The 144179-nt window shown below is 43.2% G+C and overlaps 1 long non-coding RNA gene and 3 pseudogenes across 1 annotated transcript; 1 reads left to right on the forward strand and 3 right to left on the reverse strand.

Annotated features, from left to right (window-relative positions):
* Positions 1-19813: 19813 nt before the first annotated feature.
* Positions 19814-26825, reverse strand: LOC141571520 (uncharacterized). Its single transcript, XR_012496286.2, has 3 exons — positions 26680-26825; positions 22011-22120; positions 19814-20008 (listed from the first exon to the last, which is right to left on the reverse strand). It is a non-coding gene; the product is annotated as an uncharacterized LOC141571520 (long non-coding RNA).
* A 17679-nt stretch (positions 26826-44504) lies between these two features.
* Positions 44505-56195, forward strand: LOC148758989 (large ribosomal subunit protein bL33m-like; annotated as a pseudogene).
* LOC148758990 (high mobility group protein B1 pseudogene) lies at positions 48214-49729 on the reverse strand (annotated as a pseudogene).
* Positions 56196-57936: 1741 nt separating the features above from the next.
* LOC148758991 (ribokinase-like) lies at positions 57937-110832 on the reverse strand (annotated as a pseudogene).
* Positions 110833-144179: the final 33347 nt, after the last annotated feature.

A 144179-nucleotide genomic window follows, 5' to 3' on the forward strand; every position in this document is an offset into this window, starting at 1 on the left:
GTCGAGTAGCCGCTTCCAGGGATGGGAGGGGGAGGCGGAGCGGATGTCACAGCTTACCTCAGAGCCCAAATTAGAAGGCTGAAAAAAATCACAGCAGGAAATAATGTGGTGCCTAAAATAGAAGCATCAACTGGGAGAGAGGCCGGGGAGTAGGTGGCATTTGAGGCTCCTGCCGAATCCTCCCCAGCGGCTGCCTGACAAGCGCCTCGGGAGCGTGGAAGCCGCCTGGCCAGAATAGGCCAGAAAGGCCAAGGCTGCATTTCTGCTGGGAAGGAGGGGTGCTCAGGAAATAGTCATACTCTCCGGGGAAGGAGGGACTGCCCGTTCTGGCCAGGGCCAGACTTTCCTTCCCCATCCTTGCTCCCCTGCCCCCCAGTTTCCCCTCCCCAAACATCCCTCCCTTCTTCCTTACCCAAATTTGGTCTGCCAACTTCCCCACTGCTTCTGGTTTCCCTCTCTGCCCCCTACCTTCCCTATAACTCTCCCTTCTTTTTCGTGCATTCCCTTCTGTTTCTCCCACCTCAGCCCCTCCATTGCTACCCCCTCCCCCCAGGGCCTGCCCCCTGTGCTCTCAAGCCTCCCATTGCCAGCTCCTTAAGCTGCCTGGGAGGCCCTCAATGCCTCCCTAGGCAATCCCATCAAAGGTCATTCTAGGAGCAGTGACCCTCAGGTCAGCCTCCCACTGCCTGGCTGCAGTAACCCCTCCACCACCCCTGACCCCCCAACAGCATTCCCACCTCTGGGAGACCACAGAGCCAGGTGCCCGAGGAAAGGCCACTGGGGCAGGTATTCTTTTACCTGGGCCTCTGCCGCCAGAGGGGTGAGAGGAAGCAAAAGCTCTGTCTGCAGACCTGGGCTGGCCCTTCTTCCATGGCCATGACCTCAGAGAGGATCCTCTGAAAGGTTCCCTGACTGGCTGTGAGGTTTGCCAAGCAAGGTGCCTGCCCACTGCTTATAAGCGCCGGCTGAGAGCAAATGGTCACATACAAGACTTGACCAGCCAGCACTTACAGGGCATTTATATGCACATATGAACTCAGTCCTCACAACCACCCCTAGGGTAGGTACTTTGAGTTCCCCATTTTACAGATGACAAAACTGAGACACAAAAACATGAATTAACTTGGCCATGTTCACAAGAGCTGGTCAGGTGGAAGAGCTCGGAGGTGCGCCCCAGTGGTCTGTCTGCAGGGCCCTACACCTGAATTTCACACACCATTGTCTCTCAGCTCCGTGCCCTTCTACTCAGCTTTTCTTTCTAAAACATGATTTTTGTTTTTGTTATGTTCCCCCCCCCCCCCCCGCCCCCAGAAAATAAGCAGAAGATATTTGAGTTTCTGTGCGTTATGGGTGCTTGGAGATTTCAGTTTTTAAAAAATCAGATATTCTTGTTTTTACGTCTATGGGTGTTTTTCACCCCAGCTGTTGCTGTACTAAAAACAAACGCTCTCATTTTTGCGTTTTAATGCTGTGCGTCCTCATCACCATCTGGAATGAAATGGGCATTCATTCACGTTCAAGTGCACTGCACACATGCACCACTAGTTCCCTCCTGCATCTCGCCTTTGTGTCGCTCTGGGGTTCATGGCTTACGGTTTGCCACACAGAATTCATAGGAAAAGTATGTGGCTAATGTGGCTTCACACAGGCTTTGTTCCCTGGAGGCTGGGAGTTACTAGAATAAGTGGTAAGAAATAGTAGCTAAGGTTGTGGGTTGGTCTAAATGAAATGTCAGAATAAAATAATAATATAGTTAACATTTTTAAATACTTACTAATTGCAAGGCTTTGTGCTGAGCATTTTACAGGAATGATCTCATTTAAGTGACACAATAACCCTATGACATTAGCAGTATCATCTTTATTTGACAGAAAACTCAAGGTCATGTAAGCTTAGGACTGGGGTGCTGATGCACTGAGCCCAGCACTCTACCTGCAAACGAAGGGGTGCTGGTTACTGCAAGTTTTTTCCCCCTCCAATATGGAAATATTTGTCATTTTGCTAATTATAAAAGTAATACATGCTCATTGTGAAGAATGAAACCAACACAGACATGTGTAAAGGAAAATGTTGAATTCCTTTCCCGTAATGCCTCTCTGCATGGACTTTAGCCCACTTCTGCATCTTAAAGTACCTCGTATCACATGATCATATTCTTGGGGGAAAACACCTTTGCATGCGTCACTACACGCATGACGATTATTTCCATAATTCTCACAGGGGAATTGGTGGGTCAGAAAGTATAAACATTTATCTTTTGGTCCCTTATTGAAATGGACAAGTTATTATTTTAAGTCATGGTATACAATGAAAGGTCAGAATGCTGTGTAAACAGGCCCTGGTATTGCTGGCAACAGTTTATTCAGTACAATCTCAAAGAAAGCAACTTGTTACCAGACATCAAGAGACTTCAGTATGTTCACACTTTTTACCTTGGAGCCATTCCACTCATAGGAGTCTATCTCATAAGTCATGAAGAGAATTACGACTCTCTCCATGCTGGAATGCTATGTTGGCGTTAAAAATGATGGTTGTGAAGACTAGTAACATGGTGGAAATGCTTGGAAGGTTGAATCGAGTGAAAAAAGTCACAAAACTTAGAGTGTTGGGATCAGTGTGGTTTTTCATTCTTCTGTAACTTTTTTAGTAAAAGTTATATTTGTTTAAAGCCTGTAAAATAGATTGAAATTATCCAAGGACTCTGCTTCCTTTCACCTCTCTGGATGGAGTTTTTACCTCTATAAATTAAGTAGTTAGACTAGAGGTAACGACTTCTAAGTCATTCCCCGTTGTGATACTGTACATTCTCTGATACAAGCAGGTGGTTCTTTCTGTTGCAGATTCAAACCCAAAATTCGGTCTTCATGCTGGAAATGGACAGGTCAGACTAGAACCTGTTTTGAGACCATTCACTGCGTACATGTGTCAAGGCCTCCGTGTTAATTCGAGAAGAAAACACAATGTTGTTGAATTTGCATAGATGCACCTTTAGGCTCAGTGTTCGCACTGGAAAGTAGGGGGCCCTGGACTTGGGGGTCTTGGCACTGGTTGTTTGAGCAGTGACTTCCCGTCTCACCCCAAGGTTGTGGGGCTGTGTGTGCTGGGCTGCCTCCTTCACTCGCCCCGCGGTGAGCCCAGGTGCCAGTGGTGCGTGCGGCTCTCCCATGTTCGTACTGGCCCACTACTCTGTAGTGCATGGATGGAAACTGTGTTTCCTCTGGTGGGTGGAGGGCTCCTTTTAAGACGAGGACTGGGTTTTTACCCTGGTACCTGCACAATGAATGAAAGAGTGAGTGAGTGAAGCGAGCGAGTGAGTGAGTGAAACAAAGCGCATTACATGGGAAACGCAGTAGGATTTCACTGAATCTCTGAAATAAGTGAGGCTAGCAGGTGAGGAAAGCATGTTGTGTGATTCATTGATCTGGAGGGTGTGTGTGTGTGTGGAGTGTGTGTGTGTGTGTGTGTGTGTGTGTGTGTGTGTGTGTGTAGGGGCAAGGCTGGAAGAATGCCGCTCCGCTGGCACAGCCTTCGTCAGACCCCAAAAAGGGCTGAGTGGGCTCTGACTCAGCTCTGTGACTCACTCTGCATTGCCGTCCACATGCTCTGGGCACGTCCCCTGGACCATTTCAGCTCAGCCTCCGGTGGGAGTGAAGGAGAGATTTGGGCCAGCACCTCTGGATGACTCACCCTGCTGAGCTGGAAGGAAGGGACCAAAGCTGTCCCCCCATCACCACTCCTGCCTCCCCAGGGGTTCCACGTAGTCCCAGACGCCACGCATAGGTGTAGGTGTTCTACTAAAGGCCCCACCCGGGCACTACCCCCCCCCACACCTCCCTGCTCCAACTGCCGTAGTTTCCTTGTTCTTTCCCTGCGCTTCTTGTGAGCATCTCAGGTTAGCGTCTAAGAGGCTCATGAAGCTCTCCCAGATCACCTGTGATCTGTTCTTCACCTCTCACAAAACAGTCCACTTATGAGACTCTGGTCAACCCAGGGAAATAGAGAAATGAACAAGTAATATTTAGCATTATGATAGGGAAACTTTGGGCAGAACTGGAGTGTCCTTCAAAAGGAAGTGGTGACTGAGACCTTAGGAAGCCTGGCATATCACCATTCTACAGGGAAGGTCAAGGAAGGTCAGGTTAAGGCAGGTCAAAGAAGGGAAGGAACTAGTAAAGGGAGTAAAGAAAGGCATTGGAGGGCTGGGGTGACAGGCTTGCTGGGAAGAACTGCAAGCGCCTGCTTGAACAGTGGGCTAGGGAAGAGGGACAATGCTGGCTGGCTTGTGACATGACAAGAAATATGGCTGCCTGGGGGCAGAAGACAGGGTGTTTTGATGTTATCCCTAAGACCGATGGGAAATGAGTGAGGGGTTTTAAGCAGGGTACCTGGATGTGGTGTGGCAGGGGACTGGAGCAGGGCAGGCCAGAGGCGCCTTCCTGGTCCAGATGAGAGCGGGTGGTCTGCCCGTGTGCCGCAGCTCCCGGGATGGTGTCATCCCTGAGTAAATTGTGTATGTTTATTCTACTGTAAAGGGGACAGGAGCTCTCTGTAGTTGGTGACTAGAGCCAAGCAATAGGTGAGATGGCTCAGGGAAAGAGAGGGACACTAGGGACCCCAACACTTAAGAGCCAAACAAGGCAAATGTGGCCCCTGTGACCGTGGCATCACGGGAAGAGGGCATGTCTTCTGTTGGGTGGAGGGTCCCTTTAAGACGAGGATTGGGTTTTTACCCTGGTACCTGCACAATGAATGAATGAGCGAGTGAGTAAAGAAAGCGCATTACATGGGAAACGCAGTAGGATTTCACTGAATCTGTGAAAAAAGCACCCGCCCACAGTGACCTCCATCCGTGAGGACAAAGCCCTATGAAGGAGACGGGTTACTCTTGCCTCACAGAGGCTCAAGGCTGAAATGCCCTGAGGGGACCTCTGGTTCTTCCTTGTGTCACGGTCCCACTCCTTCCACCCAATGCTGGGCTGCATGGGTCGCCACCCAGGAACTGAAGACACAACCTTGGCAGGCAGCCCGCAAGTGGCCTCTCAGGAGAGTTCCCAGACTTCCATTGGGCTGTGGCAGCGGGCGATGGAAAGGGGCTGGGCTCCCTGGGAGTTAGTGGAGGGGCTGGGGTTTCAGATAAAATATGGGATGTCCAGTTAAATTTGATTTCCAGGTGAACAGCCAATAATTTTTAGTATAAGTGTATCCCAAACATTCCATGGGGCATACATTTAAAAAGCATTTGATGCTTAAAGCTCAAAAATTCAGTCGAACTGGGTATCCATATTTTTATTTGCTAAGTTTGGCACCCCATAGGGGATGCCTCCCTGCTCCTTGGGGCCTTTTTGTCTGAGGCCATGGTAAGACCCAGCCTCTGCACCCCTAAGCCTGCCCTAGGACTCCACGTGGGGCTCAGGGTCGCACGGGGAGACAAGCCCTGTCTCCGATGGCCTTCCAGCTCTGGCTCAGCCCCGTGGACATTTAACCCAAGCTTCTGTGGCTTTCCACATGCCAATAATGTGCCACCTGGATGGACAGCCGGCTGCCTCTGATCGTGAGGCCTAACAAATGAGGAGCAGTAGCATCTGCCAGGATGTCCCATCCAGGCCCAGTGGGTGGCCCATGAGCCTGTAGTCCTCAGCCAGCTGGCAGCTGGCACTGAGGGGCCCCAGCTAAGGACTGGAGAGAAAAGGAGATACAAGCTCTGCTATGGGACTAGGGAATGAAGGTGTGTGTGTGTGTGTGTGTGTGTGTGTGTGTGTGTGTGTTCAGAGTTGAGGCTTCACCCCTGGGGATACCCTCTGGAGAAAGTTCCCCATTTCCACAATAGGGGGCAGACCTGAGGCCTTGCTTTGAGAACCCCGTGGACAAGTCCATAGCTTTGCTCAGGCCATGGGCAAAAAAGACAGGCCAGCAGCTCTCACTGGCAGAGCTTGGAGGTTCCTCAGGACGCGTGTCACCTGCACCTGTTCTCAGACATGGAGTGGGCAGTGGGGATCTCGGTGAGGACCTTCCTGGGGCAGCGAGGCAGGGTGCTGAGTGCTGTGAGCGAGGTCCGGGTCCACTGCAGAGTCTGCGGAATGTTTAACCAGACTCCGAGGGGGATGACACAGTGGCTGCGTGGCTGAAATCGCATATGGGAAGATCTGTATGTACTTATTCCACAAATGTTTTCTGAACATCCACTACTTGCCAGACACCATTTAGATACGGGGATACTGCAGGATAGGATAAATAGGCACACGCAGAGCCTCACAGATCAACTTCTCTTGCTTGCCAGTTGTCTATTTTGACCCCAGCAAATGTAATATAAAATTCAGCTCCTTGACCAGCTTCCAGGAAAAAAAAGCCTTTTCCACTAAACCTGAGGTTGGGGGGGCTGTGGGTGGAGGACATTCATTTTATTGAAGATGTACTGGGTCATAATGAGAGGCCATATTGCTCCTCTCCTGAGAGGCCTCTCGCTCTGTGACTCCTTGGTGTCCACGACCCTCGCCTAGTTTCCCTCTCTGGCTCTTGGCCCTCCTGGGGCACACCTCCCTCCTCTGTCTCACCCTCAAGCTCCCAGCGGGCCAAACCAACCCCGCCGTTTGTCTTCTTACAGACATCCAGTCTTGGGAAGGAAGGTTTTGTCTCTCTGCTCTCTCACTTTGGCCTTGGAGGCAGACTCTGCGAGGCCCCCACTTTACAACATGGGTCATTGTCCCTGTCTCATTTCTACTTCTCAAAATTATTCCCAGCTAAAATGAGCTCGTATCTGAAAAGAGTTGTCCTCAAAACTCTATAGCACTGGTCATGTCGACTCCTAAAACTCTGGTCATGTCAACCAGAGACACACTTGACAGTCTTTCAGTGTTAGATCAGTCAGGGGAAAGACTGGCCTCCAGTGTTTTATAACTAAGGAGGTGATTTCCCTGTGGGAGTAAAGGTTGAGCTGCTCCCCTTTTATTTTGGATTGGATGTAATTTAGTACCTTGTTCTTACTCTTTTGTTAAAAAAATAATAAATATACACTACCATCAGAAGAACTTTGACAGCCTGTGTTTATGTGTTTATGCTACGGCTGTCTTTAAGAGGCTGCAACTGCTATGTAGATGTTTTTTTAACAAAATGAGTTTTCACTCAGTGTTGGGGGTATGATAATTGAAAACGAAAAGGGAGAGCAGTTTCTTCTGTGTTCTTTCTTCCTTGCCCTTTCTTTTTTTTTTTTTTTCAGACAGAGATGTTGATCCTTGTCAAGGTTGACCTTGGACATCTCTGGCATGGCCAAGGCAGAGAAACTGGGCCCTAAGAGTGTCTTGTGTTCACTTTGCAAAGACTCCCTGGGGAGGCAGACAACTGCTGCTTCCATCCTCTGTTCACAGGGGCTTTGTGCGCTGCTGTACCCTGCCCTCCCTGAAAAAGACCTTATGTGTGATCTGGAACCCTGAATATGGTGTTTAAGGTGAGAGATTATGTAAATGAGAGCAAGGAAAGAAAAAAAGAAAGGAACAATAAAAGAGACTAGAACATCAGTGTAAGCTTTGTGAACTCCGGGGACAAGGATGATAGAAACAATGGTCATTTATACATTTTAATCAGGAGTTTAATCTTTTGGCTGAAAGTAATAGAAACAAAACTCTAATTAGCGTGAGCCTCAAGAGGGAAGGTGTTGGCACCTGTGGAGATAGCAGAGAGGGAGCAATGGGGTTCAGGGGAGTGGATACCCTTGGGACTCACTCCCTCCCCTCTTGGGTGTTGGTCCGTCCCCAGCTCCCAGGGCTGCGCCATCCAGGAGAGAGCTCTTCCCAGCAGCCCCTGTTAAGAAGGCTCCGGCAAACAGCAATATACAAATTTTCAGTTGTAGAGTTAAAAAAAAAAGTCAAACTTTGATCCTCTCAACTGTTGGTGAAGGAATGGAGAAATGGGGACCCTATGCTCTGATACACTGCTGGAGGGCGTAAATTGTCCAAGCCACTTTGGAGAGCAATTTGGCATGACCTAGTATGATTTTAAATGTGGATACTATTGATTTGATGGTGCTACTTTTCAAAATTGAGACCAGGATCTTTCACACATGTGCATAAGGAAATATAGGCAAGGATGTTATTTGTAACACAAAATTAGGAATAACTTAAATGTCCATCTTTAAATCATCTTTATATGTCATACTCTGAAAATATGGAAACTGTTCAAAAGCATGAAATATGGACTGACATAAACCCTAAGACATGTTGGTAATGACAAAAGTAATTTTCAGAATGATACATACAATATGGTATTACTTAAGCATAAACAAAAACAAAACCTTGAAATAATAATAGATATGTCTGTGTATGTTTATAACATATACTTCTAAATGTATCCAAATGCATAGAAATCGTTGGCGAGCGAGTAAGATTAGGGGTGGGGATTGAAAGCTGTCAGGTTTGAAATTTTTCAATGACAACATATTCATGTATAATTTATGTATTTAGAATTTAAAATTTTAAAGGAAAAAGCCATGGAAGCATTCGGATTGGTTCAACTTGGTCATGTGACTCTTCCTAGCCCAATCCTAGTGGCCCAGGGGCCCCTGGGTTCTATGACTGACCCCACCTGGGTTACACACTCACCCCTGTGAACACTGGAGCAATGCACAGTGATTCAGCTCCTTCCATCATTACATGTTGGAGTGGGAACAGAGCAGTTCCTCAAAAGAAGGGGCTGCTGTTCTGGGCAAACAAAACAATACATCTCCTCCATAATGAAAGCACTTGGGCCAGCGAATGTGGTTTTCTATATGTCATCCAAGGCTGAAATACTTGGTTTAATATATTTCTGTTACTCACAGTAGGGTAAAGATTTGTTCTGCTCACTTTTATATCCCCAGAATCCCTGAGGTAGGTGCTCAGCTGAAAGATAGTGATTAAATGGAGACATCACTACTACAGTTTATGATTGTTTCATAGTAATCTACGAAGGGACAGCTGACAAATGCAACTCCTCCCAACGCTCTCGGAAAGGGGCAGAAGGGAGAAAAGGAAGAGGAGGGCAAATCACCAGCTCTGGACTCCTGCCAAGGCCAGGGACCTTCAGGACACACACCTGGGACAGTGTGACAATGACCTGGGTGAGGCGTGGGGTTGGACGGGGGGCGTCTTCAGCCCAGTCGCTCCCATGCTCATGATTAAGTGGTGCTTTCCAGGCTCCTGAGAGTTGGCACATCTTCCCTTAGCCGATGGGATAGCCTTGCAGGTCGAATGTGGGAGATGTGGCCACAATGGAAGGAAGATGGCAACAAGGGCCAGGTCACCTGAGGATGGGTGACCTTTGGGGGAGTCACCTAACTCATCTGAACCCTTTCCTGTTCTGCAAAGTGAGGCACATATCAAAGTCTCTCTCCTTACCCAGTGGTGAACATGTCCCTCTACCGTCCATTATGTTGTAAAGAGAGGCATCAGCCAAAACCCTGAGACGGCTCGTGAGGGACCCCACCCTGGAGAAAGAAGAAGCAGAGCCCTGAGTATTGAGCCTTGGGAAGTAACCCTAGCAGGGGAGGAAAGGGTCATAAAGGGCACAGTGAAAGAATAAAGGTTGATCCAAGTGGAAGAACAATTGGGATCTTGAGGTCAGGAAAGCCAAGATGCAAAGGGTTCCAGGAAGGGGGCACCTGCAGTGTTAACACTCCTGCTGTTGGAAGGAAGCCTGTGGGGCTTTGGAAAGAGAATGGTTCTAGAAAACAGGTGAGGCTGGAAGCCAGCCCGCAGACAGCAAAGAGAAACCTACAGGCCTCTCTTCTCCACCACCCGTCAGGTCAGTGGTCAGGCGCTCCCTAAGAGCTCCTCTGCCACCCTGACCTCCCCAACTGGTTCCCCCCAGACGTCAAGGGAAATGTTCTAGAGGGAACAGGATGTGTTTTCCTGCAAAATCATTTGTCTCATAAGATGATTTACATACTGGTGGGGACACAAATGCCACTCCCTGCCCATTTCCTCCCTAGAGAAAGTGTTCCCATCACAGCTTTCCCCTCAAGGGAGGAGGCAGCTGTGTGGGCCCAGTCCCAACCCCAGGAGAACACTTCCTGACCGGGGGAGTCAGATGTTAGTGAGGGCTCCCGGAAGTAAGAAGGCTCCTTTCTGACCTCTCCCCACTCTCCAGGGCTTTTCTGGAAGGGAGCTCCCAGCTCCAGGTTTGGCAAACAGCCAACTCCTATGATTTCCCAGGACCCTGGGCACCTACCTTGGTCTTTATTACACTTTCTTGGAGTTCAATTACTGAAGATTCAGCTGCTAGAAGAGAGGCTTGAGGTGGTGTTAGGTGAAAAATAGTAACAAATACTTATTTTGTTATGACTTAGTATGTGCCATACATTGCTCTAAGCAATTTATTGTAAATTCACGTAGTCTTCACATCAGTGTAGTGAACTTGGTTCTATTTTTTCCATTGTCAACATGAGAAATCAAGGTTCAGAGAGGTTAAGTAACTTGCTCAAGGTCACACAGCTGGATTGACACAGAACCAGGATTTGAACTCGGCCTCCTAAATCAGGATTCTAAATACTGTGTTACAAGAGGAAGAGTTAGAAGGTTGGAAGCCTGTTCTAACCTGGAAGGCGGTGCTGTAGTCCAGAAATATTGGCATGACATTTAAGGCCCCTTGGGATGTGGTTCCAGCCACACTGCCATCCCTCCTTGCCTCTTCCCATGATCCACTACCGAGAGTCCAGGAACCTGTCCCAGCTGGTCTGCATGGACTGTTTCCTCTGCCCAGACAGCTCTTCCCCATTTCTCTGTCTGAATCGTCTCTTTATCCACTAAAAGCCTCTGAAAAGCCCTTCCAGCATCTGTAAGGGCTCTTAGTCAGTCGGACTATCTTCATTTTTCCCCAATGTGGCTCTTACCAAATTGTCCTCTAATTATTGGCTAATGTAAGTCTCTAGATTTTAGATTTCACTGCTCAGACAGGCTGGGTGTGTGTTATTCATTTCAGAATCCTCAGCACTAAGCCCAGCACCTGATATGCGAATACTCAGCAGGTATCTGTTATGTACAGTGAACAAAGCATGTTACAAAAAATATGTATGAAATGCTAAATGTTGTATTGTCCATACTGTAAATATATCACAACCCAGATATATCCCAAAATGTTAACAGTGATTTTCACAGAATTTGGGGGTTACAGGTGATTTTTATTTCTTTGTTTGTATATCTGCATTTTCCAAAATTTCTGTAATGAACACGTATTGCTTTTGTAATACAAATGAAAAGAAATTGTTTAAAAATTGTGTATGAATGAATAATAGCTACTATTTATTGAGCACTTACCACATAAAAAATGAAGAGCTTTGTGTGTTGGACTCTGTCTCACCACACTTCTCTTTGGTAAATACTATTGGTATCATTACCATTTTCCAGATGAGATAACCAAGGTCCAGAGAGGTCAAGAAACTCACTCAAGGAGACAGAATTAGTGAATAGTGGAGTTGAACTTGGAGCTGAGCTTGTTGGACTCCAGAGCCTGTACTGCAATCTCTCTGCAACCAGCTTCTGGATGGAAGATGGATAGATGGGTAAGTGTCTCTCTGTTTGAAAAATCAACTTTTTATTGTGAAATGATTTCAAACTCAGAACAGATGTAAGAATTGTATAATGAACTTCAGAAGATCCTTCTTCCAGATTCAGCATCATTAATGTTTTGCTGCGTGTGCTTTACCGCTTACTTTCTCTCTTGTCTTGATCTACCTTATACATATTATTTTTATAACAGCTTTATTGAGATATGATTCATATTCCAGACTCCACCTGTTTAAGATGCATAATTCAATGGCTTTTAGTGTATTCGTAGATAATGTGCAACTACCACCACAGTCAATTTTAGAACATTCCATCACCTCAAACGAAACCCTGTACCCTTTAGCTATCTCCGCTCTATACCCCACTCACCCCAACCCCAAACCATAAATCTATTCTCTGTCTCTATAGATTTACGTATTCTGGACATCACATAGAAATGGAATCATATAATACACCATTTTGGTGATTCACTTCTATTACTTAGCGTGTTTTCAAAGTTGATCCATATGTAGCGTGTATCAGAACTTCATACCTTTTTATAGCCAATGACTGACATTGAAATACATAGATATATGCTAGATTTCACTATCTGTTCATCAGTTGATGAACATTTGAGTGTTTCTAAGATGGCTGTTATGAATTACGCTGCTGTGAATATTTGTGTACAAGTTTTTGTGTGGACTTATTTTCATTTCTTTTGGATATATACCTTGGAATGGAATTGCTGAGTCATATAACTATATGCTTAACTGTTTGAGAATAATAATGTAATTATTATTATTATTATTATTTCTGAATCATTTGAAAGTAAATTAAGACATGCCCCTTTATCCCTAGAAGATCTTGAGAGAAAATAAACCAAAGACATTCTTTTTCATAACCACGTTTCAGTGATCAAATTTAGGAAATTGAATATCGATACAATACAACGATCTATTATGTAGCCATATTTAACGTTTGCCAATTATGTTCTTTAAGGCAGTTTTTTTGTTGTTTTCCTGATCCAAGATGCAATCCAGGATTACACATTGCATTTACTTGTCATGTCTATTTAGTCTCCTCCAGCCTGGACCAGTTTCTCCAGCCTTCTTTCTCTTTCTGTTGTTTTCTGCTGTTCCTCAGTGTAGGCTGAATCTGATGTGGGGAAGGTTAAGTCCACTGTCCATGTGGCGGGCAGGGAGGTGAAGTTGTGCAGCTGCCGACTAGAGGAGACGTGGCTGGGCGCACACCCAGACCCCTTCTAATCCAGGGAGGGGCTGAGGGGATGCTCTGAAGTTGAAGGGACCGAGTTGGTCCTGGACCCAGGGAGGGGGAACGGCTGTGGAAAATTCCCCACCTGGAGGACTTACTGGGAAGTGCCATGAGAAAGAAAAGAGGCTCGGTGGGGCTTCTTCCACACCCTTTCCCAAGAACAGCGGGGAGAGAGCGAGAGGGTTGTCTCAGGGCCAAATGCTTCTGGTTTGGGCTTCACTGAGGGCCCCTGAGGCCTCCACTAGCCTGAGATCCTCCTGGGAATGGCTGTAGTGAGAGACATCGGGATGTCCGGGAAGGGCGGGTGGGGGGAGCCCAGCAGATCCAGTGCTAGGAAGGAGCTGCCTCTTTCTGGGAAGGATTTTGATGCAACATCCCACCCCTTTTCTCCCCCTCCTGTGCACACTGCACTCCTACTTCCGGCAGCCCCAGCTTGATTCTCTGGAAGGCACTGGGGAGGAGATTGTGGCCTGATTCTAATCAGAGGCAAGGGATGCAGGTTGGAAGCTGGAAGGCATCTTGCTTCACTTGGCCCTGAGCCGGTTTGCTTAGCAAGGACTCGCAGCCAGAGGCACCCCCCCCCCCCGCCCCAACCTTTGCTAGAGGCCTTCTGGGCTCTCAGTCAACAATATTGAGAAGAGCAGAATTTTTGATCCCACCCTACAACTGCCAAGGGAAGTTCTGCCCGAGGCAGCTGTGGCTCGTTCATTCGTTCATTCATTCATTCAGTGGCTGAAGATCCCTCTGTTCCTCACCCTTCCGTCTTCCTCTTGAGGAAGAGGCTTGGTGGTGCTCCCAGGTGGCAGTCCTGTACCCAGCCTGCTTCTGACTTCAGAGCACCCTCCCTCGGCCTCAGGCCCTTGGGTTCAGGCCACCCAGGGCTGAGCTGACCTCAGCCCAGTTTACAATGTGGTGACAGAAACCACCAGCGGAAGGAGGCTCCAGCCAGAGAGGCGTAAAACGGGGAGAGGAAGAAGGAAAATCTGTACTTCAGGCATGACAGACCTGCAGGAAGGTCATCATCAATGAGCTCATGCTCTGATGATGACATGCTCTGTTCTGTCCCCACAGGCTTTTGGAAATTGGAGAAGTTACTAAAAATCCATGTTTCTACTTTTCTTGACAAAATAAGAGATCTAGCAACCCTGAGCCTGAGTTCCACATGGCAGCCATGGCTGTCAGGAAACCTTATTGTGGAAGCTCTCTTCACGAGTTCCATTACTTGCCTGCTCCCCACGGGTACCTATGATCTTATTCAGGGCTCACCATCACCCTGTGAGGCCAGGAACATTAACCCCATTTTACACATGAAGAAAGCAAAGGGAGAGGTCCATAGCCTCGCCCAAGGTCACAGCCAGGGAGAGGTAGAGCTGACACCCTCACCCCGATTATCTGCCTCCAGGTCCATGCTCTTTGCTCCCCCTCAGCTTTTTCCTGCTCAGAGAGCTGGTTCTCCCAGAAACAGGATGGCCTGGATGAACCGCAGGTGTGGGCAGCACGTCAAAACTTGGCTACCCCAGGCTGAGGCCTCTTAGGCCACCCCAGTCCTGAGCTGGGCTAACCAGCTCTCGGCTGAGGCGCCACACGGAGCAGGGAGTGCTCGGTCAGGCTCCGGGTACCTTGGCCTGGGGACACTGACCTCTGGTCAGTCTAGCTGGTGTCGCCTTCCTGGCTTCTCTCCCTTTTGCCAAGCAGTCTCCCTCTCAAATTTTGCTCCATTTGGCCTTCCTGCCACACACTGGCGCAAACTGATGGCACAACAGTCTGTCAATCACAGCACAGTCCAGTCCAGTCAGGCTCCTCGAGTCTGGCCAGTCATCCATTCTCCTCCTGGCAAAGGCTTGCTGACCCTTTTCCTGCATGGGCTTGTCCAGTACTCTCTCGTAGTTTCTAGGAATGAATGCAAGGCACACCTTAGGGTCAAAGTGCCGGAGGAAGCAGGGTAAGTGCTTTCTAAGAATAGCTCAGCTATGTATGGTACTCTATAGTTTATAAAACCCTTCCAGATCCATGTGTATTATTTGGTTTTGACAACTTTATGAGCCAGACAGAGCAGCAATTGACATATATATATCATCTAGGAAAGGGCACAGAATTCTGAGTTCCAGTCTCAATCCTGCTACTTACCTTGAGCGCGTTCACTTCATCCTTTTTGGCTTGTATTTCCTCATTGATTAAAAAAGAGAATAATCTCTTCCAGACAAGGCTACTCTGCTTTAACCCTATGTAGTGCTCTTCACATCGACCGCCACGTGATGGGTCCCCTGGAACTGTGCAACGGGTGAAACTCCTCATGTACATGTCATAAGGATTAAGTGACAGACTTTATGTGCTCACACAAGGTGACTAACAAATACTTGTCAAGCAAACGAGTTGCTCACTCAGTCATGATGGGTTCTGAGGGGAGCTCACAGGAAGAAGGAAGTAGTAGTGGCTCCCTGTGGCTGCTCTTCTCTGCATTTCCTGCCCATTTTTCTGTCTCTTGTCAAGTTGCCCTTTGACCTAGGCCTCTGGGCCCCCAGCCGGCTGGATGCACAGACTTATCTGTGGGGCCTGGAAAGCTGGGTAATGACCAGCCTTCCGCTGACTCGCACTTTCCTGCTGGGGCTGGAAGCTACAACATCCAGATGGCTAATTGCTTTGTGCCTGTTTCTGCAAATCACAGTGATTCACTGTCCCTGCTGAAAACATGCTCTCTTTTCAAAGATTTAATGGTTTCCAAAATTAATTTAGCCTCATCTGTTATCCCCCTGCCCTTCTGCACTATTCCCTCCCCCCAACACCCTCCTGCGCCCAGGATGGAGCTTTCTGCTCCAAAACCCCACTGTCCCTCTGCAGGGCATAGTGGAGAGAGGTGGGCAGCACAGATCCCTTTCTGGGGTCACCTGAACAGCTGCCGAGTGTGGAGTTTGGGGGTAGAAAAGTCCAGGAGGGAAGGGCTGATGTTGGTGGCACGCTTATCTCCCTCCCTCCTACCCGCTTTTCGCCCCCCAGAGCACGTCTGACACTGCTCAGATGAAAAACTCCAAGAAATTCTCATTTGCACGGCTTTGTTTATAAAACTTCCAAGATTCATCTGTGTTTTACATTTGAGGGATATGGTTCATTTTGTTTGCTTTCGACAGCCCATTATGGGTCCATGAGACCTGGAGGGAGAACCCTGCCTGACAGGCCAGAAGTTTACGACTTTACCTCCATCTGATTCTAACTTGTTTCTTGACCACCTGTGGACCTCTGCTCATCCCCAGTAACAGAAAGGTGATAGAATTCCTCCCTCTACTGTCTATTCACTTATTTATTAAACATTTATTGAGACTCTCTCAGTAGTGGGCTTGCGCTGGGGCCTGGAGCGGCAGTGGTAAAAAAGCACCACAATCCTGGCCCTTCAGAAGAAAAGGCCTTAGGCCCGAAGCCGGGTCCACTGCATGTTGTCATTGGTGGCTTCTTGCTCTAGTTCTATTTAGCAGTTTTAGCAAAATCTTTGCCCCAAAGCTGTATCTTAACTGGCCTTATTTTCTACTGATCTTCCAACCCTGCAAGTCCTCAAATTCTGGATTCCTTTTACCCTTCATCCCCTCTTACAAAGCAGCCAGTTCTTTTCTAACCCCTTTTCTGTCTTGTAGAATGTTGTCAAAGGTAGACAGCAATGAGCAAGGCACTCTACTAAACATTCTGTTTCACAGCCTCTTCAGCAAATCTACAAGTTCGCTGGGGACTAAGCCTTCCAAATGTTCACAAATGACAGTTTTTCAAATGTTGCACCACCACAACACAGAGGTCACCATTTTTCCAGCCTCCAGTAAAACTGTCCTCACCATTCTCTGGCCAACACCAAAGCCAATATCCCATATTATGGCCATTTCCTTCTTTATTTTGGCATGGCAGTACCTCAATTCTGTGTCGCAATTTCTGTTCACAACGATTTTCCGTTAGAGCATTGATGCTGTTACTTCATTCTAGCTTCTGTTGTGGTAGATGAGAAACCTATCATCAGGCTGATTGTTGTTCTTTTTAGGTAATCAGTTATTACTCTTGCTTCAACTTCTTCTTTACTGAGGTTCTCTAGTTTCATTATAATGCATCTGTATTTCCTCATTCCTGAAAAATTCTCAACTGTCATCTTTTAGAAAACTGCCTTTTTACTACCTTCTCCACTTTCCCCAGAATTCTTTTTTGTTTCTGTTTTTGTTTTTCCTTTTTTTAAAAATGTGTGCCATTTATTTTAAGGAATGGAACACAGACACATCCCCAAACTGGGGGTGGGGTGGAGACATCCCCAGAATTCTTGTTATAAGAATGTTGGCATGTCTTTTTGATCCCACCTCTTATATCTTTAGATATGATCTAGGAAACTTTCTTACTTCTATTTTCCAAATTATTAATTCTCTTTATCTGTGTGTATTCTTATTTTATAGTCACCTGTTCCTGTTTCATATGTAATATTCCCTAGTTTACTTCTTTAACGGTTTTTAACATATTTATTTTAAGTTCCTTTTACAATGCTCTTTATCTAATTCCTGGGTATGTGTCCTTCAACTTTGGAAGTTGTAGATGGTCTTTCATGGTGATACACTTCTGTATATATTCTGTATTTCTTGTGTTTTAGTTCATATTGACTAGAAATTATTTTCTGTGGGCATTTTCTTCTGAATGTGCTCTGGATTGAGGAGGCCTCCTTATGGAGAAATTAGTGAATATCTTTGCCCAGATACTTTCAAATACACTGATTCTGGAAAAATGATGTCTTACAATATTGTTTAGGTTATTGGTTTTGCACTATTTGGAAATTACAAATTTAGACCCCACACCTGTGCACACAGACTGGAACTGAAGGTTTCATTCTTCTACACGCAACTCTGATTCTACCCCAAGCCATAGGAGGAGATACTGTGGTCTTAATTCATGGATGGGTCATGTGTTCCTGACTCCTGCCTTTATGCAAAGGATCAACTTCCTAAGAGAAAGTGTTTGTCAGGTAAATGTTTTGAATATTTGCAGGTATTGAAATTGTCTTTATTCTTCTCTTGCATTTATTTGATAGTTTGAATGGAAGTAGAATTTTGGGGTAAAATTATCTTCCCTCAGAATTTTAGAACTATTGTTTCTAGGACCCACTATTGCTTTGCGATATCAACTGTATTTCTGATTCCCAGGAATTTTTTATTAACTCATTTATTTTTCTTCCCGAATCTCCTCTTTTAGAATTTCGTTATTTCCCTGTTATTATGGAATTTCATGATACCTCAGTGAATGTTTTCCATTCTTTATTTTGCTAGGCACTTAATGGTCCTTTCAGTCTGCAGTCTTAGGAATTCCACTTCTAGGAAAGTGGGCTTTAGGCTTTGGAAAGTGACAAAGATGAGATGGGTATAAAGCTTCAAGAGCTGTAGCTTGAGGCTTCCAATATCACTTGCCAGGTGATGGGCCAAAGTGGCCAGAGGCCAATCCCTAAACCCCACCACCCCTTTTAGAAAAACTGCTTTCTATCTTTAGCAAAGTATATAGAAAAAAATCAAATATAACCTTTTTTAAAAAAAAATTTTTTTTTGTTTTTAATTGGGGAAGGGGAACAGGACTTGATTGGGGAAGAGTGTGTACTTCCGGGACTTTTTTCCAAGTCAAGTTGTTGTCCTTTCAATCTTAGCTGTGGAGGGTGCCGTTCAGCTTCAAATTGTTGTCCTTTCTGTCTTAGTTGTGGAGGGCGCAGCTCAGCTCCAGGTCCAGTTGCCGTTGTTAGTTGCAGGGGGCGCAGCCCACCATCCCTTGCGGGAAGTAACCGGCAACCTTGTGGTTGAGAGGACGGTCTCCAACCAACTGACCCATCTGGGAGCTCAGCGGCAGCTCAGCTCAAGGTGCTGTGTTCAATCTTAGTTGTAGGGGTTGCTGCCCACCATCCCTTGCAGGAGTCGAGGAATCGAACTGGCAACCTTGTAGTTGAGAGCCCGTGCTCCAACCAACTGAGCCATCCGGGAGGCAGCTCAGCTCAAGGTACTGCGTTCAATCTTAGTTGCAGGGGTTGGGGTTGGGTAGGGGGAGCCCACCATTCCTTGCGGGACTTGAGGAGTTGAACCAGCAACCTTGTGGTTGAGAGCCCACTGGCCCATGTAGGAATCGAACCGGCAGCCTTCGGAGTTAGGAGCACGGAGCTCCAATCACCTGAGCCACCGGGCCGGCCAAATAGAACCTTTTATATTAAAAAATACCTCGTATATAAAAGCCCTCCCTATTTGTTTGTAGTCTCCTTTCATAGATACTTTCAATTCTTTTAGCTGTTTTCTTCTGTAAGTTCTGTTTTAAAAAAACATTCTTATGGTTATACTGATATTTCATGACACTACATGGGAACAGCTCTGCTATGGTAGCCTTGCACATATCCAAACAGGCCACAGAGACTAAGGTTGAACCACAGCTAACCTGAGTCTTGGCATAATGCCTAAGGATCGTCCCAGAACAGGGGAGGATGGGAGACTTGTAAGCCGCTGCTAAGACGCTATCTGCGGCTGACTTGTGTCTTCCCTGGCAGGCCCTTAAGAGATTGGTTTCTCCTTGCCTTTAGGTTCTGATGAGATAAGGGGCTTTCTGCCTTGCCCCCATCCTCAGGGCTTTAGGTAATTCTTTTTTTCTCTCTTGACTTTCAAACATTGAAATTTATTCTTGACGTTCTCTAGTTTCACTGTCAAGTTTTTATAGTATCTCGTTTCTGGAAAACTCTCAAATATTCTTTGAAAAAAATTACTTTGTATCATTCTTTCCATTTTTTCCCAGCATTCTTATTATAGGACGAGTACTTCATTCACTTGGCTCAATTTACTGCTGAACAATGGCATTGCATAACTACGTTCCCTCCGACTATGTTTTTTCCTGCAGTTAACAGTTGCCATAGTTTTTCTTTTGCTTAGTTTCTTTTCAATAACTATTGCAAATAGGTATTTTCAAAATGTTCTATATGTATCTGTTAAACATCTAGTGATATTTTTTCTAAATACCAAGAATGTATCAAATAATCTTTCGACTCATCCTGCCCCCCACCACCTACCTTCTATAGTCTCTGTTATCTTGCTTCAATTTGGAAGCCTTGCTCTGTACACCTGGGGCACAGGTGTCATCTTAGGACGTCCTTTTATCCGTCTTCTCTTTTGGGTTGCTCCTTTGTTTTCTGAAGTCCCTTTGTTCCTTGTTCTTGGCTGAGTCTTTCATTTCACTGAATCACATCCTTCAGTATGTTCCTAAGAAAAGGTGTGTGGGAGGTAACATTTTTGAGTTCTTACATATCTGAAAATATCTTTATTCCACACTTATCCTTTTTGGATAAGTATAGAATTCTAGGCATAATAATTTTCACTCAGAACTCTGGTTTCCCAACACTGCTGTCCTCCAGCATTCTCTCCTGCTGTTGAGATGTCCGATGCCATAGCGTCACACTCCTTCACACATGATGTGATATTTCTCGCTGGAGGCTGTGAGGTGATTTCTTTTATCCTGGCATTCTTAAAATCAAAATTATTGCTTTGGTATTTTCCCCTTCATTCTACTGGACATTTAGTGGGTACTTTCAATTCGAAAGATTTATTTATGTCCTTCATTTCTGGGAAATTTACTTAAGTGATTATTATTTAAAAGAAAATAATTTCCTGTCCTTTGTTCTCTCTGTTTTCTGAAACTGCATATAGGTGCTGGAACTCCTTGAATAATCCTCAAGCAATCTCATCTCTCCTATTTTTCATCTATCTTTCTAGTCTACTTTCGTTTTTTTTGGGGGAGGGAACAGGACGTTATTGGGGAACAGTGTATACTTCCAGGACTTTTTTCCAAGTCAAGTTGTTGTCCTTTTCAGTCTTAGTTGTGGAGGGCGCAGCTCAGCTCCAGGTCCAGTTGCCAGTTGCTGGTTGCAGGGGGCGCAGCCCACCATCCTTTGCAGGAGTCTAACCAGCAGCCTTGGGCCTGAGAGGACATGCTCCAGCCAACTGAGCCATCTGAGAGTTCAGGGGGACTCAGCTCAAGGTGCCATGTTCAACCTTAGTTGCAGGGGGTGCTGCCCACCATCCCTTGCGGGAGTCGAAGAATTGAACTGGCAACCTTGTGGTTGAGAGCCCAGTGGCCCATGTGGACTCTTACCGGCACCCTTTGGAGTTAGGAGCATGGAGCTCTAACCACCTGAGCCACCGGGCCGGCCCCTCTATTCTGCTTTCTGGAAGATTTCTTCCAATTTTATTTTCCTACTCTTTTGTTGATTCCTTTTTTGTTTGCTATCATGTTTTAAAATTTCTATTGCTGTTGTTCATTCTCTGACTATTTCTTTTTCATGCCATCCTATACTTTTTCATGCGTGTGCATCTTCTTTTAGATTTCTGAGGCTATTAGTTAAATGTATACATAAAAATACAAAGAATTTTCTTCTTCTTACATTATCTCTGTTTTCTGTAAGTTCATTTCCTTCCTTCCTTCCTTCCTTCCTTCCTTCCTTCCTTCCTTCCTTCCTTCCTTCTCTTTCTCTTCTCTGTCTCTCTGTCTCTCTGTCTCTCTGTCTCTGTTTCATTACGTTGGTTTCTTCCCTGGGGGATACGTTTTGTGGTGATCCTGGGCCAGCCAGTCCTGTGTGGCAGGCAGTGATCATTAACATGATTGGCAGCTGTGTGTGTGGACAGGGATTTGATTGGTGGGCTTCACACTCAGGCCATTTCATTGGGAGACCATGAAAAGTCAACACTTAAGAGGACTTTTCTTTGGGGCTAGTAAATTTTTCCAGAGAAGCTCTTCCAATCTTCTTTCCAGGGGACATATATACCTGACAACCCCTTTCTGGGAGTGGGTAAGGAAAGGAGTCTGGCAGAGGGCCCTACTATTCACATGTGGACTTCCACTTAATTCCCCTGTTTTCACCCAGGCAGCTGCCCACTACTGTTGCCGGAATCTTTGAATTTGGGATGCTCTGGTTCGATTTCTCTAAAGAAAAAAATCTCCAATGTATGGCAGGGACACAATTGCCTGACTCTGTGGGATTGGGAGGGAATCTAGAGTTGTAATTTCTTCATATATTTCTTTCAACCTCTTCCCGAGAGTGTAAGCCATCCTTTAAACTCACTTCTTGCAGAACTTGCTACTTACTCCCCAGCCCCCTGCCTCTCTGTAGCTTATTGGGGGAGAATCTGCTGACTCCTCACCATCGGTTCCCTTTCCAGGCTCTTCCACGTCTTAGTTTTCTCTACTCAATTAATTCATTTACTGTACCTCCAGCCACTTTCAATCATCCAAAGACTGAACTCTCTTGTCCACTGATGTCCTCAATTCCATTCTCTGTATTCTCATGGGTCTATACTTTAAAAAAAATTTTGTGGGACCTGTGGAGGGAGAGGAGATAAAGGCATATGATCAATTTGTTATCTCTAACTGGAAGTCCTTACTTTAAAAAAAAGTTTTCAGATTTTATAAATAGCACACACTTTATATAAAATTTGAGCAGTACATTAAAGCAAACACTTAAGGACTGACCATCCAGAAATAATCAATATTGACATTTTGGTGTATGGTACAATCACCCACTTTAAAAAAAAAATAAGCTTTTTAATTTAGAATAGTTTTTTGAAAAATTATAATGGTACAGAGTTCTCATATACCCCACACCCAGTTACCCAGCGTTTTCTATTAGTAACATCTTACATTATGTTGATTGACAAATATATTTATAGTAGGTGTTTTGTCACCATAAAGGATTTATTTGGGAAAAAGAAAAGGTTGCAAGCCAATGCATGTAGACATGGCAAGCCACGTGCACACTCTGTCCTGCATACCATGGCGGGGCATTTATAGGAGGGTAAAGGAAGTTAAGGGAAGGGGAAGTTAGAGCCATAGAGCTTTATTAAATAGAGTTCTTCCTGTAGGGTTCTCGTGATTGCGTAGGTGAGAACTTCCATAAGCCCTGGCTCCTCCTGTAGAATTTTCCCGACTGATTATGTTTGCTTAAAGTTCCAGTTAGTCTTTATCAGTTAGTATGGTTACGTTTGTGATAATGAACCAATGTTGATACACTGTTACTGTTTTCAGATTTCCTTAGTCTTCCCCCAATGTCTTTTTCCTGTCGCAGGATCACATCCAAGATACACACATTATTTAGTTGTCGTGTCTCCTTCAACTCCTCTTGGCTGTGACAATTTCTCAGATTTTCCTTGTTTTTAATGACGTTAACATCTTGGGGGAGTACTGGTCAGATCTTTTGTAGAATGTTCCTCAGTTGGGATTTGTCTGATGTTTTTCTCATGATGAGACTTGGATTTTGGGGGGAGGAAGACTACAGAGATAAAAGCACCATTCTCATATCACACTATCAAATTCACTGATTACTTCTGATGTTGAACTTGACCACCTGGCTAAGGTGGTATTTGACAGATTTCTGCCCTGTAAAGCTCCCCCTGGTCCTTTCCATATTGTAATTTTTGGAAGGCAGTTGCTATAGGCAGCCCACATTTAAGGATGAGGGAGTTATTCCCCACCGCCCTGAAGGCAGAGTATCTACACAAATTATTTGGAATTCTTCTGCATGGGAGATTGATCTATTCTCCCTCATTTATTTCTTCGATTATTTATTCATATCAGTATAGATATATGGATATTTATTTTATACTTGAAGTTTTAATACAACAATACTTTACTTCTTTTCTTGCTCAAATTGTTCCAGCTTTGGCTATTGGGCAGCTCTTTCATTTGGCTCCTTTGTTCTTTTGTGTTCTTTCCCCCCATCGTTGTGGCGTTTTTGAGCACTTCCTTACTTTCTGGCACTATAAGGTACTCCTAGATGATCCGGTATATTTTCAGCCCCAGTTCTTGAGATTTATCATTTCTCCAAGGCTACCTAGTCTTTTTATTGGAGAATGGCATTAGAAACCAAGATCTGGGCTCTAAGCGTGCTTATTGCTACTGGGATGTCTAGATCCTCTCGGTTGACGCATGCATAGCAACGAAATAGATGTCTGTATAAGTAACTGACACATGTACACATATTTATAAATATTTGCATATGTTACCATCTGTAGCTATATTAAGTTCAATATAAATACATGGATCTAATACACGGATCATTCTAGCCTTCTCTTGTTTACCTGTAAACATCTACTCCAACAATAAGAAACCTGCCCCCCACCACCTACCATCTATTCACTTTATTATTCAATTCCAGTATGTATATGTGTACTGTCAACCACACATTTTTTAAAGTAGGAATTCATTTTAATTGTTCCCAAACTACTTATTTCACATGCCCAAGATTCCATATATGGAATGTGTGACTATATCTGTGACTATATGTCACACATGTGTAACTATATATGTGACTATATATGTGACATATATCACTCTGTTCTTACAGTCTCTGCTGTGTCCCAGCCTTCTATTTGCCAAACTAAAATGCCAATTCTTTTTTTTAAAAATAAATTTTATTGGGAAATATTGGGGGACAGTGTATTTCTCCAGGCCCATCAGCTCCAAGTCATTGTCCTTCAATCTAGTTGTGGAGGGCGCAGCTGAGCTCCAACGAAAGCCTGAGTTTCCTATTTTCAATCTTTAGTTGCAGGGGGCGCAGCCCACCACTCCATGCAGGAATTGAACCGGGGAATCTTGTTGTCGAGATCTCGCGTTAACCAACTGACACATTCCTGCCGCCCCTAAAATGCCAAATCTTGCGTCATGTCCTCTCCAGGTTTTGGGTTGGTTGTTTTTCTCTGGCCTCCCTGCTGTTGAAATGTCCTTCTGAAGTCCACTGACAAGAAATGCATCAACCCCAGGCACTCCTGGAGTGACAAACTCTTATCTACCAAAAGTCATCAGACCTGGATGGTTGCCCAGGCAGTGCGAAAGGCCGGGCTTGCCTGTGCTGGGAGAGAGGAGTGTGTTCTCTACCTTCCTCCTCACTAGACAACGTTCTCAAAAGCCACTTTGGCTGCAATGAGAGAGAACAGCAGCCCTTAAATGTTGTGTCCCCATATCACCACACACCACACGCCCAGGGAAACACTGCTATAAATAGCATTATGTCGCCTCACAAGTCCACCACAGCTAGCTAACCCAGATGTGACGGACACCTGGTCAAGAGGAGAGACCAGAAAAATGGATCAAGACGAGGAGAGGAAGAAAGACAGTAGGGAAGGGTGGTGATCATATTAATAATATTTATAATTAATGATTTTAATACTTACATTTGCAAAAAACTTCTCCATGCATGGTCTATTTATTTCATTAAATATAACAACTCAAAAAAGTATACATTTAGTTCATTTCAATGATCTTATGGGTTAAATTGGCTTTTGTGGGTCCTAGTTTCAGGGATAGGCACATGACCCAAGGCCAGCTCTCATGGGCCCAGCGACTGTTGCTAGAACTATTGGAAGCATGTTCTTTTTCTTCTGGGATTGTAAAAGAAGTGTGGGTGCGTGTTCAATATATCTAGTTATTTGTTTGCTTATTTATTTGTTTATATGAACAGAGGAACTGGAGGAAGTACCCCAAAATGAATGTTAACATCAATTTTTGGTGGTAGGATAATTGTTGATATTTATGTTTTTTATACACTTACATATTATATATTTTTCTATAAAGTAGTATATTATATTTATATTAACATACATTTTTCTGTTATAAATTATTGTTTTTAATTAGAATATATTTGTGTTATAAAATATAAATATATGGTAACATATTTATATGTTCATATTATTATATAAATAATAGATTAGCATAATTATTACACTAACATAAGGCAGAAGTGCTTTAACGCCAAATGCCCATTTATTCCTTCCCTTGATTACTGTCTATGCCTTCCTGGCAGGACATATGTCCTTAAGCCCAGGATGATCCAGTTTCCGAGAACAGCTTCTTCAAAGTACATTATTTTACCTTTCAAAGTAAAGTATTTAGGAAAACGAAAATTTTCAAAGTAAAACACTTAAGAACTAAGAGGTTCTGCTGCTTTCGTGCACGTCCCATCAGACCTTAGGCCTGCTCAAAGCACAGAGTGGAAAAGACCGGTGAGGTTCTGCTCTCTTGGAGGCCTGGCTGTGGCAAGGACCAGGCGTGGATATGACAGTCGTACCTGACTTTGTAGTCCTTTTAGAAAGATCTCAGGGGGCTTAAGAGTGGCTTTGGCGCTCCAGGTATCCCTGCCAGAGGAAGAGATCACAATCCCCAACAAAAGAGAAACAGCTCAGTCCCAGCCCAGCCCTTTCCTGGGCTGCCTCCTTCAGTGTCAGTGAGGACTCCTGGGAATTCCACACAGATCAAGCCTGCTCCCCCCCACTGTGGACACGGCCCCTCCCCTCAAAGCATAGCTTAGGCCAGGCTGCAGCATGTAAGCAAGCCCCGTAAACCCTGAAGAGATGCCATTCGTTCTGAAGAAAACCACTTTTTACAATTGCAACCAGCCTGTAGCTTCATATTGCTCTGAATCATGTTGTCTCTTTTCCAGAATAGGTTTAAAGTTTCTCGAAAACTCCTTTGCATAACCCAAAGACCTATTAAAATATTTTCCAAAAAAACAAAAGGGATTATTCCCACAAGAACAATTTGCTTCCACCTCCACAGGAAATAGAGGAACTGGGATTAAAAACCCAAATCCATGCAGTTTAGAAGAGCACTTTGTCCCCCTTTCTCACCACTGCAGTTTTCAAAAATAGTGGAGACCACTTTCTGTACATTCTAGCATGTACCTATTTGGAGATGAGACTGAGTCTGTGAGAGGCCGGGAACCATGGGAGAGACGCAGGGGGAAGGAGGTCAGTGGACACCGACACCCCCCAGTTTTCCCAAGACTGGCACGTTACATCCTGGAATCAGATGGGTGGAGAGAGGCACCTGCTCAGCTAACTGTGCGGTCGTGGGCAGTTCTCCCAACCTCTGAGGCTCGTTGTTTTACCTTTAAAGGAGGTACCCGGAATAGATGACTGTTTAGGCCGCTTCCAGCTCCAGAACTCTCCACAGGTCAGGAGGTCAGAGAGGCAAGGGGCTCGCTCCCCAGGTATAGGTTTCTCAGCAGGTCTCTTCTCTTCCCGAATTGCATCACCACGGTGCTGCCAAGAGTGCTTTCCACCCCCACAGGCGACTACATCTCCCTCCTCCCTCTCCCAGAATCTTAGTTCTGAGATAACACCCTTTTGTTCTCCCTGCCACTCCACACCCAGGGGCGAGGGAATGAGGAAACGCTGGAGAAAGTGCTGCCTATCTGACGAAAGTACTAGGTGAGAGGCTGCCCCTGTGCTCCTCTTGCCTCCCAGGGCCCCCACCCAGTTCAGGCGGCCTTTCTGGGCTTGGCTTCCTGGCAGGGGAGGCTCGCTCGCTAGGAGGGTGGGGAAGGCCCTTGGTGCCTAAGTCTTCATCTTGTGAATTTATTAGGGATTTCTCCAAAGGAATCGTCCAGGGAGGAGGTGGGCATCCTTTAGTGGCTTCCTACCAGACTCACAATCAGGTCCAAACTTCTTAGCGCATCCGGATTCTGCAGAATCTTGTCTCCGCCTTCCCTGCCAACCCCCTTCTTGCTCTCCTCTCCCACACGCACTGAGCTCTAGTTCCGCAGAACCACTACAATCCCCATAACGTGTTACGCATCTTCATACCTTCTTTGCATATGCCTACTTTCCTCTGCCTGGAGTGCCCCCGCCACTTCTCTTCTTAAAGCACCCCTCCTCGTCCTTCAAGACCCTACTCAAAAGTCCGACACCACTTCAAAGCCTTTCTTGCCTCCCCAGACAGGTCGGCGGCCCCGTGCTCCAAAGCACAGGGTTCCTTCCATGGCTCATCACCCAGTAGGATAATTATTAGGATTTGCGTGTTTAGCATCTGCCAGTTGCTGTGTCATTCACCTTTGGAAACCAGGCCAGGCCCTGATAATTCCTCAGGAAATGATTGTGTAAGAATGCACACCATATCTGCTGGATTTGTGGGATTTTGAATAGCAATAAGGGAATGCTTCTGTCACCATGGACATTCCCTGGCCCACAGTGCCACCTCTCCACTCAAGGGTCATATATTTGTGAGTTTGTGTATTTCACATCATTAGTAGGGCACTCCTCAGGTAACTTTACATCTGATTTATTTATTTTACACATTAACCCGTGGGGACAGAGCCAGGAGTGGCAGTTTCCAGGCTCTCGGCCTCACATAGAAAGGTGCTGGCTCAGGTAGTAAATGGCCATCAACTGTGATTGGATGGCCATCCGCTGTGGCTAGTTGGCTGCTCAAGTGTCAAGTGGCTGTTGGCCACTAATATAATTGCTGTGGCTACGCTAGCAGAAAATGGGGGCTAGCAAGAAGATGGTGGCTGAGCTGGCAAGGGCGGATTGCCGTTAGGATGGCGGGTTGCGGACAGTGTGGATCCAGCCTGCAGTGAGAGTATAGTGCTGCCAGCGAGAGATAGTAGTATGACTCCCCCATCTATGGCTCCGTGGGCGTTCCCTTTTTGGCCTCGCCATATCCTGTGTTCTTGTGTGGGGAGCAGGAGCTGAGACCCCGCAGGCTGCTCAGCACGACAAACCCTATGGGTGGTTCTTATAGTTACCACCATAAGATAAAGAAATTAAGATAACAAGAGATTAAAGTTTACAGTTTACATGCATGGTTAGAGTACATGCATGACAAAGCTGGGACTTGAACCCAGGTATTCTGGCTGCAAGATCCACAAGATCTCTGCGGACACCAGAGATTCTCAGTAAGTGGTCTTCAAATCAGCCGATCAGCATCACCGGCAGTCTGCTTAAGAAACGCACACGTTGGGCCCCACCCCACCTCAGGTCTACTGAATCCGAAACTCCTAGGGGGGCCCAGCAACCTGTGTGTTCACCAGCCCTGCAGGTGATTCTGTTGGAGAGGAGAGCCCTGGCCTGCGCCATAGCTGCTCCAGTGGCTGCCCAGAGCCAGAGGAGGGCGCTCCAAGGCAAACTTTCACCCATAGGCAGTCATGGCAGCTGGGATGGGAATCCAGCAGGGAGGGTAGAAGGGAAGAAAACACAGTTAGGAGCCAGAGTTCTAGTTCTAGTTCTGTTCTGCAATCATTGGCTGAGTGATTCTGAGTCCCTCTGGACCGAGTTCTCTCATCTGTAAAATGAAGATGTTGACTAAATGATCTCATCTCTAATTTCCCTTTACGTTCTGTTATTCAGCCTGCCTTCTTTGGAATAGTATGTTGTCTATGCTAGGAATGGAATGGCAACAGAGTATGAGGGCTCATTTTTAATGGATTTTTGCCATTCTTGGAAATTGATAGCCCCCAAATTCTAAATCCTTGGACCAGCTATCTTCTATCTTCTTCCTCAGGGGCAGAAAGTCAAGCAAACATTTGAGTTGATGCATGAAACTTTATTAGGCAAAAAAAAAAAAAAAAAAAAAAAAAAAAAAAAGAAAGAAAGAAAGAAAAAGAAAAGAAAGAAATCATCTGATGATATTTATTTGGACCTCCCTCCACTGCCTGAGGCTCTTCACCCGGGCCTTTTCCTGATCCTCTCCTGTCACCTGCTTCCCCTGTGACTATGCCAGACCCTCTTGCTCACAGGACCTTCTCCCTTGTGAGCTCAAGGGCTTTTCCTGCCCCCTCCCCGTGGGATTGCCCAATTCACAGGCTCTTGCTTACCAATCTTTCATCTGAGAGAGTGGCAGGGCTTGGTGCCCTCATGGGGAAAAAAAACCACGGACACACTGAAGTCCTGTCCTACTGGTTTCATGTGGACCTGTGGGCTCTCCCAGGAACCCACCCAATATTGGGTGGGGCTGTGCCCATAGGGTACCTGGTCGGGCCCAGCATTTAACTGGCAGCTAGAAAACCTCCTGTGTGTACCAGACTGAAAAGAAGGAAGCAACATTTCTTGTCCCTTTGAGATGATTATGAACGTTTGAGGCAAGTTGCACTGTAAAAGTGGAGCCCCGAATCAGAAAGGTGGAACAGAAGACCTGGGTTTCAGCAAGAGAACATGGCTGACCTCTCAAGTCTGGAGGGGCTGTGAGAACGTGGACAGTTTTAGAAGTTGGTCAAAGAAGATGTTGCCTTCAGCAAAACCACGTGCAGCTAAAAGCTCCAAGCGTCTGTCAAATCAGTATCGAGCGCAGAGGCAGACGTTCCGCACAAAGGTTTCTGGAGTCCAGGAAAAGCCTGAAAGTGCAGGACATCGGGTGTCACCGGCAGCCCTTGGGTTAAACGCCAAAGTAGGTGGTTATTAAACGAGGTCCTCGGGAGAGCAGGAGCCAATGTCAACTCTTCATCAGCTGAAGTTCCCTGAGGCTCACACTTACTAAAGCTGCCAGTGACCAGGGAAGCTGGTTACCTCCTAGAATGAGCTTCAGTGGAACTACACATTCATAAAGAAAATGTATGTGGCAAACTCACAAATTGTATATATTAAATATCTCTAGCTTTTTGTATGTCAATCATACCTCAATAAAGTGGTTTAAAAATATATGTATGTGAGTTTGTATGCAGTTATAGTTTTTAATATACCCTTTAAATCAACAATATAGTATCAGTAGTTACTGATTTCAGTAGGTACTCTGGACCCCCATGTTAACGCTCTCTTTTGATTGTCACTCTCTTCTCAGCCCCCCACAATGGGCCTTGTAGTTGAGGTCAACCTGGAGCCTGCTGACCTGCCTCAGTGAACCTGGGACTTCCCGGGATCCAGGGGGCTTGAAGGCCTGGGGAAGACCCAGGAGGAGATGAGTTCTCTGGGGACTGCTCCAGAATGCGTCCCTCTCCCCCACAGTCTGCTCCTGTCCCAGCTCAGCCTGAGACTGGCCCACTTTCCTACAAGACTTGGATTAAAGAATTCTTCTGTATACGTTCAGAATGGATTTCAACCTCACTCCTCAGAATTTCCTAAGCATCCTACTCTCCAGCTTATATGACTTCACAGACCACTGAGCGCTAATATCTGGTGCCGTCTTCCATCCAAAGATTGGCCAAGTCTGAACACTTTGGTCCTTTAGCTGCTCCGGAAGGTTGTGCAGTAGAGAGGACATGTGGGCTGTAGTCTGAACGAGCTGATGCAATCTAGCTGCGGGCCCTTTGGCAAGTCATTTTGCTTCTCTGGGCCTCAATTTTATTATCTGTAAAACGGGAATGTTGCTTCAGATACTCTCTGAGGTCTTCCAGCCCTACCATTCTGAGATTCTGGAGCCCACCTTGGGCAAAACGGAAGTCTCAGAGGTCCTGACCATCACCCCACACATGCCCAGGTAGAGGGAGAAGGGAGTCCATGCAGTGTCATGACAGTGGGTAGCACTTTGGGCCAGACGAGTACTTGCTCTTCATGGACTTGGATTTGAGGTGTGCCTGTTGGGTGGGTCTTGATTGGAAGGAGTGAGACAACCTCCCCCACACATCCCCCTGGCTGAGTGGTTGCCTCACAGGCTGTTACTTAACTCTCTTTACCACTTTCCAGGGTGGGGCAGGGAAGGGCAGATGCATAGCTGCTGATGCAATAAGGCAGATGCTCTTTACCACTTTCCAGGGTGGGGCAGGGAAGGGCAGATGCATAGCTGCTGATGCAATAGGCAGATGCGAGCCTGTGTTGTTCTTCGAAGACTGAGCAAAGGTCAGCTGGGCTGGGCCAACCTGGGCTGCAGCTGCAAGTCCCTGCTCTTTGCAGAGTTTCAGCTTTGTCTTCCTCACTCTTCCCCATTGTTGTCTAAATGGTTCATTCTTGTCATCAGAGGCAGTAATTGATACTTTGTGTTAGGATTTACCCACATCCAATGCTTAGATGCTCTTGAATGGTAGGGGCAGAGAACATCCTGGCCTGCTAGGAATGCACTGTGCATGTGCACACATACACACAAACATACACACATACCACACACACGCACACACTACACACACACCACACACACACACACACCACACACCACACCCCCCCACCACACATACCACACACACCACACACACACCACACACTACACACACACCACACACACCACACACACACACACACCCCCCCACCACACACCACACCCCCCCACCACACATACCACACACACCACACACACACACCACACACACACCACACACACACACACCACACCCCCCCACCACACACACACACACACACCACACACCACACCACACCCCCCCACACACCACACACACACAAACATACACACCACACACACACACACACCACACCATATACACCACACACACACACACCACACATACACACACCAGACACACCAGACACACCACACACACACACCACACACACACACCACACACACCACACACACACCACACACACACCACACACCACACACATACCACACACACACACACACACCACACACACCACACACACACCACACACACACACAGTAGGGGCACCCAGAAGTGGGATGATTGTTCTGAGAACCTGCTCTTACCAGACCATGCCTCCCATGAGCTCTTCCAGGAGGAAGTGGATCCAGTCCGAAGGATCAGAGAGCTCACAAGATCTGGAAATTTCCTCTGTATAGCCAAAGCCTCAAAATATACTCTAGGGAGTGCCATTTCTACTCAAGGTCCCACGTATTAAATACAAATGAGACTTTGGACTACCTTTCCCATCTCCCAGGGATCTGGATGCCTAGAACACAATAACTCTTTTAATCTTTTAAGTTAAAAAAAAAAGGGGGGAAGAGAAGGTGCCTCAGCTCTTTGACAAAAGGAAAGCTGCTGAATATTGTACTCAAACTAGCTTGATAATGAGCAACTATAGTTCTATCATAAATTGCAAAGAACTTTGTGTTACAAAATCCATGCTTCAAGGCTACACACTCGCTGCAAACGGCTCAAGAAGAAAGTCTCAATATAGTTAGGCCCTATGTCATTGGTCATCATCATTACTTACTTTGCACTTACTATGTGCCAGGCCCTGTCCTAAGTGATTTACATGAATTATCACATTTCATCCTCATGAGAACCCTATGAGGTTGTCTCTTATTATCCTTATTTGACAGAGGTAGAAACTGAGGCACAGCAGTTTTAGTAACTTGCCCAAGGACATAGAGCTAGTAAGTGGTAGAGTCAACGAGTTAACCTGACTCCCGACTCCAGAACCTATGCTTGTAACCATCTGGAAAACCCACATAAACAAACAGAGACGTTACACGGGATAGAATCCTTCAAATTATAAAAGGATTCACTAGAATGTTCTCTAAATCCCAATTTTCCCTATAACTTCGGTCAATAAAATCCATAATTTTATTTTCTGGAGTTTGTCCAAATTTTAGGAACATATTTTTTGGAGTATAACACATAGACTTTTGCTCTTTGAGAAGGGTTGCTCCTGAACCTTTCATCAAATCAGTTATTTCTGATAATATGATTAATGCTGTTATTAGTTCAAAATGAACTTATTTTCTTACTGGTATTGAATAACTAAATTTAGAAAGGAGCTTTGGGCAAGGTAGTTTATCATTTAGGTATGAATTTTATAATTATACATTTGTTTGTATATGTTTATACATAATCAAATTTAATCAAATGGACAGCCTGAAAAGGGACATTATAGTGTTATCATGGTAGCGCAGGAGTTGGGGGCTTTCTTCTTGCATCAGCCATCAACTTGATTTATAGATGTTTTATCTCATTGACCTGTGTGTCATGGAACTAATTGGTGACTCTGGGAACTGCAAAACACACTTGAAGTAATCTCTTTACTTCATTGTGCGCCAAATTAAACTGGACCCAATTATTCCAAATCATAGAAGACATCTTTTGAAAGGCTTTGCCTCCTTCATTTGAAATGGCTCACTGGAATGGAAATCAAACTTCATGTGGACCCTGATTTTCTCTTTTGGCTGCTCAACATATTACATCAAAACCATCTGAATTTTTTAAAAGCTCTTGCTTCACAGAGAGACAAACATACAGATGGTTGTGATTATCCTTGTTTGGGTAAAGTTGTCCCAGGACCCTGTGGAGTGTCCTGAGGATCTCTCTGCCTGCCTTCCACCTGCTGGTGAGCGCCAGGGCAGCCATGTTGGAACTCAGCCCTGTTCTGGAGGCTGCCACCTTGAGGATGGAGAGGGTCCCTCAGGGACTAACAGCACTATGGGCATCCTTTTGTTTGCCTTCCCCTGTTCTCACTTCTGGAACCATAACCCTGAGGCACAAGTAGTTACAGCCTTTCTCCTTTTGCAGCCTTGTATGGGAGAATTCTGGGATGCTACCCCCCACCCCCCAATTCTTGTGGCTTGATTAAGGTGAAGGCTAGGATGGATGATAGAAATCAAACAGGCTAAATTAATTTACATGAGAAAAAGCACAAAGCTACAGTCTAGAGAGAGAATGGACCTAGGTACAGTTGTTAAGTGGGGCTTTGGGTGAGAAAAACGTCCACTTTAAGAAACTTAGTAAAGATTTACATTATTTTTAAGGCATTTGAAGCTCCACTTACATTTCTTTTGACTTGAACACCACATGAAGATGGACCTTCACATAAGGGAGAAGAAAAAGGCTCAGTCTTATTCAAGTTACATTTCAAATAATTTTCTGAGAGAAGAAAGTCATTTGAGTAAAAAAAAAAATCTAATAAGATGATGACGTACAGTGGGCTTTCCTGAATTTGTATGGCCTTAGAACAGGACTGTGCGATGTAAGGAGTCGTAAAGAGGGGCCTGTGGGATGAAGTATTAGCCCTTTCCCTCCCTTGGATTTGTGGTTAAATGAAGTTTCTTTTGGGGTGATTTCACATGAAGAGGAAACCCCCGTGCTAGAGTAAGGTGACACCAAGCTTCAGTTTCTCTCTTTGGTTTAGTTAGAAAATGGACTAGATTGTTAACATACAGAAGAATTGTTGTGTGGGTTCTCTTGCTCTCAAAGTGCCAAGCTGATGTTCTAATGCTGTTTGATATGCCTCCTGGATGAATGACTCAGCCCTCGCCCCACGGACCCTCCACAGGCTATCCCTCCCTCAGGGTGCAGGTGTGTCCCCACCTTTGTCAGAGGCCAGGAAACTAACCAGAATCTCCTGGCTGTGATACTTAGGCTCTTGCCTTGGAGGCAAAACAGGGTGAAACGCAGGCAGGCAGGCAGGATCCCTAAACCACAGAAGCTCAAGTTAGGTCATCCTTGTGAACTGACAACTTGCTGTCTTTCTGGGTCAACAAACAGAACATAGACCCATTGAAAAATGGCTTTCAAAGACAGAATCTGCATGACTATGGTGACTTGCCATCGAAAGCTCTTCCAAAGCAACCGAGAAAGTTAGTCAGTCCTTTTCACAAGCCAAAAAAGGTACATTCACACCAGTTTATAGCAGGGCAGTTGAGTAGAGGAGTTTAAATCACTTGTCTGGTCGCCAATGAGTACAATGTCTGATTTCTTCTCTCCTCATGAGGCACATGGCAACTGGTAGGTCGGCTTGCTGGGCAGGAACCATCTTTCTGAGCCTCTGGAGAAACTGCAGAGACATGGGATGGCCCCTCGGTGGGACCAGGCTCCCTGGCAGTTAGAAATCAGGTTGAGGGTCAAGTTAGGGGAGGAGGAAGTTGGAATGGAAAATTATCATTCCTTTGAAAATAGTTCTTCATGGGTACGCTGCCGTGACTGTATGACCCTTAACACGGTCATTTCATGTGACCTTAAACGTGGGACCCAGCCCAAGGTGGAGGTAGATGGGCCCTTGGGAATGTGAGTTACTATTTGTTCAGTTTACTTGTAAATGAAATTGCCTGATAAGAAAAATGACATTGCTTTAGAAGGCATTCTGTCATGTTTGCAGTGTATTTAAAATAGTCATTGGGGAAAAGGGCCTAGCATGAAGAATCGGTCAGAAATCTCCAGCCTGAATTTTTCCTAGTGCAGGATGAGAATGGATTTATTTTGGCTGAAATCCTAACTTCTACTGTCAGGGTTCTCCAGAAACTGGATAATGCTACACACAGGAAAAATAAACTGGCACCCCTGAAGACTAGGAACAGTCATCACTTCAGTTATGAGTTAGTGATCCATTCCTCTAGGCTGGTTCATAACAAACGCTGCTTGTTCCCCAACTGGCTTATTTCACATGGGATTTGGACTTAATCCACAAGTGTCTATACTGGTTGCCTCAGGAGGAAAGAGGGGAGTACTAGAATGGGTGCTGAGTGGATTCAGTTCTACCCATTAAAAACATGTCTGAGGCGGCTTCATGGGATCACTCCTACAGACAAGACATTTCTGGACCTGGGTCTTCTCTGGCCACCTACCTCCCTACTGACTGGTTTGTTTCCTGGTTCTTACAGCAGACCTACCTGAGAAGGCCACTGTATTTTCTTGGCTGCATTTCCATGTAGCCTTTTAATCGTCACAGATGAGACAACTTAACATGCTCCTGCCTCCCGGGGTCATGCGTCCTGCTCTGTACCAGCCTCAGGACAAACCCCGTCCTGGGCAGAGGGCTAGAAAGACCTTGGTCCTAGTACTTAGCATCAAGCAATGGTGGTTACTGGCCCTACTCTGGCCTCATGGCCTGGCTCCAGGAACTGGACTCTTACCTTGTCCATTCACTTGACAAATATTTACTATGTGCCAGGCCCCCAAATATGACAGTAACTAGAACAGATGGCAATCCCTACCCTCTAACTTCTTCATTTTAAGGAACTGAGTCTTATCCTCCCATTCGCAAGTATCAACTTTGGTTCCCTGATCAGTAACGTCCAAGGGTTTCCCTGTTTCTTCTAGGACAGTGTTTCTCAACCCTTAATGTGCATACAAATCACCTGGGAATCTCGCTAAGCTGCAATTCTGATTCAGTGGATCTGGGGTGGGGCCTACGATTCTGGGTTCTCAACAAGCTACCAGATGATAACTGCTCCTGCTGCTGAGGCTAAGTTTGCTGCCACTGGGGTGGCAAGGATGGGCCGCCAGCGACATCCTCACCATCTTCGAGTTGGTTAGGAAAGCAGAATCCTAGGCCTCACCCCAGAGTGTCTGCTCAGATCCTTCCCTTTGACAAGATCCCCAGGAGTTGGGAAACAGTGATTCCCAAAGCACAGGAAACATCAGGAGCAGCAGGTGAGAATTATAAAGCACCCGAGGACCCCCCTCCCTCACCCACCGCGTCACATTAGCTGGTGGAGAGCACCCCAGGTGATTCTGATGGATACCAGATCTGAAAACCTCAAAGAGCATTCTCGAAGGGCACTTTCCTAGGTTCACGGGACTGCTCGATGGAAAAAGCCTTAGAGATGATTTGATGATAATTATCTGAGATTGTGTGCTCCTCCCAAGTTATTATCACACAGGTCCCAGGTAAGCTGAGGCCAGGTTCTCGTCCAGGGTCACCTGGTTAATTGGGGTCGGGCCTCCAGTGCACTCATAGTTTTTCCACTACAGCTGCCTCTCCTGCTGCTGCCATCAGCCCAGCTTCCCACCCACCTCAGGAATGCCTCTCCTTGCCCATGACCCAAACCTTCCCCTCCCCTATCTGAGCGTTTCAACCCATTACCTGCAAACTTCCACACCCTCACAGCTGCTTTTCTTCAGCACCCTCAGATGCCATCCTCTCCCCACCCACATCACACACCAGCCAAACCACACGTTTGATTGGTCGATCTCCCCCAAAGCCTGATTCTGTCAGCCTTTTGATAGTGTTTGCTGCTCTTCTTGGGGCAGGTGAGCTATGTGGGCGGGAAGGGTGTTGTCTGCTGGACTCCCATCCATCTTTCAAGGAAGGCAATTAAACGTCCTGCTCTTTGTCTTCTGTTGCAGCTTCATTCCCTAAGTGTTGTCCCTGGAGCTCTTCTGGAATGTATGCGAGCACCTCCTCTTCTTTCCCTGACGGCTTCAAGACTTCCTCATTCTTTCAGATTGGCCACTTTCTCCTCTCCTGTCTCTACCCAGGTAGATGCTGCTTACTGTGCCAAGTTAAATGGACATCCCTGTAATTCATGGTTTAAGTTAGGGGCCTTAACTTGGAGTCCACAAGCGTCTAGCCCAATACTTTTCAATCTTGAGAGTACACTAGCATCTCCTAGGGAGTTAAAGACAAACAAGCAAGCAAACAAACAAAACAACATCATCCAGACTGCACTCAGATCAATTAAAAACTCGGGGTGGGAGGCAGGCATGAGGTTTGCACAAAAGTCCCCAGGTGATTCCAATGTGCAGTCAAGGTTGAGAACACTGGAAAGTCCAGGTGAAATTGTTTCTGGATGGGCATATGTGTATTTCCTGGCGAAGCTAAGACATAGTTTTTAGCAGATTCTCAAAGGCTTCCATGACACCTTTCTTGTTCTTTCTCCCCCTCAAAAAGGCTCAGTGACTGGGCTAAGATAATGAATATGCGGGAGGAACTTACCAATTATTAAGGAAACACCAAATACGTGTGTTAACTAAATAAATAGGCATTAGCACGCAGAGCAGAGGAAGTGCCTATTATTGCTTCCCACATGAAGGGAACCTTGGGAGTGCTGTGTTTGGTGGGATGGAGAGTCACTGCCTCTCTTCCAATTAGCCAGGAAAATGGTGTGATTTCAGATGCTGCCACTAGAGATCTGATCACATCACTTAACTCCCCCACTGCCCACAGAACCAAAGGCCTAACCCCCAGCTATAACATCCTGGTTCCTTTCCTACCTCGCCCCAGTCATCCCTTCTAGCTCATCTCCCTCACTTTTCACACACTCTAGCCCTAGGAGGATGCTCACTGTTCATTTTTAAGACTCTTCTGTGCCTTTATTTCTATTCTTTCCCCAGTTCCTCCCACTCTTCCTGTCTATGGTGACTTGGGGGTGGGGGGAGGTAGGATGAAAGAGACACAGAAAGGCTGGAGGGGCAGGGTTCCCAGAGTACAGAAGGTGCTCAGTTCGTATTTGTCAAAGTGCGTGGGACCGCGTCCTGGTGTTAGGAGCTCCTGTCTGCGGGGATGATATACAGAGATTCAGAAACTCTGGCCCTCAAGGGACTTAGATGCCAGGGGGCGGGGAGGTGATCCCAGGAGTGCAAGAAGTATAGTAGGTGCTCGGAGAGGAGTGTGTGGAGGGGAGATGTGGGTGGGGTGGGTGGGGAGTGGAGATGGGGCTGAATTAAGAGTCTGAGGTCAGGTTATGGAAGGCAATTGAATGCCTTCCTGAAGATACCTCCTGCAGATTGAACCTGGTTGTTGCCCTTTGGTCTTGCTAGCTTTCAGTCTTGCTCTCTCAGGAAGTTTTTGCTGTAATGTTAAGCTGTTGAGGCAGAGGACTCAATTATGAAACTGGCCTATCTCCCTGGAGGTGCCTGAGCTTATGAAGGTGTCAGCTTTTTGCAGGGAGCCCAGCCTTCTGCACAGTCTGGAAACTCTGTGTTTCCCCACTGTCCGTATTCCTGGGACAGGTCACGAGCGCAGGATCACGACTGTGGACAAGAACAGTCGGGTGGGACATAGGTATGACAGTGGGCTGGACAGCAGAGGAGGATGGGGGCAGCCTCCAGATCCTTGGGCTGGAATTCCAGGGCTAAGGCCCGGGGCTACAGTGTGGACCAACACAGGACTGTGTCTGAAGCCCGCAAGAGTCGGCATTCAATAAATGTTGTCTCTTCCTCCATCTTCTTTCCTGGGCCGAGAATCCAGGTGTCATGCGGGAGACCCTGCTCGCTGCGCCATTTGTCGTGCGGGGAGGCCTGCAGGGTCTCTGGTCCCGCTCCCCATACAAGAACGCAGGATATGGTGAGGCCAAAAGGAACACCCACGGAGCCATAGGTAGGGGAGTCATACCACTACGGTCTCACTGGAGGCTGGGTTCACTGGACGTGCGACCTGCTGTCCGTTTTGTCTGCAACCCACCGACAACTTCTCTTTCACTCTCACTCTCCGTAGCCGAAGCAGTTATATTATCGGCTAATTGGCTAACTGGCTACAGCTGACGGCCAATCAGCCACAGCTGACGGCCATCTACTACCCGAGCCAGCACTCCTGCACGTGAGGCCGAGAGCCTGTAAACTACTTTCTGGGGCTCTTAGCTCCCACACCAGGTTAACCAGCTGTAACTGTTCCTTCCTTCAGTAGCCCCCCTCCCACAAAGAGGATGGGTGCCCCTCCCCCAAGGAGCACACCCTTTCCACTTGGGCTGCCAGGACACTCTAATTATTCTATACTTCAATAAGGCGTAGAGGGCTCATTATGGAAATTAGGTAAATAAAACCCAAATCACGAATTACATCTGTATTAATAAACGTTTTAATTAACACTTACCAACTGCCAACAATGTGCTCGGTGTAAATATCAGGTGGATGCAGGTTGAAGTAATGAGAGTAGGAAGCCACTGCTTCCTTTTTACTCCAAGAATTTCAAGAACAGTTCCGTATACTAACTCTTTTCAAAATAAGTTTATGAATTCTTCTGAACCCTGAAACTATGGACAATACACGCATGCTTATCATTGTTTGCCATTGAAATGTAAATATTTATTAATAACTTGCCATTTGAATGAGACCTCTCATCTCAGAGTCATTCATTCATCCATTGAACCAATAATTAATAGCTGTGGCAGGCATTGTTCTAGGCGTCAGGATACAGCAGTGAGTAAGACAAAGTTCCTGACCTTAAGAAGTTTACATTCTGGTGGACAATCAGGCAATCAGCAAGTACAAATAATATGAAATGGTGGTAAGTCCTATAGAAAATATAACGCAGGGTAAAGAGAATAGGGTATGTGTGTGTGTGTGTGTGTGTGTGTGTGTGTGTGTGTTGCTTTTTTACATAGAGTGACCACCGATGGCCTCATTGATTAGGTGACATTTGAGTGAAGGATTTACTGATGGCTTAGATTTAGGATGTGAGAGAAAGAGGTGTCAAATTGGCTCCCAGGCTTTTTATTTGAGCAACTGGAAAAATGGAATTGACATATACTGACATAGGGGAAGCCGGGAGGGTGGGGGATACAGAGGAAGTTTGGGAATTTTGAACATGTGATGTCACGTAGGCCGTTAAATACACCAGTGGCGTTCAGAGGAAAGGTTGGGGACTGGAGATATAAATTCGGAAGTCTTCAGTCTGTAGATTTTTTTAAAACCAGGAGCATAGGTTGTGACCATCAAGAGAATGAGTGTGGACAGAAAAGAGATCCAAGGCCTGAGCCCTGGACACACCTCCACTGAGAGGTCTGTGAGGTGAAAATGGAGAACGAATTGCTCGCTAGGTACGAGGAAAACAAAGATAGTGGACACCTGGACATCACATGAAGAAAGAGTTTCAAGGAGGAGAGAGTGAGCAACTGTGTAAAATGACAGTAGATGATGCTGGGTAAAATGAGGCCCAAGAGTTGACCATGGGATTTGGTACCATGGAGATCGCTGGGGCTGTACCGGAGTGGTTCTGTGGGGAGGAGGAGCAGTGGGGGCACAGGTTTGATGACAGACTCAGGGAGAGATGCTGTCTTAGTCTGTTTGGGCTGCTATAACAGAACACCATAAACGGGGCGGCTCAGAAACAACAGAAATTTATTTCTCAAAGCTCCAGAGGCTGGAAGTCAGAGTGCCAGCATGTTCCAAGGTTCTGGTGAAGACCTTCCTCCAGATGGCAGACTGCCAACTTCTTGTAGTATCTGCATATGGGGAGAAGGGGTGAGGGAGCTCTTTGGGGTTTTTAGATTTTTATAGGTACGATCCCATGCATGAGGGCTCTGCCCTCCTGACCTAATCACCCCCCTACAGACCCACTTCCGAAACCATCACTTTGGGAATTACATTTCAACATATGAATTTTGGGGGGACACAGCATTCAGTCCATGGCAGATACGCTATGATCTTGGTCCTAAATTATTTCTGAAAGGCTGTTTGCTGTCTCTGAGGCAGTCCAGGTCCCAAGTGGTCTTCCAGGCTATTCCTGCTGTTGCTGATAAGGTGCTTGCAGGGTGGTCTCCTGCCTGGACCAGGCCTCTGCATGGAAACAGTGTGGGAAGGAAGTACATAGTGGGAAGTATGGCAGGAAGCTCCAGGGCCCTGTGGGTGGGGTTCGTAAACCGCAAACTAGAATCCAGAGCAGTGGGGATGGAAGACCATTGTATAGTGCAGAGCTTCTGTGACCTGTGGAGTCCAAGGTTCTGAGAACGTCCCTCAACACATGAAGCTTTATTGAAATCTGTGATAAAGATTTCATTTGAATGACAGTTCCATGGTATAAAATAAGCTTGAAATCCACTAAAATCTAGTCCAGTGCATCAGATTGTTGTTTCTACCTATCACCATTTACAGAAAGGAACCAGAGTACTTTGGAGAAAGCACTGATTTGGGAAAATTTGACCATCAGAAAAAAAAAATGACCATGGTTGATTATAAAACGATGAATAAAAATCCATTACAGTGATACTAAAAATCAAATTACAAAAAGGGGAAAAACCCCTTTGTCACCATTGGAAATGGCTCGTGCCAATTTCTTACTTATATATGGGTAATTAAAGAGGAAAAAAAAGTAACATTTATCCTGCCTTTTTAGGAGGAATAATAATTCAGCCTCAGTTAATGATAGAAAGCTCTTTTTTACAGAAGAAAACTAGCTAATAAGTGAAGAAGGATTATGTTAGAAAATAGCCATTGTGCAAACCAAATATAATTACTGAGTCAAAAAACCCCCCACAAAACATCAATGAATGCTAAAGCTATGAGGAAAGGTTGTTGGGGAACAGGATATTTCCATATGCCAAAGTATCACCCCACAGAAAACTGCAAAGGGAAAACAAAATCTACTTTTACAGTGGAGAGGTCTAGAGATCATCCAACTTAGCACTAGCAGTGGGACCAACCTCACATTCTGGACCTCCTGATATGTTGCAGTATGAAGTTGAGAGTATCACCTATGACGTCCTCTTGTCAAAATGTTTTAAGTGGAATCTACTCAAGCCTTTAGATTTGTCTTCCAATTTACAGAAAATACAGGGAAGAGAAGAACAAATAAAATGACACCATAATAAAACAATCAGACAAATCCAAAACATGGGACACGCCACAAGAAACTAACTCAGTTTCTTTAAAAATTCAGTGTCATTAAAAAAAAAAGAGAGTTTTTGTTTTAGATTTGAAAGAAATTAAAGATTTATCACAACTAAATGTAATATATGAACCTTCACTGGATATTGCTTTTGAAGAATCCAGCTATAAAAGATAATTTGAATATGGTTTAGATATTAGGAAAATATTATTAGTTTTTTAAAGGAATGAAAATAGCACATATTGTAGTTATAATGATCTTATTTTTGAGAGATACATACTAAATAGGGGTGAAATGTTGTGATCTACAATTTATTTTCACACAGTTTAGCAAAAAACACTGACTATATATACTTATATGTATTTAAATTCAATATACATCAATATACATAGATACAGAATGTTAAATTAGTTGACTTAGGTATATGGTTTGTTTACTGTACTATCCTTTCAGCTTTTTGATATGTTTAAAATGCTTTTTACTCGACAGTTGGGGTTGAGGGGCAGGGTGGATATTGTATGGACTCTTGGCCTCAACCCTGACATATGGGTCTTTCAAAAGACCTCAGGTGACTGATGTACCCTCAGGGATGAGAACCACTGATCAATGCCCACATTGAACACGAAACTGAGGTCTAAAGAGTTGAAATGACTTTCCAAGGAGAACAAAGACTAGAATTCATGTTCCTAGGCTTCCAGTCCTGTGTTCTTTTCTTGTAAGGCCTCTAACAGAATTTCCTAGATTAGAAACCTTACCCTCCTGAACACCTGAAGTTCTTGTTTGCCAAGCAGGTGAACTGCCCAAGGTAAGGAAGGATTTGGGTACCTACAGAATGCTCGGTTGTTGGAGTCAGGTTAGGGGAGGTGAGGATGAAAATTATTACAGGAGAAAAAAAACAATGGCGATACTAAGGGCAAGGACAGTCCTAATTTTAAAAATTGAGTTGAATTACACTGGAGAGCTAAATTTTCTGTTATTTTCAGTGAGGATAATTCATTACAATGAACCTTATTTTACATGTCTGTAAGACATAATATATTGATAAAATCACAGATTAATAAAAAATTCTACAAGTCCTGATTATTAGCTGGAAAGAGTTTTCGGATGAAGTCTGTGGTGTTGAAGGAGCCCTGGTTCCTTTCAGAAACAGAAAGAATTGAAGATGGCAAAGTGGTTGGTCCCAAAGTCTAGTGGGAAGGGCATGAGTTTTTGCAGTCAGACAAGATCTGGGTTCAAATTCTGACTCTGTCACCAGTTTTGTGACATTAAGCAAGTTATGTGAGAACGCCCAATGTCAGTTATGCGTCCCTATTGCCCGGCACTACGCTAGGTTCTTAGAGAGCAGTTACCAGGACGCACAAGGTTCTGCTCTCCGAGAAACCCAACATTTAATTAAGAAATAGGGATATTCAGGTGGGCTTCCTAACTCTGAAAGGACTTAGAGTCGAATCCTACCCTGTGGGAGTTGGGTGGGCGGAGGCAAAAGAACGAATATTTTAAGGAAATATGCAGGAGCCTGATAGCCTGGAATGGCTCAGGAAACAGAATTCCTGTGCCTTTAACGTAGGTGGTTGCGATTATTTAGTGAAACTATGGAAAGCACCTAACTCTGAATCAGATGCAGGAATCAGGGCCGGGCGCGAAGCCTGAATGTTAACAAAGCCTCCCTCCAAAGGGAAGGGGATTCAAACATTCCCTAACCACGAAAACAACACACCTGGCGTGTAAAGAACACAGGTAAGAAGCGAGGGAGGGAAGCGAAGTTTACATCGGAGAGGGCGTGGCTGCAGGCTACTCCGGACGTCCTCTTCCGGACTTGGCCCGCGCCCCGGAAGCAGTTGTTGTTGAGGGACTCTGGGCCCGTTACGGATATTGTGGCGCGTACTGTCGCAATGTTGCTGTCCGCGGTCTCCTGTAAGTGGGGAATGGGAGGCGGCGGCGGCGGCGGCAGGGCCTGCGGCGAGGGCGGGAGTTCGTAGCAGGCAGGTCCCAGGACCATGCGGGGTTGGGTGTGCGCGTCGGCCGGGAAGTTGCTGCTGCGGCCCTGCCTGGCTTCAGGACTACAGCGTCCGGCATGCCCCGCGCCTCACTTTGGGGCGAGTGGATCTTGGGGTCTGCTGGGCTAGTTGTGGGCGGGCATCCGATTGTGGTTCGCAGGGACCACAGAGTCTGGACTGCAGGAGTGGGGCGCTTTTCCCACCCTTGGTAGAGACGTGTCAGAATCACTGGGCGTGCGAACTAGGAAAAACCTTAGACCTTGTAGTCGACTGGTTTCCAACTCTAACGATAAGAAAACGGCTTCCGCGAGAGGGGCAGTGATTTGCCCTAGGTCACACAGCTGGGCTGTGAAAAGGAGTGTTCTGACGCCCAAGACAGTGCTCTTCCCTGCACCAGTTGACTTCCCGGTTAGATTTAGTTTCCCTTCTCCACCTGATGTGATGGTTGCGGTTTGCATAGGTTAACTTGTCAAACGAGACTTGTACCACCAGTGCGAGTAATTTGCACCTTAGAAGGGAAACAAATGGAGCAGCTGTTACTCAAGAAAGATTTAAAAGGTAACCAGTCCAACTGAAAAGAGATTATGCAAAGCATTACATCCAGAATTGTGTTGGTCTGATTGGATCTTTTTATCTTCCTTCTATAAAATCCTAAGGAGATTTCCAACGTGTTTCCCCGAAAATGAGACCTAGCCGCACAATCAGCTCTAATGCGTCTTTTGAAGCAAAAATTAATATAAGATCTGGTCCTATTTTACTATAATATAAGACCAGGTCTAATATAATATAATATAATAGTATAGTATAGTATAGTATATGTAATTAATGTAACATAAGATAATACCGAGTATAATATAATACCGGGTCTTATGTAATACAATACCCAGTCTATATAATATAAGACCAAGTCTTATATTAATTTTTGCTCCAAAAGATTCATTGGAGCTGACTGTCCAGCTAGGTCTTATTTTCCGGGAAACAGAGTAATAGCTAGGGCATAGTTACTTGAGTGACAACCATGGCATACTTCATGATGTAAATGTTTTTTGGTTATTAATGACATTTATATGAACTTTCATTAAGAAAGATACTAAATTGATTTTTTCTTTCCTCTTCCCATATTTCCTTGCTACAAAAAAGTTGCCAAGAGCAAGTCAAAGTAAGTAAAAGTTTTCTTTTCAACTTGTTTTAAATTAATTCGTTAAAAGTCCAGCCGCTGCCAGTACATCTGTATATTAAACTAAGCCTTGATTTGGCCTTGATTTTTCTGAAAGTTGGCTTGAGGGCTACTTACTTGATGAATCATTTTGGCCCTATGAACTCTTTGAAAAAGTATTTTTCCTCCTGTCCAACTGACCTACTTAAGTGAGCATTCAAATAATTCACTTAAAGGAGCTCTTGCTATCTTATTCCTAAAGAAACCATCAGGGTCCCCGTGTTCTCTTTGGATTACCATTATATTTCTTTTTATTCAAATTGAGGACCAAAGGCCATTTGTCTGGAGCTCACTACAAGAATCTTGCAGAACAAGCTGTGATTTGATTAAACCATAGAGCCTATTTTAATGAGTTTTTTAATCCTTTGCATTCATGGTATAAGCATTTAAAAAATAGCAAAGATTAAAGAATCTATGATGTACCAGAAAGACTGTAAATACCCAATTGGTATCTTAAAATAAATTTTATAGATAGTAAATAAAGTAAGATTTGTTTGTGTTTAAAATAGGAACATTCTAAAGCAGCCTTTGCTTACCATCCAAAGGCTGGTAAGACATATCACAAATCCTTAAAATTAGTTTTTTTTTTTAGATTAAAGTTAATGAAAAATATATATACTGGAGTCCCCAACAAAATCTTTTACTGATTCATATAGCTTTTCCCACAATCTAGTTATTTATGTTAGAATCCTCCACCTCTAGGTTCTGTATGAATCTCCCATGTCTTCGATTTCTCTAGAGCTACTCCCTGCCTCTCATTTCTTTGTATATTTCTTATGACATTTGTTACATATTTTGCCTTATACAACTTCTGTACACAGCTCACCTTCCATACTATACCGTTAGTTTCTTGAGGGTGCACACGCAGTGTTAATAGAGTTTTGCAGGTCCCATTGTGCTTTCCACAGAGTAAGCATGTAATAGATTTTTGTTAAAGCTTTTTGAATGAATGACTAATTATTGTCTCTCTTAATCAACAAATATTGTATGCCTCTTATGTATGAGGCACTGTGCTGAACATCGAAAGGGATGCGAAGATGTGTAGATACTTAGGTGCTTCCAATTCTTGTTGGAATTAGATGACACATAAATATGGTCCGCATAGTGACACAAAACACATGAAAAAAATACCAAACAGTACAAGGTATTAAAAGGTCCAGTGAGGCAAAACATGACTTTGTGCTTCGGAAAACTATAACTTAAAGGAAATATGAAGAGGAACAAGATTTTGCATGTTAGCAATGTAAAGCTTCCAATCCCTTAATTTTGTCCCTGAGTTTACTCTTTTCTTTTTTAAAACCTCTGAAATTATTAGTTTATTAGTTTATCCAGGACTCAGGTGTTCAGTATTCCTCCTGAAATTACATAAACAAATGCAAATGGAAAGAATCCAAATCAAAATTATATAACAAAACAGCATTCCATCATAAAAGCATGTAAAATTACAAGAATGCCATTGTAAAATACTGGCACTTTAAGAGAATGATCATCTCAAAAACCACAAAATTGCCACATTGTCCCCTGAACGGCTCAGCAGATAAATATATGACCCTAATGAAAGAGTTTGAGTTTTGTAAGAAAAATCAAGTTCAAATAAATTGGACAATTCATACTGAGATACAATGTTTAAGTGTCGTCTTCCCTCATGTCTCTTTAATGTACAAAGGGCAAACCACAATATAGGAAAATATGCTGGATTTTTAATGTTGTGTACCATTTTAAAAGTTGGCCCAATTAATTAAAAATACCTTTAAAGGAGTCTCATTTCTAAGTCTATCCATATTCAGATAAATAGAAGACATTTACAGCCAGCACTTTTGTTTTTTTAATCAGAGCCTTGCCAGGACTAATGTCAACAAAAAGTTTAATACGGCAGTCTTGTATTTTAAGCTCACGCTTTTGGGGATACATTCTCAGGTCTTCTTTAATGTGGGAAGTGCAAATATAGCTGCCATTGCATGGTAATGGGAGTTAAAAAATGTAGAGTCCTCACGTAAAGATTAGAACATACTTTATTAGTCCTTCAAGGACAGACTTTCAAAATGTTTGATTCTGATAATCTCATGCTGTGAGTAGACTGGTTACTTTTTACTTGTAGATGTAACTGGGCAATGTGAAATTTGATATCAACTGCTCAAGATTTTAGAGTTTCAGTTATGGATGAAAACTGTCTCAATTCAAACTCTCTTACTACCCTCATCATGAGTATGCAGGGTGTGTAGACAAAAGCTTTCTATTAGCTATCTATATGAAAAGATAAACACTGTAATAAATCACATGATCCAAAATGGGCAAAAGCAAAAGACTAGTTTCCCCTCAAGAAGAAAATTTCAGACCTCTGAAAAGGACAACAAATACTAATAAAAAAATTATATTTACTTAGAAACATTCAGAATGTCAACAAAACAGCTGCAATATTTTTTGCAGTTGCAGAGTTGTATTTAGTTACCAGAGCAATGATTTTGTATAAGCTGCATCAGAGACAACTGAAGATGGAAAAACTACCATCCCCATATATAACTAATTTGTGCTGTGCACCAACCGGGACTGGCTTTAAATTTCCATGCCAATTTACAACCCCCGTACGGTAGCAGGCAAGGTTAGTGGCTACTGGAAATGCCACCAGAACAGGGCTGTCTGAAACACATTCGGTGGTGTGTTAACTGTACAAAAAGAGACACTGTACAGTTTAAGAACAAATGTTACACAACCTTACATTTCACCTTTTTTCTTTAAAAGGAGTGAGTTGTGTACGGGAGGTTAAATGCTTTACAGACAAGAAAAACACTGCACTGGAACCAACTTATTCCATCGTCTTCTTCATCCTCCTCTTCCTCATCCTCTTCATTTTCCTCCTCTTCCTCTTCTTTTTCTTGCTCTTTTCAGCCTTGATAACTCCCTTTGTGGCCGCAGCAGGCTTTCCTTTAGCTCGATATGCAGCAATATCCTTTTCCTTCAGCTCAGCAGCCTTCTTCTCTTAAGGCCGCTTGTCATCTGCAGCGGTGTTACTGCACGTATCGCCCAGCTCCTTTGCAGCATCCCCAGTGGATGGGACGGGATGCTCGCCTTTGATTTTTGGGAGATACTCAAACAAAACAAGAAAAAGCCTGGTTGGGTGCATTGGATCCTTGAACTTCTTTTTTGTTTCTCCTTTAGGAGGATATAAGTTTTCATTTCTCTTTCCTAACGGGCCTTGTCTGTCTTTGCCTTGTCTTCAGATTTTCCTTTTTCCTTAGCAGACATGGTCTTCCCCCTCTGAGCACTTAGAAAACTCTGAGAAGTAACTGAAGCGTCTGGGTGCTTCTTCGTGTGCTCCTCCCGGCAGGTTTGCACAAAGAATGTGTGTGGTGACAGTTTGCCTCTCTGCCTCTGAGTTTCTCCTTTGCCCGTGTTTATTGTCCTCAGTGGGCACAGAGCTGCTCCGTACCCGTCCGGCCTACACTTGTCCCTGCGCTGTCTCTGTGGAGCCCAATGTACTGCAATGGCTGTCTCTGATATTACTCTTACTGCTCATCCCTGGAACATAGAGCTCTTTTAGACAGCCGTCTTCATGTTTCCTGACTGGTCAGTTAGGGGTAACAGTACTTTTGTATTTTCCTCCCTCCTGCCTTCTGCTGCTTCTGAGAGGTGGGTGTGTCAAGAATCCTTCTCACAACGTAGTTTAATTGTTCTTGTTGCTGTGGTTAGGTCATTACCAAGGCACTGCGTACAATGGAACAAACCTTGGGAATCAGCCACTGGAATTGTTATTTATGGAGAACGTAACCTGTCTTAGAACTGAATCTTCTTAGGGCCAAGTGGTGTCCCACAACTAATACACTGCACAGGGCTCTCACACTGTGCCATCCCCTGTAACTGATGTCAGTCTATTTCTTCAGCTGTAACAGCTGACCCTTAAATCCTAGGACTATTCTGGTGAAAATGGTGAGCCAAGCGGGGCAGGTTTCTCCTTCAACACTAAGAGAAGCCGACTACGAGAGAAACTGACTCTGCTGCATTATGATCCAGTTGGTAAGATTCAGAGAAGTTACTCTGTCATAAAGTCAGATGCTTTCAAGGCCTATTACTCTTTCCAGACTGATGCTGACTATCTGGTGGCAGTTGTGTGGCCCTTTTGACAGTGTATCATTCATACAGCACATGTGTATTGAATGTTGACTCCGGTGCCACTTACTATGCCAGGTGCTGGGATGGACTAAGACATAAGACAGGCTCAGGACCTGTACTCTTGGCACTTACAGTCTGATTTGGAAGGGAGAGAAAAAAAGGACAAGTTATGCTAAGTGCTACGAGAGAAGCAAGCTGGATGCTGAGATACAGGATAAAGTTGGAGTGGGTGTAGCTCAACTTTATTTTGTCCTTCAGATAGGATAGATCAGGGAAATTCTCTCTAGTAGGAGATCGTTAACCAAAGATCTGAAGGTGAGAAAAGCCATGTAAGGAGAATAGGCGATCTTGTTCTGGAACCAGAGAAGCGTGTCTTGAGAAGGGGAGGGAGTATTCTTCTGTGGGATCATCTGTCCCACAGTGGCAAGTAATTAGGTCCAGATTTGAGAAAAGGAAGTATGGTGTCTCTATATTAGTGCAGGCAGGTAGGAAATTTCATTTTCTATTTTGAACCATCTGCTAAAATACTATCATAAATGGTAACTTTAAACGGTCCCAGTAATAAAAGTGCTTGTCCAGAAGGGCAGGTGTGCCCAAGACCAGATTGGCTGCTTACAAACAAGAGTCAGCACCTGATTGCTATTGGTGGAAACCTATCCTGTTTGGATTTCATGAGCAGATTTATGCAAAATAAACTAACAAACAAATTACTTATTTTAAAACTTTGGGCCATTCTTTTCATTTTTCTGCCCTTGCTTTGCTAATTACAAATAGCCCTTGGTTATTGCTTGTTAATGAGGGCTGTACTGGAACTTCTGGGTTGGTGAATATGTGGAGATTCTGGGAGAGTGGCATGCTGGGAGAAGAAGGCCTAGAAGCTCTGGTCTTTTCCCATGCGTTGCCCTTGCGTCTCTTCCATCTGGCTGTTCCTGAGTTACTGTCTCCAGGTAGATAGTGTCAGAACTGAAATGAATTATGAGACACCCAGTTGGTGATCAGAATTGAAATTGGTACCAGAGTCTTCTTTCCCGAAATCCATCCATCATGTAATGAAAGATAGGCATTTAACCTCATAATCAACTTTCTCATTAACTAAGAACAAGAACTCATAGACTCTACTTCTGGCCAAGATGGGTATAGGGACCAAATTTACCTTCCCACCTGAAACAACAACTTAAAAAGGACAATATAGGCAACAAAAGACAGTGATCCCTGACACAAAGGAAACAAATTAGTGCTTGTGAATACTCAGAACAGGAAAATTCTGTCTTCTTTGCTCACCTACACAAGTCTTCATGTCTTCAGATGCTATGAATCCATCCTAACACAAGCACCTGTATTCTCCAGGCGAGCTGTATCCCATTTTATAGATGAGGAATCTGATGCCAAGGATCTTAATCAAGGACACGCAGCTAAAATATGTGACAGAGTAAAGATTTGAGCTCAGGACTGTCTGAATCCAAACCTCGGGCTCTGAACCAGTCTGTGTAGGGACATGTTATTGACAGATTCCACAGGAGGCTAAAGCTTACTTAACGCTTCAGGACCTCGGGCTGGGCATTAGTGTGAATCCTGGCTGCCAGCTACGTTGATAGATGCCTTCAGGGTTTGTTAAGAAGGTCTTACAACCACTGTTCCTTATGCTGCATTTGTCAATGTCTAAGAAATATAAAAATAAAGCACCTTCAAAAGAAAAGGGCTATACCAGTGTGAGGAGGCATTTTAAAAAGGCTCTGAGACACACAGTTGTCAGCTTAAAATTGTGTGAGTTCCATTCTTTAAGAAGATAAAATAAAATTTCCTGCTACTTTTATGGTGTTAAGATTTCCGGTCATTCTTTACTGTAATAAAAAGGGAATTCTAGGTTTGTACCTGGTGATTAGGAGTCTGAATTTCAGGATGATACTACTAATACTAATGGTGAAAAGTTACGATAAGGTGTGTGTCTTAGTCCGTTTGGGTTGCTATAACAAAATACCTCAGGCTGGGTGGCTTATAAACAACAGAAATTTATTTCTCAGAGTTCTGGGGCCTTGCAAGTCCAAGATCAAGGAACCAGCACGGTCGCTTTCAGTTGAGGGCCCTATTTCTGGTTCATGGTCTGTGCCTTCTTTCTGTGTCCTCACGGTGCAAGGGCAAGCAAGCTCAGTGGGGGTTTCTTTTCTAAGAGCGTTAATCCCATTTATGAAGACTCCACCATCATGGCCAAAGCACCTCCCAAAGGCCCCACCTCCTAATACCATCATCTTTGGGGGCTTAGGATTTCAAATACAAATTTGGGGTCAGGGGAACACAATCAATCAGACCGTGGCAATATGATGCTGGATTGCTATGGTGTTTTTCTCCCTCTGATTTCTTTGCGTCAGTTGGTGAAACTCAGTGGTGAACTTTATAATAAAGTACAGGCATACCTCGGAGACATTCCAGGTTCGGTTCAAGACCACTGCAATAAAGAGAATATGGCAATAAAAGCGAGTCATGCGAATTTTGGGGTTTCCCAGTGCATGTGAAAGTTATGTTTATACTGTAGTCTATTAAGAGTACAATAGCATTGTGTCGAATAAAAACAAGGTACATGCCCTAATTTAAAATAATTTATTGCTAAAAAATGCTAACCCTCATCTGAGTATTCAGGGAGTTGTAATCTTTTTGCTGGTAGAGGGTCTTGTCTTCCATCGGTAAAAAACACCAATTATCTGCAAAGTGCAGTAAAGTGAAGTGCAATAAAATGAGGTATGCCTATTGTTTTCCTAGCATTTTAGTTTCTGTAGAGTTTTTAAGGAACTTGTATATTAAAAAATGATGATTAAATAACCTCTATGATATTCTAAGTATGAACGTATTGAATTCTTCATCCTTACTTAGACCTGAGGAACAGTTGGCCCTCGGTACCCTTGGGTTCCACATCCATGGATTCACCCAACTGTGGATTGAAAATATTTGAAAAAAAAGTTATATGTTGGCTGACATGTACCATGTAGTTAGGCCTCTTGGTGGTGTCGGTACTGAACGTGTATGGTAATTTTTTCCTTTTCATTCCCTAAACAATACAGTATAACAACTATTTGCATAGCATTTATATTGTATTAAGTATTATAAATAATCCAGAGATGATTTCAAAGTATACGGGAGGATGCGCGTAGGTTATATGCAAACACTACGGCATTTTATAGAAGGGACTGGAGCGTCTGTGGATTTTGCTGTCTGGGGTGGGGGTGGTGGTGTCCTGGAACCAATCCCCATGGATATCCAGGGACTCTGTTCCTAGGAACTTAGTATTTGTTAGATGGATTTTAAGTTTTGAGATTGGGGAAGGATACAACCATAAACAGTTCTGACCATAAATTGAAAGTGGCAGAAGAGATTCATACATAAATTTTAAATAGACGATTAGAACTTTTCTGATAAGGAGTGGTCTGAGCTTTGACAGTACAACTTTGTTTTTTCTGAAGAAGAGAATGTTCTGGGACAGCACACTGGCTGCCTGCCCACCTGCTGCGTGCCCTGCAGGCTTGCGTGCTGATGTCTGTCTTGGGGCCTGCCCATTGCTCAGGGTACCAAACAGCTTGGCAGTTCTCCCAGCAAATTTTACTGCTATGAGTAAATGGTTAGTTTAAGGGTAACGTTTTGTTAGTTTGCTTTATGAAGGAAATCAGGTAAGGAAACACAGAAAAATTCCCAGTTATTTGAGCTTTTCATGGTATATCCCGTTGTTTCCCTGAAAATATGGTAGCCACACAATCAGCTCTAATGCGTCTTTTGGAGCAAAAATTAATATAAGACCCAGTATTATATTTATATTATTATATTATATTATATTATATTATATTATATTATATTATATTATATTATATTATATTATATTATATTATATATGATATGATATTATACCTGGTCTTACCGGGTCATTCTAACTTTTGCTCCAAAAAGTGCATTAGAGCTGTTTGTCCGGCTACGTCTTATTTTCAGGGAAACACGGGACTCTGGCTAGAACTAGCCTCTGTCCTTCCAAACTTGTTTTCTTCGTATAAAACTAGATACGAATTTCTGAGGTGAAGGATTAAAGACTGAAGCATGAGCTTATTAAACTTTTTTAAATATATGAAGGTTTATCATAATAAAATGAAAGCTTGTCAGTTTTAATTCCTTGGATGACCAACCAAGACAATATAGACGGTAAAGCAGAATTGATTTAGGTTAAGATTGGAAGGAAAGAGCTTGACAGATTCATTCCTGTATGAGTTAAGCAGCAACTATTTTGACCAAATTACATTACGTTGTGATTGTGGATAGTGGAGTGTCACTTCCACTCAATTTGCACGTAGTGAGTATTCATTGTATATCTGGCAACAACCCTGTGATGGGGGTGGAGTTATCCTCTCAGGGACAGAAACTGAATGTAGAGCTTTTTGAAGAAATTTGCCCAGGGATTCAGCAGATAAACGGTGGAGCCAAAGTTTGAACCCAACCTTTCTGATGCCAGGCCCCCTATTCTTTTATTACATGGAGCCGAATCTTCCTATTTTTTCTTAATGGGGACCCTCCCCTGTGGTCAGCCTAGCATTCAAAGCCATGAAGCCCACTCTCATTCCTGCCTCTCACCACCATTCCTCTCCACTAGATGCCCAAGGACTCTTCTTCAACTTTTGTAAACTCCACACTGCCGAGCACAGTTCGTGGACTTAAGTGTTCTTTGAATTAAGGGAACAAATGCAGTGAATAAATCAAAACTTTTTCATAAAATAAAGCCTTGCTTTACTAATTTGCTCCTGTTCAGGGTCATTTAAATAATCTTCTGATTGGTTACCAGTGAAACAAGTTCCTTTTGTCATCCATCTTTTTAGTTCTATGTAGCAAACATGGGGGAAATATTTCTTGCAATGAATAATAGTATCTGATAGGGAACTATTTTGGTTCTTTACTGCCATTTTATAATGCTTTGTAGTGCTCCTTGGACTTCAAAGGAGCATCATTCCTACTTATATGTAATATTAGATGATTTGACATATTAAGAATAGCCCTATGTAATATATATATTTTATTAATACAGATAAAATCCTGTTGACTGGTTAATGGTTCTTAAATCTAACTACCCATTAGAATCATGAGGGTTTTAAAAAATGTAGACTTCTAGTCCCTTTCTAGATCTACTGTTAACAGAATTAGGGTAGGAGTGGAGGTAAGCAGCAGGAATTTATTTCAGTTAGCTTCCTAGCTAATTATTAATTATAGACAGTTTGGGAATCTCATATACAGAGTATCCATATTGATTATAGAAGAAAAAGAAAAAACTAAGCTAAAATCTCTTTGTGTGGTAGGGACAAGTGAGTTGTTATGTCATAGTCATTTGAGTTCCTGGATCTTCCTAGGTGCATTTTTTTTTTTTTTTTTTTTTTTGGCAAAGAATTCGGGTGGTGTGGTGGGGGTAGGGAGAGGAGAGGGGGAAGAGCAAGAGAGAGAGAGAGGTGTGTGTGTGAAGTTAATGGAGAACTATAGGGCATTATGGGAACTAGGAAAACCTTACTGTCTAGCATCTACTTTCAAATCTTTCATCCGGCAGTTGTTTTGTTTCAGAGAACTAAACTCTCGTATTTATAATAATGAGATTGTAGTTATATTAATTCTATTACCAAACTAGAAAATCATATTTGGGTATGTGAAACCATCTCTGGAAAGCGCAGGTTTAATGTGTATGTATTCTTTCATGCAAGCTGCCTTTTCTTCCATGGTCTGCTCAGTTCTTACTCCTTTCTCTGGAGTCCAGCTCCAATCTGTCCTTGCTTACCTCCTATGAGAATGGATGGTAACTGGGTGAAGACATGGAATGTTTCCCATTTTTTGCCCATAATTTTCTTTTTTAATTTGAATATTTCCCCATTGGTTGAAATGTGACCTTGTGGGGACCAAGGATGCCACGGATTGGCTGGTGACCTTCCCTTGTTTTCCTTACCATTTTCTCAGTCTTTGGCCTCTGGGATTGAGGAACTGAGTTTGCAAGTCAGCTCCATCCTCGTGTCAAAGGAGCGTAAGAGAAAGGGGAAGACTCACGGTCCGATGCGTATTTTTATTAGAAAATGGTGATGATACTTTCTAGTTTTCTGCCATAATCTTCTTTTCTCCTCCTACAGTGAAAACCAAAGTCCTCTTTGTGGAACAGAAACAATGCCCCTCTAAACAATGGATTGAAAATGAATTTGATTTATAAATGAGAAGACTGAGGGCGGGATACCGATTCGATAAATTCTGCAGCATGTAATAAAAGAAGAGGAAATGACATGGAATCTCTGCCTCCTGTGATTTGAAGGCCATTGTGAAGGAAAACAATGCAGTGAAAGAAAGTTCTTCATATTAGGACATACATCATTGCATCACATTTATTTATCTTTCTGAATATTTTTATAGCCCTTAATAAAAAATATTAAAATAGCCTGAACTATTGTCCCCCAGTGATGGTTTTCCCCCACTATTTGAAATGGAAAACACAACTGCATAACTAAAAAATAACCATTGTTTCATGTAATGAAAGAAAATTTTCCATAATGAGACTTGTGCAAGAGTTTCCAGGCTGGCTCCTCCTGTACTTCATAGAAAAGGCAGAGTCACACTCCAGAATGATCTTGAAAAAACTCCCATGTAATAACAGATGGCAGAGGTGAGCAGGAGTGAGAAGGGAGCCCGCCTTGTGACACAAGAAGCCACGAACTTCTGTTTTTGATTTGTGCTTATAAGGGAAAATGCCTTTGGTCCATATTCTCAAACTCAGGTCACGAAAGCAGTATCTGGGATTTTCTAGGACAGCTTTGGCGCACTTCTTTATCTCCTTTTTTTTTTTTTAAGTAAGTGGCACTATAATGATGTTACTTCCATAAAACTCCAGCTAGAGCTCTGTGGCAGGGAGTTATCATGCAGCTAACCAGCTGGAAATTCCACTGATAATCCCTACTCGTTCCAATAAGGACTCCTTCCTACCCAGGTCTATACACTTTCTTACTCAAGCTATTGTTTCCCACAACTTTTCAAAGTTGCCTGGTTTTCTTACTTGTCAGATTTCTGGCTAAGGTAAGAAGGATCGGTAGCTCTGCTGGTTCATATCCTACCCATTTAAAGCATTTATGTGGGAAAATGAGAGTGCCCTCCATAACCACAGCATTAGAAAACTCAATACTGTTCCCTGACAGTAACAGGTGTTCCCTCCCTGTGGCCCAATCATTGTCTCCAGAGAAATGCAAGAGCAGCTCTCTGGAAATGGTATTAGATGTAGGCAGTTGTTGAGTCTTAGAGGCTTGTGGTATTGAGCTCTTTATCAACTATTTTCTGGCATGTTTTGTTAAAGCTCTGGTTCAAAGCAATAATAGGTGAGATCTTGGCTATTTTCAGATTGAAACTATACATAAGGGTCTTGGGTTACAAGAAAAATCTTTCCCCTGATCCTACTAGCTAAGCCCAATGTAAAGGATCTGTGACATGCATGGATTGCCTTTTTTTTTTTTTTAAACGTAAAATCTGGCTGAACAAATGACTTTTCGATTCAGCACATGGGCTGAAATGTGGCCCACAGGTGGTGTTTACGTTTTTAAAAAATGAGTTGCTGATACTTAAACATTGAAACATTTCAATAAATATCCAAAACTTCTGGCTTCTCTTGCAAAACCAGAAGCTTTGACAACACGAAAGCCAGAGCTGAGTATCAGCTGCCCCCCTTAGAAACTGCTTGAGTGGTTCAGTGCATATGTCCCCTTCTCTTGTTTAACAGTCTCTGTTCTGACTTTGTCTGTATGGCGTGCATAGATAAGGGCGCCCCCAAAAATGTATACACATTTTAAGAAGGAAAAAACTATTAAAATTGTAATACTATATACCGATAACAAAAGATGAATGTAAGTCACATACGGTAGTATTCATGATCTGTTGGAAATTGAGTTTGCTGGTTCTCTGAATAGCGGTAATGTTTGTGCAGGTCCTGGTCATGGAGTCCTTAATTCTGGTTAGCTCTTGCATGAAAAGTAAAGAAGTAATCATTTTAAAGAAGTAAAGGAACATAATATTTGCAAAGAAAGGAGAAGAGGACATTTTATAGTATGCGGTTTGTTAAGAGTGGCCACCCCCAACTACATTTTATTTCCAGGCATATTTATTTTGGAGTTAACAGCAATCAAAACAGATCAAGTGGCAGGTCTTTTTGTGTGGGTACGATGACTGTGTCCCTGCAGTCTGGACGCTGACTGCTGCGATGAAATTGGATCTCTTGAGCATTTCTTCCAAGGACAGATTTGGGTAGTAAGCCAGGTAGAAGGCCAGCTCCCACAAAACTGTCACCAGCGCCCTGTAAATAAAAGCACAGTTGTGGAGATAAGCATGTAGTCCTCTTTTGCCCCAACTTGTATTTTTAAAATATTTAAGTATGCTTTTATTTTAGACCAGTTTTAGATGTACGGAAAAGTTAACAAGGATATGACGAGAGTTTCCATGTCCCCCACACCCAGTTCTGTAAACACATTACTGTGGTTACATGTGTCACTACTAATGAAATAATAGCGATATATTATTAACTGAACTCCATACTTGATTTGGACTTCACTAGTTTTGCCTAATGTCATTTTTCTGTTCTAAGATCTCATCCAGGATACCATATTACACTTAGTTGTCGAGTCTCCTTAGACCGCTGTAGGCTGCGACTGTTTCTCAGGCGTTATTTTTGATGGCCCTGATAGTTTTGAGGACTGGTCAAGTAAGTGTTTTGTCGAATGTACCTCCGTCTGGGATTTGTTAGTTTTTCTCATGTTTACACTGTAATTATGGTTTTGGGGGGAGGAACCATAGAGGTGAAGTGTCATTCTTATCATGTCGGGTACATATTATCAACATGACTTGTTGCTTATGGTGTTAATTTCATTCATTGGCCAAGGCAGTCTTTGCCAGGCTTCTCCACTGGGAAGTTACTTTTGTCCCTCTTCATACTGTACTCTCTGGAAGCAAGTCACTAAGTGTGGTCCACACTTATGAGGTAGAGAGTTATGCTCTACCTCCCTGAGGATGGTGTGTCTACATCAATTATTCGGAATGCTCTGTGGGAGATTTGTCTCTTCTCCTTCATTTATTTATTCAACTACTTATTTAGATCAGTATGAACTCATGGATATTTTTCTTTTTGGGCTACAATCCAATACTACATTATTTATTTTGTTGTTCAAATTGTTCCAGCTTTGGCCATTGGGAGTTCTTCCAGTTAGCTCTTGTATTCCTTTGCTATACCCTGATTATTTTGTTTTTTGAATGCTTTTCTTATTTTTCCTATACTATAAGATGCTCCAGGCTCGTCTTGTATATTCTCTGCGCTAGCCCTAGAATTTGCCATTCTCCATTAAAAATTATGTAAAATGGTGAGGGCCATTCAGGTTTTATTTTCTAACTAAATATAGGGTCATATAAGGTTTCTTTCCATTTTCCCTGAAGCTTTAAAGGACTGAGTTGGTGAAGACTATATAGGGACCCATGAAACAAAAATACCAAAGAAAGACTGTTCACCTCTGCCTTCAGGCAGGGCAATACTTAGTCATATGTTCATCTAACAAAATGTATTTTAAATAAATGTGATAACACAATTTCACTTGAAAAATCATTCTGATAGTTAACAGTTTTCAGGGTCATTTTCCAGTTTTTCCCAGTTCGCTGGCTTTTTAGACCCAAGAGCTTTCATAACAAATCTTGAGGCTGTGCTTCAGTCTTTATAAATGCCTTGGCATGATAGAGCATTTCAGTTGCGGTCGAAGTGTTGAATGAGCTGTGTGCCTAGCGTGATGGGTGCTAGAAAAGGAGTAAAATCCATTGTGGATTAAATGCTAAATAGTGTGGCAGTATTTATAAATGCTGTTGGATTTTAAGAAAGGGTTTGAGCAAAGCTCCTCCTAAAGAAAGGAGTCCTCGTGGAATGATTCACAGATTTATAGAGAGAAGGAAGGCCTCAAAGAACAAAGACCCAGGAGGAAGAAGGAACAGAGTGAGCTTGATGAGACAGTGAATGGCTTTAAGGAGAATGACATTTTCCCTTGTTTACACAGATAAATCAATCAGTATTAACTTGCCAGGAGTCACAGTAATGAGGTGTGAGTTCAACACTTCCCTTCCTCCCAGAAATGTTTTCTGAGTGCCTGAAATGTGTCAGGGACTATGCTAGGTGCTTTGCAGTTGTTCGTCAAGTCTTTCTTGAAGAAAACCAATAGAGAAAGAGATGGACACGGTTCCTTGCCTCCCTGTGTTTACAGCATAGCAATGTGATAAGAGAAAGGCCTGAAACCAGAGAAATTCTGAGCTGCATGGAAAGTATATTATGAAAACATGGAAAATGCCACAAGATACGAAGAATTAGGAGCAAACTCTAAGATTCCAAGTCTCTGATCCCTCCTTATACACAAAATTAAATTCCATGTAGATTAAAAGCATGAATGTAAAAATTATAACAGTAACATAATAGGAAAATTTAGATGAATATTTGTATAATCCCAAGCAATAAAACCACAAGTATGTCAATAAATTCAAAATCCGTAATGAGAAAAAAAGATTTTAATTAAAAAAATTTTTTTTTAAAGTTATATTTCCAAAGACACTAAAAACCAAATTAAAAAAAGCACAGATTTGGTAAAAATTCTTGTCAGACACGTGACATATTCCCAGTATTCAAAGAATACCTTCAAATTGCTGGGAAAAAAGACAAATCCAGGATAGAAATGGACAAAAGATATTGGTCTGCAGTTTCAAAAGAGGAAATGTAAATGGTCAATAAATAATAGACACATGAAAAGATAATTATTAGCAGTCAAAATGCAAATTAAAACATTATTTTGCCCATTAGATTGATAAAGAAGGAAGATTGTTAGCAAGAGCAGCAAAGATGGAGGTGGAGAGGCCAAAGGTACTCCCATACATTGTTGGTAGGAATGTGGAAGAGTAAGCAATATTGGTTAAAATAAAAAATGGGTATGTATTTTGACTCAGCAATCCTGCTTCTGAAAAATGTACAAAAGTTCTATAATACTGGGATATATGTACAAAATTACTTATTGCTGCTTTGTTTTCAAAGGTAAAACACTGGAAATAATGTGATTATCTGTCCAACAGGAAACTAGATGACTGAACTTTTGTACATTCGTATTATGGACAAGTATACAGCTGTTAAAGAGCATTGATGAGAAGTCTACAGTTAACGTCAAACTTAGTGGGAAAAACTGAATGCTTTTCCCCGAATCTTTGGAACAAGTCAAGGATTTGTTTTTGCTACTTCTATTCAACATCATATTGGACTGCGTGAGCCAGTGCAATAAGTTAAGAAAAAGAAAAGAAAAGGCATACAGATTTGAAAGGAAGAAGTAGAAAAATCCTAAGAAATCCAGCAAAAAAACTACCAGGAATAGTGGGTTTAGCAAGAAAATAAGATACAACGTCAGTATATAAAAAAATCAGTTGTATTTCTATATATAATAACAATGAACAATAATAAATTAAAATTATCAAAGCAATACCATTTATAATAGCATAAAATATGAAGTATTTATATTTCATATCTCATGACTATGTACAAGATTTATTATACATTCTTATTATGGCAAGTAAGTCAGAGATTAAAGAGAATTTAGATATTAAGATAAACCATGTCTATGAATTAGAAAACTCATTAAGATGTCAATCTCCCTAAAGTGATCTGTAGATTAAATGCAACTCCTATAAAAATTTCAGCCACAATTTTTAGAATTTGGAAAATTAATTCTAAAATGTACATGGAAATACAAAAGACCTAGAATAGACAAAACAATTTTGAAAAAGAACAAAATTGGTCAATGTAAAAACTATCTTATTTCAAGACTTACTAAAAGTTACAGTAATCAGACAGATACTGATATGAGTTAGACGTGTGGATCATGTGAACAGAAAAGAGAACCCGGAAATATATTTATTTTTAACAAGGCAATTCAGCGGAGGAAAGGATAGCCTTTTCAACAAATGGTGCTGGGACAAAAGGATATCCATATGCAAAAACATGAAACTTGACCTCACAAGATACATAAAAATTAAGTCCAAATGGGCCATAGACCTAAATGTAAGCGTTAATACAACAAAAATATAGGAGAAAATCTTTGTAACTTTGTGTTTAGGACACTGAAAGCATGAAACAGAAAAACTATAAATTGGACTTTAATCATAATTAAAAACTTTTGCTCTTCAAAATAATATCAAAGGACAAACCACAGACTGGGAGAAAATATTTGCAAAACATATATAAAGGACTCTTATAACTGAATAATATAACCCAGTAAGGCAAACAACCCAATAAAAAATAGACAAAAGATTTGAACAGAGACTTCATCAAAGAAGATATACAGAGGGCAAATAAGTAACAATGAGATAATACTATGTACCCATTAGAAAGGCTAAAATTAAAAGGGCTGAAAATACTGACTTGGAGTAGATTTGGAAGAACTGGAACTCACATCATTTGTGGAAATACAAAATCATACAAATACTTTGGAAAATAGTTTGGCAGTTTCTTATAACATTTACTTATAACCCAGCAGTTCTACTCTTAGGTATTTAGCCAAGAGAAATGAAAACATATCTACATAAAGACATATGTGAATGTTTATGGCAGCGTTATTTATAATTGTTTCAAATCTGAAACAATCCAAATGTCCTTGAATTGACTAATGGGTGAACAAACTGTGGTACATCCATATAATGGAATACTATTTAGCAATAAAAAGGAATGAACTGTTAATACATAACATGGATGAATCTAGAAAACATTATGCCAAGGGAAAGGAGCCAGACACAAAAGTGTCCACTATATAATATATTGTATGATTTCATTTATATGACATTCTAGAAAAGGCAAAAGTATTGTGACAGAAAGCAGGCCAGGGATTGGAGAATATCAATTGCAAGGGGCTGCACAGGGAAGTTTCTGGGGTGATAAGAAGTTCTATATTATGATTGTTATGGTGGTTAAATGATTGTATACATTGTGAAAACTCATTGAATCATACACTTAGAATGGGTGAAATCTTACTACTTTGTTTCCCTGAAAATAAGACTGAACTGGAAAATAAGCCCTAGACTTATTTTTCATGATGACATCCCCTAACATAAGCCCTAATGCGTCTTTTGGAGCAAAAATTAATGTAAGACCTGGTCTTATTTTCGGGGAAACACAGTACGTCTGAAAATTATATCTCAGTAACTATTTTTTGAAAAGGTTGGGTGTGGGGGGCATTGGGTCGTGCAGGAGCATGCATTTTGAAAACCTTGGCAGTGTTTCTTAGTGACCAGTGGACTCTAAAGTATGTGGTTGGGATAAAAGCAGGCTGATGTGGTCGGCCTCACTGAAGTGTCGTGATTGCCATATTGGAACCTATCAGCTCTTATATGGAGAGCCTTAATGCTACGTCTGTTCTTCCACTCTGAATGTGTCTCTTTCTTCTGGCAGTGTGGACTTTGAAGTCAGATAGATTGGTATTTGCAGCTTAGCTTTGCCACTCAGTAACTTTGCAGCATTGGGAAAAATTAATGTAAATTGTCTGGTGACTTACTTTTTTTATAAATGAAATTAAATTATTAACATCTTCCTCATAGGGACTTTGTGAATCTATCGTTTCCAGCCCCTCAGTTACCAGAACTCTTTAGACCCGTCGCTACTGCACTTACCTCTCTCCTCACTCCCTTGGCCTCCCTTGCTCCGCTGCACACCGTCCGCAGACTGGACATGCTCATTCCATCACTGGCTTCTCTCCCTGCCCTTCTTCCTCCCACCCTGTTCCACCAGGGCCCCCTTGCTCTGTATCTAGTCTGAAAGCCATTGATTGTGCCAGTCTTCTTTACCTTATCTCGCTGTCTGCAAAACTCCTTTCCTTCCTTTCTTTAAAAGGTTCTGTTCCTTTATGTCTTCCCAGAGTGCCCTGTTTTGCCACAGCTACTCGAAACGCTTTAATCATCTACACGTTCAACCTAACAACCCCCATAAAAAGATGTTTTCTATTTCGTGTATGCCTTTGTAGGGGGGCAGGTATAGGTTAATTGTTTAAGTGCACATCAAGGAGGAGATCGGCTTGCAATTAGGTTGGACCATCCACAAAATGGAGAAGCGAGTTATCTGAGGGATAGATTCCACAAATAGATAAATTGTTAAGAGCCACATTGAAATTTATGAGTCTATACTGATATTAAATAAATCAAGGAAAAAAATAATGGAGAAGGAAAAACTCATCCTTAAAGTAGAATTCCAACTAGTAAATATAGAAGTTTGAAAAATCACCAGTTTGTATCCATCGTTGTGATAACCGATTCTGGCAAGCATCGATGGATGCATTAAAACTGCTGGATAAAGGTTTGGTGAGGGCAGGATATTTACGTTTCACAGTATCTCCCCAGCACTCTTACCCTATTAATTACAAAGGGAAAAGAGTAACTGTACGATGGAGGAGCCAGGTGGACACTGCCCTGACAGTGATCAACACACTGATAATGAGACAAACTGACGTCACACGCTCCCGGATGTGGGGCCTTGGCTGGGGCTACCATCGCTTGTGTGGTGTTCCTGCTCAAAGCGCACACCCTAACTCTGGTCACGGGAAGCATCAGGCGAATGTAAATTGAGAAAGTTCTATAAGACATTGAGCTTGTATTTTTCAGAAACATCAATATCCAGAAAGACAAAAAAGGTTGAGGATCTGTTTCATATTAAAGGAGACGAAAGCCATGTAAGAGTTACATGCAATAAATAATCTTGGATGGGCCCCTGGACCAAAAAAATTATATGAAGAATATGATTGCGCTGTGCATATAAGATGATTTCAGTGTTAAGGTTCCTGAATTTGGTAATTATTTTGTTATGTACTTGTTCTCAGGGGATATATCCTGAAGTATTAAAGACGCACAGTCATGATGTCTGCAACTTACTCTCAAGCGATTCATAAAAGCAAACAAAAACATATTTATGTATTTTGAGAGACAGCAATTAAATATGGCAAAATGCTAATTGGTGAAACTGGACAGTGTATCAGAACACTGAAACTTTCCTGTAACTTTTAAAAAGTTAAACATTTCATTAGAAGAATTAAAGTTTTTTTAATGGAAGGAATTTTGCTGAAGAAATTTTAAAAATCAACATCAGTCACTTTGTAAATTTGCAGATTAGTCAATTTCAGCCTCTGAATGATTTCCCCGTTTTTCTTAATTAAGTGGACACCTGCTACAAGTTGGAGTCAAACTGAACTGAGAGCAGCTCTTTCCTGTACGTGGGAATACCCCATCTCATTGAAGCAATTTACTTTGCAATGACAGACTAGGCAGTGACACTGACCCAAAAGGTAAGGGGACTGGGAGGGAAATTTTCTGGCTGTGACAGTGACTGCCGAAAAGTAGGTCTGGGATGTTAGTGACAGGTTGTTGTGATGGCATTGTAGTGCCCCATGCCAGTAACACAACTGCTCACTTCTGTCTTCAGCCAAGAACTTTGATTGGTGCAGTCCCCATGTGTTCAACTCAGGAGAGGCCAGAAATCTTGTCTGCTTCTTTCTCGACGACTCCCCAGAGTTACACATAATCCTCAGAAGAGTATGTGCTCAATTAACGACTGCTGATGGACCTCGATTCTCAGGTGCTCACATCCCCACCATCTCACTTTCATGGAAGTGGGATGGTGGGAGGTGTGGGTTGTGTTCCACCTTCTTCACAGACAGGGCAGCAGTGGTCCTCTGGGCCCAAAAGAAGTAGGGAAGGCCCTGGCTGATGGGCCATCAGCTCAAAATCACGAAGACCAGTAAATGTTATCTTAAAAGTCATACTACATCCAACAGTGGAGAAGCTCTTTGAAATTTAAGCGTGAAAGGGGAGGAAAAGTACTACTGAAGCTTCCCAGAGGAGTAGAAGGGTAAGGGAGTGAACTTTTGTTCTGTGTCAGGAGGCAGCAAAACCCGGTACTTTTATACACACACAAGTCTGACCTCATGTCATCTTTACCCCTGAAACTTGAGGGAACTGTCTTAGAGACATGAATTTGTACAGGGTCACACAGTCAGTGGCGGAGCTGCAGTTTGCACCCAGATCCAGTAGATTCCATGCTCTGTTCACATCACACCACACAGTAAACGGTGGTGGGAGGCAGGCAGGCAGGCAGGCAGGCAAGAAGGAAGGAAATCCAGCTGAAGAGTCTCTCCCTCTTAATGTCTCATACTCCTTTGCACTGCTCTTAGGACACCTACGACATTGTACTATTTCATGTACAAGCTACAGTCGGGGACACTTGGAAAACTCTTTGAGGGCAGAGACCACATCTGTCCCCTCTCTCTCCTATCTTATCACTTAGTGCTTTGAGTTGACCTGACCTATTGGTTCTAGTTCCATTGTGCTCTCTTCTGTGGGGGCCAGATGACCCTCTCTGAAATGACGTTGGACTTTCCTTTTGTGTCACTGAACATGGAGGTTGTGTTGCCACAGCCCAGAGTTCCTTGATAGTCTCACTGTTGAATCTGTTTATACCACAAGGCTCTCAAGTGCCAGTAAACTGCTCGGCTGTGGATTCACATCTTCAGTATAACTATTTTTATAGACAGGTATGATTTTTTTTTTTAGATGGAAAGTGCTTTAAAAGTGGAAGCTGTATTGTATCACTGTGACTTTCCTGGTAAGTAAAGTACTTTCCAATCAATCATTCTTGGAGTAATGAAATCGTTCTCATTGATACAACGTGGTGGTTTTAACCTTTTACTGAAAATTATTTTTGTGCCAAAGGGGTGATGGCATAATAAGAAACCTTCAACAGAAATACCCATGTGGCTACTATTCATTGTCGTCTCACAGTGATTTCCTCTTAAGGAAGAGCCGCTCTTACAGAATGGATGTGGCATTCGAAATTCCTGCGCTCCTGAGGGCCTTGCCACTCGTGGGTTCTGACACGTTTCTGCTCTGTGATGCCCGTGGAGGCAGTGAGAGACTCAGTGAAGTGAAAGGACAGCAAAATGTGCCCTATGGAGTGCCCAAGCCCTCTAGTGGGGTGGGGGGTGGGGGGGTCAGCCTCCCCGCAGGGCTGGTGGGGTAGGGAAGACTCGTGAGCAGCTGGAAAGAGGACCCCAAGGAGAGAGTGTGAGAGGTAGGCACCCCTGAGGGCAGCACCACTACTGGGGTGTGGGGGCGGGGGTGGGACTGCCTCTGCCACTCGGACCTGAGGCAGTGTTGCCCTGGGAGGTTGGTTGCTCGTTTCCCTTCTCCCTTTCAGACCATCCTCTCTGTCCACCTGCCCACTCCCTATTCCTTCCCACTGCGCCAGGCCCGCCCGAAGCCCTTGGCTATGACCATGGGTCCACTCCCTCAAGAATTTACCAGCTCACATTCCAGCCTCTGCGCTCTGACGAGAGATAGACGCACACTGATAAACCTCGTGGCGCTGGCAGTACATGCTTGAAATGCTGGCAGTGAAGTGGCTGAAGGTGCCACCCTCGCAGAGCACACCTACATGTAATCCAAGTCCGATGGTCTGCGTTAGCTCTTTCGCCTGAGGTTCTGCTCAGAGTCAGGCCTTCTGCTCCGTGCTGTGCATCTTACCCCCCGTCATGTCCCAGCAACCCTGTGGAGGCAGGCGGACTTGGGCTGCAGTGGACGGTTATGCGAGCTGGCACACACAGGGTACACAGGGTGAGGGGTGACTGGGTCAGCAGGCCATGCTCCGCTCACTCAGCCGTTGTGCCTCTCCAGAGGGATACCTCCTTCCAATTTGCACAAAGTGCCACAGAGACGGGATTCCAGGAGGTTAAGTAACGTGCCCAAGGTGGAAAAATAAAGGCGGTAAATGGCAGTCAAGAGTTGTACCCAGGACAACAGTCAAATCCAGCCAACAGAGAAGCTATTGGGAGAGAGAGACTGGGCTTTTGGCTACTGCTCAGCTTCCTCTTTCCCCAGGGGGAAAGGCTTATGGTTTCTATAGCTACGAAAAAGGACAGGGATGAGAGAGAAGTCAAAGGCCATGAATCTTCAATGATGTCCCCCTGCGTGGGCTCTCTCCTTTCCTTTGTGTGCTTAGGGCACAATTAGAGGAGAGACTGTGAACAAAGTTGCGTTTGGGGTAGGTGTGGGGGGAAAGGGAGGGTGCAAACGAAGCAAAGGTTTGGGACAGAATCTTCAGATGAACAACCAGAGAGTTCAACCTGGGTAAGGAAGGAAGAGAGGTCAGGACGGGGTCAAGAGGTCAGAAGAAAGCGGGAGCCAAGGAATATGAGAACAAGTATAGGCGGAGGTGAGAGGCTCATTGTGGTCAGAGAGTGGGACGTGAGGCTGACTCTCACAGAACAGAAGCAGTGCCAGGTATTAACCCTGTCCTGGGAGTCACGTGGGAGGGAGGCTGGAGTGGAAGTGAAGAGTCACTGGAGGTGAGGGCACCGAGGAACTATGAGACCTGGTGATGGTTCATCCTCATGGTACCGAAGTCATCCGACATCATGGCAGCTTTGGGGTGGAGAGAAAAATGGTGATGTAGGTGCCAGAGTCTTAGCTAAACAGAGAACGATCAGGAAAGGAGGTCCGGGCTTCCTAACTGAATTGCATAAGCCTCAAAGATGCAGGAATCTTCAGGAGGATAGAAGGGGGTGGGCTGCAAGCTTTGGGATCAGGAGCAGCTTTCACCTGGGAGTTAAGGGTGTAAATGAGCTTGCTTTTGAGGAAGAGGACAGCCAGAGGGCTTACGTGGAAGGTTTCGGGGGGAGAAAAGCACAGCAGTAAAAGCGACTCTTTTAGGTCCCCATGTCTCTCTGACCCTCCTCCTTTGTCTCTGTCACAGGTCCCTCTTCCTCCTCTGGTTCCACAGATATTATGGGCATCTCTGGGTTCTGTCCTTCGCCCGTTGCCCTTCTCATGCCCCACAATTTCTGGGGTTCTCACTCATGATGCAGTGAAAGTTTCAATTGCTGTGAACTCGATGAGTCCTAAGTCACTATTTTTAACCCACACGTTGCTCTATTTTCAGATTGAATCTGCTCGACCAGCCCCATGTCTCTTGGAGGGCAACTTGAACTCAGCATGCCCGAATTGAACTCATAACTACCCGAACTTGGGCCTCTTCTTATCTTTTCAGTTTGTGGCACCTCCACATTGAAAATCTGGGGCTCTTCTGGTTAGTGCCCTGCCGTATACGTCCTTAACCACCAGTTGCCAACTTGAAATGCTCAATGCTTCTCTAACCTGCCCTCTCACCTCCATCTGGTCTCCCCTACTGCCCGACTTTTCACGTCACCTCTAGAGGACCACGTCATTCCTCCTGAACCAGCCTCCCTGCCTCCAGTCTGGCCCCTTCCATTCCGTCCTGTATACTGCTGTACATCCTGGCCACCTCACTTCCATGCCTAAAGCTCTTTGAATGTTTCTCATCTTTCTTAGGATAAAATTTTAGCTCCTTAGCACGGCACATGAGGCTCCCTAGCCCACTTTCCCAGTTTCAAACTCTTCCTCCTGTTCACATGTGGAACCTTGGGTCTTCATTCGTGGAGCTATCTCGGCTTCGACTCCCTAGACTAACTCTTTCTCATCTTCTAGGACCCACTCACATATCTGCTGCCTGGCACTCGATGCAAAGCACAGTGCTTGCCCGACCCCATGAACCTGGGTAGGGACCCTCCTATAATTTGGTCTTTGTTGCTTCCATACCCTCAACGAGTGCAATACTAGGCTCCCGACGGAAACAGGTGCTGACTGAATCAGGGACCGTCAGGAGGACGGGTGCTGAGTGATCGGGCCAGGAGCACACGCTGTCCCAGAATGCCCTGTGGGAGGGATGACAAGGAGACAGTCTAGTGAAAGTCCTGGTTTGCCAAATTCCAGCTGGTAGAAAAGTGGATGAGTTGGAAGGTATTAGTGTGGTGGGAAAAAACACTCCATGTGATGCAAATCCCCAAGGTAAGGACTTGTCAGGCGGCTATAGCAGATCTCAGACAGTCTTGCAGGAATGATGTCAGCATGAAGCTTCATTTGTTAGGAATCTGTACCCACACTGTCCGGGTGATTCATCACCCAAACTGCCGAGAGACCCTAACAGTTAAAGCCCTTGCATTCCTCTTCGATGTCTGAACACATTCCATTTGACAAGTAGATACCACTTTCTTTTCAAAACCTCTGCCTACACAAAACTATTCAAAGCCTACACTGTGGACCTGAATTCCTCCGCCAGGCTTGTGGTTTCAGAGGCCAGGGAAAAGGCAAATGGGATGAAACATGACTAAATCCCCAGTCAATTTCTTCTTCACAAAGGGACATTCGCAAGGGGCTCAGGAAAAGGGGGAGAGAAGAATGTAAACCCTCCGGGTCCCCGCTGCCGTCCACCCCATGCAGTCAAGGCTGCACCAACTGCTGAGGGCGCCACCCGCAGGCTAGCCTCCTGCTTTGCTTCCAGGTTCTAAGAATGCAGTGCCTGCCTTGTTCCCGTTTGCAGAAGGTTGCGGCATGAATATCTGGTTGGGCCTTGGAAAGGTGTAGGGAGCCGGAGCATTAAGGGTTAAGAAAATGTAACTTCAAGCAGAGTTTGGGAGGATCACTAAGGGGAACTCCGATAAGCATAAAGAACAAACAGACACCTGCTACCCTGGGAATGGGAAAATATCTGAAGGTCTAAGAACAGTCAGGGCCAAACTTTGAGAAAACATAACTAATCTGTACTTGCTGCCTTAGCGGCTTTATGTAACCTTCTTGTTTTTGTGTGTATAAAAGAAAGCTGAAAAATAAAGTAGGCGCAGCAGTCTAATTAGAACTGCTCGCCTCTCCGATCCCATCTTTGTCTCTTGTCTATTTTTTTCTCAATCCTCACTCCCCACTTCAGGAACCGTCTCGCGTCGGCAGGCTCCGACAAGTGGCGCCCGAACAGGGACCTGAATACTGGGGAATCAGTGAAGGACACCGCTTGCAAATGAGACGCGTCGAAATAAGGTTGGTGAAAGCGGTGAGATACCATTGTCGGGAGTAAAATAAAATGGACAGGGGAACAGTAAAAGGCTGTTTACCCACATATTAAGGAGCATGCTAAAAACTAGAGGAATTAAAACCAGTGAAGCACAGTTGCTTCGATTCTTAGAGTTTGTAGTACAAATATGTCCCTGTTCCCAGAAGAAGGGACTTTAAACTTAGAAACTTGGGAAAAGGTGAGAGAGCATTTGCATGGGTATTATGATGCTCATGGACCCTCTGAAGTACCAGTAGACACTTTTTCCTTATGGAATTTGGTTAGGGATGTGATCGATCCTAGACATAAAGAAATCAGATACTCTAAAAATGACCAACCCAAACTGCATCCCCCTTGGAAGCAGAGGTGCAAAGATTACAAGCTGCACTCACTTCCCTCTCTGTTCAAATGCAGTTAGTTCAGGCTCGACAGACTGGGCCTTTATTAGAAGCTCAATCAGAATATAGTTAATGTTACAATGAAGCTCTCCTCCAAGTGTAGTTGCAGGGCTAGATCCACTGCCCGAGGCCCCTATCAACAGAAAAAGATTCAAGCCGCCAAGCTGCTAGTACAGGAGCAACTTAAAAGGGGCACACATTGCCCCCTCCAACTCCCCCTGGAATCTCCCATTTTTGTTATTAAGAAAAAATCTGGTAGATAGAGATTATGACAAGATTTACAAAAAGTTATTAAAACCATGAAATTAATGGGAGCCTTGACAGAGGCTTGCCCTGTCCTGCAGCCATACCAAAAAACACATATAAAATAGTTTTGGATTTGAAAGATTGTTTTTATACTATACCTTTAAATCCTGATGACTGCCCTAGATTTGCTTTCAGTGTTCCTTCTGTTAATTTACAATAGCTTTTAAGAGATATCATTGGCTAGTGCTACCACAGGGTATGGCTAATAGCCCTACATTATGTCAAAAATTTGTATCAGCTGCTATAAAACCTACCCAAAGGACATTTTCAGATATTTACACCATCCACTACATGGATGACATACTTCTTGCCCACTCTTGTGAACCAAAGTTGCTTGCTGCTTTTGCTCATTTACAAAAAAAGCTCCACAATTATGGGCTAGTTATAGCCCCAGAAAAAGTTCAACAAGTGCCTCCTTACTCTTATCTGGGATATTGTTTAATGCCTCAGGCCATTGTGCCTCAAAAAATACAAATCCAACAAGATTGTTTAAAAACGTTAAATGATTTCCAAAAGCTACTGGGAGACATTAATTGGATTAGACCTCAGTTGCGGTTGACAACCGGTAAATTACAACCTTTGTTTAAAATATTTACGTGGAAAAGCTGATCCTACTTCTCCCCGCGAGATAACACGGGGAAGAGGCTTTGCTTATATTTCTCCAGGTCCGGAAGAAAAACCTTTGTAAATTCCTGGTCGGTGTTAAACCATACCGTGAACGACAGCCCACAGAAGAGAAGACATCTATAGATACCCATCCACGCCCCAGGCTGGAAAAGCTCTCCACTTTCCGCAGCTGCAAAAGGACTTTCCACTTTAGACCCTGTTAAATGGATAAAGACTTTGGGTAGAGGGTTTGCTGGGGATATTGCTATTCTGTTTATTGTTCTGTTTGTTTTACATAGTCCTCAGATGTGGACAAATAGCCCTCCAACGGGCTGTAAATGAAATAACTACACGTTCTGTGTTTCTCATACTTCAAAAACAAAAAAGGGGGAGATGTAGTCACACAACAGCCTAGCCGACTGTCCCCCCATGTCTTTCCTTAAGGAAAGAAGAGTCTGTAAGACTGTGCCTTTCTGGGACTCTGTTCCATTCTTGTGTTTACACCTCATGTCTCTCTGTCTGGTCCCCAAAAGATGGTTTGCAGCCAAAGACGGGTAAGATATCTCACGGGAGATACAACCTAAGCCAGGCGGAACCGAGTGGGGACCCCCAATGAGCTGCCTTAGAAGATCCAAAGGGAGCCTTTCCTCCCCTTCCCCCTGCCTGGCAAAGGCCATTGCTGTCTCTGGCTTTCCTCTCACCTGATTGTGAGAGAAGTCATGAGGGCAATGAAGATCAGTTCTCTCCACTTATCTCAACAGAGCTGTTACAATATGAGTGACTTGACCCTGAGAAGGTAAGACATCATGGGACTTTATGCTTCGGCTGTTAACAGACAAAGGGTGATTGGAATAAACATTTTTCTGATGAGGTATGAGTCTCACAGACCGTGTAAGAAAAAATGTTACTCTTGATCTTATCCAGTTTCATAAAGAGGTCTTGACACTACAAGAGACCTCTCCTTTAAATACTGATATAGATGAGACGCTCAACAAACTTGTCTCTAGCTTTCACAATGTATTTCCATCATACTCTTCAATGCTTCAATTTATGGCCCCCCTTGTAATTCCACTTGTTGTGATCCTCCTGATACTGTGTTTCCTCCCCTGCATCACAAAAGCTGTGATGGGGATAGTCACAGATATTTATGGAGAAATTCACAAAATAAGGCTCCACATGGCTAATAAACCAAAAGCCACTGCCCCTGTCTGCACCCAAAGGAGATCAGTAGCCAATGACGGGTAATGATCAGTAAGCGTTTTTACAACCTAAGACATAGTTTGTTGTTGTGATGATCGATATCCAATGACGGGTAAGTAAAGGCGTCTAATCTGACCACCTAAGCCAGACACGATCTCAAACAAAATAAAAAAGGGGGATATGTAGGGAGCCGGAGCATTAAGGGTTAAGAAAATGTAACTTCAAGCAGAGTTTGGGAGGATCACTAGGGAACTCCGATAAGCATAAAGAACAAACAGACACCTGCTACCCTGGGAATGGGAAAATATCTGAAGGTCTAAGAACAGTCAGGGCCAAACTTTGAGAAAACATAACTAATCTGAACTCTGCTGCCTCAGCCGCTTTATGTAACCTTCTTGTTTTTGTGTGTATAAAAGAAAGCTGAAAAATAAAGTAGGCGCAGCAGTCTAATTAGAACTGCTCGCCGCTCCCTTGATCCATCTTTGTCTCTTGTCTATTTTTTTCTCAATCCTCACTCCCCACTTCAGGAACCGTTCCTCCGCTGGTATAAGGTTCTGACAGAAAGGAAAAGTCATTCTTTGTCCTTAAAGGGCTAATCAGGAGACTTGCTGTCATTTTCCTCAGGAAGCAGCACTGAGGGAAAACAAACCAACCTGGTTTTAAGTCCTGCCTCCCCCCTTTTGTTAGCTGTCACCTTCTAAGCATGGTAAATTCATTATCTTTACACCTACGGTGAAACCCCTCTGTGGTAGCTGAGAAAAGTGTTTTTCTCAAGTGGGATGCTGCAGTAAGTGGTCTGGCTGAGTTTAAGCCCAGATTTCACCACTCTGGCAAATTACTCCACCTTTTGTGACCGTTTCTCTGTGCCATGCGAACCCACCGCACAGAGCTGTCGTAAATGCTGAATTATTAGGTTTTCGTGTTACTTAATTACGGTTTTGCTTTTTCTTTAACTTTAAACCGCAATTACGTTGGCACCAACCTAACAGATAATGTACGGGAGAAGGCCTAGCACTGTGCCTGGAGCAGGGCGGGTGTGATGGACTAGATGGTATCACCTCGCATGCCCTTTATTTTGCTAACGTTTTTGGAAATGAAAGTCTGTAACCTAGGTCAGAAGGGGCCAGACAAGCGTTCGCAGATACAAAGAGGGTCATGATCCTGTGGCTTGTAGGGCAAGGGTTTATGCTGTGACTGGCTTTACATTCCCAGCTCACAATAGAAGGATGAGGGCATCCAGAGATGCTGTCACAGCCCTGGAAGACGCCGAAGAGGCAGGAGCCAGCGTCCTGTAGCTCTTGATTACAAGGGAGGCCAGCTGCAGAGAGTTCTAGCACTGGCATCTGTGTGTGCTGTGGTCTCTGAAATCCATTCCTCTGTGGTAGGAGAGATACTTTACCAGATCTGTAAAGAGGGTGTGAGTAGATTAAAGAAATGTAGAGAGTATAAAGGTCCCTCTTGTCAGTGCAGCACTGGACAATCTGGTAAATCTCATGCTTTCATTTGGGGCGAGGAACAGAGGAAGAACAGTGAGCGAGGCTTCTGGGAAGGGCTGGAGGACAGCAAGGGAAGAGGGTGACCTGCTGGCAGGAAAGCCGGGCGCCTCCACCAAGAGGGCTGCTCTGATGGAGGACCCCGTTTTCCATCACAGCAAGCCAGCCACGGACAGAGGGCTGCTGCGCAGGGAGAGGAGGTGGTGGAGAGCCTGGAGGGCGGCAGGCAGGCTGAGCAGATGGTGCGGGTACAAGATGATTTTGGAAGACATTTCTCTAGTCGTGCTGCGGGGAACCTGAAGTCGGGGCCTCTCCTGGTTCGTGGTGGACATTAGGCTACCTGATCCACCTTCTTCGTGTGGCTGACCTCACTCAGTGTGAGCAGAAGGAGAAAGGTCCTGGTTAACCGTTCATTCCATCCAGGGCATGCCTTCTCAGCTGGATAGTACCTGCGCACGGGGGACAGTCATTCTTGTAGGGGGTGGGGGAGAAGGGGTTGTGGTGAAAAGAAAAATCTTAGATACAATGGTTTGTGGCTCTCCAAAGGGACACAGCGCATAAACAGAGATGATAGGTAGATAGATAGATAGATAGATAGATAGGAAGAAAGAAAGAATATCTGTGGTATTCAAGTTTCATGGGAGAAGAGGGCAATTAGGGGAAAAAAAATTCTTAAAGGCTCCTTGGGGTGGGTGGGTGGTGACGAATAAAAGGGTGAGAAACAATGAAGCCAGGCCTCTTGTCCCAAAGAACTGCCAGTGGCCCAGTCAGGGTCTCCCAGTGCATTAAGAAGCCCTCGCCAGCAACCTCTGAGTTGTAAGGCATACTCGGCAGGTGTTGGTAGCTCCCTGCTTTGTTTCCACTGAGCCAGAAATTCCTACATCTCCCAGCCAGTTCCTCTTTAGTTTACCTCAGTCGACAGTCTCCATGGCCACCAGTGTGCCATGCCCACGCTCTGGAGTGAGAAGATTAGAACTGAGCTAGCCTGGCCTAGCTTCTTCCCAAGGCAGGGAAGTGCAAAGGCTTCCGCCTAAGCAAGCAAGACGGAGTGGTCTGATAAACATACCCTGAGATACAATGCTGCTTACATAGGACGAGAGCCCCGTTTCACAACTTGGATGGGCTGTCTTCTCTTATCAGAGTATGTTTATGTCATAAGGATGAGATCACACCCTTCCCAACCTCAACCTTCCAGCCTTCCCTAAACAGATTGTTTAAGAACATTATGAACACTGAAAATCCAGGTTTCTTATCATTATTGTATAAGGTCTACTGGTTTTCTAAATAATCTGTAGGAACATGATAAATCGTTATGTCATAAATGGATATTCCGGTTTCTTATTAGCCACCTTAATTACGTTTAAATTTCAATTATTAGGCTGAGATTGTCTGCTTTTAAAGTACTCTGTGATTAAAAGAGCAAGTATTTTCTGCTTTAATATATTTTAAATGACCACTATTTCATATTAATCCAGTATGAAACTGCATGCAGTGAAGTTCCAATGTGCTTTTTATTTCTGTCTTTTAAATAGGTAGTGTTTTCTGGCTCAACAGTTTATGAGCTATTTGATTTAAAAAAACCCAGCTTTATTGAGATAGAATTCACATACCATATTATCTGCCTGTTTAAAGTATACAATTCTGTGTCCTTTAGTACATTCATAGGGTTGAGCAACCATCATCACCACAGTCTAATTTTAGAATTTTTTCGCCCTAAAGAAACCAAATTTATCAACAGTTACTCCTCATTCCTCCCCACCACCCCAGACCTGGGAACCACTAATCTGCTTTCTGTCTCTATGGATTTGTTCAAATCCACATTTTTGAGCAAAATCATCTCATATTCTAATTCCATAATTAACTGAGAACTTACTATTCATGATTAACTGATCATTGAATCCTAATTAACCACTTCGGTTCCTGCCTAATCTCTTGATTTCAGCTAGCACCTCGTGTGAAAGGTGAAGCTGATATTGCCCAGAACTGTTGTGTGTTATTAAAACTGCATCCCCATAAGCACGAAGGCAAGGGCTTTAGCTTCCCTCCTGCCCGCATATGTGCACTAAGTTCCCTATAAAGTTGTCAAGTTATAGCCTAAACGTACCAGGAACTTGCTGTTGAAGAATTCCTATGGTGAAGTGGCTTGTAAAGGCTAACCCCTGAGGCGAAATCCACCCACTTTCTTTTCAAGCACAGACATATTAACTGGTCTGGTTAGTAAACCTTGATTTCTGTAGATTTGGTTTGCTTGAGGGATTTTCTTTCTGGTCCTCTTTGCAATGATTCCTGTGTGTCAGCGGACATTTAGCGTGCTTTTTGAAGGTCACGACTTCCTCACACAGGGCTGACATGGCTGAAATGGACGGCTGGTGTGTGACAAATTCTGGGGCATGAGACCCTCAGTGTCCACATACATATCCGTCTTGGACGACCATCACAAAGCTTTCCATAAAAAACAGTATGTCTGAAAAACGGATGTATTTTTGTAGCCCCTTGTAGCCACTAATCAGGCATGGTTTTCCTGTCTTAACACCAGATAAATTAATGGGCTGAAATGGCAGAATCTACACACATCCACTAAAATGATGAATCAGTCATTGTATAGACAAAAAGGTGGAACTCCTAGGGGAATGATAAATACAGGCGTTCGCCCCACTCTCTGCCCTGACATCATGCTCGGACTCCCAGAATCCAGTCTGCAGAACGACACGTCTTTCACTTTTTCTCAGTACTTTCTGGTTTACAGAGTATGTTCGTAAGCGTGCTTCCCTTCGCATCTCATTACAATCCTGTGAAGTAGGCAGAGTGGGTCTTTCATTTTCCAGGTGAGAAATCAAGTGTAAGAACGTGCCCAAGGTCAAATGGCTAGGTGGTAGGAATGGGGCCCCTCAGCTGAAGGCCACTCTCCATTAACGCAGTGCTCTGGGGAGGCCAAACAGGTACTCCAACTTGACTCACAAAGATCTGGAAACTTCTTGTCTGGAACACCTTTAACAGCTGGGGCACATCTCTGACTACCCTCAATGAGAGCAATACTTCATCTTCTAAGTCTGTGGTTCTCAAACTCCAGGGTGCTTCGGAACTGCCTGGAGGGTTTGTGAAGCTGATGGCTGGGCTCCACCCCCAAAGTTTCTGATCCCTTCAACTGCGGTGGGGCCCGGGATTTGTGTTTCTCATGCAATCCCAGGTGATGCTGATGGTGCCACCTTGGAGAACCACTATCCTAAGGAATTTATTTCTGGAAAGAGTGAATCATTTAAAATTAAGTCTAGCGATTAAGGTGGGGGATCAGCAGCCTACTTACACCATGGGCCAAAAACAATGGGCAACTATAAAGAACAACACCAGCGCTGAAGGAAATTCAAATAAAGAGGCCCCCGGCAGGTTCTGACCAATGGCAGTTTGATTGGACTAAAAATGAAGGTTCCCAATGTAACTCCTTTAAAAGGGAGTGCAGTCTTGGATGTGTGCTCAAGAATTCCTCTCCTGAGTGTGTAGGAACACCTTGCACAGTGGAACATGTGTGAGATGTTCTTTATCAACCTTTTATTTTCCAGCTTTAGAAAAAGAAAAGCCACGGAAGAGACACCCACATTAGAGAGAATCAGTATTAAGGAAGAATGAATAGCTATTGCCAGCAGCCGAACTAGTCATCTGTATAACAGGGGTCCTTTCTTCTGATGCTGCAAACACGAGGGGAAAACGTTGACTTTTCCTACCCTGACTTTTCTGGAAAAGGTGAAAAGGTCTAATTTTGGATGCCAAAGAGAAACACGGAACATTTTATGGGAAAAGACTTCCAGCAGCAAAGAAAAATGAATTACATTAAGCACTTAAGCTGGGAGTCAATCCTTTGTGTCACAGCAGGGAAAAAAAGAGGTGGAGGCCTGCCTAAATATTGCTTCAGATTTATTTTCAATTCTACATTACATTAAACTCTCCTTGTCCTCTTAAATTTAAAGCTACCGCTGACACAGATTGCTGTGCCTTCTCTCCTTTGACATCAGTATTTCTGTGAATGGCTGCATTTCCATCTGGAATGAGGTTTATAGGGCTAAAGCCTCTTTCATTTAGATGGATGTATAAACAGACAGGGATCATTGGGGGGTTGAATATAAATCAATGGTGGGGAGCAATATATGTTCAGGGCAGCGTTTCACTGCCCCAAAGGACTGTAAGTGGTCTTACAGTGACACTGGTCTTACAGTTTTCAGCGTTTTGATTGAAATTCAACTACTGAGGACAGGAATTTGGGATAAGGCGAAGCTCCGTGTTTTGCACATTGCTTGAGTTTAGAAGAGGAGACTTTTATGCTTTAGTTACAATCATTTAATGTGAAAAATGTTCTGAATCAAAATGGTCCCATGAAAGCAGCTATATCACAATGTGTTTTGGTTGAAAGTGGCTGTGCCCAGCAGCCATATCATGATGTCCTACTTTGTCCCCAGTCTAGGCCCAGTTTGACCAGTGGTAGGCCAGCCTGAAGAACATGTAAGGGTCTGTTGTCAACTTGGGATTCTGCTTGGCCCCTGCTCTGGCGACCTGGGCGTGGCTGGGCAACGAAGCCAGGAGCCCAGGGGTTCAGGGGCAGGGCTGACATGCGCTCAGCAGGCGCCACTCTCAGTCACAACCTTCACTGCTCCTCTGTGTGGAGCAGCCTGTATACAGAAATTGCCTCCGGAGACTTAAAACTGGTTACAAACCCCATTCTAGCCAAAATGTCTGTGGTGGATTAATTATTCTATAATTTAAAGAATTCCATTATTAATGAAAGAAAAGTAGAATCCTAAATATGAGCTAAAACTGGAATAAAAAAGGCCCATTCTTCAGGCCATATTAATGGAAGCTTTGTATATAAATAACTTTATACATTGGTGATTAAGATTGCACTTAAAACTAAAATGTCTGTTAGTGATTCACTGGGTTCTAAAGCCTGGCCTTCTGTGGTCAGCGACCTTTTTTCTTTGTGACTCCACTGTTGTAGACAGAAAACAGTTAATCCAATATGACTTCGTATCTCACAGAAGATTCTACTAAAACATTTTCTGCCAAATGTTCATCTTCCAACAGCTGCTTTTTCATTTCAGTGAGAGGTACTTGAAATAAAATCATTGTTCTCTGTGAAAATTGCATGCTAATAATATAGAGCCACCAGATTATTAAACGGCAAAGGCATTTGATAACATTAGCACCAACCACAGGTTCCACTTCTGCTCATACACAAAATTTTGAGTAATTAGTCATTGCACAATATTGTATTTATATCCTTTTTTGCTTGAGCTGTTAGGCCACAAAATCAGCCGGCAGTTGCTGTTATAAAAGGGTTCTCTGGGTTATTTATAATGTTTCTGCTTCCGTCCAGTTGCTGCTTCACTCTTGGGTCTTGGGCCAGGTCTACACTGTGAAAATGAAGGAAGGAACTCAGCAATCGTTCTGTGAATTTAACTGCTGAAAGCTGGTGTGGAAGATTCACAACACACTGTGTGTGCATTGGCTGGAATACCTGGGCTTGCTCTCTGCACAACTCAGGTGCATCACACACTGGCTCATTTGTCACTTCATCGGGGAGTAGCGTGTAGTTACGTGAAGGCAGGAGGAAGCCAGGGTCTCAGGCACAGGTGATAGTGTGAGATATCTGAACTTGCATTATTTTGCAGAAGAGTTTCCTTCAAATGTTGCTTCCTTTAAGTGAAGGATACATTTCTGCTCCAAATGCTTCTCTGTTACGTGGATGAGTCATTCCCCAAAATGGGGGTGGCTGGCAACCAGGCAGGCCCCATGGGAGGACACACAGGACTCACCTGAACATCATTTCATTTTATTTTTTGTAAATTTCTTCCTGTTCTGCAGAATCACTGATGATATGACTGTTTCTAATTGCAGTAGGTCTTAGCTCTTAGGTGGGTCAGGGCTCAAAAAAATCCTGAGGACCACTGAGACTGGTAGATGATCTATTTGTTTTGACCGTGAAATAAGCATCCTTTTAGTTCCCCCACCATTTTTGAAAGGGCATGAACTACCTACCTATGTCCTCTGACTCAAGCTCCTAAACCCACTTCTCAACATTTCTGTTGCCTCCTCCCGAGTCCAGGCTGCCATCCTCTCTCACCAGATCGACGCCCCCGTCTTGGGATGGTTCTCGCCGCCTCCAGTACCATAATCTGCAATTCTTCACACCACAGCAATGTTTGTCTTTTTATAAAGTACATATCTGATCAGATCTACCCCAATGGTTTCCCGCTGCCCCTAGGAGAGAATGAAGTTCCCCAGCTGTGGCAAATAAAGCCCTCACAACCCATCCCTCATATGGCTTCTCCAGTCTTCCTTGTATTCGAAGCTCTTTCCAAACAGAACGACTTGAAAAGGCACAAACATGACAGGACATGACATGCTGTCTTGATGCTGGGCTGTTGCAGGAGCTGCTGCCTCTGCCTGGGTGAGCTTTCACCACGCTGGCTTAGCCTTCAGCTCACCTCCTTCCCTTGCCCTCTCAATGCAGGGTCCTTGGGCCCCTCGGGCCAGGTGGGTCCCTCGCTGCACTCCCACAGGGTCCCAGGTGATCACCATCACAGCACTTCTTCTGACTGTGTGGGTTCCATGCTCTTCTAGACTTAAGCTGTCTGGGTCAGGGGCTGTGTTATCACACGTGTGTCCCTCTTATACCAGTGCATGCGTGCTGTGGGGACAGAGCCCCAGAGAGCAGATTCCACGCTCGCGGCCTCATGTGGAAAGGTGCTGGCTCGGGTAGTAGATGGCCGTCACCTGTGGCTAGTTGGCCGTCAGCGGTAACCAGTTAGCCAATTAGCCACTGATATCACTGCTGCGGCTGTGGTAGTGAGTAGAATCGGGAGTCGAGTCGGTGAGTCGGTCAGTTGGCAGGCAGAGAAGCGGACAGCAGACTGCAGATTGTGTCTGGCTGCAGCCGCCAGTGAGACGACAGTGGTATGACTCCCCTACTGATGGCTCCGTGGGTGTTCCTTTTTGGCCTCACCACATCCTGCGTTCTTGTATGGGGAGCGGGAGCTGAGACCCTGCAGGCCGCCCCGTATGACAAATGGCGCAGCGAGCAGGATCTCCCGCACAACACCTGCTCTTTGACATGCAGAAAATTCAATTAACGTGTGCTGAGTAAATGAGTACACAGTGGGATGCGCCTCACCCCATTCTGCCAGTGAAAAAGACCCCTCTGGTAAGAGGGGTCCTTTCCATTTCTTAAAGGGCTGTTTTCAGCTCTAGAGGCCACTTCTGTTTCATCAACCATGGAACTACCAGGATGCTCCAAGAACAAAGTGACAGGCAGCCTAAGGACCCTGGCTGTGAACAAACCCTATTTCAGTCTTCTCTCTCTAGCAGTTTGAAAGCTGATGAAGAGTATCCCACACAGAGTGGACACATCATTTGAGAAGTCAGCAGGTAAACATAGCAGCCCCTTTAAGTCCTGGCACTCGAGGCTGTAACTCAGGGACATCTCCACCTCTGTCCACTTGGAGAACTCGCTGCTCTCTACAGTTCTTTATGGCTTGGGAAGAGGGAGAAGAGAATGAGAACCCAATTAATTAAAAAAAAAAGACAAAGAGTAGAAAAAAGGGGTTCCAGAAGGAGAGGATCAAGAAAATAGGGGAGAGGCAATAAATAGTTAAGGTGTTTCAGAATTGATGAAACACAAAGAGAGATTCAGGAAGAATTAAAGAGTCATGAGCAGTATAAGTAAGAGTAAATTCAGATTCCTGGGTTCATTGTAGTAAAACTGCAGAGTGGCAAAGACCAAGAATTTCTCTGATGTAGGTGATGTAGGCTGAATCTCCATAGCACTAAGCACCTCTGGCAGAAAGGTCATACTGTGTTTGTAATGTTTTATTCTTAAAACTACTGAAGCAAAAATAACAAAATGTTAAGAATTAACAAAGCTAGGTGGTGGCTCTATGGGTGTTCATATTATTATTTGTACTTTCCAGTATAATTGAAATATTTCATAATTTATAAAACGGAAGGAAGAAGAAAGGAAGGAAGGAAGGAAGTTTGACTGGCCTTTGGACTACAGAGCAAAGGAGTAAATGTAAGTATTTGATGCAAATTATATTCACTTACAAAGTAATCTATACAATTAGATTCCCACAAGACTAAGTAGAAGAAAACGATTTTCCTAACTCGGTACAGGATAGCCATGGGGAAGTTGTTTTCTAGCAAATGTTACCATGATCTTTCTTTTCTCAGTTTTGGTTGGTTTTGATCAAGGACGGAAAAGGATATAAAACTTTCAGTTTTTAGAGAATCTTCTCAGGGGAGATGTACTTCACCTAACCTCTGGGACTCCCTCTATCCCCAAATCACATAGCTTTTTCAGGGGTTGTACTGTAGTATAGAGCTTTCATAAATTTTTAAAGAAATGGAAATAGGAAGAGGGAAGTGAGAGTGTAGACTAGTTGCCCTTACAGTCTGCTCCCACAGTAGTACGTTCTGCGTGTACGCGTGTACACATGTGCCCGCGTGCGCACAGCATTCATGCCACTAGCAGTTTAGTCACGGAGAGCACATCAACAGAGATAAAACACAAAGTATACACGTCACTGACCTGCAACATGCATCGTCTCACACAAAGGGCAGACATGTTCAGCAAGCTATGATCCACACCTGTTTTCTCATTTCCTTGTTCACCCATCAGCAGCAGCGGCATTGAGGGCAGTGGGCATGGTTCCAACTCACTAGGCTCTATAGTTTGGCTCCACATGGTTTTCTCACCTCCTCCTCCTGTCAGGCCTACCCAGGAAATGCTGCCACACAATGGAAACCACTTAGAAGGCCTCCAGTATGGCCCTGGCAGCCCTCCCGAGAACACTAGTGTAGCATTGGAGGTGAACGGCCAGGAGCAGACCGCTGGCTCACTGCCATGGGAGCACACTGATGGCCAGGACACTTACGGAGTGGGGAGAAGTGGCTTCGGTGTGGGCAGCTAAGAGGAAACGGAGTCTTAATTGCAGATGGGTGAGCAAGCTGCCACAGCCTCATACCATCCCTTCTTACTGGGAGAGGGACTATTTCCTGCCCCTTCCATTTGGTACTGTCTAGGTCCAGAACACGCTCAATCTCCATTTAGATTTTGCCGAGGTTTAAAAAGTTGTTCTTTCTCTACATCCTACCTCCACCCTCGCACACTTCTCGTCTATTTCCATTGCTTTTCTTTTAGTCTCTGGCCATATTGGAGTTCCAAGCAGGGCCAGGGGCCCCAGGACCCCTTGGGAGTCCCTAGGATGTGCAGGCTGAGGCGTACGACGTGCGTGTCCAGCTCTGGCTGTGGGACCGTGCTTTAGGAAATGGAAAACAGCTTCGTCCTCTGCCCTGTTTCAGTTCCTCAAAGTGAAGATGACATTTCTGGTAAGCAGTTACAATTAGATTTTTAGAGTCCTGGGTTTTCAACGGATCACATGCAGGATTAAGAAAGATAATTTAAAATATTTAATTCTGCCTGATTAGCTAGTAAATGAGGTGATCTGCTGATGTGGAAGTAATGTAATAGAGCTAATTTGCCCCCTGGGCATGACAGATGTCTTGTGCCTTGTCAGTCAGTCTCTTTAGCCATTACCTTGTCCTCAGTCCTCTCTTTCTAGTCAGAGAACTTTTGTGTTGTCTTCATCTTTTCTAGGTAGCACCAGAGTTAGCAGAGTTTGCACAGAGATCATGTCCATTTATTAACATCATTCCTCAGGTTAAGGTGGCTGTTGCAAAGCCTCGTTTGGGTTTACTTACTTTTATGGTGCCAATTTCAGAGACATCATTTGCCCTCTGTAACTCAATGTTTTTGGTCTGGTCTTTCTATACGTGCAGGTAAAACAATCGAAAGATATGTTTTAAAATATCTCTATGTTTTAAAATAACTGGGTCATTATTTTGTTTTCAAGTCATTAAAAAACAGCATTTGTACCTGAGATTTATTCTTTCCTTTGGCATATGCAACGTAGAATTTAAGGAATGTAAGGAATCCTGTCTCCAGTCCCTGAGAACACGGGCTCAGTGAGGCTAAGTGACTGTCACACACACACAGTACTTTCCCAGAAGGAACTACAACTGTTTCCTTATTTCAGGAGGGCCTGATACCAAGCATTGTACTAAGCGTTGGGGTTGCCACAAAGAAACTCTCTGGGCTGGACCTTGAGGATGAGTAGGAGTTTGCTAGGCAGGGAAGGAGGAGTATTTTTCAAAAACGAGAGAGTTTTGGAATGCTAAGAGGAATCACCTTTTCCCCAGCCTCTCTGGTTAGCAGTTCAGGCCTCTCTTTAAAGAAGTTGAACGAAAAGATGATTTGATTGTAGTCTCTAAAAAGGGTTAATCTCGCTTCTCTAGGTCTGGTCACGCAATGACAAGAATGAATGCGCATGATCTGTGCCAGGACCGGTGATACCTGGGCTGGCCTGATCCTGCCACACTGCTCTCCATGCACTTCAGCTCTTTGCCCTGTATAGGAAGATGCTGGAGTTGAATGGCGGTGGGACCTGGGTTTCCCTTTAGCAATGTACAAACTCTGTGTCATGGTGAGTGATGGAAGTCCTGGTACACACGACTTGGTACCTTTAAATAATCCAGGTGAAGTGAACAATCAGACACACAGGGACCTACTGAGAAATACCACATACTGAATGTTTACTTGTACCAGGCACTGTTTTTAGGGCAATTCAGGGGTTATTGCATACAAGGGAGGCTGCACTGTACTGCACAAAGCAAGCAGTGCCTTTGCAAGATCTGGCAGCTTTTGAAGATCTAGAGAAATGGAGCAATTATAGAAGCTTATATCATAACAAGTGACAAGGAAAGTCAGTGCTGGAATGCCACATAGGAGAGATCGAAGGCTACGCAGACCGCCACCAAATCAAGAGGCAGAATGGTATGGTAGAGAGTAAGTACATGGGTGATAGTCGGGCAGACAGACCTGGAATCAATTCCTGACTCTGCCAACTTCCCAGCTGTATGACTCGAGGCAGGTCATTTGTCTTTGGGAGCACTGTTTCCTCTTCTCCAAGGGGCATCTCCCTGATGAGGGTGGTTCTGAAACATGTGAGAGGATGGATAAGAGTGCAGCACCGTGCCTGGCGCAGAATAGTGCCCTGCTTTTCATGATTAACCAAGAATCCTCATTCCTGAGAATCGGTCAGAATCAGGAATTTCAGGGGTCGAAGATGCCTCTGAGAGCACCCATTCCAGACGCATCCTGTTTGGATGCACAGCCTGAGCCCCAACCCTGCTGAGTCGTTTGCCCACAGCCGTCTGCTAGCTCATGGCTAAATCAGGATAGGAGCTCCCACATCACCTGCCCTTACCCTCTGGGCTCGATGACGACAGTAAACCGTACGCAGAAGTCTTGAGATAGTTCACCCAAGACGTGGTTTAGGCTGAGCATGTTTAGTGCATGTCAGGTTATTTTCTCCTCCCAGAACAGGTGATTTTTCAGTATTCACTTTAGGTCACTTCTGAAGCATGTTCATTTGCTTTCTTTCTTGTGTCAGTCTGCTTGGGCCACCATAACCAGTGAACACAGACTGGGTGGCTTAAACCACAGAAATGTATTCCTCACAGTTCTGGAGGCCGGACGCTGAAGATCAAGGTGCTGGCAAGGAAGGTGTCCTTCATTCTGAGGCCCCTCTCTGGGCATGCGGGTGGCCACCATCTTGCCATATGCTCACATGACCTCTGAGAAAGCTAGTCCTCTGCTGTCTCTTTTAAGGACATTAATCCCATGGGATCAAGGTTCCATCCTTATGACCTCATTTAACCTTCATTACCTCCTCATAGGCCCTAACCGCCAAGTACAGTCACAGTGGGTGTTAGGGCTCCAGCAGATGAATGTGGGAGGGGATACAACATTCAGTCCAAAGGCCTGTGTTACACATGTTCCTCCATCCCTCATGAGCCGGTCCATTCAGGTCTATTTCACAGAGGAGGCAGATGAACGATAGTATGTGAACTATTCGGTACCTAAACATGAGGCATCACCTGTGCCTGGTCCCTTTTACAACTCCTCCCGGGTCATCAGCTAATGAAGACCAAGAAATGTGGCAAAAGTCAATGTTGCTCATTCAATAAATTATTAGTAGTGGAATGAGGGTGGAAGAGTTAAGCTGAGATACATACGCAGACCCATTCCGAAAGAAAACTTGAACATGAGTAAAATTTCTCTGAAGATCTGCTATGCATTTGAGTGACGAACAGAAACAGTGCAGCTTTGACATTTATTCTGATATTTCCAAGGGAAACTGTATCAAATAACATATTTTTGAGGGAAATTGTTTTTTTTAGAAAGATTAAGAAAAAAAGAAAAAAACAACTGTCAAAGCGGGTAGTGAAGTATCCAGACTTAAGGAGGCGTAAGTGCCCTGCATCTGAATGTAACGCTGTCCTGTTTCTTTGGCATCAGGAAACTCCATTCAGAAGTCACCTGAAGTTAGAGGGCACTCAGCCCCGTCACACGGAGGTTCTGGAATGTGTGGGAGGTTCTTCATGAGACCAAGAGTGAACGGTGGCCAGTCACTGGCTCCTTTGTGAGGATAATGGCCAGTACAACCTGGGAGAATGATATCACTTATTTGCTAGATGTGGCTCCAAATAGTTTTCTCCTATGTCCCAAAGTCAGATTTACTCTGGATGTCAAAGTAATCCATGAAGTACACAGGGTGCTGGGAAAACTCAAACACTTCAGAAGAACACAGAGGAGAACGCAGAAGTCTTCCTTTATGACTCCTTCCCCGCATTCTACTCCCCTTCTATGAGTAATGACCCTAGCAATTTGTGGGTTTTTCCCAGATTTTAAAACATGCTTTTGTTTCCAAAAACATGCTTTTATTTTTAGTTATTTAAAATACACGCCACCATACTATTATAATTGGACTTTTTTCTACTGATGATTATGTAGAACTGTCCGATTTGTTTGTGGCTATTACAAAGAAAGCTGGGATACACCTTGGAGATATACTCATATACATGAGCATTTCTGTAGGATAGACGTTTAGAAGGAGATGTACTGGGTCAGAGGGAGACCACATTTTAAAAATTGGTACTGTCTAACTGCCCTCTGAAAACACTGCATGAATTTACATGCCCACCAGAATTATATGAGAACCTGTTTCCCAATTTACTTGGACTTGGACATTACTAATCTTTATTTTTTGCTGACCTGATGGGCAAAAAAGGGATCTTACTATTATCTTGATTTGCATATTTCTGATTTCACATAAAGTTGAACACTGTCTCATTTCTTTATTTTTTTGTATTTCTTCTGTGAATTGCCTATTTACGTTATTCTAGAGAAGTGTTTGATTTTTTTTTGAGTTGTAGAGGCTTCCCATAATTACACATATTAATCTCTGCTGTTGCAAATATTCAGACTTTCTGTTCATAGATATTCTGTTAATAGCTATTCATGCATGAATGTGCATGGAAAAAAATGTGGAAGAATTTACACTAAAAGGATAACTGGTTACATCTAAGTGGTAGGATCATGGGTATTTGACTTTGTTATACCTTTCTACGTTGTCTTCTTCCCCCCTCCCCCAACACTAAGGATATGTTAATTTTATGAGTAGAAGAAAAATAACCCCAGTAGAGTTATTAGTGGGGTAAAGGCTATTCTGAAGCTCTCAAGGCAATTCTAAAAGAGGATTTCCCAAGGGCTTCCAGTAGTGGCAATATCAATAGATACTTAATACTCCTAAGGTCAAAATTTGAAGCAAACAACAGTTACTTCTTGATTAAAATAAATTGATATGACAATCAAAGTTAGCCTTGTTATTTTATAGTTACCTTTTTGGCATCCAAGATTGTATCACTCGTTATTCACAGTATTTTACTGTTCCAACCCTTTTTCAAGTATTGGCAGTCAACAGTAAGGGACACTCAAACATCTTGGCTGTAACAGAAGGTTTTGGACAGAAATGTGCCTCAGAAACTGTACTAATTATTAACAAATGCAAAGAATGTAGATGTTGATCAGAAAGACAGAGGAAGAGAGAGTGCTGTGCTGGGGAAACACAGTTTAAGGAGACTAACACTGGCAGTGTCCATATGAGAGCTGGTGGGTATTCAGTGCTCTCAGGAGACTGTGGCTAAGTGGGAAACAGCACCTCAGCTTGCAGAGTTGAGGAACCCCTCTTAGGACACCTAAATTCATTGATTCTAATTACATCTGGCAATATTAGTTTGGCTTTCCACTGGCCAGGGCATTGGGGGTGGGGAGAGCGTATAGGATATAGGGTACAGGGAAAGGTCACACCAAGGTGGGAATAATGGCCTTTGAGATGCTGGGTTTTCAAAGACTGAACTGTCATTTATGGCACCTCGGAGGTGGAGTAATGGGAGCCTAGCCTTGAAAGCAGCCTGGATGCTGAAGGCCAGACCCCAGGACGAGGGAACTACAAGGAGAGGTTAATTTAGAAAGCTATGGGTAACCCACCAGCCCCAGCAATCACCCCACCCTCATGAGTGCTTCCATGCAAACTTGAACAGAAACTCTCTGCACTTCCTACTGGTACAACCGCTAGTTTAGAGCTGAGTCTCAAGCCCTCAGTTGTCCCTTGGTTGCATCCATGGCTGGGCTGATGCTGCCGAGGGCCTTACCAGCAACTGTGAATACTACAGGACTGAAGTATATAATGGGTAGAAAGACAGGGAAGTAAAGAATAAGTGAGAGAGTCCCGCATGCCCCTGGCTTTTGATTCCTCTCGGCTTACTTATATATATACCCTGAATGATGATTTATTACTAAGTGAGGGATTCTTGAGAAGACAGATTTAGTCTATGGGCTGAATTCTTGTAATTAGAGTCTCAGTGTAGATTCTAGGATGTAACCACTTACATGTAGAAAAGCAATTTATATATAATTTTATAGAGCTCACAGGCCAAGGATAATTAGTGTTACAACCTCTTGTATCACACTAGCACAATAATCTTAAGATAGTACTGTGCTTAAACGTGTAACTCTGACTGTGAAGTGATTATTCAGCGCAATCGTGCGCACAAGGAAGCAAAATCCCTACCCTTCAGGTTGGAAGGCCTGCAGTGAGGACACGGGCGCTGTGTCATTTTGAGGCTGAGATTCAGACAACATAGAGAGATGCGAAAAGAGACACATCTGTCATGTCTTCCAAACTGAGCTGAGGACATCTGCAGCTACTGCTACCATCTCACTCTAGTACAACGGAAAACGGATGCAAAAATAGAAGTGATATATCCAACTATTAACACTGAGGCAAAGCAGGATTGTGCAGAAGCATTGACGTAGAATGGGAAATGGCTCCTTCCACGGCAGGCTGTCTGTTCTCAGGGGACAGTGTGCCAACTAACTAAAGATGTTTCCACACCATCCATGCCATCCCTGATTTACTTATTTAATTTTTTTCCAGCTTTATTGAGGTATGTTGACAAATTAAAATTATACATATATAGGATTCAGAACATGATTTTTTACAAGGTGTACACAATAAGGGATTAGGAGGAGGAGAAAAGCGAAGGTTACAGACCAGCTGAGAGCAAGTAATACCCTCCTGACAAAAGGAGCCCATTTGTTCAGAAGGAAAATGCCTCCCTTGGAGTTCCTCACCTCATCATGTGAATTGTCTCTTTTTTAGTAGACTTATGAAGAAGCCCAACAGTTGTGTGCAAAACAGGCCAGAATTTTAATAATGAGAGTGCTGGATGAGAGGACAAAAGGTAGCACAAAAGCTGAGGAGACTTCCTGCACCCTGAAAATAACTACCCTGCTTCTTGTGTCACCTCCGCTCTACTACGGGGTTGTTGGGAGCCATTTCAGTAGATTCAGTAGAGCAAGTAAGTGCAAGATTCTTCATCACAAGAGTATGCATTCATTAATGAAGTGCCTAGATGGATCTTTTGTTGTTTTTTGACTTTTGTTTTCTAAATTGAGGTATCATTCACAAACCATAATCTACCCTTTAAAAGTATCCATTTCAGTGGTTTTCAGTATATCCACAAGATTGTGTAACGATCACCATTCCAGGACATTTTCATCACCCCAAAGAGGAACCCTTGACCCTGTACCCATTAGCAGTCACTCCCCATTCTCCTCTCTCCGCAGACACTGGCAACCGTCCGTCTACTTGTTTCTATAGATTTACCTATTCTGGCTATTTCATATAAACGGAAGCATATAATATGTGGCCTTTTGTGTCTGGCTTCTTTCACTTAGTATAATGTTTTGGATGTCTTTCAATGCCGTAGTATGTATTAGTCAGTATTCCTTTTTATGGTTGAATAATATTCTATCATGTGTATTAAAGGGGTTCAGAACAGGCCTCCCCAAGATGTGCTACTTTGGCACGTGAATTACTTTGACCTGAAGGCAGTCGTAGACCCTGTGGGCTCACTTGAAACTTTTACCTCTCCCTTAAAGAATTTAAACTTGGGGCCTTACCCATAAGAAGAGTTATTATTTATGACCTATCTATAGGACAGGGCAAACTTCTAATTACTGAACCTCTGAGAATGACATCCCTCTCCTCTGAAGCCCCAGGCACCTCACCTCTTTCTTAGCTCAGAATGTCATATGTACCTCATTTGAACTCTCTGTCTTGGAACCTCTCATGTAGGTGGGGTTCCCATACATACGTTTGCAATTAAATTTGGTTATTTTCTCTTGTTACTCTTCTCATGTCAATTTAATTATTAGACCAGCTGGAAGAACCTAGAAGGGTAGAGGAAATTTTCTTCCACCCCCATAGTATGTAGCACAATTTGTTTATCCATTCATCTGTTGATGAAAATTTGGGATGTTTCTAATTTGGGGCTTTTAGGATAATGCTGCTCTGAACATTCTTGTATAAGTTTTTGTGTGGACATATGTTTTCATTTCTCTGGGTACATACCTATAAGTAGAATTGCTGGGTCATGTTGTAACTCACTCTAAATTTAACTTTTTGAAGCATTTCCCAACTGTTTTCCAAAGTGGCTACACCATTTTACAGTCCTGCCAGCATTGTTTGAGGGTTCCAATTTCTCCACATACTAGGCAGCAGTTGTTATTATCTATTTTTGATTATAGCCATTCTAGTGGGTGTGAAGTGGTATCTCATTATGTTTCGTCATTAAAAAAAAATCAGAGCCATCCATACACACAGTTTAAAAAGACAAGGCTTACAGTGTAAATGCCCTATCTCTCTCCACAACCATTTCCATGAGGCAAATACTTTAAATTCTTTTAGCGGTTTCTTCTGGTATTTATCTTCTATTTCTGGTAATATGCTTCTATTGCTATTTTTAAACGAGTTTTAGATATTATCTCTTGACTTCCAACTATGGAAGATGAGCATTTAGTTCTCTTATCTACCCCCATGTGCACACAAATACACACTTTATCCTTCCATCTTCACAATATGATTATAATCTCCATTTTTGGTGAAATCAATAATTGGCACTCACATTGTTATGACTATGAGTTCCTAGCCATGTGGTATACTAAGATTATATTTACTTAATCATACTTTTTCCCCTTAGACTCCAGATGACCTAGAGGAAAAACTTGGCCTCATATTTTTTTTCATTTCCTCAGTTTTTAACATATTAATTACTATTTTATTCTTAAATTCTGCAAGAAAACTAAAAATCTCCTGTCATATTCAAATATACAGATATTCGATGATTTCTTTCTTTTTTCTTTTTTGTTTGTTTTTGGAAGCATCTCCCGGCGCCCCCCTCCATTCTGCTGCTCTCATCTGAGCTGACTGGGTATGGGCTTGCTGCATAGCTGCTGTCCTGGAACTTTCCTTCATTCCTGACGTCTCTCCGATATTGTATCACCTGTTTCCTGAATCCCAACTCTTCCTGTCTTAGTTTTATCCCTCAGTTTACAATAGCCTATCTTCCAGTAGCTTCTTTATTCCTCTGTTCCTCCATTACTGCATCTTTTGTGTTAAAGAGATATTTTCTAGTGTACCGTTTTAATTTCCTTGTTTCTTTGAGGTTTCTTTGATTGCACTGGTGATTCCAATTAACACCTTAACTTAAAAAAATCTAGTTGTAACTAAATACCAACTTAACTCCAGTAGCATACAAAGTTGTGCTGTGTGGATGCTTCCATGCTACCACGGCAGAACTGAGTAGCTGTGACACAGCACGTACGCATACGGCCTGTGAGGACTAAAACTGGACTCTCTGGCCCAGACAAAACACTTGCTCATCCTGACCCAGTGCCCTGATCTTCCCGATCCCGTTCTATCTCCTGCCTTCAAGCAGTAAGTAATCTGCGCCTCCTCTGAACTCGCACTATCTCACCTTTCCTGGAAGCTAAACATTAGCTGCGGGTGCTAAGAAACCAAAGGAAAGGGCACAAAACAGTGACGACTTCCTTGGTGCACACTGCTGTACTTAAGATGCTCAAAGCCGTCATCCATCACAACCTATGAAATCCAATCCTTTAACATGAAATCACTCTGATACAGTGGTATTACTATTGACTCGAACATTTCTAAGGCGAGTTCTTCATCATGTCGTCCCGTGCCCAAGCAGTACATTTCCACACGAGTGTGCTGTGGTGGGCAGGGGTTGTTTTTGTCTGACTAGCATCGACTTCCCATCCTCTGATAACAGTTCTTTGATTTGTACTTGACACCAGGGAAGGGGGACGTGATGTGGGGTACCGTGTGGGCGGGGAGCGGCCAGGGCCACACGGCAAGGCAAGCAGAGGGGACAGCAAGTGAGCCCCAGTGACGCGGTTTAGCCCCCGCATTCTGCCATACGTGGAACTTTCTAATGATGTGCGCCAAATACCTTTTTCTGTGTAAGTCCGTTTGAGTCGTACTTCTGCTTATGAGCAAGGGGAGTCGTGACTGACACAGACACTGACAGCAAGGCTAAGCCACTTTCTGGGGACCCACCTAGGTCGGACATCTTCATGAGGACCCTTCATTTCATTTTTAGCAAGAGAAGAATACACTCTTTGCTCTAATCATAATTTCTAATAGTTTTGGTCTAATGCAGGATCAATTTCAGAACTAATAAGAAACCTCTCAAATCTAGGTTACTGTCCATCTTGACAAAACAGAAAACAACTAATAGTTTTAGGAATGATTAGATATGAAGAGAATAACAACACTGAGAACAATATATCAAATACCCGATAAAGCACATTTTGAAAGGCAATCATGATGTAATTTCATGTTATAAAAGCATGCCTTGCATTTATTATTTTTCAAAGCATATTTGTATCCAAAACTTCATCAGCTCCCCTTAGGCTTCTTTTTTGATAAATGGCCCACATTTTAAAGTCTTTTCTAAGCATACAAACCAAAACATAGTTTATAAGTAATTATATAGCACGTTCTTATAAATAAAATTCCTAAAATTTTTATTCTCCTTCAACTTCAGTTTCGTGTCCCTGACACGTGCTTACTTTTCCAGTCAGCTCTTCTGAATGCTACGCCACAAACAGATCATTTTTATTTCCCCAGCTTTAGGGGAGCCCTGAGCCTTTTTTCTAACTTGTTTCCTTTTTATCCCTGCTCGGTGGCTGCCGTGACTTGTCCACTTAACTCGCTTGTCCTAACAGCGCCGTACACACGAAGCGTCTGGGGGAGTTGACTGAACCCCCAGCTGTTACTTCGTAGCATTAGGATCCTGAGCAACTTTCTAAATCTGTAAAATGAGTATAATAATAGCACGTACCCTCTACAATCATTGTTGTAAAGATTAAGTGAGATGTATACAAAAGAGACACAGGAAGCGTGTAGTAAATGTTATTACTGTCTGAAAGTGAGCTCCGCTCACCAGTGCTCCTTGCTATTTTATTCCACATGAAGCTTGTAAAATCTGGTGATTTGTTTACGGTCTAAAACCTAAGCCCAATGAGGGCAGAGATTTGTCTTGTTTGTCACTGCAGCCCCAGCATCTAATATATGACTGGCATATAGACAGGTATTCAATAAATATTTATTGAATGAATGAATGAATATAAGTAATACAGGTATAATTTTACTGATATTCCGATTTTATGGATGAGAAAACTGAGGCTTAGAGAAGTTAAGTGACTTGTATAAAGTCCTACAGTGGGTTAGAGCGGGATTAGGATACAGTTCTCCTGCCTGGTTGTTGTTCTCTTACCATGTCACCTCCTAGGGCCTTTACCTCTTGACCCCCAAGTTTAAGTGCAATGTCTTAGTAACTGAATGATGATTTCAAGGGCCAAAAATGATTCTAAAATTTAGAAACCTACCGTGGTATCCACAGCCTTGACCTTCTCTGTGGGGATAAACTTTGGAACAGGGTCTGTCTTGGACAGCATCACACATCCTTCAGCACCTAAGGTGATGATAACGACCTGGCAGCCCCTCTCCAGGAGCACCAGTGCAGCCGTCCCAGCGTCGCAGGGCTGCTGACCGCAAGGCCAGTTAGAATCTCAGCCTGGAAGACACAGTAGTGAGAGGAAACAGTGGTGAGCAAAGTAACCTGGGTCCACATCCAGATTAGATTTGATTTTCTAGAAAATGTCTCCCTTATTTTGCATAACAACCAATGAAATGCAATGGAGAACTCTGATAGATACTGGCTCAGGAAAATAAATAAAAAAGCAATAACAATGACAACAAAAACTAGCTATAAAAGACATCTTGGGACAACAGGGGAAATTTGAATATGGCCTTGATGTCAGATGACAGAATAGAATTACTGAGAATTTTCTTAGGTGTGATAGTGGTCTTGTGGCTACTCTTAGGAGACCTCGCACACTCAGGTATTTAGGGGTGAGGTGTTGTGTTATCTGCAACTTACTCTCAAATGATTCAACAAAACCAAAAACACACACAGGGGAGTGGGGAAGTAACACAGCAAAATGTTAACAACTGTTTAGGTGGAGAGTATATGAGTATTTATTTTATTGCTCTTTCAGCTTCTGTGTACGTACGATAATTTTCATAAGAGTTAGGGAGAAGGGTAGGAAAAGAAAAAGGAGAGGGGCTACTGCCAATGATTTCGTATAGAAATCATGCTGTAAATCAATGATTTGGATAGATGTTATGGGGTATTTCACATGTAAGGACGTAATTCTTCTAGGCCTGTCTTGGGCCCTAATGCCTTTCTCGTATTGCCAGTTAAAGCTTTCCATGTCTGCACACCGCCCATTTCTTTTGTGTTTTGCTGGAGAAGGTGGAAGCAGAGTTGGAGAGGCACTAAAAAGCAGTGCATGACATTCAGAACTGCACCACTCACTATGTGACTTTTCCCAAGTCATGTATGATTTGTACAAGGAGGGGCTTACACAGGATCAGTAGTTCTCTTCCAGAATACACAAAGGTCTCTAGCTGAAGTAGGAGTGAAGGGCTGCAGCTCTGCTTCCACATCCCCCTGGGGCCCCTCCAGCATCTCTGAGGAACCTTGATGGTTCTGAGAATCACTAGACTAGATGAATTATATACTTTTTGACTCAACAAGTTTAAAACCTGTATTCTGTCCTTTCTGTATTACAATTTAACCTTATAGTATCTCTTCCTAAAAGTGGGTCTATCCCTTCCTGTACTGAATATGCCCAGATCAACCCTTTCTGTTGCTTGTAAATCATCCCACAGCGTCTGCTCAATCTAGACGTCCGTTTTTCTCAGTAGCATAGGTTTCATTAACTTGACCACGTGTCATCCCTTCCCATCATTTTTCCAGAGACCCTTTCAGTCTGAGTTGTTTATGCTTTGAGACCATTTTCTTTTTTACAAGTCTTTCATTGATTTTCATTACTGGGTTCACTTATGTCTGATGAGTTGGTCTATTTTTAGGAATACTGACTTCTTGTGGTTTCTAAAAACTTTTAAAGAAACTATTCTTTAATGAAAAATCCTGATTTTAAAAGTAATGCAACAAACACCCATGTACCTACCACCACCTTTACCACCAAAACACTTGATTTTGTTTTCACATTTTTCTTTACAAGGAAACTAACTTCCATGTATATTATTTAGCAATGTGCTTTTCCCCCTTTACATTACTTAATTCATGTTGATGTGTGTAGCTCTACTTTTTTTATTTCAACTGCACACAGTATTCTGTACTGCAAATATACTATAGTTTAAACAAAATCTATTCTATTTCTTGTGGACATTTTGGTTTTTCCATTTCCCCCTTTTACAAGCAAAGAAGTACTGGATATTCTTATCATTTGTATGTCATCTGTCCTTTTTCTCTGGCTGTTTAAAAATACTTTTGTCTTTACTCTTGATTTTATGCAGTTTCATTAAATGTACGTTAGTAGAGAGTTATTTATATTTATCTCACATGGTACTCTTAATACACTTTTGATCTGAGGACTCATGCCCTTTTTTCAATTCTAAAACACCTGCAGTCTTTCCTCTAGTATTGCTTCTCTTCAGTTCCTTCCATTCTCTCTTTCACTCCAATTAGATGTATGTTGGAGCCTGTCAAGTTATCTTTTATCTCTCTAAATTTCTCTTTAATATTTTTCTTTCTGTGCTATTTTCTAGGTGAATTGAGCTTTCCACTTTTAGGTGAATTGATCAAGATTTTCTTTTAATTCACTAATTCTTCATTCCAATCTAATGCTCACCTTTCTAATGAGTGCTTTGAAAAAAATTTCAATGGCTATTTTTCATTTTCAAGACTTCTAATTGATTGGTTTTCGTATTTGCAAATTGTTGCTTCGATTCTTTTTCTTTTACCATTTCTTCTCCTTTTTTCATGAATGACAATCTTAATCATACTTATTTTAAAGTTCTTTTGCGTTATTTTATTATTTGAATTTCGTCTTGTGAAAATTCATCTTTAGATTGTTGATTTTGTTGGAAAACTCTCGCAGCGCTGTGTTTCTTCATTTGCAGGCTTTCTCTGCTACCTGTGAGTGGATCGTCTTCACACTTCATCTCCCATCAGGCTTCTCCCTTCCTTTCTAGGGGTTTTTAGTTGCATCCATCAGGCCCCTGAGGATCTCTAAACCACAACAAGGCGTTATATCGGCAATATGGGGTTCTGATTCTGCTGTTACTGGTGATATGGCCACTCCAGACACTAAGCCAGCAGTTGGCTTGGGTTCCTTCCTGGGAAGAGGCAGTATCTCTGTCCTCCTGTCTCCTCAGCTGGGGAGCCTCATGCAGGTGGTAGTCTCGGGCAGCAGGAGTAGGAGCCTCCTCCACCATTGTTTGTCAGCAGGGGTCCGGAGCCCAGCATCTCTGGTTTCCAGCAGCTCCAGGCTCCCATGAGCGGCAAATGTGTAGTGCCCATTACCCATAGCAGGCAAACTTCCTGCCACTTCTCCCTGCTTCTGGGACTGGAGTACTGCATACCCAGGGCTGACTGCTCTGTGATTCTGTTACTTCTCTGATATGTGGGCTTGACTTGACCTTGTAGATGCCTTCCTTTTCACTTTTATTAAAGACCAGAGTTCGTTCGTTCGTTCATTCATTCATTCATTCATTCATCCATTCATTCATTCAATAAGCATATATTATAGGTGCCAACTGTGTGCCGGGTACAGTATAACATGGTAATTTTCAAAGATAACTGTATTAATATATATAATATCATACATGTTCTTTTCACACTGTTCCAATGACAATCTTTTATTGGGAGGTAGGGGGCCAGGGTGGACTTTGCTTTTATCGATAGAATGGTCCAGAAATGATGCTGTGTGACTTCCAAAACTAAGTCATAAAAACCAACATGTCTTCTGCCTAGTTGTGTCTGTCTGTCTGTCTGTCTGTCTCTCGATATTGGCTCTTGAAACCCAGCTTCCATACTGAGAGGGAGCCCAGGCCCCAAGGAAAGGCCGTGCGTAAGTGTTCTGGCCAAGCATGCGAGGGAGTGAATGAGGTTTCAGGCGATGCCAGTCCTCAGCCTCTGAGTCTTCTAGGTCACATTGCAGAGGAGACACAAGCCACCATGTGTCGGGTGTCAGCTCCTGATGCAAAGTATCCGTGAAGGACAATAAATAATTCCTGTTGTTGTAAATTTGGGGTCATCTGTTGCACAGCAGTAGACAACTATACACATAGGGACAGCCACCGGGGAGGCAGTGGTGAATAAGACAGATGTCCCTGTCCTCACAGGACTGGTAATTAAATGGAGAAGACACAAGTACGGAACACATAACCTGAACTGTGGTCAGTGTTTGAAGAAGAAATATTGTGCTCTGTAAGTATCTCGCAGGGAAACTAAGCCAGTTTTGCAGTTGAGGGCAATGTAACCTCTTATTATGAAATGGTCACTATCTCCTACAATTTCTTTTTCCTAGCACAAAGCCTGGCCATGGTGGTTCTCTCTAAAAACGTTGCATAATGTATTGTGGTTTGTTAAAATTAGTTTCCTTATGGCACTCTTCTTTCTTGTTTACTTTATGTTCTGAGAGATGAAATTAACAAAAGGCAGATCAGGAAATCCTAGAAACCGTCACTCAGCCTTCAAACCACATGGAAAAGTACTGTGATAGTTCATTAATGACTAACTTTCTCTCTGTGTATGTTGCACTGTGTGATCTATCTTGCCTCCCAATATTGGGAGAGAGAGCTTCGGTCTAAAACTGGCCTTAAAAAGGGAGAAATATTGAAATTTTCTTCCTAAAATGCTTCACAACGAATGGCACAATATGAATATATTGATATTTTACACAGAACTATAAATTATGACTCTCAGATGGACTAAGAGGGTGCTCCCCTAATGGAGTGACCCCCGAAGGGTCCTTCCCATGGCACCAGTGGAGAACCTATTAGGGTTGCTATTAATACATCAAATACAGGATGCCCAGCTCAATTTGTATTTCAGATAAACAAATAATTTTATAGTATAAGTACATTAGGATATTACTCATGGTTTATCCGAACTAAAATTACTTGGGTGCCCTGTATTTTTACTTGCTAAATCTGGCAACTCTGATATTAATTAGTCCAGAGAATAGGGAATAATTAAAAGGGAAAACAAAACACCAATAATGTGAGGGCAGGGAGGGCACCCAAATTAGCTGAGGTTTGATAAGTGATAAATTATGGAGATGATTCAGGGAATCTTTTTTCTTTTTTTCCCTAGGACTCACTGATTTCCTTTTTACACACCCCCATCAACTGAAAACTCTGTTTTCACTGGGCCCAAGAATTCATGCGCAACTAAACTGATGTGGTTAGTCCTGCTCCTTTGCTTACCCACTTGCATGGAAGTCTTTGGTTTCTCATGAATGAGCAAAATCTTCCCTTCTTACCTCACTTTCATTGCAGCAGAACACGTCTGAGAGGCTGTAGAACCGGGAGTCCAGGTCGGCAGTGGCAGGAGCTGGATTGAACAATGTTTTCACTACACAGGAGAGGAAGAAGGATTCAGTGGTTGTCATTTTCAATATGGTGCATTTACAGACATTAGGTAAGGGACATCCCCAAGTGCAAGCATTTCCCCCATTAGATTAAAAATCAACTTAGTAATAGATGTAGGAGTCTGAAATCTCAATCTCCACGATAGCACAGTACAATCTCCTTATTTCCATCTGCTCTACTTTTCACTTTACAACATTTCGGCTTCAAGGGCAAGCATCAATATTTACAACCAAGGTGATTACAAAATTATGGCAAAGGGCAATAAGAGGATTAAAGATTTTAGATGTTGGGGCATGAAAGGACATGTATGAATGTGAACGTTCAGGCTGGTGAACATTTTTGTGGGTTACTTTAATTGCTTAGTTGCAAAGCTAGTTCACAAATCCATTTTCCAGGAAAGGCCTTGATAGAAAAGAGATGATAGAAAAGAAACAATGAAAAGCTCAAAATCTTCCTGGTAAGACTAGTAAGTAGGAAGTTCATGTATATATGTATATTTTGAACACCGATGTATATCTTCCAAACATATCGGAATTCTTCATGCAAACATGCACACACAAAAGCTTACATTCTGTGAGCAATCTAACAACATAAAGGAACAGACTGAGAAAGGAGGAGAAACTCAATCAGAGGCTGAGAGCTCGCTCAGACGAGGAGACTATAGGAGGAGGGTGGCTGGGGAGAGCAGAAACAGGGCAAACGAGAATGGGGATGGCCATTACAGCGTCAGAAGGGCATTTTTCAGAGGAGGAAAGTGAGCCTGAGAGATGAGGTCACAGTTTAAGGTCAGACTGAGACTTGAGGAAGCTGGGTCCCGACCGGGTCCTCTAGCTTTAAGTCCAGGGTTTGGTCATCTCTAAAATAGTTGCCTGTCTCGGCCAGGACTCTGTCCACAGCAACCCAAGCCTGAAATCCCAATTCATAATATTTTAAAACAGCCTTAGGTGGGAAAACTCCTCCTTTGTCAAAACACTTACTTATCCACCAGAGTACCCAACTAGATTCCTTGGTCTTCTTTTCCTCTGCCCAGGTCCTCTGACTTAGGTGTTTAGTAACGCCAATGCACTCTGGACCTATAGAGTAAAATCCTCTAGCTGCAGTTCTCAGACTATTCCAGAACAGTGGCTCACAAACTTGGCGGCACGTCAGCATCGCGAGCGAGCTTAATAAAATGCATGATTCCTGGGCTCTGCCTCAAACCCACGGAATCCGAATCTCTCGGGGTAAGATCGGGGGTGCCCACATTGGTAAGTTCTCCAAGTGGCTCTTCCATAGCTGTCCTCGCACCGATCCATCGTACGTCCTCGGGGAGATGCTGGCCAGCGCGTGGCTAAAGCAAACTGTCCTACTGCTTCTTCCCGGGGAGGCGAGGCTACTTTGCTCCTGCACCCTCTTCGTCTTCACATTTTGGTTTGGTCAGTGGATCTTGTTCAGTGGTTTACAAGAGAACACTATTCCCACATTTTCATTATTTTAGAATCTAGAATGTCCACCCATGGAAATTCTATGGTATATTTTTGGCTGCTCCTATTTTGGCACAGGGTTATTGTGTAGCTTAAATTAGAAAATGGATGTAAAAGTCCTGTGTAAACTGTAAAGTGTTGTACAAACGCTAAGGGATTATTACTGTTATTATATTGTCCTGTACACACAGCCTGACAGCCCCGCCTGTCCACCCATCTCTTCTGCCTTCTGTTGGAGTTTGTAACCTGGCAACCATCTCTCTCATTGGTTTTCCTGCATTTGAGGGTCTTAGAGATGTCAATGATGCATAAAGGCCTTCACTGCCCAGCATTCTAACACATCTGTTTCTTTTTAGGTTTTTCAGAACAAATACATTGCTCCCTATTTTCTGCAAGCATCAAATTGGGACACGTTTGCTCACCTATATGATCCTCCAATCTGCATGCAAAAGCATTTGGGCACAGGTTAGAGCAAGCTATCAGTGCAGACCAACCGGGAGAGCCAGTCTTATCAAAGCTCCATTTTATCTCAAAAGATCCCTGATCCAGCAATTCCTTTTCTAAGCTTCTCCTACAGAAATACATAATCATGCAAAGATTGTGGAACAGTGATGTTCATTCAGCTCTGTTTGTAACAGAAAAAAAAAGCAAAGCAAAAAAGAAGCCTAAGCATCAAGCAGAGAAGATTCGTTAAAAAAATGTATGACATATACATCCAATGGAATACTCTGCTGCTGCTAAATAGAAGGAAGCTGATCTGTTTTGTCACAGAAAGATTTCTATAACTTATTTATAAGTGAAGAAGGCACTTTTGTAATAAAATCTATAGTGTGAACCCTGTCTTTTCTTTCAACAAAACAAAACATAGCTATATGTTTATTTATACACTTCCATAGAAGAGAAAAAAGTCTGAGGTCAGTCATTAAACTAATAAGTGATTCATTAGCAAAGGGTGGCGGAATGATAAACGCTGAAGTTTTGCTTTGTCTTGTGCACCTGAAACTAATTAAAAAAAAAAAAAAAAAAGAAAGGGCTGGCGGGAAAGAAATCTGACCGTAGATTACCTGATACACGCCATGCAAAGACAGCGTTCTTAAAACATGTATTATACCTTACATCAAAAATAAGTATACTGTGAATGAAATGATATCATGTCTGGGTTTTCCTCAATAATCTGTAGTTGCAGTGCAGGAGTGGAGAGTAACGAGTTTGGGTATAGATGAAACAAGATTGGTCATGTGTTGATAATTGTTGAAGCTAAATGGTAGTAAATATGGACTTACCACACTAGTCTCTATATGTCCTTATATATTTGAAATTCTCCACAATAAAATCAAACTTTAAAGAAACAATTCCATTGGATTTTAAGCAACAATTGCTGGAATGAGGAATTCCATAAATGTTGATATAAAAATCAATCAAATCTTATTTGCTTGCATTTTACCAAGGGAAAAGCATTCTTACCAACAGTAACTGGATACATAGGCTTAGACTCTGACTAGTAACTAAATTTAGGGGGAAAGTGAAAATGCCATAAAGAAAGGACTCTCTTTCTTGGCTCGTGCTACCATAAATAAGCATACACACTGTACCATGATGGAAAAAAAACATGAAGAATTAGTACAGTAGATGTAGTTAATCAAAGAAGAATGCAAATTTGTAATAGAGAAGATGAGAAAAAAATGATGTCATCTTGGAACCCCAACTAGAGAACACTAGAAGCAAAACTAGAGAACTCAGGCTGTGCCATGGAGTAACGTGGAGATGCAGAGGTGATTGATGGCACCAACAGTAATTGTCAGTCATTGCCATGTAAGGGCGGACTGAACTCCTGGGTGTCTTCACAGCATGTCCGTGGCTGGCATGATAATGTCAGGAACTGGTGAGGCCGAGGGGGGCAGCTGTGTAGGTGGAAAGACAGGAACATGTGGCAGCAGCTTTTAATGATGTCACCATGGAGGGCAGTGGCTGGACAGTTAAGGCCCTCGTAACCTAAGGGGCTCAGAGAAACGCGAATAAAATCACTCTAAGCACAGAAACTGGGAAGGATGGAGGACCCAAAACACTGGCCTGGCAGTTTCTCCCCCTCGGGGTTCTTTTCTGTGACCGGAGCAGCAAGAACATTAAAACTTTGGGCTATTGTCAAAGTCCAGGTGGCCAGTCAAAAAGTTTTGTTTGCCAGATGGAAAAGGACTGAAGTGGCATTCAAAGATATTTTGTATCTTACCTAGAATTTAAGCTTGGCGATTTTACAATCTCAATTATTTATAATTGTTCCTGTAATGTTCCATTTGCTTTGAAATGGATATAAAGGCCAGAAGCAACATGTATAATTTCATCACAAGCAGCTGCAGCGCCAGCTCTGCTGTGGGCCTGTCTCACAGCACCGTGACCGAGTGGCATGTGCGCAGGGCTGCCAGTCATTTCTGATGTTACATGTGCTATCTCTTTAAAATCCCTGCTGTCGTTTTCGTAGACAGCAGTCAGTTTGCAAGACAGGATATACAAAGATGGAGGTGTCTTTTTACTCTATATTTTAGCAACTGATATATAATCTAGTTATACAGCGTCTTTAACTCAATACTAGTTAAGTAGTAGATACGGGAGCTGTACTAATAAACCCGCAGATTATGATGATGGATGATGATTTTAACATCTTTCTTGTAAATGGGATAATGCAGTCTCGTGGGGCAATGGGCAAGGGCAGATCTTTAGACTTCGCCTGCTCTGCTCTGTGATCAGTCCATTCACACCTCATCATCTTAAAGAACTGTGAGAGCTCTCAGTCCAGTTCTCTTGTTTCACAGAGGAAACTGAGGTACAGAGCAAGGAACCGACTTACTCGTCTGATGTCTCCCATTTGCTAAGTGATTGATTCTGAATTCAAAGCCCTGCTTCATGACTCCCAAACCAGTGCTCCTTCCATTGTACTAGTCTCACCTGAGAATGAAGTTGCATTAAATTCTCTCTCTTTCACACACACACACACACACACACACGTACATGTGCACGCACACGCCTACCTTGGTATCGAGTCTAAGCTGCGTCTGACTGGTAAGCACCAAATGGGGGGACCAGCTGAGTTCTGGACAGAGGAACACGTGTGAATGTATGTGTGTGTGCGTCTTTAATGGGTGGGGACATATTGCTGAAAACACTCTAGGGCAGGGGTCAACGACTGTGGCCCGCGGGCCAACTGTGGCCTGCAATCCATTTTTTATTGGCCCGCAGCAAATTCCAAAAATATATTTAGTTTACTTAAATAAACCAGGTGAGGCAATACGTACTTCACCTCGAGTGAGTAGCCCGGCTGTTCTGTATTTTACATTTTATATGGCCCTTGGTAAAAAATGTTGAAAAAAGTTTGGGGATATCCCTGCTCTAGGGTCTCTTCTCTGTGACTTGAGCAGCGAAACACTGAAAATTTAGGCTACATGTTGGATAATGTTACCATTCATGGGATTTTATTTTTCTAGACAGTACTCTTCATAAAGGCTCAGTTACTAGCAGTCAATGGGATGTTGAAGTTTCTTTGTAACTTGGGCTCTGAATCTGAAATCTGGTGAGTTTCTACACTGACTAAAAGTACGACCTTGGTTAAGCAAATTACTTAAGCTCTCCAAGTCTCAGTCTTCTCCCCTTCAGTCTGGGGAGAATAATGTCTGCCATGTTTGTTTTACGGTTTTTCTGGGGATTACATATGAAAGTACTTTACAAGCTGTTAAGTACACATAGATGCAAGGTATTACTTCTAGTATTAGTGTATAAGGTCACGCAGACTTAATACTTAGGCATGCTGGCGCTTCATAAAAATGTGAAATAGGCTAAGTGGTCTTTGGCCCCCTATTACCTAACCCCCTTTCTGCTGCACCTGGTCCTCAGCTCCTCAACTGGAAGAACTGCCTGGCAGGTGATGGAGGAAGCATTTCTGGACCCCACCCAAAGGACAGCTCAAGGTCAGGCTGCCTGCCCATCTGGATAACTCTAGCCTCACCTGTGAAAGGTTGGATCCTCAACTGTGGTTGCTGTACCTTTCTCTCCTCCACAAGCGGGGTAGGTAACAGGTGACTGGGACAGAGAAAACAGTGATCTCTGAGAAGCAAGGGATAGTAGGAAAAAAGAGAAATTACGCTTTGATGTATAAAAGGAAAGACAGGAGCATGAAAGAAGTGGCATGGTGTGTTCAGACCACCAGTCAGGTGCAACGCGGACAATGCTTCTCGTAAGCATTAGGCTTTAGCTGTCACACTCTGAGAAGACGGAACCTATGGGTTTGGGCTCAGAATGCTTTCTGACAGCTTCGAGTTCACTAAAAATACATTCAATGTCTGAGAATTTGCCATGGCATATTGTTTTGCCATGAGGAAAATTTGTTACATCATGACATACATTTAAAAATTCTCCACAAAATCATTTCAGTAACATATTTTCCACTTATTGCTAAGTAGTAAAACACTGTACACCTTGGGAGAAATCACTTATACAGACACAGACACAGACACATACACACTCTTACTGCTTTTTTTAGTTTTGTATCTTGATGATAAAGTTCTACCTGGAAAAGTCACTGTGGTTCTCTATGTTCTTAATATAAATCACAGAACTATTAGTCTGTAATATCAAGAAGCAGCCATGGTCAGAGGGTGGCTAGTTTTTATTTGTATTCATTTATTGTTTTGACCAAATGGTACTGAGATGAGGATATTATCCAAATTTTAATCCAAAGAGGGAAGAAAATTGGGGTTTACTGAAACTCTCTATACCAGCTTGCTATATTTTATTCCATTCTTAGAACAATTCTGTAGGGAAGTATTTCTATATGCATTTAACAGACAAGGCTCAGAAAAATCAGTTAATCTGGAAAGATCACAAAGCTAAGGTACCAATTAGAAATGGGCTTCTAACTCAGAAGATACTCTCCCCACAGGTCAATGGTAAAAAAGCAACAAACTGAAAGAAACTATTTGGATTTTTCAAAGTCTGGTATTTGCTGAGGGTGGGAGAGGGGGAGTGGGTGGGAGAACAGATGAATGAAAATTAGCCAGGGGTTGATAATTGTTGAAGCTGGGTGATGGGTTTTATTGGAAAATTCTGCCTGCTTTTGCTTGTTTTTCTTTTAAAAAAAAATTAAGTATAGTTGGTATACAGTATTATATTAGTTATGTTATTTTCAGGTGTACAATATAATGATTCAACATTTTTATACCATACAGTGTGGTCACCCCACTAATTCTAGTCATTATCTCGTAGTCACCGTACAAATTTATTACAATATTGTTGACTATATTCCCCTTCACCTTTTCCACCCATCCCCCCACCCCCACCCCTCTGGTAACCATCCCTTTGTTCTCAGTTTCTATGAACCTCTTTTTTGTTTTGTTTGTTTGTTTATTTTGTTTTTTTTTAGATTCTGCCTGTTTTTATATGTTTGAAAATTTCCAAAATCAAAGATCAAACAAAACAAAAGAGCTGTTTAAAGGACGTTGACAGCATAGAAAATATTACATATAAATAATCTTTTGTTGTTTATAGAAAAGTTTTACAAAAAGGAGAAAGCACTAATCTTCAATTCCTAGAGATGTTTATCAAAATGTACTTGGGCAGTGATTATACAGGACGTGCTGCCTCTGCTTCTCAGAATGGAAATTATTCCACTACCTAGAGGTTATCTGGGACAATGGGCTGATTGAGAGATTCTAGTTACTACTTGTATTATTTTTGCTAACTAGAGTGGAGATTTCTATTGCGGGATAGCAGAAATGCTACTCATGTTATTTTAACCCTATTTGTTTTCTAACATTATCAAGAAGTAGAAGAAAGAGATGAATCTCAGATTGGAGAAAGAATATTTTACTAGAGAAAGTGTGTTGCTTTGCTGAAAAGGTGAACTTTAATTAAGACAGTGATGAAAGCTTTTAGAGAAAGAATGACAAATACGTAAAATTACCTCCATTGCTGTGAGCCATTCTTAGGGCCTCCAGAGAAGTTGCTGGAGTTACTTCAGCTGGCAGATCATGACTTTGGCTCTTCTAATGACATGGGCGGCCTTCCTCAGGTCTTTGGTATTCAGCAGTAAATTTGCTCCAGCCACTATAACGATGATATTCTGGCCTATAAAGAATTTCTGCGTATTTATATTAAAATAAAGTCAAGCCAAACAATGATATTCTGCAATGTTACAGTCATTCTTATAAAGTCATTATATAAAATGTGTTGTAAATATTAACTTTAACATTTCTAGGCCATTCAGGTTAAATTTCACATTCCTTGTGTATCTTCTTTTACAATATCTCTGTAAGAGTCAGTGTTCTAATCATTTTGAGCAAAATCTAAAAATGATTTCTTTATCAATATTCTTTCCCTCCCAGTATTCTTATATACAAAGAATATTAGCTGAGAAATGGCATATAACATACTTAAAATTTTTCTTTTATGGGAAATAAATGGTACAATGTATGTGGTAAAGATTCTTAATCCTAAATGACAGATGTGATAATGAGTATAAACAGGGATAAACTTGCCTAGTGCTAAAAACGAATGCTCTGTAGTATGCAGTCAGTTCCAGGAGTACCCTAGGGTATTCTGAAAAGTGACTTTGTAAATCAAAACACATTTTATAATATCTAATGATGGAAAATTGTACTAAATGACTTAAGGTAGAGAGAAGAGTTATTTGGCTTCGACTGTACCAGATCAAACAGAAGCAGGACTACAGAATCTTACACACTCATCACTTGGACCCCCTCTCGACACTCTGACTAAAGGCGGGAGGTGTGGTGGTGGATTTTCTCTGAACACAAACCACTTGTGGCTGTTGAACCCTTGACATGTGTCTGGTCTAATTTGAGATATGCTTTCATTGTACAATACAGAGCAGATTTCACAGACTGAATACAAAGAAAAGAAGGTAAAATATCATTAGTTTTTAAGAACTTTTTGATTATGTGTTGAAAGGATATTTTGGACATACTCGGTTAAGTGAATATATGAAGATGAATTTTACCTGTGTCTGTTTACTTTTTAAAATGTGGCTGATAGAAAATTCAAAGTTACGGACATGGCTTGTATTTTATTCTATTGGACGGCACTGATCTAGAGGGATGCGTTGCAGCAATCATGTTTTGTGCCCCAGGCCGCTAGTGCTTCTCTTGTATAGACATGACCTAAAATTCCCTCTGAACACAGAACACATGCTAGCCTATCATCTTACCACAGATGTGTTTGTTGGCCGCAAGGAGGACTTAATAAAGTGGGGATGGGTCAGCATAAACCCAACCTCGGTGCTGGAAAAATTCAAAGTCCCCACACACTGAAAGACAGCATATCTCCTTCCCCTCCTCCTTCAGTGACCTCATTCTCTCTGCTAGAGTCAGCTGCTGCTTCTGGGTTGCTGACTCCCAAGTCTAAATTTCTGGCCTGGCCTTGGCTGATGAGCCACAAGCCCAAGACACAGCTGTCTGGTGGACAGTGCCATGTGGCCAGCTCGTTCATGTCTCAACTTTAACTTGTCAAAACGGAATCCTCTATGTTACCTTGCTACTCACTCCTTCATTGAAAGGAGCTGATTGTCACCTGTCTGGGTATTTGTGTTAGCTCTTCTACTACAGTCTATACTCTCGAGGGCATTACCACACACTATAAACCAGACAAAGTCCACCATAAAGGCACTCAATACACAGTATTAAATTATGTCTTTACACGAACATGCTGTGTTTTGTACAGAGATAAGGAAGAAACAGATCTCGAAAGATATCCCCAGAACACACACAAAAAAGGTTTAAGGAAGGGAAAGGAGCTGCTGTTGGCAGCAATAATCATGAGGTAGCTTAAAATAACTCAACATACTGTTGTTAGAATAAAAACTGTATCTACTGTCTTTAAGTGGAATACGTTTTTGTTGTTGTTATTGCAACTTTGGGATCACTACAATAGAGCTAAAAATACTGTGTCTTCTGTGAGAAATGATCTTGTGAAGCTGCATTATAAATTAAAGACATATTGTGACAATTCCAGGCCCAACCCAGTGCTCACTGATTGCCCAGAATGCACTAGGTTCTGTCCTAGGGGCCCCATGAAATGCTTAGTCCTGAATATTAATTCTGATGTTAAAAATCTTATGTAGGTGTTTTCACGTTTACAATAGTTGGCAGAAATTATGACAACTTTACTTGAGGGTAAAGGGATGTTACTGGTTTCAAAGATTCCAAGGCCTTGTGACAGACTTAGTTGTATATATAGACTTTTTTTTTATGTTTTAAATATATAAATATACTTGTTTTAATCGATTTTATTTTTGAATAAGTAATACATTCTTTTTCCTCCTTTTTATTCTTTTCTGTCTGTTTTTGTGTGTGTGTGTGTGTGTGTGTGTGTTTATTAGTTTCAGGCGTACAACACAAAGTAATACTTAGACGTTTATCATTTATATCCCTCACGCTGTGTGAACCCCCCCTCCTCCCTGTATATATAGACTTTTGAGATTTGATTGCTGTTGAAAGAGCAGACAAAATTGAACACTAACGGTAAGTTAGAAGTAATTAGTTGCTGCCATTTGCTCAGTAAATATTCTATAAATATGATTCATCAACTTTCTTTTGCACCTATTTACATTTATTTATCTAGTGTAACTGAAATGACAGATGAATACTTTACTGCTGTGAGAGACAAATATCAGTTCTGTATTCACATGAAGGGTAATGGGACGGTATAGGATAGAAATATTATTTTGAGGCAACTATAATGCTGTATGCATTGGATGGACAATTTTATATTTGAATGATCAACTTGGGAAGTATAAAAGGAAACACTTATATTTAGATTGGAAAGATCACACTTTCGGCTTTGGAATGGTGGGTATGGTGACATATCCATGGGATTATGGTAAAAATTGATGTTTCTGCTCTAGTTCTGGAAATGAACTGTTTTATGAAATGACACTCTGATATGCAAAACATACCTTCTTTATTAACAATTATAGAAGCAGTTCCTGTAGCAGCATCTTCAGTCCTATATGCAAATTCTAAAAGGAAAAAAGAATTTACAATCACATATATACAGCCTGGCATGGATAATTTACTGTAACAATTTCAATGCACCACTAATCCTTAGAAAACTTTTTAACCTTTAGCCATCTGGAATGATAAAAAAGAAATAAGTAGTTAATGCTAATTTATACTCCTCACTTATACAAAATGAAGAAAATACATCTTTACACTTAGTTGCACCTTTTCTCTACATACTAATAAACAACCCGGCAAACCACAGCACTTCTAGTTTCCCCAAATTATCCAAATCCATAGTGGTATCATGCATTGTACATATGCATTTTTCAACACCACCATATTTCTTCAGTGAAAGAAAAGACAGACTTGAGATGAAAGACTAAAGGTCAAACCTATAAAATGAACTCATTTGGTTGTTTTCATTCTCATAAGCCTTGCTTCTCATGAAGAATTATGGCCTGCATGTAAGTGGAAATGCTGATCAGGCAGCCTTGGCGAAGACCTGTGTTCTAGTCCCAGCTCCAGCTCCACTATGGTGAGTTCCCTCAAATAAGACCAGCCCAGCAATCAGCTCTAATGCGTCTTTTTGGAGCAAAAATTAATATAAGACCTGGTCTTATTTTACTATAAGACCTGGTCTTATCTAACATAATATAATATAAGAACGGGTCTTATAACTTCTAGGGGGTTAAGAGGGTGAATGCCTGTGGGTGGTCAACATCCGCCTAATTCAGGAGTAGGGGCTAGACTTGAGTGGTAGAAAGCTCAGAAGAACCCTGAGAAGAAGAAGACCTCTGAGACAATGAATAGAATTATTCCATACCGGAGACCTTTCTGTACGATTGGGGTGTGGTGTCCTTGAAAGGTGCTTTCTCGGATGATGTCTCGTCATCATTGATATATGGTTAGTATGTTGGCTAGTAGGCCGAGGGTCAGTAGTAGAGTGGAGTTGAAGTGGAATCACATTACAAGGCCGGATGTTAGGAGTAGGGCGGATAGGGCTCCTGTGAGAGGCCAAGGGCTTGGGTTAACTATATGGTATGCATGAGTTTGGTGGGTCATTAGGTATTGTCATGTAGGTAGAGGCTAACCAGTAGTGTAAAGACATAGGCCTGGATCAGGGCGACGGCGAATTCCAGGATTGTCAGCAGGACGAGAATAATAAATGTGATGAAGGCGGTGGCTGTACTAATACTTAATAGGGCCAGTGTGGCGCCTCCAATCAGGTGAATTAGAAGGTGTCCGGCAGTGATATTGGCTGTCAGCCGTACGGCGAGGGCTATGGGTTGAATAAATAGGCTGATGGTTTCGATGATTACTAGCATGGGAATTAGAGGTAGAGGGGTTCCCTGTGGTAGGAAGTGGGCCAAGGAGGCTTTTGTCTTGTGGCGGAAGCCTAAAATCACAGTTCCGGCCCATAGGGGGATAGCCATGCCTAGGTTTATGGATAGTTGTGTGGTTGGTGTAAAGGAGTGGGGGAGAAGTCCCAGGAGGTTTGTCGAGCCGATAAATAGAATAAGAGACATGAGTATTAGTGTTCAAGTCTGGCCTTTGGGGTTGTGAATGGCTATTATTTGTTTCGATGTCATGTGAATTAGTCATTGTTGGATGGCGACGAGACGGTTGCTAACTAGTCGGTTTGTTGAGGGAAAAAGGATTGTGGGAAATATAATAATTAGAATGACGATGGGAAGACCCATTATCGTTGGGGTAATGAAAGAGGCGAATAAATTTTCGTTCATTTGGTTTCTCAGGGGGTGGTATGTTTTGATGATTTAACTTCTAGGGGCTCTGGGTTGGAGTGGAAGGAGTGCTTTGAGACTTTTAACTGCATTATGATAAATAGGGTGAGAATTATGGAGAGGATGGTAATAAGTCATGTAGATGTGTCTAGTTGTGGCATTTCATTAAGGAGGGGACTAGCCCTCAGTCTTTAACTTAAAAGGTTAACGCTACTTAGCTTCTTAATGACTTTATACTATTGATGATGATCATTTTTCAAAATGCTTTAGTGGGACTAGTTCGAGGACAATTGGCATGAAGCTGTGATTTGATCCACAAATTTCTGAGCATTGGCCGTAGTAGAGACCGGGTCGGGTAGACAGAAGAGTTGTTTGGTTTAGGCGACCTGGGATGGCATCTGTTTTTAGGCCTAAAGAAGGTACGGCTCAGGAGTGAAGGACGTCTTCAGACGAGATTAGTATACGGATAGTCATTTCTATGGGCAGAACAACTCGATTGTCCACTTCTAGTAAACGGAGTTCACCTGGTTTTAAATCGGATGTGGGGATCATATATGAGTCGAAGCTCAAGTCTTCGTAGTCTGTATATTCGTAGCTTCAGTATCATTGATGTCCTATAGTTTTAACGGTCAGGGATGGGTTATTGATTTCGTCTATCATATATAAAATTCGTAGAGATGGGAGAGCGATTATGATAAGGATAATGGCTGGGAGGATCGTTCAGATTGTTTCTACTTCTTGTGCGTCCATCGTGCTAGTGTGGGTAAGATTAGTTGTCAGTATGAGTGAAATGATGTATAGCACTAGGGAGCTGATTAGGAAGACGATTATCAGGGTGTGGTCATGGAAGTGTAGTAGTTCTTCTATGATGGGTGATGTGGCATCTTGGAAGCCTAACTGGAAAGGGTACGCCATAGAGATATAAAGGGGTTTAACCTATAATTTAACTTTGACAAAGTTATGTAAATTTTACTAATATCTCTCTGGTGGAGAAAGACATAATGGATATGATGTTGGCTTGAAACCAATATGAGGGGGTTCGATTCCTTCCTTTCTTATTTTGGGTTTACGTAGGTAGGTTCTTCGAATGTGTGGTAGGGTGGGGGACATCCATGCATTCATTCGAGGTTGGTTGTTGTAAGTTCAACTGTCGATACTTCTCGTTTTGATGCGAAGGCCTCTCATACTATAAACACTATTAGGATTACTGCTGTGAGTGAGATGAATGACCCTATAGAGGATACTGTGTTTCATGTCGTATAGGCGTCTGGGTAGTCGGAGTATCGTCGGGGCATTCCAGATAGCCCTAGGAAGTGTTGAGGGAAGAAGGTCATATTAACCCCTACGAACATGATGAGGAAGTGGATTTTTGCTCAGGTTGAGTCTAGCGTATAGCCAGTGAATAGTGGGAATCAGTGGACGAAGCCGCCTATAATGGCAAATACGGCCCCTATAGATAGGACATAGTGGAAGTGGGCTACGACATAATATGTGTCGTGGAGCACGATATCCAGTGACGAGTTGGCTAGTACAATTCCGGTTAGGCCTCCTACAGTGAATAGAAAAATAAAGCCAAGGGCCCATAGTATAGCGGGTGATCATTTAATGTTTCCTCCGTGCAGAGTTGCTAGTCAGCTAAAGACTTTTACTCCGGTAGGGATAGCAATGATTATGGTAGCTGAGGTAAAGTAGGCTCGTGTGTCAACATCTAGGCCAACTGTGAATATGTGGTGGGCTCATACAATGAAGCCAAGGAAGCCAATTGACATTATAGCCCAAACTATGCCCATGTACCCGAAGGGTTCTTTTTTACCTGAATAATAGGTGACAATGTGGGAGATAATTCCAAACCCAGGTAGGATAAGGATGTACACTTCGGGGTGGCCAAAGAATCAGAATAGGTGCTGATACAGGATAGGGTCTCCTCCTCCAGCAGGGTCAAAGAAAGTGGTGTTTAGGTTGCGGTCAGTTAGCAGTATTGTAATTCCGGCAGCTAGGACGGGGAGGGATAAGAGGAGAAGTACAGCTGTGATTAGGACGGATCATACAAAGAGTGGTGTTTGGTACTGGGAGAGGGCAGGGGGTTTCATGTTGATAATTGTAGTGATAAAATTAATTGCCCCTAAGATAGAGGATACTCCAGCCAAGTGGAGGGAGAAGATGGCTAGGTCTACAGAAGCTCCTGCGTGGGCAAGATTTCCTGCTAGAGGGGGGTAGACAGTTCAGCCAGTTCCGGCACCTGCTTCGACTATAGAGGAGGCCAGCAGGAGTAAGAAGGAGGGGGGCAGGAGTCAGAAACTCATATTGTTTATACGTGGGAATGCTATATCCGGTGCGCCAATTATTAAGGGGACCAGTCAGTTGCCAAACCCCCCAATCATGATTGGTATTACCATAAAGAAAATTATCACGAATGCGTGGGCAGTGACGATCACGTTGTAGATTTGGTCGTCTCCTAGAAGGGCGCCGGGTTGGCCCAGTTCAGCTCGAATGAGCAGGCTTAGGGCGGTACCTACTATTCCTGCTCAGGCACCAAATAGTAAATAGAGGGTGCCGATGTCCTTGTGGTTTGTTGAAAAGAGTCAGCGGTTAATGAACATAGGTAAAATGGCCGAGTAGGCATTAGGCTGTAAATCTAAGTACAGGGGTTTGAGTCCCCTTTTTACCAAGCCCTGTGGTGGATGTTACACGTTGAATTGCAAATTCAAAGAGGCAGCTTCAACCCTGCCGGGGCTTCTCCCGCCTTTTTTCCCTACGCGGCGGGAGAAGTAGATTGAAGCCAGTTGATTAGGGTATTTAGCTGTTAACTAAAATTTCGTGGGTTGGAAGCCCACCAATCTAGAAGGGCTTAGCTTAATTAAAGTGATTGATTTGCATTCAGTTGATGTAAGATAGAGTCTTGCAGTCCTTATAGGCAGGAATTAAACGTATACTCGTTTGCTTAGAGCTTTGAAGGCTCTTGGTCTGTGTTAACCTAAATTCCTAGTTCAGTGTTGATAGCATTGGGGCTAGGGGGAGTGTTAGGGTGGATAGGATGATTATTGGGGATAGATGGGTTGTTCATTTTGTGTTTTCGAATTGTCATTTAATTTTTATGTTGTTGGTGGATGGGAACATTGTTAGGGATGTGGTGTATGTTAGTCGTATATAAAAGTATAGGTTGAGTAGGGCGGTGATGGCTATTAAGGTTGGGAGGATGATACTGTCATTTTTTGTCAGTTCTTGAATGATTATTCATTTGGGTAGAAATCCTGTTAGTGGGGGTAGGCCACCTAATGAGAGTATGATGGCTAGGATGGATGCTGTTAGTAGGGGTATTTTGTTTCACAAGTGTGACAGGGATAGTGTGGTGGTTGATGAGTTGGTCATGAATAGCATGAAGGTTGTGGTTGTTATTAGGATGTATAGGATTAGGTTGAGGAGTGCCATGGTGGGGTTGTAGGTTATGATAGCTGTTATTCAGCCTATGTGGGCGATTGAGGAATATGCTAGAATTTTTCGTAGTTGAGTTTGGTTTAGTCCTCCTCAGCCTCCGACTAGGATAGACAGGATAGACATGGTGAGTAAAATGTCCAGGTTGATTGAATGTGAGATTTGATAGAGGATTGAGAGGGGAGCTAGCTTCTGTCATGTGAGGAGGACGAGGCCTGATGATAAAGGGATACCCTGTGTTACTTCGGGGACTCAGAAGTGGAATGGTGATAGGCCTAGTTTTATGGTGAGGGCTAGGGTTATGATGGCTGAGGCTGTTGGGCTCAGGATGTTTGTGACAGTTCATTGGCCGGAGTGGAGGAGGTTAATAATAATAGATAGTATGAGTAGTATGGAGGCAGTTGCTTGTGTGAGGAAATATTTGGTGGAGGCCTCTGTGGATCGGGGGTTGGAGCGTTTTATTATCATGGGGATAATAGCTAGCATATTTATTTCGAAACCAATTCAGACAAGCAGTCAGTGTGAGCTTGTTATTACGATAAGGGTTCCTAGGATGATGGTGGATGAAATTGTGGCAAAAATAATGGGGTTTATTAGTACGGGAAGGATGTGAACCAACATTTTCGGGGTATGGGCCCGATAGCTTACTTAGCTGACCTTACTTTAGAATATGGTGTAATTTGGTAGCACGGAGATTTTTGAAGTCTTAGGAGCAGGTTCAATTCCTGTGATTCTAGAAATAAGAGGGCTTGAACCTCTATAATTTACTCTATCAAAGTAACTCTTTTGTCAGACATATTTCTTATGTTTGTGGTGGGACACCGGCTGTGATTACAGGTATTGCTACGTGTCATATGCATAGGGCTAGGGTTAGGGGTAGGAAGTTTTTTCATAGGAGGTGTATGAGTTGGTCGTATCGGAAGCGTGGGTATGATGCTCGGACCCATAGGAAGGAGATGGTGAGGAGTAGGGATTTGAGTACGAAGTTGGCGGTATATAGTTCTGGCATGAATGGGTTGTGGAATGCCCCTAGGAATAGAGTGGTTGTAAAAATGTTTATTATAATGATATTGGCGTATTCTGCTAGGAAAAAGAGGGCGAATGGGCCTCCGGCGTATTCTACGTTAAATCCGGATACGAGCTCAGATTCTCCTTCGGTTAAGTCGAATGGAGCTCGGTTGGTTTCTGCTAGGGTAGAGATAAATCATATCATGGCTAGTGGCCATGATGGGAAAATGAGTCAGGTGTGTTCTTGTGTGGTGATTAGGGTGGATAATGAAAAGGACCCACTTAACAGCAAGACAGATAGTAGAATGATCGCTAGGGTTACTTCATATGAGATGGTTTGTGCCACTGCTCGTAGGGCTCCAATTAGAGCATATTTAGAGTTTGAGGCTCAGCCTGATCATAAGATGGAGTATACGGCTAGACTTGATATGGCTAGTATAAATAGGACTCCTAGGTTGAGGTTGATTAGTGGGTGTGGTATGGGTAGGGGGGGTTCATATTGTTAGGGCTAGGGTAAGGGCTAAGACTGGTGCGATAATAAATATAGAGATTGATGATGTTAGGGGGCGTAGAGGTTCTTTGGTGAATAGTTTGACGGCATCGGCGATTGGTTGGAGGAGTCCGTAGGGGCCTACGACGTTCGGTCCCTTGCGGAGTTGTATGTAGCCTAATACTTTTCGTTCGATGAGGGTTAGGAATGCCACGGCTAAGAGGATGGGGACAATTAATAGTAGAAGGTTAATTATGAACATGTTGTTAGAGAGAGGAGTTGAACCTCTGGCTATAAAAGTTTAAGTTTTATGCAATTACCGGGCTCTGCCACTCTAACGGGCCCTGTTTCTCGGGCAGGGTTATTTGTGGTTACTAGATTAAGATTAAATCATCTATTAGCTTGAAGGCGCTTTAGTAGAGTGGGCCTTGCTTCTCTTGTCCTTTCGTACTGGGAGAAGCCTAGAACAGATAGAAACCGACCTGGATTACTCCGGTCTGAACTCAGATCACGTAGGACTTTAATCGTTGAACAAACGAACCGTTAATAGCTGTTGCACCATTGGGATGTCCTGATCCAACATCGAGGTCGTAAACCCTAATTGTCGATATGAACTCTTAAATAGGATTGCGCTGTTATCCCTAGGGTAACTTGTTCCGTTGATCAAATTTTGGATCAATAAGTGATGTAATGTTTCGACTGGTTAGTCTAGACTTTAATCACTCGGAGGTTTTTTTATGCTCCGAGGTCACCCCAACCTAAATTGCTGGTCCATATAAAGGGGGGTTGAGCCCTTGTTGGGTGATAGTATATTTTTATTGGACCAGTTAATTAAAGCTCCATAGGGTCTTCTCGTCTTGTTTAAGCATTCCCGCCTCTTCACGGGAAGGTCAATTTCACTGATTGGAAGTAAGAGACAGTAAAACCCTCGTGTGGCCATTCATACAAGTCCCTATTTAGGGAACAAGTGATTATGCTACCTTTGCACGGTCAGGATACCGCGGCCGTTGAACAGATGTCACTGGGCAGGCAGTGCCTCTAATACTTATAATGCTAGAGGTGATGTTTTTGGTAAACAGGCGGGGTTTGTGTTTGCCGAGTTCCTTTTACTTCTTTTAATCTTTCCTTATTGCACTCCTGTGTTGGGCTAACAACTTGCTTTGGGGTCCGGCCTTGGCTTTGGGCTATGCGTGTGTTTGTTGTTAACTATCAGTGGGGTATCCGTTCTGATATAAACTTGTGCTAGGAGAATTAGTTCTCGTTACTCATATTAACAGTATTACTTCTATTTAGTAATAGAATAGTCCAGTTGTATACATTAGGAGTTGGCTTGTTATTTTAGGAATTAAGGTTGTTGGTTTGTTGAGCTTTAACGCTTTCTTAATTGATGGCTGCTTTTAGGCCAACTATGGTGTTGATTGTAGCTTACTCTCTAATAAAGGTTGTACCCTTTGTCTAGTGGGCTGTACCCCTCTAGACTAGTTCTTAAACTTACATAGGAATTATTGGGTTTATTCAGGTAGAGTTTAAGTTTGAACTAATATTCTGCTCTGGACAACCAGCTATCACCAGGCTCGGTAGGCTTTTCACCTCTAACTACAAATCTTCCCACTATTTTGCCACATAGACGGGTTTGCTCTGTGAAGCTGTTTGTAGGTAGCTCGTCTGGTTTCGGGGTAATTAACTTAAGGTCTCTTTGCTAATTTGTTCTAGTTAAATCATTATGCAAAAGGTAAAAGGGGTAATCTTTGCTATTTTATACTTTTAGTTATCTTTCATCATTCCCTTACGGTACTTTCTCTATAGCGCCAAGTGAGTTTTCTATCTCCTATACTTTCACGAAGGTAAATGTTTTGATTTAATTGGTTGTATTAATTAAGCTGAGTTATGGTTGGGCTAGTACTTGTTCAAAGTGTTCATTGTATGTGAAGTCTCCTGGGTGTAAGCCAGGTGCTTTGGCTTAAGCTACACTTTGATGTATCCAAGCGCACTTTCCAGTACGCTTACCTTGTTACGACTTATCTCCTCTCATATTACGGGTACGTGTTAATAGGTTTGGGTGTTACCTCTATATTTGAGGAGGGTGACGGGCGGTGTGTGCGTGCTTCATGGCCTAATTCAATCAAGCTCTTTGTTCTTGATTTACTACTAAATCCACCTTCCGCTCTTTATTTCATTGGAGCTTCCGTATGAAGTTTTAAGTGTTCTTTAAGAAGAAAATGTAGCCCATCTCTTCCCAGCTCATAGGCTACACCTTGACCTAACGTTTTTATGTCTTATGTTTGTGCTTACTGTAGTTCCTTTTTAGGGTTTGCTGAGGATGGCGGTATATAAGCTGAATTGGCAAGAGCTGGTGAGGTCTATCGGGGTTTATCGATTATAGGACAGGCTCCTCTAGAGGGGTATAAAGCACCGCCAAGTCCTTTGAGTTTTAAGCTGTTGCTAGTAGTACTCTGGCGAATAATGTTGTTGTGTTGATTGTTTAGGTTTAGGGCTAAGCATAGTGGGGTATCTAATCCCAGTTTGGGTCTTAGCTATCGTGTGTTCAGAATTCGTAAAGTCACTTTCGTAGTTTATTTTTATTTTAGCTAGGGCTTTTTACGGCTTAGCTAGAATTTAACTTTATTTTTTTTGCACTCTTAAACACGCTTTACGCCGTATTTCTGTTGATTTGGGTTAATCGTGTGACCGCGGTGGCTGGCACGAAATTTACCAACCCTGAGGAGTAGGTATAACTTAGTCGAACTTTCGTTCATGGCTTAATTTTTATCACTGCTGTTTCCCGTGGGGGTGTGGTTAAGCAAGGCGTCATGAGCTACTTTGTAGTGTGCTTGATGCCCGCTCCTTTTAATCAGGTATGATTTAGAGGGCATTCTCACTGGGGCGCGGATACTTGCATGTGTAGTTTTACCTAGAACCAACGGAAAGGCCAGGACCAAGCCTATGTGTTTATGGAGTACTAATACTCATCTAGGCATTTTCAGTGCCTTGCTTTGATTGGTTAAGCTACATTAACAGGGTGGGTTCGGTTTGTAGTGGGCATGAAATTTTATAATTATATTTGGGGCCAATGGGGGTGGGTTTGGTTTGATGTGGGCATAAGATTTTGTAATTATATTTGGAATTGATAGGGGTGGGTTTCAGATCTAGAGGGATGGATGTCTAAGGAAAATTGAATCATTAAAGTAGTAGGTTTGTATCAAATGGCGGGGAGGCATCAGGTTAAATCACTGGGGTCTGGGAGTTTGTTGGGGTTTTGAACCATCGACAGGGGCTCTATCTCAGTTGTGCCAGTCGTGTACTTGTTCTTGTTTTTGGGGTTTGGCAAGATTTTAATAGTTGCATGTGGTGCTAGGATTTAACGGGGGGAGGGGGGGGTTTGGTAAGCCTGCCAACTTAGTGGGGATGGGTGCGCGTTGCGTATACGTTGCGTATACGTTGCGTATACGTTGCGTATACGTTGCGTATACGTTGCGTATACGTTGCGTATACGTTGCGTATACGTTGCGTATACGTTGCGTATACGTTGCGTATACGTTGCGTATACGTTGCGTATACGTTGCGTATACGTTGCGTATACGTTGCGTATACGTTGCGTATACGTTCCTATGTCCTGTAACCATTGACTGAATAGCATCCCACTTGTGGGGTAGGTTCTCCGGGGAACTTGAGGTCTATTTCCTGTTGCTGATCCATTAACTGTTGTCTCTAGAATTTTATGTCATTGTACCATTCATCTTATTTACCCTTTGATTTTGATGTGCTTCCACGCATGGTTCAATTTAAGCTCAGCTACAAGTTGCTTGACTGTGTTAAGGCCTCTGACGGCCATAGCTGAGTCCAAGCATACCCCAAAAAATAAAAGATACCAAAGGCATGACACCACAGTTATGTGTCGGCATGGGCTGATTAGTCACTAACCCATCGAGATGTCTTATTTAAGGGGAAAGAGTGGGCGATTTTAGGTGAGATGGTCCTGAAGAAAGAACCAGATGTCGTTTACTCCCCAGTCCTAGAAACCCCCACGATTTATGGGCCCGGGGCGAGAAGAGGGATCCTTCTCGCAAGGGTTGCTGGTTTCACGTGAGTTGGTAGTCGAGAGATAACCCATTGGAGGTGATACGCATGTTGTCTGGAAATGATTTGACTTAATGGGGTATGTACGATGAACCATTATATGTACTATGTAAGATCAAACATTTACTTTGGTCAAGGATATTCCTGTTGTTAATGATAGTCGTGTGGGAGTTTCAATTAATGTATTATGTAATATCATGATTTTACTGTACTTCTTCATATTCATGGGGTAAATAATTAATGTACGATTATACATGGTATGTACTGTATGATTTATGTACTAATTAATAATATGCACGAATAACATAGGGGGTAGATGTGTACGTGTCGATACTGGGGAGGCACAGGGGGTTGGTTTAACTCCATTCATAAATGGTTCAAGGAATAGTTTAAGTAGAATTTCAGCTTTGGGTGCTGATGGTGGAACTTGGAGTTTCTTCCTTGAGTCTGTGGGGGAGTGTTGTTCCCCTTTTCTGGTTTACAAGACCAGGGTAATGTGATATACTACATAGACTCTTCATTTTAATAGACGATTTTCTGCGATGCTTGCGAGTGGTATTAGGACTAGGATGATTAGGAAGTATAGGATGGAGGCTAGTTGTCCGATGATGATGAATGGGTGTTCAACAGGTTGGCCTCCGATTCAGGTTAGTGTTAGGAGGTCTGCTACCAGGAGTCAGAATAGGCATTGGCTCAGGGGTCGGAATGTCATGCTACGTTGTTTTGATGTGTGGAGTAGGGGGATGACGGCTAGGATGAGGATGGATAGTACTAGGGCTACTACCCCGCCGAGTTTGTTTGGGATTGAGCGTAGGATTGCGTAGGCAAATAGGAAGTATCACTCTGGTTTAATGTGGGGTGGGGTGTTTAGGTGGGTTGGCTGGGGTGTAGTTGTCCGGGTCGCCTAGTAGGTCGGGGGCGAATAGTACTAGGGATAGCAGTGCTATTAGTATTAGTACAAGGCCTAGGATATCTTTAATGGTGTAGTAGGGGTGGAATGGGATTATATCTGCGTCTGATGGGATTCCGGTTGGGTTGTTTGAGCCTGTTTCGTGGAGGAAGAGTAGGTGGACTGCGACTATGGCTGAGATAATGAAGGGTAGTAGGAAATGTAGGGCGAAGAATCGGGTGAGTGTGGCTTTGTCTACTGAGAATCCTCCTCAGACTCATTCTACTAGGGTTGTTCCTACATAGGGGATGGCTGAGAGGAGGTTTGTGATGACTGTTGCCCCTCAGAAGGATATTTGGCCTCATGGAAGTACATAGCCCATAAATGCTGTGGCTATGACGGCGAAGAGGAGGATAATTCCGATGTTTCATGTTTCTGAAAATGTATAGGAGCCATAGTAGATCCCTCGTCCTACGTGTAGGAACAGGCAGATAAAGAATATGGAGGCTCCGTTGGCATGGAGGTAGCGTAGGACTCAGCCGTAGTTGACGTCTCGGCAGATATGGGTTACAGAGTAGAAGGCTGTGGCGGTGTCTGATGTGTAGTGTATGGCTAGGAAAAGGCCTGTAATGATTTGTACAGCAAGACAGACCCCTAGGAGGGATCCGAAGTTTCATCAGGAGGAAATACTTGAGGGGGCTGGTAGATCGACGAATGCGTCGTTGATAATTTTGAATAGTGGGTGGGATTTGCGAATGTTGGTCATTAGTGTTTTCATAGTTGAAATACAACGGTGATTTTTCATGTCATTGGTCGTGGTTAGATTCCACGTGAGAATAATGATGACATATATTGTATTCATTTTAAGTACTATTTTTGTTATTAGTTTTGTTGGGTTTTCTTCTAAGCCGTCGCCTATTTATGGAGGGGTGGGTTTAATTGTTAGTGGTGGGGTTGGATGTGGTATTGTGATGAGTTTTGGGGGGTCTTTTTTAGGATTAATAGTGTTTTTGATTTATTTAGGGGGGATGCTAGTGGTGTTTGGTTATACCACGGCCATGGCTACGGAGCAGTATCCCGAGGTGTGGGTCTCTAATAAGGTTGTAATAGGGGCTTTTATTTCTGGTTTGGTTGTTGAGGTCATGTTTGTCTTGTGTGTATTAAATAGCGAGGAGCTAAAAGGCCTGCTTGAGTTAAATGGGATGGGGGATTGGGTTATTTATAGTGTCGAGGATTCTGGGGTGTTTAGTAAGGAGGTAATGGGTGTGGCTGCTTTATATAGTTATGGGATGTGATTGGTGGTTGTTACCGGGTGGTCTTTACTTGTTGGGGTAATTGTTGTTTTAGAGGTTACCCGTGGAGGGTAAGTATGATTAGGCTTAGGGCTAACGTTAGGAGGAAGGAGAGGAAGTACAGTTTGATTTGACCTTTTTGGCTTGATACTAGAGTGGAGGTTTTTATTTGGAGTAGGGAGATTGACTTGGGTAGGGCATTTTCTATTCAAGTCAGGTCTAGAAGTAGGGAAGCTGTTTTTTGGCTGAGGGTTAAGTTTATCAGGGGCATGAAGCGGTGTATTACAGTTGGGAAGTAGCCCAGTAGGTTGGAGAATTTGAAAGGGGCTGAGGGCTGTTTGAATTTTAGGTTTTGTGTTGCTAGGCTTAGGTCTATGGCGATGGTGAAGCCTAGCGCTGTTACAGCCAGGGCGGTTATTTTTAGGTATCAGGGTATAGTTATTTGAGGTACAGTTATAGGGGGAATAGTGTTGGTGATGAAAAAGCCGGCAAAGATGCTTCCTACTAGGAGTCGTTTGATGGAGTTCATTAGATAGGGGTTGTTTTCGTTGATTAGAATGAGTGTGGGGAATCGGGGTTGGCCCAGGAGTGCGAAGAAAATGATTCGGGTGCTGTACACGGCTGTTAGGGAAGTGGCGATTAGGGTAATTAGAAGGGCTCAGGCGTTGGTATATGATGTGTTGGCTGATTCAATGATTAGGTCTTTGGAGTAAAATCCTGTTAGGAAAGGTATTCCTGTAAGTGCTAGGCTACCTACGGTTAGGGCTGTGGTCGTGAAGGGGAGGGTATTATATAGGCCTCCTATTTTTCGAATGTCCTGTTCATCTCCTAGGCTGTGGATGATAGATCCGGAGCACAGGAATAGTATGGCCTTGAAGAATGCATGGGTGCAAATGTGGAGAAATGCTAGATGGGGTTGGTTGATGCCGATTGTTACTATTATGAGGCCTAGCTGGCTGGAGGTGGAGAAGGCTACAATTTTTTTGATATCATTTTGGGTTAGGGCGCAGATTGCTGTGAATAGGGTTGTGATAGCTCCTAAGCATAGTACTACAGATTGGATGGTTTTGTTGTTTTCGATTAGGGGGTAGAATCGGATGAGTAGGAATACCCCTGCTACGACTATTGTGCTGGAGTGGAGTAGGGCTGAGACGGGGGTTGGGCCTTCTATAGCTGATGGTAGTCATGGATGGAGGCCGAATTGGGCTGATTTTCCTGTTGCGGCAAGGACGAGTCCGGCTAGGGGGAGGTTAGTGTTGTTTAGGTTGAGTGAGAAGATTTGTTGTAGGTCCCATGTGTTAGTGTTGAAGAGGAATCAGGCCATGGCCATTAGGAAGCCGACGTCTCCGATTCGGTTGTACAGGATGGCTTGCAGGGCTGCGGTATTGGCGTCTGCCCGTCCATACCATCATCCAATAAGGAGGAATGATATAATGCCCACGCCTTCTCATCCAATGAAGAGTTGGAAAAGGTTATTAGCGGTTACTAGAATGAGTATTGTGATGAGGAATATGAGGAGATATTTAAAGAATCGGTCGATGTAGGGGTCTAGGTGTATATATCACAGGGAGAATTCTATAATGGACCATGTGACGAATAGCGCTACAGGTATGAAGATTATAAAGTAGTCTAGTTTGAAGCTTATTGAGATTTTTAGGGTTTGGATAGACACTCAGTGTCAGTTTATTAGGATTACTTCTTGCCCCGAGTGGATGAATATTATTGTTGGGACGAGGCTAATTATGAATGCTCAGACAATGGTTGTTTTCACGTAGTGTGGGTAGGTGTTGGTTTTGTGGAGGTTGAGGGTGGCGGTGATAATTGGGGTTGTTAAGATTAATAGAGAGGTCAAGATTAGGGGGGTGAATAGGTTTATTACTTTTATTTGGAGTTGCACCAATTTTTTGGTTCCTAAGACCAACGGATAACTACTATCCTTTAAAAGTGTAAGAAAGCCGTACTGTCAGGCACGGAGGCATGAGTTAGCAGTTCTTGCATTCTTTCTTGGTAAATAAGAATTTTCACATTCTGTTATTAGATTCACAATCTAATGTTTTAGTTTAAACTATATTTACAGTACAGGGTTCCTAGGATGATTTTGGGGTTGATGGATAGGAGGAGTAGGGGTGTGAGGTGTATGGCTATGAGGGTGTTTTCTCGTGTAAAGGAGGGAATGAGGTTGTTGATGTGATATGTGTGTTTACCTCGTTGGGTTGTAATAAGTATGTATAGGGAGTATAGGGCTGTGATGACAATGTTGGCTCCCATGAGGATAATTGATATATAAGATCATGAGAATGTGGACATTACTACGAATAGTTCTCCAATTAGGTTGATTGTTGGCGGGAGGGCTAGGTTGGTGAGACTAGCTAATAGTCATCAAGCTGCTATTAGGGGTAGGATAGTTTGTAGGCCCCGGGCCAGAATTATAGTGCGACTGTGGATACGTTCGTAGTTTGAGTTTGCTAGGCAGAACAGTATGGAGGATGTAAGGCCATGTGCGATTATTAGGGCTGTTGCTCCTATGTAGCTTCACGGTGTTTGGATAAGGATGGCTACGATTACCAGTGCCATGTGGCTGACAGAGGAGTATGCAATTAATGATTTTAGGTCTGTTTGACGTAAACAGATGGAACTGGTTATAATTATTCCCCACAATGATAGAATTAGAAATGGGTATGCTATGAAGTCTGTAATGGGGTTTAGTATTATTGTGATTCGTAGTATGCCGTAACCTCCTAGTTTCAGGAGGATGGCGGCTAGGACCATAGAGCCGGCGATTGGTGCTTCTACGTGTGCTTTGGGTAGTCAGAGGTGTAGGCCGTAGAGTGGTATCTTTACTATAAATGCTATTATGCATGCCAGTCATAGGAAAACATTACTTCAGGAGGGGGACAGTGGTTGAAGTCAGTATGTCGACAGTAAGAAGTTTAGGGTTCCCGTAATGTTTTGAATGTAGATTAGTGCTACTAGAAGGGGGAGGGATCCTGCTAGTGTATAAAATAGGAAGTAGAGTCCTGCGTTTAGTCGCTCTGTTTGGTTCCCCCATCGAGTAATAATAATCAGGGTGGGTAGGAGTGTAGCTTCAAAAAGGATGTAGAATAGAATTAGTTCGGTAGCGGTGAATGTCATAATTAGGAAAATTTGCAGGAGGATTAGTATAGTTATGAATAGTTTTTTTTGATTTAGTGATTCGTTGGCTAGGTGGTGTTGACTAGCGATTAGCATGAGTGGTAAAAGCCAGGTGGTTAACATGAGTAGGGGCGTTGAAAGGGAGTCGGAGAAAAATATTAGAGAGGAGTTCAAGCTGTTGTCGGTGAATTGGTTTAGTATTGGTAGGCTCAGTAGACTAATTATTAGGCTGTATACTGTGGGGTTAATTCAGATTATAGTGTGCTTAGATAATCACACGAGGGGGATTAGTATGGTTGTAGGGAGAATAATTTTTAGCATTGTAGTAGGTTGAGGTTTTGTACGTGGTCAATGCCGTAGGTGTTGGACACTATTACGAGTAGGGATAGGCCCAGGGCGGCTTCGCAGGCTGCGAAAACTAGTAGGACAATTGGCATTATACTTGAGGTGGTGAGGTGAGTGTTTAGGATTATTACTGCTACTATAACGAATATGGATAGTATTATGCCCTCTAAGCATAGGAGTGAGGATATTAGGTGGGATCGATATAGTAGCAGACCTAGTAGGGAGATTGTGAAGGCTAGTAGGGTGTTGGTATAGATTAGGGCCATTTGATAATTATGAGTATATTCATAATTTAATGAGTCGAAATCATTTGTTTTATTTAAACTAATTATCATTATTCGGTTCATTCCAGTCCTTTTTGGGATCATTCGTAGGCTAGGCTAATGGCTAGGAGGGAGATTAGAAAGAGAGCTGTGGCAAGCATGACTTCTAGGTTGTTGGCCTGAGAGGCTCATGGTAGAGGCAGGAGGAGAGCGATTTCTAGATCAAACAGTAGGAATGTGATGGCTACTAGGTAGGAATGTGATGGCTACTAGGAAGAATTTCATGGAAAATGGTAGGCGGGCGGATCCTATGGGGTCAAACCCGCATTCGTAAGGGCTTGATTTTTCTGAGTATACGTTAGTTTGTGGGAGTCAAAATGCGATAGTTACAAGTAGCAGGGCCAGGAGGGTGTTTGTTAGAAGGGTTAATATGAAGTTTATTATTCTTTTTCGGGGTTTACCGAAACTAATTGATTGGAAGTCAATTGTACTGTTTAATACTAAAAGAATAGGATCCTCATCAATAAATAGATACGTAAAGGAACAGTCATACGACGTCTACAAAATGTCAGTACCAGGCAGCGGCTTCGAATCCGAAGTGATGCTTAGATGTGAAGTGAAATTTTAGTTGACGCAGAAAGCACACGATAAGGAAAGTCGAGCCAATAATGACGTGTAGGCCGTGGAATCCAGTGGCTATAAAGAATGTTGAGCCATATACTCCGTCTGCGATTGTGAAGGAGGTTTCGTGGTACTCTGAGGCTTGTAGGAGGGTGAAGTAGAGTCCGAGGAAAATGGTGATGAACAGGGCCTGGAGTATGTGGCTGCGGTTTCCTTCTATTAGGCTGTGATGGGCTCAGGTAATGGATACCCCTGAGGCTAGTAGGACTGATGTGTTGAGAAGGGGAACTTCTAGGGGGTTAAGAGGGTGAATGCCTGTGGGTGGTCAACATCCGCCTAATTCAGGAGTAGGGGCTAGACTTGAGTGGTAGAAAGCTCAGAAGAACCCTGAGAAGAAGAAGACCTCTGAGACAATGAATAGAATTATTCCATACCGGAGACCTTTCTGTACGATTGGGGTGTGGTGTCCTTGAAAGGTGCTTTCTCGGATGATGTCTCGTCATCATTGATATATGGTTAGTATGTTGGCTAGTAGGCCGAGGGTCAGTAGTAGAGTGGAGTTGAAGTGGAATCACATTACAAGGCCGGATGTTAGGAGTAGGGCGGATAGGGCTCCTGTGAGAGGCCAAGGGCTTGGGTTAACTATATGGTATGCATGAGTTTGGTGGGTCATTAGGTATTGTCATGTAGGTAGAGGCTAACCAGTAGTGTAAAGACATAGGCCTGGATCAGGGCGACGGCGAATTCCAGGATTGTCAGCAGGACGAGAATAATAAATGTGATGAAGGCGGTGGCTGTACTAATACTTAATAGGGCCAGTGTGGCGCCTCCAATCAGGTGAATTAGAAGGTGTCCGGCAGTGATATTGGCTGTCAGCCGTACGGCGAGGGCTATGGGTTGAATAAATAGGCTGATGGTTTCGATGATTACTAGCATGGGAATTAGAGGTAGAGGGGTTCCCTGTGGTAGGAAGTGGGCCAAGGAGGCTTTTGTCTTGTGGCGGAAGCCTAAAATCACAGTTCCGGCCCATAGGGGGATAGCCATGCCTAGGTTTATGGATAGTTGTGTGGTTGGTGTAAAGGAGTGGGGGAGAAGTCCCAGGAGGTTTGTCGAGCCGATAAATAGAATAAGAGACATGAGTATTAGTGTTCAAGTCTGGCCTTTGGGGTTGTGAATGGCTATTATTTGTTTCGATGTCATGTGAATTAGTCATTGTTGGATGGCGACGAGACGGTTGCTAACTAGTCGGTTTGTTGAGGGAAAAAGGATTGTGGGAAATATAATAATTAGAATGACGATGGGAAGACCCATTATCGTTGGGGTAATGAAAGAGGCGAATAAATTTTCGTTCATTTGGTTTCTCAGGGGGTGGTATGTTTTGATGATTTAACTTCTAGGGGCTCTGGGTTGGAGTGGAAGGAGTGCTTTGAGACTTTTAACTGCATTATGATAAATAGGGTGAGAATTATGGAGAGGATGGTAATAAGTCATGTAGATGTGTCTAGTTGTGGCATTTCATTAAGGAGGGGACTAGCCCTCAGTCTTTAACTTAAAAGGTTAACGCTACTTAGCTTCTTAATGACTTTATACTATTGATGATGATCATTTTTCAAAATGCTTTAGTGGGACTAGTTCGAGGACAATTGGCATGAAGCTGTGATTTGATCCACAAATTTCTGAGCATTGGCCGTAGTAGAGACCGGGTCGGGTAGACAGAAGAGTTGTTTGGTTTAGGCGACCTGGGATGGCATCTGTTTTTAGGCCTAAAGAAGGTACGGCTCAGGAGTGAAGGACGTCTTCAGACGAGATTAGTATACGGATAGTCATTTCTATGGGCAGAACAACTCGATTGTCCACTTCTAGTAAACGGAGTTCACCTGGTTTTAAATCGGATGTGGGGATCATATATGAGTCGAAGCTCAAGTCTTCGTAGTCTGTATATTCGTAGCTTCAGTATCATTGATGTCCTATAGTTTTAACGGTCAGGGATGGGTTATTGATTTCGTCTATCATATATAAAATTCGTAGAGATGGGAGAGCGATTATGATAAGGATAATGGCTGGGAGGATCGTTCAGATTGTTTCTACTTCTTGTGCGTCCATCGTGCTAGTGTGGGTAAGATTAGTTGTCAGTATGAGTGAAATGATGTATAGCACTAGGGAGCTGATTAGGAAGACGATTATCAGGGTGTGGTCATGGAAGTGTAGTAGTTCTTCTATGATGGGTGATGTGGCATCTTGGAAGCCTAACTGGAAAGGGTACGCCATAGAGATATAAAGGGGTTTAACCTATAATTTAACTTTGACAAAGTTATGTAAATTTTACTAATATCTCTCTGGTGGAGAAAGACATAATGGATATGATGTTGGCTTGAAACCAATATGAGGGGGTTCGATTCCTTCCTTTCTTATTTTGGGTTTACGTAGGTAGGTTCTTCGAATGTGTGGTAGGGTGGGGGACATCCATGCATTCATTCGAGGTTGGTTGTTGTAAGTTCAACTGTCGATACTTCTCGTTTTGATGCGAAGGCCTCTCATACTATAAACACTATTAGGATTACTGCTGTGAGTGAGATGAATGACCCTATAGAGGATACTGTGTTTCATGTCGTATAGGCGTCTGGGTAGTCGGAGTATCGTCGGGGCATTCCAGATAGCCCTAGGAAGTGTTGAGGGAAGAAGGTCATATTAACCCCTACGAACATGATGAGGAAGTGGATTTTTGCTCAGGTTGAGTCTAGCGTATAGCCAGTGAATAGTGGGAATCAGTGGACGAAGCCGCCTATAATGGCAAATACGGCCCCTATAGATAGGACATAGTGGAAGTGGGCTACGACATAATATGTGTCGTGGAGCACGATATCCAGTGACGAGTTGGCTAGTACAATTCCGGTTAGGCCTCCTACAGTGAATAGAAAAATAAAGCCAAGGGCCCATAGTATAGCGGGTGCAGAGTTGCTAGTCAGCTAAAGACTTTTACTCCGGTAGGGATAGCAATGATTATGGTAGCTGAGGTAAAGTAGGCTCGTGTGTCAACATCTAGGCCAACTGTGAATATGTGGTGGGCTCATACAATGAAGCCAAGGAAGCCAATTGACATTATAGCCCAAACTATGCCCATGTACCCGAAGGGTTCTTTTTTACCTGAATAATAGGTGACAATGTGGGAGATAATTCCAAACCCAGGTAGGATAAGGATGTACACTTCGGGGTGGCCAAAGAATCAGAATAGGTGCTGATACAGGATAGGGTCTCCTCCTCCAGCAGGGTCAAAGAAAGTGGTGTTTAGGTTGCGGTCAGTTAGCAGTATTGTAATTCCGGCAGCTAGGACGGGGAGGGATAAGAGGAGAAGTACAGCTGTGATTAGGACGGATCATACAAAGAGTGGTGTTTGGTACTGGGAGAGGGCAGGGGGTTTCATGTTGATAATTGTAGTGATAAAATTAATTGCCCCTAAGATAGAGGATACTCCAGCCAAGTGGAGGGAGAAGATGGCTAGGTCTACAGAAGCTCCTGCGTGGGCAAGATTTCCTGCTAGAGGGGGGTAGACAGTTCAGCCAGTTCCGGCACCTGCTTCGACTATAGAGGAGGCCAGCAGGAGTAAGAAGGAGGGGGGCAGGAGTCAGAAACTCATATTGTTTATACGTGGGAATGCTATATCCGGTGCGCCAATTATTAAGGGGACCAGTCAGTTGCCAAACCCCCCAATCATGATTGGTATTACCATAAAGAAAATTATCACGAATGCGTGGGCAGTGACGATCACGTTGTAGATTTGGTCGTCTCCTAGAAGGGCGCCGGGTTGGCCCAGTTCAGCTCGAATGAGCAGGCTTAGGGCGGTACCTACTATTCCTGCTCAGGCACCAAATAGTAAATAGAGGGTGCCGATGTCCTTGTGGTTTGTTGAAAAGAGTCAGCGGTTAATGAACATAGGTAAAATGGCCGAGTAGGCATTAGGCTGTAAATCTAAGTACAGGGGTTTGAGTCCCCTTTTTACCAAGCCCTGTGGTGGATGTTACACGTTGAATTGCAAATTCAAAGAGGCAGCTTCAACCCTGCCGGGGCTTCTCCCGCCTTTTTTCCCTACGCGGCGGGAGAAGTAGATTGAAGCCAGTTGATTAGGGTATTTAGCTGTTAACTAAAATTTCGTGGGTTGGAAGCCCACCAATCTAGAAGGGCTTAGCTTAATTAAAGTGATTGATTTGCATTCAGTTGATGTAAGATAGAGTCTTGCAGTCCTTATAGGCAGGAATTAAACGTATACTCGTTTGCTTAGAGCTTTGAAGGCTCTTGGTCTGTGTTAACCTAAATTCCTAGTTCAGTGTTGATAGCATTGGGGCTAGGGGGAGTGTTAGGGTGGATAGGATGATTATTGGGGATAGATGGGTTGTTCATTTTGTGTTTTCGAATTGTCATTTAATTTTTATGTTGTTGGTGGATGGGAACATTGTTAGGGATGTGGTGTATGTTAGTCGTATATAAAAGTATAGGTTGAGTAGGGCGGTGATGGCTATTAAGGTTGGGAGGATGATACTGTCATTTTTTGTCAGTTCTTGAATGATTATTCATTTGGGTAGAAATCCTGTTAGTGGGGGTAGGCCACCTAATGAGAGTATGATGGCTAGGATGGATGCTGTTAGTAGGGGTATTTTGTTTCACAAGTGTGACAGGGATAGTGTGGTGGTTGATGAGTTGGTCATGAATAGCATGAAGGTTGTGGTTGTTATTAGGATGTATAGGATTAGGTTGAGGAGTGCCATGGTGGGGTTGTAGGTTATGATAGCTGTTATTCAGCCTATGTGGGCGATTGAGGAATATGCTAGAATTTTTCGTAGTTGAGTTTGGTTTAGTCCTCCTCAGCCTCCGACTAGGATAGACAGGATAGACATGGTGAGTAAAATGTCCAGGTTGATTGAATGTGAGATTTGATAGAGGATTGAGAGGGGAGCTAGCTTCTGTCATGTGAGGAGGACGAGGCCTGATGATAAAGGGATACCCTGTGTTACTTCGGGGACTCAGAAGTGGAATGGTGATAGGCCTAGTTTTATGGTGAGGGCTAGGGTTATGATGGCTGAGGCTGTTGGGCTCAGGATGTTTGTGACAGTTCATTGGCCGGAGTGGAGGAGGTTAATAATAATAGATAGTATGAGTAGTATGGAGGCAGTTGCTTGTGTGAGGAAATATTTGGTGGAGGCCTCTGTGGATCGGGGGTTGGAGCGTTTTATTATCATGGGGATAATAGCTAGCATATTTATTTCGAAACCAATTCAGACAAGCAGTCAGTGTGAGCTTGTTATTACGATAAGGGTTCCTAGGATGATGGTGGATGAAATTGTGGCAAAAATAATGGGGTTTATTAGTACGGGAAGGATGTGAACCAACATTTTCGGGGTATGGGCCCGATAGCTTACTTAGCTGACCTTACTTTAGAATATGGTGTAATTTGGTAGCACGGAGATTTTTGAAGTCTTAGGAGCAGGTTCAATTCCTGTGATTCTAGAAATAAGAGGGCTTGAACCTCTATAATTTACTCTATCAAAGTAACTCTTTTGTCAGACATATTTCTTATGTTTGTGGTGGGACACCGGCTGTGATTACAGGTATTGCTACGTGTCATATGCATAGGGCTAGGGTTAGGGGTAGGAAGTTTTTTCATAGGAGGTGTATGAGTTGGTCGTATCGGAAGCGTGGGTATGATGCTCGGACCCATAGGAAGGAGATGGTGAGGAGTAGGGATTTGAGTACGAAGTTGGCGGTATATAGTTCTGGCATGAATGGGTTGTGGAATGCCCCTAGGAATAGAGTGGTTGTAAAAATGTTTATTATAATGATATTGGCGTATTCTGCTAGGAAAAAGAGGGCGAATGGGCCTCCGGCGTATTCTACGTTAAATCCGGATACGAGCTCAGATTCTCCTTCGGTTAAGTCGAATGGAGCTCGGTTGGTTTCTGCTAGGGTAGAGATAAATCATATCATGGCTAGTGGCCATGATGGGAAAATGAGTCAGGTGTGTTCTTGTGTGGTGATTAGGGTGGATAATGAAAAGGACCCACTTAACAGCAAGACAGATAGTAGAATGATCGCTAGGGTTACTTCATATGAGATGGTTTGTGCCACTGCTCGTAGGGCTCCAATTAGAGCATATTTAGAGTTTGAGGCTCAGCCTGATCATAAGATGGAGTATACGGCTAGACTTGATATGGCTAGTATAAATAGGACTCCTAGGTTGAGGTTGATTAGTGGGTGTGGTATGGGTAGGGGGGTTCATATTGTTAGGGCTAGGGTAAGGGCTAAGACTGGTGCGATAATAAATATAGAGATTGATGATGTTAGGGGGCGTAGAGGTTCTTTGGTGAATAGTTTGACGGCATCGGCGATTGGTTGGAGGAGTCCGTAGGGGCCTACGACGTTCGGTCCCTTGCGGAGTTGTATGTAGCCTAATACTTTTCGTTCGATGAGGGTTAGGAATGCCACGGCTAAGAGGATGGGGACAATTAATAGTAGAAGGTTAATTATGAACATGTTGTTAGAGAGAGGAGTTGAACCTCTGGCTATAAAAGTTTAAGTTTTATGCAATTACCGGGCTCTGCCACTCTAACGGGCCCTGTTTCTCGGGCAGGGTTATTTGTGGTTACTAGATTAAGATTAAATCATCTATTAGCTTGAAGGCGCTTTAGTAGAGTGGGCCTTGCTTCTCTTGTCCTTTCGTACTGGGAGAAGCCTAGAACAGATAGAAACCGACCTGGATTACTCCGGTCTGAACTCAGATCACGTAGGACTTTAATCGTTGAACAAACGAACCGTTAATAGCTGTTGCACCATTGGGATGTCCTGATCCAACATCGAGGTCGTAAACCCTAATTGTCGATATGAACTCTTAAATAGGATTGCGCTGTTATCCCTAGGGTAACTTGTTCCGTTGATCAAATTTTGGATCAATAAGTGATGTAATGTTTCGACTGGTTAGTCTAGACTTTAATCACTCGGAGGTTTTTTTATGCTCCGAGGTCACCCCAACCTAAATTGCTGGTCCATATAAAGGGGGGTTGAGCCCTTGTTGGGTGATAGTATATTTTTATTGGACCAGTTAATTAAAGCTCCATAGGGTCTTCTCGTCTTGTTTAAGCATTCCCGCCTCTTCACGGGAAGGTCAATTTCACTGATTGGAAGTAAGAGACAGTAAAACCCTCGTGTGGCCATTCATACAAGTCCCTATTTAGGGAACAAGTGATTATGCTACCTTTGCACGGTCAGGATACCGCGGCCGTTGAACAGATGTCACTGGGCAGGCAGTGCCTCTAATACTTATAATGCTAGAGGTGATGTTTTTGGTAAACAGGCGGGGTTTGTGTTTGCCGAGTTCCTTTTACTTCTTTTAATCTTTCCTTATTGCACTCCTGTGTTGGGCTAACAACTTGCTTTGGGGTCCGGCCTTGGCTTTGGGCTATGCGTGTGTTTGTTGTTAACTATCAGTGGGGTATCCGTTCTGATATAAACTTGTGCTAGGAGAATTAGTTCTCGTTACTCATATTAACAGTATTACTTCTATTTAGTAATAGAATAGTCCAGTTGTATACATTAGGAGTTGGCTTGTTATTTTAGGAATTAAGGTTGTTGGTTTGTTGAGCTTTAACGCTTTCTTAATTGATGGCTGCTTTTAGGCCAACTATGGTGTTGATTGTAGCTTACTCTCTAATAAAGGTTGTACCCTTTGTCTAGTGGGCTGTACCCCTCTAGACTAGTTCTTAAACTTACATAGGAATTATTGGGTTTATTCAGGTAGAGTTTAAGTTTGAACTAATATTCTGCTCTGGACAACCAGCTATCACCAGGCTCGGTAGGCTTTTCACCTCTAACTACAAATCTTCCCACTATTTTGCCACATAGACGGGTTTGCTCTGTGAAGCTGTTTGTAGGTAGCTCGTCTGGTTTCGGGGTAATTAACTTAAGGTCTCTTTGCTAATTTGTTCTAGTTAAATCATTATGCAAAAGGTAAAAGGGGTAATCTTTGCTATTTTATACTTTTAGTTATCTTTCATCATTCCCTTACGGTACTTTCTCTATAGCGCCAAGTGAGTTTTCTATCTCCTATACTTTCACGAAGGTAAATGTTTTGATTTAATTGGTTGTATTAATTAAGCTGAGTTATGGTTGGGCTAGTACTTGTTCAAAGTGTTCATTGTATGTGAAGTCTCCTGGGTGTAAGCCAGGTGCTTTGGCTTAAGCTACACTTTGATGTATCCAAGCGCACTTTCCAGTACGCTTACCTTGTTACGACTTATCTCCTCTCATATTACGGGTACGTGTTAATAGGTTTGGGTGTTACCTCTATATTTGAGGAGGGTGACGGGCGGTGTGTGCGTGCTTCATGGCCTAATTCAATCAAGCTCTTTGTTCTTGATTTACTACTAAATCCACCTTCCGCTCTTTATTTCATTGGAGCTTCCGTATGAAGTTTTAAGTGTTCTTTAAGAAGAAAATGTAGCCCATCTCTTCCCAGCTCATAGGCTACACCTTGACCTAACGTTTTTATGTCTTATGTTTGTGCTTACTGTAGTTCCTTTTTAGGGTTTGCTGAGGATGGCGGTATATAAGCTGAATTGGCAAGAGCTGGTGAGGTCTATCGGGGTTTATCGATTATAGGACAGGCTCCTCTAGAGGGGTATAAAGCACCGCCAAGTCCTTTGAGTTTTAAGCTGTTGCTAGTAGTACTCTGGCGAATAATGTTGTTGTGTTGATTGTTTAGGTTTAGGGCTAAGCATAGTGGGGTATCTAATCCCAGTTTGGGTCTTAGCTATCGTGTGTTCAGAATTCGTAAAGTCACTTTCGTAGTTTATTTTTATTTTAGCTAGGGCTTTTTACGGCTTAGCTAGAATTTAACTTTATTTTTTTTGCACTCTTAAACACGCTTTACGCCGTATTTCTGTTGATTTGGGTTAATCGTGTGACCGCGGTGGCTGGCACGAAATTTACCAACCCTGAGGAGTAGGTATAACTTAGTCGAACTTTCGTTCATGGCTTAATTTTTATCACTGCTGTTTCCCGTGGGGGTGTGGTTAAGCAAGGCGTCATGAGCTACTTTGTAGTGTGCTTGATGCCCGCTCCTTTTAATCAGGTATGATTTAGAGGGCATTCTCACTGGGGCGCGGATACTTGCATGTGTAGTTTTACCTAGAACCAACGGAAAGGCCAGGACCAAGCCTATGTGTTTATGGAGTACTAATACTCATCTAGGCATTTTCAGTGCCTTGCTTTGATTGGTTAAGCTACATTAACAGGGTGGGTTCGGTTTGTAGTGGGCATGAAATTTTATAATTATATTTGGGGCCAATGGGGGTGGGTTTGGTTTGATGTGGGCATAAGATTTTGTAATTATATTTGGAATTGATAGGGGTGGGTTTCAGATCTAGAGGGATGGATGTCTAAGGAAAATTGAATCATTAAAGTAGTAGGTTTGAATCACTGGGGTCTGGGAGTTTGTTGGGGTTTTGAACCATCGACAGGGGCTCTATCTCAGTTGTGCCAGTCGTGTACTTGTTCTTGTTTTTGGGGTTTGGCAAGATTTTAATAGTTGCATGTGGTGCTAGGATTTAACGGGGGGAGGGGGGGGTTTGGTAAGCCTGCCAACTTAGTGGGGACGTTGCGGTGCGTTACGTTGCGTATACGTTGCGTATACGTTGCGTATACGTTGCGTACGTTGCGTTACGTTGCGTATACGTTGCGTATACGTTGCGTATACGTTGCGTATACGTTGCGTATACGTTGCGTATACGTTGCGTATACGTTGCGTATACGTTGCGTATACGTTGCGTATACGTTGCGTATACGTTGCGTATACGTTGCGTATACGTTGCGTATACGTTGCGTATACGTCCTGTAACCATTGACTGAATAGCATCCCACTTGTGGGGTAGGTTCTCCGGGGAACTTGAGGTCTATTTCCTGTTGCTGATCCATTAACTGTTGTCTCTAGAATTTTATGTCATTGTACCATTCATCTTATTTACCCTTTGATTTTGATGTGCTTCCACGCATGGTTCAATTTAAGCTCAGCTACAAGTTGCTTGACTGTGTTAAGGCCTCTGACGGCCATAGCTGAGTCCAAGCATACCCCAAAAAATAAAAGATACCAAAGGCATGACACCACAGTTATGTGTCGGCATGGGCTGATTAGTCACTAACCCATCGAGATGTCTTATTTAAGGGGAAAGAGTGGGCGATTTTAGGTGAGATGGTCCTGAAGAAAGAACCAGATGTCGTTTACTCCCCAGTCCTAGAAACCCCCACGATTTATGGGCCCGGGGCGAGAAGAGGGATCCTTCTCGCAAGGGTTGCTGGTTTCACGTGAGTTGGTAGTCGAGAGATAACCCATTGGAGGTGATACGCATGTTGTCTGGAAATGATTTGACTTAATGGGGTATGTACGATGAACCATTATATGTACTATGTAAGATCAAACATTTACTTTGGTCAAGGATATTCCTGTTGTTAATGATAGTCGTGTGGGAGTTTCAATTAATGTATTATGTAATATCATGATTTTACTGTACTTCTTCATATTCATGGGGTAAATAATTAATGTACGATTATACATGGTATGTACTGTATGATTTATGTACTAATTAATAATATGCACGAATAACATAGGGGGTAGATGTGTACGTGTCGATACTGGGGAGGCACAGGGGGTTGGTTTAACTCCATTCATAAATGGTTCAAGGAATAGTTTAAGTAGAATTTCAGCTTTGGGTGCTGATGGTGGAACTTGGAGTTTCTTCCTTGAGTCTGTGGGGGAGTGTTGTTCCCCTTTTCTGGTTTACAAGACCAGGGTAATGTGATATACTACATAGACTCTTCATTTTAATAGACGATTTTCTGCGATGCTTGCGAGTGGTATTAGGACTAGGATGATTAGGAAGTATAGGATGGAGGCTAGTTGTCCGATGATGATGAATGGGTGTTCAACAGGTTGGCCTCCGATTCAGGTTAGTGTTAGGAGGTCTGCTACCAGGAGTCAGAATAGGCATTGGCTCAGGGGTCGGAATGTCATGCTACGTTGTTTTGATGTGTGGAGTAGGGGGATGACGGCTAGGATGAGGATGGATAGTACTAGGGCTACTACCCCGCCGAGTTTGTTTGGGATTGAGCGTAGGATTGCGTAGGCAAATAGGAAGTATCACTCTGGTTTAATGGTGGGGTGTTTAGTGGGTTGGCTGGGGTGTAGTTGTCCGGGTCGCCTAGTAGGTCGGGGGCGAATAGTACTAGGGATAGCAGTGCTATTAGTATTAGTACAAGGCCTAGGATATCTTTAATGGTGTAGTAGGGGTGGAATGGGATTATATCTGCGTCTGATGGGATTCCGGTTGGGTTGTTTGAGCCTGTTTCGTGGAGGAAGAGTAGGTGGACTGCGACTATGGCTGAGATAATGAAGGGTAGTAGGAAATGTAGGGCGAAGAATCGGGTGAGTGTGGCTTTGTCTACTGAGAATCCTCCTCAGACTCATTCTACTAGGGTTGTTCCTACATAGGGGATGGCTGAGAGGAGGTTTGTGATGACTGTTGCCCCTCAGAAGGATATTTGGCCTCATGGAAGTACATAGCCCATAAATGCTGTGGCTATGACGGCGAAGAGGAGGATAATTCCGATGTTTCATGTTTCTGAAAATGTATAGGAGCCATAGTAGATCCCTCGTCCTACGTGTAGGAACAGGCAGATAAAGAATATGGAGGCTCCGTTGGCATGGAGGTAGCGTAGGACTCAGCCGTAGTTGACGTCTCGGCAGATATGGGTTACAGAGTAGAAGGCTGTGGCGGTGTCTGATGTGTAGTGTATGGCTAGGAAAAGGCCCTGTAATGATTTGTACAGCAAGACAGACCCCTAGGAGGGATCCGAAGTTTCATCAGGAGGAAATACTTGAGGGGGCTGGTAGATCGACGAATGCGTCGTTGATAATTTTGAATAGTGGGTGGGATTTGCGAATGTTGGTCATTAGTGTTTTCATAGTTGAAATACAACGGTGATTTTTCATGTCATTGGTCGTGGTTAGATTCCACGTGAGAATAATGATGACATATATTGTATTCATTTTAAGTACTATTTTTGTTATTAGTTTTGTTGGGTTTTCTTCTAAGCCGTCGCCTATTTATGGAGGGGTGGGTTTAATTGTTAGTGGTGGGGTTGGATGTGGTATTGTGATGAGTTTTGGGGGGTCTTTTTTAGGATTAATAGTGTTTTTGATTTATTTAGGGGGGATGCTAGTGGTGTTTGGTTATACCACGGCCATGGCTACGGAGCAGTATCCCGAGGTGTGGGTCTCTAATAAGGTTGTAATAGGGGCTTTTATTTCTGGTTTGGTTGTTGAGGTCATGTTTGTCTTGTGTGTATTAAATAGCGAGGAGCTAAAAGGCCTGCTTGAGTTAAATGGGATGGGGGATTGGGTTATTTATAGTGTCGAGGATTCTGGGGTGTTTAGTAAGGAGGTAATGGGTGTGGCTGCTTTATATAGTTATGGGATGTGATTGGTGGTTGTTACCGGGTGGTCTTTACTTGTTGGGGTAATTGTTGTTTTAGAGGTTACCCGTGGAGGGTAAGTATGATTAGGCTTAGGGCTAACGTTAGGAGGAAGGAGAGGAAGTACAGTTTGATTTGACCTTTTTGGCTTGATACTAGAGTGGAGGTTTTTATTTGGAGTAGGGAGATTGACTTGGGTAGGGCATTTTCTATTCAAGTCAGGTCTAGAAGTAGGGAAGCTGTTTTTTGGCTGAGGGTTAAGTTTATCAGGGGCATGAAGCGGTGTATTACAGTTGGGAAGTAGCCCAGTAGGTTGGAGAATTTGAAAGGGGCTGAGGGCTGTTTGAATTTTAGGTTTTGTGTTGCTAGGCTTAGGTCTATGGCGATGGTGAAGCCTAGCGCTGTTACAGCCAGGGCGGTTATTTTTAGGTATCAGGGTATAGTTATTTGAGGTACAGTTATAGGGGGAATAGTGTTGGTGATGAAAAAGCCGGCAAAGATGCTTCCTACTAGGAGTCGTTTGATGGAGTTCATTAGATAGGGGTTGTTTTCGTTGATTAGAATGAGTGTGGGGAATCGGGGTTGGCCCAGGAGTGCGAAGAAAATGATTCGGGTGCTGTACACGGCTGTTAGGGAAGTGGCGATTAGGGTAATTAGAAGGGCTCAGGCGTTGGTATATGATGTGTTGGCTGATTCAATGATTAGGTCTTTGGAGTAAAATCCTGTTAGGAAAGGTATTCCTGTAAGTGCTAGGCTACCTACGGTTAGGGCTGTGGTCGTGAAGGGGAGGGTATTATATAGGCCTCCTATTTTTCGAATGTCCTGTTCATCTCCTAGGCTGTGGATGATAGATCCGGAGCACAGGAATAGTATGGCCTTGAAGAATGCATGGGTGCAAATGTGGAGAAATGCTAGATGGGGTTGGTTGATGCCGATTGTTACTATTATGAGGCCTAGCTGGCTGGAGGTGGAGAAGGCTACAATTTTTTTGATATCATTTTGGGTTAGGGCGCAGATTGCTGTGAATAGGGTTGTGATAGCTCCTAAGCATAGTACTACAGATTGGATGGTTTTGTTGTTTTCGATTAGGGGGTAGAATCGGATGAGTAGGAATACCCCTGCTACGACTATTGTGCTGGAGTGGAGTAGGGCTGAGACGGGGGTTGGGCCTTCTATAGCTGATGGTAGTCATGGATGGAGGCCGAATTGGGCTGATTTTCCTGTTGCGGCAAGGACGAGTCCGGCTAGGGGGAGGTTAGTGTTGTTTAGGTTGAGTGAGAAGATTTGTTGTAGGTCCCATGTGTTAGTGTTGAAGAGGAATCAGGCCATGGCCATTAGGAAGCCGACGTCTCCGATTCGGTTGTACAGGATGGCTTGCAGGGCTGCGGTATTGGCGTCTGCCCGTCCATACCATCATCCAATAAGGAGGAATGATATAATGCCCACGCCTTCTCATCCAATGAAGAGTTGGAAAAGGTTATTAGCGGTTACTAGAATGAGTATTGTGATGAGGAATATGAGGAGATATTTAAAGAATCGGTCGATGTAGGGGTCTAGGTGTATATATCACAGGGAGAATTCTATAATGGACCATGTGACGAATAGCGCTACAGGTATGAAGATTATGGAAAAGTAGTCTAGTTTGAAGCTTATTGAGATTTTTAGGGTTTGGATAGACACTCAGTGTCAGTTTATTAGGATTACTTCTTGCCCCGAGTGGATGAATATTATTGTTGGGACGAGGCTAATTATGAATGCTCAGACAATGGTTGTTTTCACGTAGTGTGGGTAGGTGTTGGTTTTGTGGAGGTTGAGGGTGGCGGTGATAATTGGGGTTGTTAAGATTAATAGAGAGGTCAAGATTAGGGGGTGAATAGGTTTATTACTTTTATTTGGAGTTGCACCAATTTTTTGGTTCCTAAGACCAACGGATAACTACTATCCTTTAAAAGTGTAAGAAAGCCGTACTGTCAGGCACGGAGGCATGAGTTAGCAGTTCTTGCATTCTTTCTTGGTAAATAAGAATTTTCACATTCTGTTATTAGATTCACAATCTAATGTTTTAGTTTAAACTATATTTACAGTACAGGGTTCCTAGGATGATTTTGGGGTTGATGGATAGGAGGAGTAGGGGTGTGAGGTGTATGGCTATGAGGGTGTTTTCTCGTGTAAAGGAGGGAATGAGGTTGTTGATGTGATATGTGTGTTTACCTCGTTGGGTTGTAATAAGTATGTATAGGGAGTATAGGGCTGTGATGACAATGTTGGCTCCCATGAGGATAATTGATATATAAGATCATGAGAATGTGGACATTACTACGAATAGTTCTCCAATTAGGTTGATTGTTGGCGGGAGGGCTAGGTTGGTGAGACTAGCTAATAGTCATCAAGCTGCTATTAGGGGTAGGATAGTTTGTAGGCCCCGGGCCAGAATTATAGTGCGACTGTGGATACGTTCGTAGTTTGAGTTTGCTAGGCAGAACAGTATGGAGGATGTAAGGCCATGTGCGATTATTAGGGCTGTTGCTCCTATGTAGCTTCACGGTGTTTGGATAAGGATGGCTACGATTACCAGTGCCATGTGGCTGACAGAGGAGTATGCAATTAATGATTTTAGGTCTGTTTGACGTAAACAGATGGAACTGGTTATAATTATTCCCCACAATGATAGAATTAGAAATGGGTATGCTATGAAGTCTGTAATGGGGTTTAGTATTATTGTGATTCGTAGTATGCCGTAACCTCCTAGTTTCAGGAGGATGGCGGCTAGGACCATAGAGCCGGCGATTGGTGCTTCTACGTGTGCTTTGGGTAGTCAGAGGTGTAGGCCGTAGAGTGGTATCTTTACTATAAATGCTATTATGCATGCCAGTCATAGGAAAACATTACTTCAGGAGGGGGACAGTGGTTGAAGTCAGTATGTCGACAGTAAGAAGTTTAGGGTTCCCGTAATGTTTTGAATGTAGATTAGTGCTACTAGAAGGGGGAGGGATCCTGCTAGTGTATAAAATAGGAAGTAGAGTCCTGCGTTTAGTCGCTCTGTTTGGTTCCCCCATCGAGTAATAATAATCAGGGTGGGTAGGAGTGTAGCTTCAAAAAGGATGTAGAATAGAATTAGTTCGGTAGCGGTGAATGTCATAATTAGGAAAATTTGCAGGAGGATTAGTATAGTTATGAATAGTTTTTTTTGATTTAGTGATTCGTTGGCTAGGTGGTGTTGACTAGCGATTAGCATGAGTGGTAAAAGCCAGGTGGTTAACATGAGTAGGGGCGTTGAAAGGGAGTCGGAGAAAAATATTAGAGAGGAGTTCAAGCTGTTGTCGGTGAATTGGTTTAGTATTGGTAGGCTCAGTAGACTAATTATTAGGCTGTATACTGTGGGGTTAATTCAGATTATAGTGTGCTTAGATAATCACACGAGGGGGATTAGTATGGTTGTAGGGAGAATAATTTTTAGCATTGTAGTAGGTTGAGGTTTTGTACGTGGTCAATGCCGTAGGTGTTGGACACTATTACGAGTAGGGATAGGCCCAGGGCGGCTTCGCAGGCTGCGAAAACTAGTAGGACAATTGGCATTATACTTGAGGTGGTGAGGTGAGTGTTTAGGATTATTACTGCTACTATAACGAATATGGATAGTATTATGCCCTCTAAGCATAGGAGTGAGGATATTAG

This window comes from Rhinolophus sinicus, chromosome 1 (assembly GCF_057876585.1).
Source record: "Rhinolophus sinicus isolate RSI-liver-muscle chromosome 1, RSI-T2T, whole genome shotgun sequence".
Classification (NCBI taxonomy): Eukaryota; Metazoa; Chordata; class Mammalia; order Chiroptera; family Rhinolophidae; genus Rhinolophus; species Rhinolophus sinicus.